At 42.3% G+C, this 144179-nt stretch overlaps 5 protein-coding genes across 8 annotated transcripts in view; 3 read left to right on the top strand and 2 right to left on the bottom strand.

Annotated features, from left to right (window-relative positions):
- The window catches only part of adamts6 (ADAM metallopeptidase with thrombospondin type 1 motif, 6), a 91662-nt gene extending 81972 nt beyond the window's left edge, over positions 1 to 9690 (top strand). The window contains exons 22-25 of the mRNA XM_012869588.3: positions 629 to 833; positions 915 to 1091; positions 6447 to 6603; positions 9088 to 9690. Of these exons, the coding sequence (XP_012725042.2) occupies positions 629 to 833; positions 915 to 1091; positions 6447 to 6603; positions 9088 to 9197 (649 nt within the window). The 3' untranslated portion in view covers positions 9198 to 9690. The remainder of the gene's footprint in view (positions 1 to 628; positions 834 to 914; positions 1092 to 6446; positions 6604 to 9087) is intronic.
- Positions 9691 to 56866: 47176 nt separating this feature from the next.
- On the bottom strand, positions 56867 to 103102 carry cwc27 (CWC27 spliceosome associated cyclophilin). Its single transcript, XM_012869621.3, has 14 exons — positions 103015 to 103102; positions 102780 to 102876; positions 102041 to 102153; positions 99839 to 99982; positions 99645 to 99743; positions 99455 to 99558; positions 97838 to 97907; positions 94639 to 94718; positions 94528 to 94564; positions 94252 to 94424; positions 79937 to 80040; positions 67539 to 67645; positions 67332 to 67435; positions 56867 to 57359 (listed from the first exon to the last, which is right to left on the bottom strand). Exons 1-14 carry the CDS (start codon positions 103054 to 103056, stop codon positions 57197 to 57199), a joined length of 1437 nt encoding a protein of 478 aa, XP_012725075.2. The 5' UTR covers positions 103057 to 103102; the 3' UTR covers positions 56867 to 57196.
- A 534-nt stretch (positions 103103 to 103636) lies between these two features.
- Positions 103637 to 113014, top strand: ppwd1 (peptidylprolyl isomerase domain and WD repeat containing 1). The gene is made up of 11 exons (XM_012869619.3): positions 103637 to 103819; positions 103943 to 104045; positions 105363 to 105466; positions 105552 to 105672; positions 107536 to 107983; positions 108064 to 108254; positions 109992 to 110181; positions 110252 to 110433; positions 110525 to 110606; positions 110683 to 110865; positions 112819 to 113014. Exons 1-11 carry the CDS (start codon positions 103675 to 103677, stop codon positions 112960 to 112962), a joined length of 1893 nt encoding a protein of 630 aa, XP_012725073.2. The 5' UTR covers positions 103637 to 103674; the 3' UTR covers positions 112963 to 113014.
- An 85-nt stretch (positions 113015 to 113099) lies between these two features.
- On the bottom strand, positions 113100 to 122683 carry trim23 (tripartite motif containing 23). Its single transcript, XM_036140510.1, has 10 exons — positions 122534 to 122683; positions 121826 to 121988; positions 119126 to 119247; positions 118751 to 119029; positions 118164 to 118346; positions 117861 to 118076; positions 117467 to 117731; positions 117259 to 117369; positions 114697 to 114821; positions 113100 to 114603 (listed from the first exon to the last, which is right to left on the bottom strand). Exons 1-10 carry the CDS (start codon positions 122630 to 122632, stop codon positions 114424 to 114426), a joined length of 1743 nt encoding a protein of 580 aa, XP_035996403.1. The 5' UTR covers positions 122633 to 122683; the 3' UTR covers positions 113100 to 114423.
- A 361-nt stretch (positions 122684 to 123044) lies between these two features.
- mzt2b (mitotic spindle organizing protein 2B) lies at positions 123045 to 129211 on the top strand. 4 transcript variants are annotated; one of them, XM_021320056.2, is made up of 5 exons: positions 123045 to 123181; positions 123314 to 123502; positions 123578 to 123735; positions 125954 to 126091; positions 128315 to 129211. In XM_021320056.2, the coding sequence occupies exons 2-5, from the start codon at positions 123327 to 123329 to the stop codon at positions 128461 to 128463; spliced, it is 621 nt and encodes a 206-aa protein (XP_021175731.2). In that variant the 5' UTR covers positions 123045 to 123181; positions 123314 to 123326; the 3' UTR covers positions 128464 to 129211. The 4 variants fall into 4 exon arrangements, with proteins under 4 accessions (XP_021175731.2, XP_035996404.1, XP_021175728.2 ...); XM_036140511.1 differs by having other exon boundaries at positions 123107 to 123125; positions 128318 to 129211; XM_021320053.2 differs by having other exon boundaries at positions 123108 to 123125.
- The last annotated feature ends 14968 nt before the right edge of the window (positions 129212 to 144179 follow it).

Raw genomic sequence — 144179 nt, 5'->3', positions numbered from 1 at the left:
TACATTTGCTTATCTGCATCAGGACAGTGGAAGATTGCTAATATAATGACTGAGAAATAAAGGGCCCAATACTGATCCTTGTGAAACACCAACATATCTAATTATCATTTTTATTTTAAGGAACATTTTTAAATTACTACATGTGTGTTTGGCCCACACATCCTTCTGTGTTCTTTTGCCTTGATCACTTTAACGCCCTGTTTATCGGTCTGGACAAGTCATGAGTTTATGTCACACTTTTCACTAAATCAAGTAAACAAACTCATTGCACTGGCTTTACACTTTTTACATTGTACATGTTTTGAGGTGATTGTGATAATCATCAGTTCTCTGAATAGTCAGGCTCCTGATGATCTGTGTCAGGTTTTAACCACAAACGCTGCTGCTTATAGCCTTTGACCGGTCAGATCAAAGTCCTGGAACCTGTTGGTTGTTCCTCTTAAAAAGTTGAGAAGTAAGGGTGGCAAAGCGGACTCTCTAAATGCTTTTGGAAGAAATAAAATGAGGAAAAACGTATTCTTTTTTCAGATGTATAATCTTAATATAAATCTTTATTTTCTTTATATTGTTTATTTATTTTACCTGTTCATTTTGGCATCTCATTAGCCTTATGTCTCTACTTTGGCAGGTGGTTTATCGGCGACTGGTCAGAGTGTGGAAAGTCGTGTGATGGCGGGACACGGACCAGGACCGTCCTGTGTATCAGGAAGATTGGGCCTGCTGAGGAGGAGACACTGGAAGACACTTTCTGCCTGACTCATCGACCTGTTGAAAGAGAGTCCTGCAACAATCAGTCCTGTCCCCCAAAGTGGATAACTCTGGACTGGTCCGAGGTGAGATGATATTTTCTGTTCTCTTAAGCTCATTCCGCTGGTGAAATCTTCAAATTTTTACATGTTCTCCTTGCAATGTAGTGCACACCAAAGTGTGGCCCGGGCTTTAAGCATCGCATTGCCTTGTGCAAGAGCAGCGACCTTACAAAAACCTTCCCGCCCACCCACTGCCCGAGCCAGAACAAACCTCCAGTCCGAATGCGCTGCAGCTTAGGACGCTGTCCTCCTCCTCGCTGGATCCCTGGTGACTGGGGACAGGTATGACTAGACAATGCTTTGCAGAAATGTTCACAGCCCTTGAACTTCCTTTTAATATATTCTTTTGTTGTGGATAAAGAGTTCACCTCTCTTGCCAGTTTTTGTCATGTAAACTCACAGGCTGGGAAAGGAGAGCATTATCCAGAGAAAGAGTCAACAGATGCATGATAACTTTGGAGGAGCCAGAGTGATCCAAAGCTCCGGTGGCAGAATTTGATGACAGTACAGTTATTAGTCATCATGAACTCCACAAATCTTGGCTTTACCGTTATTTAAAAAGAAACAAATGAAAATAAAACAAGAATCTGAGAACTAAGAATCTGTGTTACAACTTGAAAATTGATGTTCTCAGATGCTCTCCATCCAGTCTGACTGACTTTAAGCTGTTTTGCAAAGAGTTGCAAAGGTTTCAATCCTAAAATGTCCAAAGCTGGTACAGACCCTACGGTACCTGAAAAGTCAAAGATGTTGGTTCCACAAAGTATTTACTCGGGAGACTTAATTAAAAAAAAAGCACACCATACTTTTCAGATTTTTCCTTTTTTTTTTTTTTTTTTTTAAATGCTAACTATGTATCATTTCTGGGCTGCATGGTGGGGTAGTTGTCCAGCGTGGAGTTTGCATGTTCTCAAAATGCAGGAATGGGTTCTCTCCAGGTACTCTGGCTTTCCTTAGAAGATTTTTAACTGGTCACTCTCAATTGCCACTTTGGAGTGAGTGTGTGCCTGCATGTTAATTTGTTAGTGGCCTGTCCAGGTTGTACGGTCGAGCACTAGAGACAGGTACCAGTAACCCTTTAAGGATGAGCAAGAATAAACAATAGATAGACGTCTCATTTCAGTTTCACTTCTCAGTTGTGCATTAGCTTTGTGCTGGTCCCATAAAACCCCAATAAAATACAAAGACGTTTGTTGTGCAGCGAGAAAAAGCACAAAAAGTATAGAATAACAATACTTTTCCAAGTCAGTGTAACTCAAGGCAAAACCTCTAAAATATAGCATGTTTAATATTTTTTAAAATGTTTGAATAGAAAACATGGTTTGATAAATTTACGCCTGAATGTTGCATTGGGAGTTTCAAACTGGCCTGTAACGTGTGTGTGTGTGTGTGTGTGTGTGTGTGTGTGTGTGTGTGTGTGTGTGTGTGTGTAGCGGCGGGGTTTTGTGGGTCTAAGTGTTCCAACAGGCCTGTGTGTGTGATTGTTGGCAGTAATATCCTCCTGGCTGTTTGAAGTTTATCTCTGCCTCGGAGCAGGACTCTCTGTCACTTCCAGGAACACGATTTGGAGGGAGAGACAGAGGAGTAGCATTCTTGAGCTCACCCTGACATGACTGAGTGCGTGCAGAAAAATCTGCTGAACACATTACAGCACAGCTGATTCACAGGGACGGGAGGACGCCAACGAGTTGTGCGTCATGCATAGTTATATCTACGAAAAGTATGGCTTGTTATTTCATAGATTCGTCTATAACTCAAAGCAAAAAGGGGGTGCTTTTAAACAGCGCGCTCGCCTTGTTTAGAGTGGATGATATCATGATGGATTCAGATGAGTTTGTCACATCAGAGGCGGCAGCTTTTCGCTGTAGGTGGGTAGCTAGAACGCTCAGAAAGGAGAGATTGAAAAGTCTGGACCCTGAGGCCAAAAGGTCGACAGTTCAAATCCCGCATAAGTTGCACCACTGACGCATGCCATCTGTCAGGGCTGGCCATAATAAAGACGCTGTAATTGCGAAGGGATGACATGCAAGATCGCCGATCTGCCACGGCGAGATGAAATCTTTGAAGGTGACGGAAAGAAGGACGTTAGCACATGCGGTCATGTGGCCAGATGTGCTTTGCTAACTTTGTCGCTTCAGCTTTTGTGCGGACCGATCGCCCATTTTATTGTGATTCAGCCTTTATTATTTAATTAGAAAGAAAAAAAATGATTAAGATTGTGCATCTCTTTAACACCAGGGTGTAATGAGCAAGATAGACAGCCGTACAGATGAAAATAGCGGATGTTAAGTTATTTAAAGCCAGCATTTCCATCAAAACCTATTTGTCAGAACATCCACGAGTTTCAAGTCATTATGACTTGGTGCCTATCTCCAGTGACCATTGGGCAAGAAGCGGGGCACACCCTGGACAGTCCCCCCCCCCAAGGAAAAATCAAGGACAGAGTAAATTTATGCAAGAAGTAAAAGGTGTGAAGGTGAAAAAGGGGAGCAAAGTTCATTTCTCAGATGAATTGGCCTTCTAATCGGGACATTCTGAAACTCCTCCGTCAGGCAGCGAACAGCCGACACCTGCCTTAGTTGTTGTGCGGTGCATCCTGACACAGTCACTGAGCTATATTATACACTGGAGTGCTAATCGCCCGCTGTTAGAACGAGTCGCTTTGAAGCCACCAGCCGCCATATTGGTACTCCCTATTTCCCCCCAGTAACTAGGGAATATGTGCGCTACAGCATCGAATAACGAGTAGTTCAGGGGGGGCTTAAGACTTTTAAAATGTCAAATGTCATATACTTTTATGTTATGTTCTAAAACTATCAAGTACTGAGAAAGTCATGTGCTGAAATATTTTGCATTTTATTAATTCAAATATATATATTTAACATTTATAAATATATAAATAAGAATATACAAAATCATATATTTACATATATGTATACATATACACATATTTATATATATATATATATATATATATATATATATATATATATATATATATATATATATATATATATATATATATATATATATATATATATATATATATTTAATATGAATAACATGTTAAATATTTCAGCACCTAATTTCCTAGTAGTTGATAGTGTTAGTACATCCACTGACTGTAGAATTACCTGTGAAACGTTTTCACTCAGCCAGAAAACTGCTTGTTATTGCAACCAAATCCTATGGGATTATGTGAGAGTAGGGAGTAGCAAGATGGCGGCCAGTGACTTCAGTTTTTCGTCAAAATCAGCATTCCAGTGTATTATATAACTCAGTGGACACAGTCCATTGGGTGGGTTTGCCTGCTATCCAAAGGTGAGATTATGTAGCTCATCTGTGGATCCTGGATGATGGAGTCACAAGGCATGAAGTGCCTCAAAGATCTTGACACTGAAACGTTTGACCTGGAGCTAATTTCCAGAATAAAATGAACAGGAGACGTTTTCAAGAAAAAAGGATCAATACAATATCAAAATTTAAAACCATGTAATGACTTTGCTGATGATATATGATATATATGAAAATCATCTTTTGGCTTAGTTATAAGCAGACAAACTAAATATCCATGGATTGTTAACGTTAGAACAGAGGTAACGCTTTTGGCCGCGGCTGCACGGAGCTGACAGGTGTGCTGTTGTTCAGTGTTTCCAGCATCAGCTCATGCGCTGCTTCATTGTAGGAATATGTCGTTTATTGCGGTGATGTCAAAGGTGAGCTGGCACCTTCATTCTTTGGGTTTTATTGGCCTTTGTTTGTTTCTCTGTTTCTTGAGAGATGTTTAATGGGCCAAGCATCAGCTTTTATTGCAACTGGCACGCTCACAAGGGTTAGTCAAAATGCAAGGAAACGCTCTGGGTCACATCCTATAAAAGCATTTTTCTTAGTTATGTCAAGAAGATCGGTGTCAGAGTCAGTTTCACCCAAATGCTATTAGAGTTTGCTTGTTTTTATAAAACGATTCATTTTTCTGTTGAAAAAAAGTACTGGCACCAATTCTTATTCATTATGTTTAGATAGTTTTTCTCTAGTCAGGTTTATAGAACACAAGAAAATTGAAAAAAGAAAAGAAAACTTTCAAGGAGGTCAATAGGCTGAGATTCAGGTCTAACAATGCTATCATTCGATTGTTTTATATTATATATATAGTTTTCTGCATTTATAAGACTACTAGAATTACTGTGGATAATTAAAAGTTTGAGTTACACTCAACATTCTTTTTCCAGGGGAGAATGATCATTCACTTTGCAACTTAAAAAATATTGTAGATAGATAGATAGTCTACAGCTTCTCTTGCTGGATTTGACGCAGTTCATTGGTTTACCTGCACGGACCAGACTTTTAAGCATAGTCCTCACATTTTCAAAAGGGTCAAGGGAGAATCTTTATCAGTTATATCAACTCCAAAACAAGCGTTTATGCCTAAGATCATTCATGTCTTGCCACACACATTCAAAACTAGAAGCTGCTGGAAGACTAGCTTCCTTTTTCACAGTAAAATCTGGTTTATGATGCCATTGGCCAGGGGTCTGCAACATGAAGCTATGGAGCCACATGAGCTCTCTAGGCCCACCAAAGAGGCTCCTGGTAACGTGTCCTCTTAACAGTGTTTTTAAACATAAAAGCATTAAAAAAGCTAATTTTTGCAGGTGTAGCCATGTTCTTTCATTCAATACCTGTATATAAATTCCACAACAGTCCAACAAATGGTTTTCAATTTTCTAGTCAATGGGCACCAAACTACTTCATTTCCCCCACAAACATGGGACGATCCGTTAAGGAAAAAGTAATCGTTGTCTGGTTGTGAAAGTTTGAAATTTGTGTGTGCTCTAAAACCAGAACCAAAATTTTTAAATCATCTACGTATGAAATATTATATTGCAGGCATAGAGTTTGGTAAGCTGCTTGCTTTTGTAGCTGCAGGCTGGTTTTGTGACTCTGGACAAATTTGGTTAATTAGCATAAATACATGAATAATTTTTAGTCTAAAATGACATTAACATCTATGATTAGAGTAAGTAAACCCAAACGTTCTGTCAAATGTAGTCGTATTACAGTTAACAAATGTGATACTTATATCTAAATGTAAAGGAAATGTAAAGACAGGTTGATCCTGATGCTCTCTTATTCATTTTTATTTTTTCATGTCTCTTCTCGACTGTTATGTGTGTTGTTCATGACTTGATTGAATGACATCATGACTTGAATAAAAAAAAAAAACAAATTGTCAGCAACTATTTTAAAAAAAAAAAGTTGCTCCTAAAATCACTGAAAGTCGGTCCCAACAGGAAGTTAATGAAGTGGTATTAAATCCAGTGACCTTAGGTTTAGGTTTCCTTGCTTTACTGACAGTCTCATCATATCATGATGCACAAAGCTTCTGGTCCAAACTTCCAGCATTGATTGTAATAACGCCGGCACTTTGTGCCTGCAGTAGGGTGCCTCTCCAACCAACAAACCCACTTCCTCACTCCCCCCCACAGTGTTTCCACGTGTTTTTACCATAATGTGAAATGTTACAAGAAATCTACACGTGTGTCCCTGAAGTGCATCAAAATCGGTACTCCTAAGAATCTTCATTGGCAAAGCGTCTGGTCTGACCAAACGTGGTTGTTTGCTGACTATCTGTTTCAGTGCTCCGCTCAGTGCGGCCTGGGCCAGCAGATGAGGTCGGTTACTTGCCTGTCCTACACCGGGCAGCCATCAAATGAGTGTCCAGAATCCCTCCGGCCCAACACCATGCAGCAGTGCGAGAGCAAGTGTGACGCCACCCCGAACTCCAGCAGCGACGGTAAGAAAAATCCAGCCACCGGCTCACATCAGAAGAACAAAAACGAGCTGTTTCTCTGCTGTTTTCCTTTTAACTCCAACACCAAACAGAAAGGGTTATAAACCATCTCTGTCTTCAACTTCGCATTTCTGCCGCGACCCAAACACTCTTGGATGACACGCACCTCTACACTTTGCCAGCTACATTAATCTTTCCACTAATGTTGGCTCCCGGTCAAAGCGAAACGGCTCAGGCCTCCATATACACTTACACATGATGGATGGCTGTTCGGATGCGTACAGAGGGGCCTTTCGATTAGCCCGAATGGAAAACGTGAGCAGCGTTTTACAGGCTGGCTAATGGGATTAGCTGTAGGCTAATTGTTCCTTTACGGAGAGCAGTGAGGCAACGTCTCGTTTCATTTGGCTCTGAGGAGGCAGGGGCCAAAGCCTAATAAGGGAAGACACTGATCGTGATAAGGCATTTAGAACGCCGCCTGTCCAGCATCCAACAAGGAGGTGTGTGTGTGTGTGTGTGTGTGTGTGTGTGTGTGTGTGTGTGTGTGTGTGTGTGTGTGTGTGTGTGTACATTTGCAACCTAGGAATGGCAGTCAGCCCAGTTGGTGAGCGAGGCCAGGATCGGTCTCAGTCCTAGTCTCTTCATCCAAGTTTAGCTGCAGAGTTTTATCCCGTTGAGGCCCAGGGGAGAAGCTCTGCCCCCCTGTCAGCAGGTTAGCCTTGGTTTCTGCCGTATACCTGCTAATTTCACTTAACACCAATCAATGAACAAGCGCTCTCATAAAACTACAGAACACCTGCAAAAATGTTGAGAAGATATGTATGAAATACGTTTTGAATCGGATTCACAGGTTTTTTCGTTTGATATCTTCATCCTCGCTTAATCTGTGAAGTACTGACTTCTCCTGTCAGCTTTTGTGGAATAACCCTGCAGTTAGCAACCTTTGAGCCAGATCTTTTTTTTCTTTTTTTTTTTAAATGTCTGTGATAAAAATCAGTTAAAAGTAGAGATGCGCCAATCAGAGATAAATGGAAAATCTCTGTTTTTGTGTGGTTATGATCTGCCAATGCTGAGTTTACCCAGTTTAGAGTTAGGATTTTTATAAATTAGAATTACAGAAAAAACGTTTTAATTTTTTTTTTTTTTTTTTTTTTTTTATTAATTATTCATGTTAGGAGCTCAGCTGAATTGATATCCCACAGTGTAAGAGAACATCCGCTTCTCTACTGTTTGAAAAAGTGCCAAAGAAATTCAGCTCTTTTACTAGCAATTAGTACAATTAGTGTGGTCAGCATAATTTCTGTGTAAATTTCCAAGGGCAAAGTTGGGCAATTCCTCTAGTTCGACAAAACGTCACCAAGGTGGGGACGCATGAATGTCCAGGAACAAACGGCACCTTTGGAAGCCAGACAACGGGGGGTAGGAATAAACCCAAATTGCAATTATAGCAAATGAGCTAAATAACAAGCCCATACAAGGGTTTAGCTGTCACAGCTTAAATTCAACATACCTCTGGAGAAAATATTCACTTTTAATCTTAACCTGACTGAACTTCAAGCACTTCACTGATACTGAAAATAGCTTAGTTTGCATCTTCTCCCTGCAGAACTAGTGTTGTCAGTGCGACATTGTACGTATGCAGCATTCCCTGACTAGAAAAAGATCGTATTGTTGAGTTTCTGATAGACCCGGTGAAGCTGAAAACCATCCGGTCCTGGTCAGCTGCAGATTTCCTTTTTTTTAATCTCTAGCTAATAGACAGTGAAAGCCAAACTGGTGGCCAAAATTCCACGTGTAGGATGGTGTTGTTGGTTGATGTAGTCTTAGAAAAAGCAGGGTTTCCGACTGTTTCTTGGGCGGTCTATGGCGAGACATAAAGGCTTACTTCAGATACTTTGAAATGAAGTTTTATGAAGTTATTAACAGCAATAATTCCCTGAGATGGTATAGAAAGTCGACACAAGCTTGTTGGCTAGCTAATATGTCACCAAGGTGGTGGACGCTAACTAGTTATTCAGCTATACGCTGTCTTAGACTGAATTTAGCAGTCAGATTGAAAATATTCATATAAGTAGGATAAAACGTTATGTTAGCAGATAATAACAGTGCACACTTTGCCGTTTAGACTAGCAAAGTCAGCAGATTAGATGGTTGAGGGTTTAGTTAGCTTTAACCACTTTGAGGATGTACTTGCTCCTCCAACAAGCTCATTGTATAACAACATCCTCCTACTAGACGTAAGGGTGCCATAAAGAATTACCTCACAGAACCTCGCTTAAAAATTTTATGTGAACCCTTTAACCTTGAATAACCTTCTAGGTACTCATAGCTCTGGAAATTAGATCCTTATCACACTGACTGTTTTCTGTCAGCTGTGTAAGAAAAATCAAGCACATGGAAACATGCTGGTCAGCTGTTTTAAAAGGCAGACATGCTAATGAAGGCTGTTCCCTCTCAGTAACCAAGCACTGCTCCTTCTTTCCTCAGAATGCAAAGATGTAAACAAAGTGGCTTACTGCCCGCTGGTTCTGAAGTTCAAGTTCTGCAGCCGAGGCTACTTCAGACAGATGTGCTGCAAGACCTGCCAGGGGCACTGACCCCCCCGGAGCCCAAAAGCAGCGAGTAGTGATGAAGAACCAGAGATGGATTAAAAAGGCAAAGAAGACGGAGGGATGAAGCACTGAGCGTGTGTAAAAGGAAAAAAAATGAGGCAGAACCCCAAAACAACAACAACAAAAAAAAAAACGCTACGTTTTTGAGCGTTGGAAGAGGAAAAAGAGACCAGAGGCGCTGGCCGGACGAAAAGAAGAAAGCTTTTCCATTTTTCCTGCCCTCCTTCCTGGTGGAAACTAAACCACTGCTCAGCCCGTGACGCTGAAACAAACTTTTCTTTATTATTATTTTTTTTCCATTTAATTTTCGCTTCTGTGAAGTGGAATTTGGCAGATTTAATTGTGGATGATATTATTTTTATTATAATAATAATTGATGATATCATTGTGAGTCTTCCTGCATGTTTGTCGTGTCGTAAATCCAAAGGGCTGGACGCATCGCCTCACACACGATGCACCCAGGAGATGAACAAAAAAATAAAAAAAATGTAAAAAAAAGATGGGTTTGGGGACCGGCAGATGGGCGTTGTCGGAGTGCCGCCTTTGGGAAGGTGCTGGGTGACATTTGGCTACGGTGCACTTTTTCATGTAAATACTCCAATTTACAGTTTAGACGTAGAAGAGAACCCCCTCCTCAGTGTACTGTATATTTATTGTATAACTCCAGACAGAACAGACGGTCCTCTGACGTTTCTGTCTAACAGTAGCCTACTGTCATGGAAGGGAATGTAATATGATTGAGGTTATAATCAATAATGTCGTGTGTTGGAACAAAATTATACTGTAACCTATGTTAGACCTTTGTATACTGTAAGGATTTGTGTATTATAAATGATGTTATTCTCAAACCAGACAGTACCACATGTTTATAGAAGAATCCGTTATTTCTGGCTGGGTGCCTTAGCTCCTCCCAGTCAGGCAGGATTTCACGTTAATCTCAGAGATCCTGCCTGACGTTGCCCGGGCCACATGAAACAATGCCTGCAAGAAGCCGTTACCCACCCCTCTACTCAAGCAGCTTAGATCTCATAGGTGAAATATTCATTTTCAGGGAGCATTTAAAGCAGCCTGCTCATTTTTAAGACTATGGTTGGTCGTTTCATTGCATTTTAGATAAAGTCAAAACTTATGCTATATCAGAAAAAAAAAACATGAACATGAGCTATAAAGCCAGAACCAGATAACGTTTCACTTTTACTGGGAGGAAAGCTCTGTAGCGTCTTACAGCCATGGGCATCAACACCTCTAGATCTCACTGAACAAAGAGAAATGTCAGGTACCATCAACGCTCAGCTGCATGTGGCATCACCAAGAGGTGTGAATATTCCTGTTTTCCTGGACAGTACGGGACCAAACAGGTCTAGCCAAGGCTCCTGGTTAACAGGGTTGTGGACTTGAAAGCTCTTGCGGGGTTTACGTCTCTGGTGGTTCTGAAAGCGTAGGAGCAGAAACATTAAAAAGTCGAGCGAACTGCAATGGTTCCTTAGGGTTAGCAGTGTCTTACCGACATGTCCGAACACTTTCAAGGGCTTTGGGGGGTTGCTGAAATTGGGGAGGGGTTCACTGTGACTTTTTCTGAGGTTGCATTTTTTTCTGGTTTAGTTCCAGGGTAATCCTTGTAGGCTGAACCAATCTCTGTCTTCTTAGGGCGTCTGGACCAGTCACCGTATATATATAGAGATCTCTGTCTGAGATGGTTCCTGTCCTGTTGGGAGGGGGGGGCAGGGGAGGGGTTCCCTAAACTTAGTCCTAGATCCAGCACTATGACTTATAGTCGGTCCAAGGGATTGCTTTGCAGATGCAAAAATGAAGAGGCACTTCTTTCAAGAGTCCAAAAAACTAAAGCAAAGGTTCTACCCTGGGATAACAACATTGTCTCCAACAATTGTAGGAACGATGAAACAGGACCTAAGATCTAAAGTTTAATCCAATTTAATCTTCAGCATTCTGTCGCTGGTTCATTCAAATCTTAATGAGACTACGCTGCTTACTTGTTGCGTCCAGTTTAATGTCCATGTGGATTCTACGCATCTTAAGGTGCTCGCACATTATTCTGTTTAAACTGCCATAAATTGTGGACAGATGAATGATTTAGTTTCTAGTATGCCTTGTACTGTTAAATGTGGTTTCCTCACATTTCTGGGATTAAGGTTTTTTTTTAGGTGAACCTTTTGCAGCCTGTGTTGTCTTTATATTATTATGGCATAGAGACATGGCGTCCCAAAAATGCCCCTTTAGGCCCTACTCCCAGGACAAGAATGCGCCTCATAGAGATATATGAAATTAAGATTTGTTTTCTAACACCACTTTAAGTGATGGTGCAAAGTACATACTACAAAGAAACAGTCCCAAAGAAACAGCTCTGTCCCAGTTGAAACTTAACGTCCCGTGTTAGGTTGAGGTTACACACAGGTCAACAAAACATCTCCAATCAGAGGACTTGCAGGGATGCTCAGTACTAGAAATCAGATGGTTTCTTGGGTCTCCTAGCTTTACAGCGTTATCTCAGACTGGTCTTGCTTTTGTTTATATACACAAGCGAAATCTCTTGAGAAATAATTTAAAATTTTTAAGAGACTTGTTGCAATATTATATAGAGCTATTAAAGTTACATACAGAACAACAGTGCATATTAAAGCACAGTGTCCAAATGTTTTGTAAGCCAACGTTCTAGCAGATTAGATCTTAGGCCCTGTCGGTGCGGAGATGAGAGAAGGTGCATCCGCAAAGGTATTTTATCCGTTTAGGCTGTGAATCCACATGGATGCGACGCTCTGGGAGACCGTAAACGATCCTTTTTGAAACCAGGTCCCAGAGCTGGTCAATTTCAAAACGCCGGTTTGGTTTTCTTCGTGTGTACATGCCGCATCTTTTCTTAAACGATGACGTCGTAGCTTCGCCTCTCTCTGTAACCCACACGCGGCTCACTCTCACAGATAAGACAGATGTAAGGTGTCGCGGCTCTGTTACGACTGTTAGTTAGCGTCCTCGGACTCTTCCTTTCTAACGAGCCCGCTCCGCACGCCGTGTCCCCTGCCAACCCACGTAAAGATCACATCGCTGAACATGCGTAAATGTTTGCTGCTAAACCCCCACTACGTTACTGTGTTTGCTTCGCAGTGTCACAGCGCCACCAATGGGCGGTTTCTGTGGCATCACCAAGTAGATGGTTGTTCAATTTGGCTTGAAGTAGCCCATTTATAGCCTCGTGAGACCATCCTGATCTCGCGAGCTTTCAAGGTTTCACTCGCAGATCAGTCTGGCTACTTTTCGTTAAAGAAAATTTGAAGCCGTTCACCCAACGAACGTCCAATCAGCGTTGGCTTTGAGGCGGGTTGAGGTGTGACGCAACGGGAAGCGCGACAGTTCAGTCTAAAGAACATGGAGGCTTCAGCCGATGAAACTAGCGTTAGCGTGGCTATCGAGCAAGTTTTATCGGAATTACAGAGTATTTCTTTGCTGAGCTAACGAGCCTTTACCTGCAGCAGCAAGAGTAGCTTGGCTTGTGGTTGTGTTTTCGTCGTCGCTCGTAACAGAGCGATGATGAAGCATGTTGTCGAGTACGCCATATGCTTCGTTGATCTGATTGGTTCATTTGGCCCGTCTATCACCAACATAGGCTAATCAGCTAACCAGTATTTTCGCCCCTTCCCAAAATTACTTCAACGGAAGGTTTCCAGATGGATATGCGAAGCAAATCTATCTGGCGGCGTCAGGTTAGCCCATTTAGGGAAATGTGATTTGGGTTGGTTTGGATCATATAGTTGCATTGCTCCTGGGACCTAATCCATTAAAAATAGCCTAGTTTATATAGCTGCATGCCTGAATTCAGAAGTTTAATAAAGAATATCTATGTGTCGCACATGAAAATGGAATGATGCAGCAATGACTGGCATGTCTACTGGAGCCTGTCTTTTTCGTGTGATGGAATCCGAGCCTCGCTGTCTTGTGATGCATCCGGCGGCGCATCCATGTGAGCTATTGGTAGTACAGCAGTGCCAAAGTTCACATTTTCTGTCAACAGCTAAACCAGGATTTATGGCTTGCGGTCACGAAGATGGAACCAGTTGCTTTGGTTTTCCTGTAGAGGGGCACCGTTTCAAAATAGGCCCTAGTTTTAAGCTTTTTAGCTACAATCTTTTTATATAACCTTCCCAAACAGTGAGATTTAGAGGTCTGCTTTAAATGTACTTTGAATGGTTGATCAAAATTGATTTCTGAGACCAAATGGAAAAACAATCTCATAATGTTGAGCCATTTTTGAATGAGGCTCCATTAAAATATAAAATGACTTAAATCTTGGTTGCCGGAGATAACTCTCATGGCATCTGTATTTGGGGTAAATTCAGCTTAGCTGGACCCAGAGCTGTTAGCTTCAGCTTCTTCTACTGATAAACCTAGGTTTGGTCAGATATTAGCTGCTTTTAACCTTTTAAAAGAACCTAACTTACATTTTTTAACTATCTCTTTAAATGGTCCCTCTTGTCCTCATGTTTGTAAAAAAAAAAAAAGAAAAATATATATTTTTTGTTGTCACTTTCCCTCTGCTAGTATTGTGTGTGTATATATATATATATATATATATATATATATATATATATATATATATACACACACTTTTTGCTTTTTGTTTTAATGACTTCCCATAAATCTCCTCTTTTCCTCCCACTATGCTTCAATATTTAGGGTCTTCCCAGGCTTCTGGTGCTATATACTGGGTGCTTCCTTTCAAACCCTCTCCAGTGTGCTTAAAAAATAAAGTTTGAGCCAAATAATACACGTTGATATACTTGTTAATATCTCTGCTGGTAAATGCTGGTCATGTCTTTTTTTTCCTGTTTTCTTTTTATTTGTTTATACCTCACACTGGGAACTTTTGCTGTTTAAAAAAAAAAAAAAAAGGTGATGCTGTTCATCCAAGTTCCAAAATGGACACTTGCCCAGATGTAACAGATCTTTTTCTATCCCAGTGACATTTCCGCTGGTGGCCGGTGGTGTGAAAGGGAACACCTCTGAAACGTTACGCGGGGGTGCAGGAGGACAAATCTGAACGCCAACACGGGAGTGCATGAACATGGTCTCTGAGGCTGTTAACAACTTTATTCTGATTTTGCTGCTGCTACTGTTGTTTGTAGCCACCTTCCATGTGACGATGTCCAAGAGATTTTATTCGGTCGCAGAAGCTTCAGCAAGGATCCTGAGGAGCGTTCCAAACTGCTCGGAACGACCCAGCTGTGGGATACGGAGCCTTTTAAAGAAATAAGAATTGAACTCAATCAAGCTGGTACTCATTGCTGTGAACTTGGATGTTTGAATGTCACGTTGCTCGTATCTGTACCTGAATTGCAAGAGAAATGATAAGAGGTGTGCGATTCGTTGCATTTATTTTATATTCGGTATTAATGTTGGTAAACCGTTACTGTTATTATTTTCAAATGTTAATAATGTGCTAATTTATTGCTGTGTCTCACATGTACATGTATTTCACTGCATGCAAACTGAAGTTAAGCATAGTGAAAAAAAGTGCAGTGGTGCACCATTTTCTAAGGGTAGATACAATAAAAAAGGAGCTTTTACAGAGACCGTTTGCAAGAGGGATTTCTTTATTTTACGGCACCTTGCAGAAGTATCTGCACCCCTTGAGGTAGTTCACATTTTTTCACGCTACAACTACAAACTCCACATTAGGATTCTATGTGATAAATCACCTCCAAATAGTGCAATGTGAAATTAAAGGGGGAAAAAAACATTTAAAAAAATATTTTACGCATAAAAATCTGAAAATTGCAGCAAAATACAATTAGCTTTGCAAAATACCACAATCTCAATTTAGGTTTGGAGTGTGACTGGGCCTCTCTGATCTGAACGATCACGTTGTAGCTCTGGTTGTATGTTTACGGTCGCTTTTGTACAGGATGGTGAACTGCTCTGCCTGGTCTAAAATGTTTTGCAGCCTTTTCAGATTTTCCTCCAGAATTGCCCTGAACTTTGCTCTGTCTATCTTCCACTCTATCTTGATCTAGTTCAGTGCCTCCGTGGACCAAAACCCTCCCCTCAGCATAATGCTGCCACAAAGAATGGTGGGGTTTTCAGGATGATGTGCAATGCTATTAGTTCCCTTCAGACAGGCTGATGTCAGGTAGACTAAAAAGTTACTGTATGTTTAGGTTTCACCTGACCCGTCCGTTGTGTTCTTTGGTCTTCCTGTTCCTGTTTGTTCTTGTTTGTTCCCTAATGTTCTCCAATGGACCTCCTGTGTCCTCCAGAGAACAGCTGGATTTCTACTGAGATTAAATGATACACATGTGGACTCTATTAACTAATTAGGTGACTTTAAAGCTAATTGGTTGCACAGGGTTTTATTCAGGGTCATGATACTTGAAAGGGTCTGAAAACAAACACACGCTACGCCTTTCAGATTTTTACTTTTGCAGCTTTCTGAAAACCATATATCCTTTTTCTTTTCACTTCACAATTATGCAATACTTTCTGTCACATAAAATCCAAATGATATGCATGTGTAGTTGTAAACGTATGTAACGTGCGTTCCCACACAGCTGTCTCCAAAAGTCATGTGAAATGCCTGCAAGTATTCACACCCTTTGGATGTTTCAGCCTTTCAGTGTTTTTGTAAGAACTCATAGTAAATATGATTTGACCTTTTTTTTTGATAATAATTTAAAAAAATATATAATTCCAAAGTGAAAACACATTTATACAACCAAATATACATCAATGGCGTCGTCCATTAATTTCTGATAATGGACACCTCAAAGGGCATTATTCTGCTTATACCATGGTCACTTACAGCATAAATGAATATTAAACTGATTACTAATACTTTAATGTTTATTTTTTTCACAAGAAGCAGGTGAGATAACTATTTAATATCTCTCGTTGTGGCATGTTGCCATGGTAACTTGTCTTGCCGTTACAAGCTAAAGTTAGAGCCAGTGCAATAATTTAGAACAATCAGGCTATTTGACGGGAACTTATTTATAGGGGCCCTCGAGCACTTTTTAATGGGCACCCTGCAGCCAATCAAAATCAAGTATTCACCCAGACCATGGTATAAAGAGAATGAATGTATAGATATTAAACCCCTTTAAAGGGACGGACCTTGTTCAACAGAAGTCCAGCTAATTGAGGCCAGCAGTGCCTCAGTCAGTGAAACAGAGATTCCCTGAGAGCTTTTGATGGCTGAAGTGTAAAACGATTCGGTCTCTGGATCATCAGAGTTTCTGCTCCAACGACATGAAGACAAAAGGACGCTCCATGCCACTGAGAGAAATGATCACTGAGAATAAGTCCAGAGGGGGCTCCCAAAAAAAGTTCCTGCATACTAGAAATCAGATGGATTTTAGTCTAATTCCTCGTTGTTCAACAGTTCCAGCTGTATACATAGAAAAATGAGACAGTAAAAGATTCAGCTGAATGTACAGTCAGGTCCATAAATATTGGGACATCAACATTGTTCTAATCTTTTTGGCTCTATACACCACCACAATGTATTTGAAATGAAACAAACAAGATGTGCTTTATCTGCAGACTTTCAGCTTTAATTTGAGGGTATTTACATCCAAATCAGATGAACGGTGTAGGAATTACAACAGTGTGTAGATGTGACTGGCACTTTTTAAGGGACCAAAAGTAATGGGACAATCTGCTGCTCAGCTGTTCCATGGCCAGGTGTGTGTTATTCCCTCATTATCCCATTTACAAGGAGCAGATAAAAGGTCCAGAGTTCATTTCAAGTCTGCTATTTGCATTTGGAATCTGTTTCTGTCAACTCTCAATATGAGATCTAAAGAGCTGTCGCTATCAGTGAAGCAAGCCAACATTAGGCTGAAAAATTAAAACAAACCCATCAGAGAGATAGCTAAAACATTAGGTGTGGCCAAATCAAGTGTTTGGAACATTCTTAAGAAGAAAGAACGCACTGGTGAACTCAGCAACACCAAAAGACCCGGAAGACCACAGAAAACAACTGTGGTGGATGACCGAAGAATTCTTTCCCTGGTGAAGAAAACACCCTTCACAACAGTTGGCCAGATCAAGAACACTCCAGGAGGTAGGTGTATGTGTGTCAAAGTCAACAATCAAGAGAAGACTTCACCAGAGTGAATACAGAGGGTTTACCACAAGATGTAAACCATTGGTGAGCCTCAAAAACCGGAAGGCCAGATTAGAGTTTGCCAAACAACATCTAAAAAAGCCTTCACAGTTCTGGAACAACATCCTTTGGACGGATGAGACCGAGATCAACTTGTACCAGAGTGATAGAAAAAGAGAAGAGTGTGGAGAAGGAAAGGAACAGCTCATGATCCAAAGCATACCACCTCATCAGTGAAGCATGGTGGTGGTAGTGTCATGGCGTGGGCATGTATGGCTGCCAATGGAACTGGTTCTCTTGTATTTATTGATGACGTGACTGCTGACAAAAGCAGCAGGATGAATTCTGAAGTGTTTCGGGCAATATTATCCACTTATATTCAGCCAAATGCTTCAGAACTCATTGGACGGTGCTTCACAGTGCAGATGGACAATGACCCAAAGCATACTGCGAAAGCAACCAAAGAGTTTTGTAAGGGAAAGAAGTGGGATGTTATGCAATGGCCAAGTCAATCACCTGACCTGAATCCGATTGAGCATGCATTTCACTTGCTGAACACAAAACTGAAGGGAAAATGCCCCAAGAACCAGCAGGAACTGAAGACCGTATCAGTAGAGGCCTGGCAGAGCATCACCAGGGATGAAACCCAGCGTCTGGTGATGTCTATGCCCTCCAGACATCAGGCTGTAATTGACTGCAAAGGATTTGCAACCAAGTATTAAAAAGTGAAAGTTTGATTTATGATTATTAATCTGTCCCATTACTTTTGGTCCCTTAAAAAGTGGCAGTCACATCTACACACTGTTGTAATTCCTACACCGTTCATCTGATTTGGATGTAAATACCCTCAAATTAAAGCTGAAAGTCTGCAGATAAAGCACATCTTGTTTGTTTCATTTTAAATCCATTGTGGTGGTGTATAGAGCCAAAATGATTAGAATTGTGTTGATGTCCCAATATTTATGGACCTGACTGTATGTGGGAGGATCCAGTCAGAAAGGGGTTTGGTCTGTTGAGGCAAACATTTCTGCTTTATGGTCATCAGACCACACGCTGTGATTAGCAAACACAGCACATGTTCAGAAACACACCGTCTCCACCCTGAAGCACGGCGGTGGCAGCATCAGGCTCTGGGAGAAGATGAATGCAGAAACACACCGTCTCCACCCTGAAGCACGGCGGTGGCAGCATCAGGCTCTGGGAGGAACCTGAATGCAGAAACACACCGTCTCCACCCTGAAGCACGGTGGTGGCAGCATCAGGCTCTGGGAGGACATGAATGCAGAAACACACCGTCTCCACCCTGAAGCACGGCGGTGGCAGCATCAGGCTCTGGGAGAAGATGAATGCAGAAACACACCGTCTCCACCCTGAAGCACGGTGGTGGCAGCATCAGGCTCTGGGAGGACATGAATGCAGAAACACACCGTCTCCACCCTGAAGCACGGTGGTGGCAGCATCAGGCTCTGGGAGAAGATGAATGCAGAAACACACCGTCTCCACCCTGAAGCACGGCGGTGGCAGCATCAGGCTCTGGGAGGACATGAATGCAGAAACACACCGTCTCCACCCTGAAGCACGGTGGTGGCAGCATCAGGCTCTGGGAGGAACCTGAATGCAGAAACACACCGTCTCCACCCTGAAGCACGGTGGTGGCAGCATCAGGCTCTGGGAGGACATGAATGCAGAAACACACCGTCTCCACCCTGAAGCACGGTGGTGGCAGCATCAGGCTCTGGGAGGAACCTGAATGCAGAAACACACCGTCTCCACCCTGAAGCACGGTGGTGGCAGCATCAGGCTCTGGGAGGAACCTGAATGCAGAAACACACCGTCTCCACCCTGAAGCACGGTGGTGGCAGCATCAGGCTCTGGGAGGACATCAATGCAGAAACACACCGTCTCCACCCTGAAGCACGGCGGTGGCAGCATCAGGCTCTGGGAGGAACCTGAATGCAGAAACACACCGTCTCCACCCTGAAGCACGGTGGTGGCAGCATCAGGCTCTGGGAGGACATGAATGCAGAAACACACCGTCTCCACCCTGAAGCACGGTGGTGGCAGCATCAGGCTCTGGGAGGAACCTGAATGCAGAAACACACCGTCTCCACCCTGAAGCACGGTGGTGGCAGCATCAGGCTCTGGGAGGAACCTGAATGCAGAAACACACCGTCTCCACCCTGAAGCACGGCGGTGGCAGCATCAGGCTCTGGGAGAACATGAATGCAGAAACACACCGTCTCCACCCTGAAGCACGGCGGTGGCAGCATCAGGCTCTGGGAGAACCTGAATGCAGAAACACACCGTCTCCACCCTGAAGCACGGTGGTGGCAGCATCAGGCTCTGGGAGGAACCTGAATGCAGAAACACACCGTCTCCACCCTGAAGCACGGTGGTGGCAGCATCAGGCTCTGGGAGAACCTGAATGCAGAAACACAGCGTCTCCACCCTGAAGCACGGCGGTGGCAGCATCAGGCTCTGGGAGGACATGAATGCAGAAACACGTTGTCCTGTTCTGGAGGATAATGTGATTTAGTCAGAACTACGGCTCTAGAGGAGATTTATCTTCCATCGTAACGAGCCCACGCATACAGCCACACAGAAATGGACCAACCAGGAGAAGGTTCTGGGGAGGCCAGATCAAAGCCCAGGTCTGAATCCCATTAAGACTTTATGGCTGGACTAGAAAAGAGCCGTTCATGCTGAATCCCAGAGCAACCTGACAGAGTTTCAGCTGTTTTCTAAGGAAGAAGGGAGGAAAACTGCAGCGCCATACGTGCCAAACCAGATTTACACACAGACTTAGTGATTGTACCAAAAGATCCATCAACTTAATATTGACCTGAAGGGAAGAAATATTCATAGTCATTTACTTTACTGTTTGTATATTTTATTAATTGCCATTATTTAGTAAAGATCTGTTTTCCAAATTTTTCCAAAAATCAAACTCATATTCACCATAATATGTGGGGGAGGGGGGGGGGGAATACTTTTTATAGGCATTATATAATGAGGCACTTTCAAACCCTACAGATCAGATAAGAACAATTGGTGTCTCATGGGCTTTAAGAGTGATAGACTCCTGTTTATTCATTCATTCATTCATTCGGCTCTTGGAAAGCACCGACAGCTTGAGAGCAACTTATGGCATCTAGTCAGGATAGCTGTTACCAAAGCTGATCCAGGTATTTCAGGTACTTCTCCTGTCCAAACAGGAGAAGTACCTGAAATACCTACCTTCCTTGTTCCCATATTTCTGCCTCATCAGCTTATGTGACTCAACAGGACAAACACGGACCACCGACAGAAGCGTCAAAACATCTTCCTAAACTGTCTCAGCTCCGTTGCCAAATTGTGTTTATGGTACTCCTCTCCCTCTCCACGTGAATGGGCTCCCTCTTCGGAAGCTGTGGGCTTTTCACTCTCCTTGGCAATTAAGTCCAAATAAACAGAAACTAAGCCCACTCGGCTGGGAAAGGCCGTTGTCTCCGTTTAATCCACAGTGTCCAATTACAGCAGGAGACTGATGGCCTGTTTGGTTTAGGGTAACCAGTTGAGAACAGCTATATGCCAGGGCCAGCTTCTGCAGGGTTCTGTGATTACATTAGTGCTAACCTGCAGAGCTCGGGGCGAGAGAGAGAGAGAGAGAGAGAGAGAGAGAGAGAGAGAGAGAGAGAGAGAGAGAGGAACGGGATCCTCTGCTGGTCCACATAGGTCCACTAACTCTCTCATCATTGACATGAATGATGTATTAAGTCAGGAATTTAAAGATTTATTTTAATGTTTCCCATCACAGCATTTATAATACAACTGGCCACAAAGTTTCAAGAGCAGAGGCAAAGTTTTAATTTATAGTCAATTCTCTATTCTCTACGTTCGGTATAAATGACAAGAGCGGAGAGAGTGCCATGACAAAGTCCTCGCGCATAGATTTATTTGCTTTTGCTTTTTTTTTTGTCCAACTTAAATGTTTCAGCTCATCAAACACATTTAATATTGGTCAAAGAGAACCTGAGTAAACGCAAAAAGCTGTTTTCTAGGGATTACTTCATAAAGGAAGGGGAAACAGCAACCCAAACTCTCTCTATAAAGAATCTCTTTATAAAAAAAGTCCGTTGTCTGTTGTGTCTACCTGTATATATTGTTTGTGTGCATCCTGCGCTGATGTCGGTCTCAAAAAAAAAAAAAAACTGAATCTAAAAACTGATTGTGCCAACCTTGGTAACAGCAACCTGGATCGAGCTTTCGCAGCAACTGGCAACGAGTCTTTTACATCACTGTGTGAGAGTTTCGCTCCTCTCCGCAAAATTATTTTCAAATCAGGTACATTGGAGTGCTTTCAAGTATAAGGCCTGTTGGTTTGGGGTTGGTTTTAAGTTCAGAATTTTAATTTGCCCACTTTAAATCCTTCTGGGTTTTGGAGCCATTTGGAGTTGGACTTGCAGCTGGCTGTTGGTGTGATGTTCTTTTTCTGACATGCTCCGTCAGCTTTATACCCACTGTAATGGGACGCACACCTTCCAAAATTTCCACTTTTGTCTCATAAATCAGCGGTATGTGTTCCCAAAGGTCTTGGGGATGATCGCAATGTGTTTTTGGCAATTGTTAGACGGGTCAGTGGTTTCTTTCTGTCCCGTAGAAGCACTTTTTACCCAGCCTCTTCCTGGGTATTGAGTCATAAACACTGACCTTGGCTGAAGCAAGTGAGCTCTGCAGTGCTTTACATAGTTTTTCACACGGGTCCAGGTTGGTTTGGATAGCTTTTTTTCCCTTTAATAAAGGAAATTTTGGTTTGAAAACAGCTTTTTGTACTCACTCTGGTTATCTTTGCTAGGTGATAAAATATATTTGATGATATGAAGCATTAATGTTTGAGAAAACAAGCAAAGAAAGAGAAGATATTTCAAAATGGGGTAAATAATTTTTCACAGCACCGTGGAAAATGCGTAATGTGAACGACTTAGCATGGTTAAATGTCTGGATCCTAGGGATTAATGAGGGTTAGGCTAGGTAGGTACCTGTGTATTAGATCATACGACATTTGATTTTTCAGTATTTTCATATGCAGAGGACCTTATGCTCAACGTAGTGACCTCTAGGTGCAGCAGATCCAGTTCCCATTGCTCCAAAAGATGCAAAAAATGTTAAAGCTTCAGCAGCATGCTTAAGGATTTATACAGACCGAAATAGACTGAATTATTACACTATTATTTAAAAGTGAATTTGTTTCAGTAACTCAAGTCACTAAGTGAAACACATTGTAGTAATTACACACAGACATATATTTTTAAGCAATTATATCAGTTAAATGTGATGACGTTCTATTTACAGCTAACTGAAGACATGATATTCAGGAGGAGAAAATGCATTAGACCAATAGAAAAAGACGTTTTTAAAACATGTATGTGGGCGTAATGAAAAGTACCTTTATTACCTGCTAAATGATCGTTACTTTCTGAAGGTACTTTAAATGGAGCGTCATTGAAACGCACATTGTAATTTATTAAACATGACTGTAAGGTGATTTTAGACTTTTCTTTGAATTAATTTGGATTTCTATTTAAGAGATATGGCTCTTGGGTTCTTACACAGCATGTTAAGTTCTTTAAAAATCAAGCTGGATTGTTATACTGTATTGATTTTAAGCAAACATCACACTGTGCATTATTGTCGAACATTCCTGAACTAACTGGATCTCAACCTCTGAAGGTAATTTTTCCAGGAGTCTTGTAAAGACTTATCCATATAAACGTAAGTCGTGCGGCCATGTTCTCTTAAGACAGGGGAGGCTTTCTCATGTCAGCTCCTTCAAACCAAACCAATAATACCTGTTTAGTATTCTCCTGATCGTGCAGACGGGAACTTTAAGATTTAACACGCTAACTGAGGCCTGTAGAGCTTGAAAAGCTTCTGTGGGGTTAGTGATTTCTTTAAACGCTGGACCCTGAGGTGAATTTCGCTCCTAAGGGGATTGGTGACAATCTGAAATCCTTTCGTCTTGAAAACAAACTTTCTCACTTGGATTTCAAACAGTTTGGGAATTGACTCATAACTCTTCTCAGACTGATAGATCATAACAGTCATTGCTGATGTCTTTCCCGCTTGGCATTGTGTAAACACATCTGCGTGCTTTTATAGAGCTGGTCACAGCTGCTAATGATCATGGTATACTTTCCCTCCTTAAATACTATAGCAGCGGCGAGGCTTTAAGTAGTTTTCCAACGAGTGTGTTGACAGTCTCGAAAATGTTTTTCCATTAGTCTCCTTGACTGGTACAAAACGTGTCTCTCACTGGACAAATGTCATGGGGACTGCCAGTGCATCTGGTTGTGGAGACACGGTGTTCACAGCCTGCTTGTGATAAGAGGTGTGGAGAGGACGGGGAACAGATTTCTCCACTTCTGTGTGATTCTGCACTTCAAATGGAAACCGCTGAGATTAAGAGAAGCCACCGACTTTGCTTATCAGCAATGAAATTGCTCGGGAGCAAAACTATGAGACAAAGCCACGCAGATACATACCGCCAGCTATGGTTACACAAGCTGTGCCGAACTCCCCAGAAGTGCTTCTGACAATACATCGGATCTCACAATGTGTGTCACACCCCATAAATCTGTGGCATTGCTCCAGGTTTGGATCTTGGTGATCGTCTTAGCTCTGCACCTAGGCACAGTTCTTAGGTTTATTCTCCAAATGCAAGGTGTGGGGGATGAGCATGGCCTCCGACGACATGCAGCAGCTCCCCCAAGCAGTTATCGTTTTTAAATCAAAGTGGTTGTGAACCTGGACTGTGTGCTGAGATGACTGGAGCACTGCAAACACTCTCCCATCCAAACCTGGCGCTGCAGAACAAACAGCCCCAGATGGTGTGGCTGGAGATAGAGCATTCACAGACCCGGGTGGGGGTGCATGACGGGGGAGGAATGCTGGCCTGGGATGGGAAGGTCACGCCTCCAGCACCTGCTATCAACGGGCTTCTGTCGTGTTAATCCTTGCTGCTCTTTCCCACAGCTGAGCCTCAGAATGAGCGGCTATGTTTGAAATCAAAGTCGCGAGAAAGAGCAGCCTCGACACCCTGTGAAACCAGGAGGATGTGCAGAGAAGAGCTTCAGCTGTGCAGTGCAGTTTGAACTACTTGTTTTTTTTGTTTTTTTCTGCGGCTGTTATAATCTGAAGCAATAATCTGCAGTGTATGCCCCAATCTTAGTCTGACCAAGCATCTGAAAGACTTTCTCAGCTCAATGGAAGATACAAAGAAATGCCGGCTAAGACTATTTAAAACGCTTTGGAAATGTACTTTCATATTTTAAACTATTGTACATTTGGTCACTTTAATTAATTTTAATACAATTCTCTATATCACATGAACAAACAAAGTTTACACCTAAATAATACATATGAAATTGTGCTGTGAACATGCATGAGGCCCCTTTTACTCTAATGGCTCTAAATAAAATCCAGAGCAAACAACTTTCTAATCTAGTAATCTAACAAATAAATCCACCTGCCTCTAATTTATTCTCTGTAATCCAGCTGTTCTGTTTCTGAACTCAGAGGTTTGTTGGAGAATATTAGTGATAAAAGAGATCCATGAAGACCAAGGAACACAGCGGACGGGTCAGGGAGAAAGTTAGGGAGAGGTTTAAAGCAGGACTAGGTTATAAAGTAATTTCCCAAGTCTTAAACTTCTAATAAAGCTTTGTTTCAATGTTGGATTGACAAATGGCCAAGACATGAATGCCCACTTAACTTTGCATAGAGAATGCTCTCTATGCAAATTCAAATCAAAGGAGCAACCAAGAGGCCCATGGTAACTTTTGGGTGGGAGAATATAATAACTGAACAACTATTAGTCATGCACTCCCCAAATATGGCCTTCAGGCAAGTTTGTGAAAAAGTTTGACATAAGATGTTGTGTTTGATATTTGATGCCACAACTCATTAATGGGATACCGTGAATAGTGGAAGAAGGTCTTTAGGTCAGATGAGACCAAAGCTGAAGTTTCTTGCATGCCAAAAGCTGTGTGTGGCAGAAAACTCTCCGCACGGTGGTGGCAGTGTCATGTTGTGGAGAAGCTTTTCTTTAGCAGGGAGAAGGAAGCTGGTCAGAGCTGATCGTCACAGCTCACGGCTGCTTTCTCACCCAAGTGCAGATTCAGAGACAGGACCAAAGATAAAAGCTGTAAAAGGCATTAAGCGGTCTCGGGAAACAGAATTCAACAGAGTCTAGAGGGAGACCACAATCATTAGAGGATAACAGGTGGAGAACTGTGATAAGTCTGGATGGTGTCCATAGAAAGTAGGAGGGGTAATGCTGGGTTCCTTGAAGTTAATATTGATAAATGGAGAGCCTTAGATTTGCACCTGTGGTCTTTGGGTTGAAGAGTGTCCTGAAAGTGAACATCCTGGATCCTGAAGAAGATTAACAACAGAGTGTTGGAGAGTGGGCAGGCAAGGTGAGTTGGTGGGTAGGAGCAGCATTGAGCGACCATGGCACATAGATGAATCTAGAGGTAACAGGCACTGAGGTATGATTGGAGGATCCAGAGCTTGGAGGAGAAAGCAGTGACCTGAGAGCACAGGAAGGTCACAAAAGTAAGTTATCTGGACATAAGTCATTTTTGAGAACTAAAAAGCATTTGTTAAATACCAGAAATACTGGCTCAGGGAACTGGGTTACCAACAGTGGTTGACCTTCAGGTGAGGAATGATTGCTCTGCAGCTCCTCAAGAACACCAACCTACTGATGAGCAGATGGAGAACGGGTGCACGGAGTGGCACCAGTGAGCCACGCCTCCAGCAGAGATCATCTATTCAGGAGGAGACTCACACCCAATGCAGAAAACCAACACTAACATCCTAAGATCCTGTCACCAATGGGAACGTTTCTGGAGGAAAACCTGTTAGAGGCTGGAGGACACATGAGACTGGGGTCGAAATGTACCTTCTGGTAAGAAAATGGCCCTGAACATCCAGCCAGACCTATAATTAGATGAATTAGATTAAAAAAAATGGTAGAATGGGCCAGTCAAAGTCCAGACCTAAAACCAATTGACTGTCTGGGGCAACCCTTAAAAGACACCACAGACATTCGTCGTCTAATGTGACTGACCTTGAGCTACATAACCTTATAGTTTTTCACCATAAGGATCATTTTACGTGTGTGCCGCAAGTTTATTAAAGGTTTAAGTCTTCTGGATTTGCATGTGTCATAATTTGGCTATAAGGAAGGTTACCTTGGAGGAGTATTTCTTTCTTGCTCTTCTGTTCCTTCCCACTCCTCCTGTCAGCTTGGACAAGGGGCAGGTAAGTGGATTATGTGTATGAGAATCAATAGCCAATCACTTAGGCCATTAGAGTAAAGACCAGGGCATTTCTCTTTGTTGTGATGAGCTACCTGTGCGCGCTGCCTCGTTTAGGTAAATGGTACTTAATAACAGCAAGAACATTATGTGCATCTCGAATGAATTATGCCAGGATTTATCCTCTTCTGCCCTGTTCGCCTTCAGCTTATAAATGACAACAAGCTAAAGGGGACAGACGATGACAGGACAGTTGTACTCTTTAGGTACATTAAATTGCTCACATGTCCTTCCCAGAAGAAAAGAAAAAAAGGTGAATCTCTTCATAAAATCAGATTATGCTGAGGTTGTCCTGTTGAGCTTTTTGGCAGCTACTGCAATGCCGGTGTTCTTTGAGATCTATTATTTTAGTGACCTGTAACTGTCCGTAATCGTGTTCTGAAGCACAAAAAATTACACTGACTCATCCAGTTTTATAGGGTCCATAAGCGTTATCTTTCCAATTTCTCATTACAGTGAAACAGAGGCTGTAAAGATGAAACGATCTGCCACTGTGCAATTCATTTAATTAAAGGAGAAAATCTTTACTCAGATCAAAGTCTTTCAAAGTCCTTGTTTTTTGTCTATCTCTCTTTCATACAGGCAAAACCATAGAAAGAAGCCGTCGGCAGGCTCAGATTAAAAAAAAAAAAAAAGGATGTAGGGAACATCTTATAAAATGGAGCGTCTTGCAAGAGAAATAATAGGCATGGTGGTCAGAAGGAACCAAAGTTTGTGCTTTTGTCATCCATTTTTGGGGACATGTTGTGTTCTCTATTCAAACTAGAGTGGAAGTGTTTTACAAGAGTTGTCATTGTAACAGTTGGAGCAAAAAGAATGATCAAGGGGAGGGGAGGGGGGGCTGCTAGTAGTATACTTCCTCACCAGTACTACTGGGAGGGTGGGGGTCTTTTCACTGCTTATATGGATGCATTCACACGTTGCGTAGCACAGTTCGAGGGGGGCTGTTCATCAAGCTAATAACAGCAAGCGTTAGCTTAAGTTTATAATTAACCTGGCCATCCAGATTGATGATGTTTAGCACTGTTGTTCTACACATTATCAACCTGGAACCGCTCTATTTGAATCTGTTTTGAAGAAGGGAATTTCGGGAGAACTCTTTTGAGCTTATTGGGCGAAGCGACTCCTGGTGCCTGCCTACCAAAGATTGGTTTTAGCCGATCATCACGGTATCAAATTAAAACGTAAGTAGCTGCTGCCATGAGAAACCACAAGAAGGAAAGCTAGTCAAAGCACTTCTTGCTATTTTACTAACAAAGAGGAAATCGTGGATTCTTACAAAACAGATGTGCGGTACAAGACGGATTCTCGTGTGTTTGTGAACGCATAAATTCCGCGAGAATTCAGCTTGCAGGCAAGGTTAGTTTATAACTTCACTGATGCACGTTCAAGAGCTTTACTGACCTTTCTCTGTTGCTCTCAAACATCCATGTCGAACTGACCATTACATGAGCATAACCTTCAGCATAATAACTTCAGCATAATCATAACATATGTGCTGTTGAGAACCTTGCATACTAACCCTATCTCCACTGTGACGAATATGGGTGGCAGTAACATGTCGTGTGGGTGTTTTTGTAAGGGACTGGTGCACTTCACAAAATAGATGGCATCAGGATGATAGAACAATATGTGAAGATACTGAGGAAATTTCTCAAGACATCAACCAGGAAGTTAAAGCTAGAGTTGGTATCCCCAAGTCCCTTTTTGAATAACTGCGCATGAGCAAGACCGTCTTACCTGCTCTTCTGATCTTCAGGAGGATCGCGTGAAACAAATCTTCAAATCCACTCTGGTCTTATTTCTTTCCACTGAGGTCTTTCTCTTCTTCCCATAAGCATGAATGCGATTCACTTCTTGCGGCTCATGTTCAAAGTATACAGTGAGAGCAGCGGAGCTACAATGAACGGCTAACCACTAACCTAGCTGCTAAGCTAACCGGATACAAAAGCAATAGAAGCGTGCATGCGCAACCAGCAAGTGGAAACTCAGAAGGAACGAGCACGCACACTGCTGTCACGTGAACATGTCAGAATGACTGGCATGTGGGACAACCAATAGATAAGGCAATTCCCCGTAACTTGAGGGAAAGAGGGGGATCAGTAGATAATGTATATGGGTGAGAGCAGAAATAAAATTTTGACAAATCCACGCCTTTTGGACTGAACAGCAGAGATTGGTTATAGTTTTTACAGGCCCGCAGCTTCCACAGAGAACGATTTTTTTAACCTCCTTTTCGTGAATACATAATGTATTGACTACTTTCAGGATGGAAGGACGATTTTACCCAGTATAACAAAAAGGGTTTCTGAACAGGATTACCAACTATAGCTTTAAACCTTGGGCACAAATGAGACTTCCTAATGGAACATGGGCATGGCCCTAGGAATACCTCCAAATTAGTTATAATGTGGCTTGGTGTTTTGGAGTGACCAACACAAAGGCTTGATCTCAGTCTCATAAGGCCCGTTTACACTACACTTTTTTAACCGAGCCGAGACCAGTCCGAGCTCGGTAACCGAGATAACTCTTGTGTGTAAATGGTCAGCAGACTGAACCAGACCGCGCTAACGATAACCGGACCGCGCTAACTGCAGACCAGTTCATCAGCAGGTCTCGGACTGTTTTTTTTTGGCCCGGTTCCCTGATAACGAGGAGCGCATGAGCAGACCGCGTCATCCCCTTACAGTCAGCTGACTGTCAGCGGGTTTCCCGGCGTGTCTGGCTGCACGTCCAGAATTTAAACTCCATTCAGACAAATTTCAGACATTCATAATAATACTAGCTTCCTTACCGTGCCACACGGTTTCCAGTGATGACTCTGCTTATGAATCTCAGTGTCTGTTGTTGTTTCCTGCGTCTGTAAATCCTTATTAGACGTTCGTTTGTCTTATCCACGTCCCAAAAGCCGACTCTGTCTAACAATAACATCCTAATTATTACGGGTGCCGCCATTTTGATTTGCTCGGTCCCGCCTTCAACCCCAGAGAGCGGTAGTACCGCAGATCGCCACTAGGAGGCGAGGAGCAACCAAGGAACCGGGATAACCGAGATAACTCTTGTGTGTAAACGGGCCTATAAGGCCTACACTTTTTTAACCGAGCCGAGACCAGTCCGAGCTCGGTAACCGAGATAACTCTTGTGTGTAAACGGGCCTATAAGGCCTACACTTTTTTAACCGAGCCGAGACCAGTCCGAGCTCGGTAACCGAGATAACTCTTGTGTGTAAACGGCCGTTTTTATCCCGGTTAACTGATCCAAGCTTGGACTGGTCTCGGCATGGCTCGGTTTTTAGGTGTAGTGTAAACGGGCCTATAGAGACTTTCGGAGCAGAGCTGAAATGATGCGTTGAAGGCAGTCTTCAATCCTGACTGAGTTACACCAGTTCTGTCAAAAGGCATATTGCAAAATTCAAGAAAATTACTGATAGAAGCCTGTGAAAGGATACCTGTGACATTTGATGCAATTCACAATAACTGAATGCAATTCTATCAAATAGGCCTACTAAGAATGTGTTTGTTAACTTCACTTAATATTCTTGCATTCAGCAAATAAAAATTGGTTGTCCTAACAGACCTAAGGAAAGAAAGGGTCTGTCTGATCTGATGTCACAAAGTGAGATAAAATGTTGACTTTTAATAAAATGATTGTAAATAACTGGTTTCATCTGTGGATCCAATCAAGATTTTGTGGCAAAATATTGTGCTGGTCTGTCACATATCTCAATGAAACACACTGAGGTTTTTGGCTGTAACCCATCTAAGGAGACTTGAGTTCAAGAGGTGGGAATACTTCTGAGATGCACCATATTTGAGAATTAACTTCGATCCGTTCTCTGAACAAAAGAAAGCCCATCCTTCAAAACTGCTGGTGTGCTTTTTACCTTTGTGACAATAAATCTGCATTGTTCAAAAATAAACAGTGACAGAGCACAATATGGCAGCTGAGTTGTTGGCTCAGTTCACTTAAACAAATCAACTCTTGGCTCCTAGACGGCACTTCATTTGACGCTGTTTCAAGCTTTCATACTTAAGCCAAGAAATTATGTTGAGTCTTCCATAAATGTATCAAACCAAACCTTGTTTCTTTATAGTTTGTAATTTGTAATTTAATATTAAAGTGATTTCAATCAATGGTTTTCTAGGTTTTTTACTTTTTGGACTTTTAAGCAGCTTTTTCTCTTGTTACCTGTACCTGACGGTGGCTGCATATTGCGTGTGTCCTTAAAGAAATAATAAAACTGCAGATGAACAGCATCAAAATGCAAATTCTTAAAGAAGTCTACACACAGAACCTGAGATATACATAATTTATCAGTTGCCCAAATACAGTTTGCCAAGTTCTCAGTTAATAATTCATTGGGAATCACTTTGTTGATGATATATTACACTCTATATCTAATGAAAGGTGGCCCAGTTGATGTGTGTGTTTGGGCCCAGATGCTAATAACAAAGTGAATAAAGCTCCTATGAAATATTGATTCTTTGATTTGTTGTCTGTTAAGCTGCTGTCACACTGTTCCTCATCTTGCCACACACACTGGCACATTCCAAAAACAGAAGTTTGTGTGTTGCTTTTAGAGCAAGTCCCGCTATGAGCAATCTGTGTGTGGTGGGATCATGAGTGTACGATTCGCAGGATTGGGTACACTGTTTTCGCTTCATCATCACTGTCATTTGTTATGATCCTATATTAGTGCCACCAAGACGCAAAATAATTATTCATTAAAAAGAACCAGTCTTCAGTTTAAAGTTTAGCCTCAAGCATCCAGCATGCTGAGGTGAGTGGATATTTGTCAGTGAACACAGTCTAGTGTGGCTTGAGATTAAGGAATGTTATGCTTGAGTATTTGCTGCAATATTTGAGCTGCACTTGTGCTCATTCGGTAGCAGTGGTGAAACATGAGTACAGTACCTAGCATGTGAGAGCTGCACCGCTAATTTGGTGTCAGGATCCCCAGGGGTGTGACTATTTATGTTGACTCCCTGGGAATCTTGCAGCCTTCTTGTCACACCCTGATTCTGTTCTTCCCCAGATCCTCATGTTATCATCTGTTTAGTTTTCTGTTTAGCATTTATGTTATATATTTGAGTATTTGTTAGATTAGTTCCTGTGTAGTTAGATATGTTTTACTATTTTAGTAGTCCTGTTACATCCTTATTTTATGTGTGCCTTTCTTAAGTTTAGTATCTGTTATTTATATTATTAGTGTATTCTTATTATGATAGATGTAGTTAGCTTATCAAGGCTTTTCTTATTTCTGTAGTTCTGTATTCTGTTCCTTCTTAGTGATTTAGATACTTTCCCCTGTTAGGTTCTGTTAAGGAATGAACATGCCAATTTGTTGCCCCTCCTTTCCTTTAGTCTGATTGTACCCCTGTGACTAATTATCCACCCATTGTTTCCCTCCATCTGTTCCCCTTTAAGTTCAACTCATTCTGTCAGACACATTGTCAGGTCCTCCGTCTTCAACCGCGATTCTACTCAGTTCTGGTTATGTTTGCCGTGTTCCTGGTCATTCCTGTCAGCTTGTTTTTCTCATTAAAATCATCCTCAACTCATCATGCAGCTACCGAGCTCTTGCCTGCGCTTCAGTCCTGCACCAAAAACCTGACAATTTGGAGGAATGTTTCAACGTGTCCCCAAAATATTCCTGGCAGCCTTGCTTAGCTGGTGACCAAATTATGTTTGCTACGGTGTTAAATGTTTAAAATGGTGATGTGGGAGGATTTTTTTTCTAGCAGCATTGTGCGTTTCCTTGACACTGAAAGGCAGATACTTATGAGTGTGACTGGGGGAGTTTTAAGTGTGTGGAAATAAAAACAGCCAGTATAGTTGAAAGAGTTTTAGCAATATTGCTGAGGAATTAGAAGATTTTGACAATTGTTCGCCTCTCCACTTGACATGGGGGTCATGTTAAGCATGTTAGCAGCATGGCCATGGAGTGATGAGATTGGAGCCTCGATGGCAATTTCAGCTTCTACAATATTGTATAAAAAAGATGTTTAAATGTTCATGCTTTAGTTATGACTAAAATATCAAACTTATTTGTGTGTGTGTAAAACACAGTTATAAGACTTCATTGCAGTGTTTTCTTTTTTTACAAGACTGCATCGAAGTCCTTGATGGACCTTGAGTTACATATGCATTTTTATGGCCAGTATCCTATTGTATAAACAGGGAAGAAAGCAGCTCTGGCAAGCTAGTGCATAGCTGGCTTGGTTACAACAGACAGCCATTCTGATGCTTATTATTCTCAAAACAAGATGACAGTTATTGCTGGATGTGAGTCCACTCCAGAAAATGAGCGATTTAGAAATGTGTGACAGCGCCTTCTTTAAAAAAAAAAAAAAAACAAAACAACATAGTGTAAAAGGAAAGACATGGTAGCAGACTTCCATGATGTAAACAATATTAATTGCTGTGATCATCAGAATTAAAATCTTTCCTGTCAATGCTGAACCCATGATCACAATGGACCTATTACTTATGCCACTTGTAACAAACTATGATCAGCACTTCACAATCTAAAAAGAGGGTGAATTAAGCAAAGTTGTCTTGTAAGATGTTTCTGTAAAATACGTTTCAGTAAATGGTCCCTAACCTGCCGTAGAAATGTATTTAATTGAAACAAGTTTGCAGGAAATAAGAAAAACTCTCATCCGGAGGGAAGGCTAATTAAACTACAGCCACCGACGTAACAGTTTTTGTCCATATGAAATTGTTGTTGTGCTGCAGGTCTTAGCTGAATCCATGCTTCACTATATATACCTAAATAAAATGTGTCAGTAATACACTTCTGAACAATTTGACAATGTGTGGACAAGGCAATGCGAATGTTTTGATCTGGTATACTGCAGCAGAAAAACATGTAAATCCCTTTCAACTTATCCTTGTGAATATTTTTAATCTGTAATATTTGTGTTATCTTTAATTACTGATATTTTATCTTAATGTATGTTGGCTTTTCAGCATTTTAGGACTAGAATGGGGAACCAACTGCTCCTTAGTTTTAAAGCAGTTGGTTAATTTGTGAGCTGCGTGGGAGTGGGTGTTTGTGAAGTCTTTTTGCAGCAAAAAAAGTTCTAGGTTCAAATCACAACCCGGGGTCTTTCTGGATGGAGTTTGCATGATTCCCACATGTACGCATGGATGCTCCTCAGATACCCCTGATTCCACCCACAGCCCAAAAAGCATGAATGTCGGGTCAACTGGGTGTTTGTTCTGCGCGTCTCTGTGTTGCCATGTGATAGTGAACTATCCAGGTTGTACCCTACCTCTTGACCAGTGACCTGTGGAGATAGGCACTAACCCCTGGATTACAAGAAGGTGACTCTGGCAAAAGAAAATAACCTAAGAGAGAAACGGAAAAGACAGCCAGGACTAATCAGCTTATCACAGGTTGGATGATGTTACTGTTTCACCGTGCCGTGTCTAAGGTGAAACACCCTCGGTGGACCCAGTTCGTTTTACCCAGTCAGGCGACCCCCACTTACTTATTACCTTGAATGTAGGAAGCATAAAACAGACAAGTATGCTTTTAGTTATATTTTATCTAGGTAAAGACAGAGAAATAGTTACAGTCACACCAGCGCTGATGGGCCCCTGATCGGCAGGAGGCCTCGAGTGCTCATTACACAAACATTATAAAGGGATCTCGGGACACACCCATACAAGGGCGGTACACATCCAAACTGTGACATCAGCAGGGAAGCTGTGTCACCTCCGGGGTGGTATCTGATAGATATGTGCCAATCTTTTGGGTCAGTGCCATCTAAGTGTGCCATGCAGTTCTGGGATAAACAGCTCGTTCCACTTGACCTTGTTGATATCCTAACAGACCCCCTGATGATGTGTCATTATGGCACATCACCAAAGATGATCAACCAGTGGAACGACAACTCTCAGTCTGTCCCTCTCCCAGAACAGTCGGTCATTCCGTCCAGTCCAAGCAATCCACGCACGTCAGCTTCCGGCTTCCAGAGTCCATCCATCTGTGATCTCCATGGCAGTCGATAGTGCGGTTCAGTCTCTGGGGTCACACAATCTCTGCTGGTGTGACTGAAAAGCACTTTGTAAAAACAGTCCAGTTGTCCGTTAGCCCCCCCTGTTGGTGTGCCCCAAAGGCACATCACAACGAAAACAGTTCCAAGGAATGGGCCGGACAAACCACAATGGAAACATCTTAGCATGAATCATTTTTTACTCAACACCACAGTCCAAGCATTTTAACTACAATTTAGGGTTCAACTATTTGAGCTAGGCCTGTTTTAGGTTCCTATGCGCACATTATTTTAAGTTTACTTTAGACCAGATAAGCTAAAGATGTACCTTAATCAAGGCCAAATTCGTCTACTCTACCCCCACCCCAAGAAACCTCCTACTCGGTCCTCCACTCTCCATTCCTATGGACAACGATCCATCGCCTTCATACCACACAAATCCAAGAGTACCAGTAGGGGGCATCAGAGGGCAGGCTGAGTCTTCATCACAAAAAACCATCTCTAAGAAATGGCAAAAAAGTGATGGAGCCCAGTCTAGGGGAATCCCACTCTGGGCCAATCTGAGCGAGAAGACACCCTGCATTGAATCTAAAAATTAGGCTTACCAAGTAATTTATGGATCTGTGATAGCCATCAGATCCTGGTTCTCTATATAACAAAGCAAAAAGATTGCAAGAACTGTAGGTCTTGGTGTGTGTGTCTGTAACAGAGAGTTTTCATTCTTAGTCATAAAGCCATAGCGATCATCATAATGCAACATCACAGTATAAACATCATAACACATAAGATCAAACATGGTGATGGAAGTCAGTGGAGAAGAGAAAGGAAAAAATCAGTTTTGTGATATAAAAAGAGTCTGTACGTCAATAACGCAAGTAAAAAACATCAGGCCAGTCTGAGCACGTGGCAGACATGAATCTATTCGCGCATAAGTGGTCAGCTCAGTGTTCTCAGGCAACTGCTCCTTCATGGCAAATCCATAGGTCTCTGGCATGTACTCCCAAACTTCTTAAGTCCTCTTCTTATTCCTCAGCATGGACAAAAACGATTTAGTTGGATGGTAATGAGTGTCCTGTCCTTTTTCAGGCAATAAGCATTTTATCCCCAGGAAAATGCTCTGTTGAGATGGTTGGCAGACACCAGGCCTTGTTTACTGTTGGATAACAGAAACAAGGTGTAATTAGTGTTCTTATCAAGACTCCCAATCCTTCTCTCATTTACCTTCTTCAAACACTTTCACATCCAGATATTTCCGTTCACAATTATTATGCTCTTAGCTTAACCTCCTTTACTGTAATCATTAGATCTTGCATTACTCTTATATAAAAGGAGAAATCTGAAAGTTCAACATTATCTGCAGCAGCATTTCTCTATAATTCTTAATCAAAATTTCCCCCTGTGTGTCTCACCTTACAGTGTCCAACAGCTGAAAATTCTCTGCAACAGAAATTTATCATCATATGTTTCATGGCTACTGTGACATGGTTCATCTCAATTTATCTAGCACACAAGGAATTGTATTAAAACCTTTCAGAAACTTCTTACTGAACCAGCTCCAAAATACTTCACATTTTTCTAAAAAGTCCAACAGAAAAACCCTTAAGTTTGTAAAAGAAAGCTCTACTATACATATTTGCAGAATAATGTTGTGATATTAATAAGAAGCAGCCCTATGTACTTCTTGTCTTATTTTGAAAAGCTCAGCTAAGAGAAAGGAAGTGTGTGCATGCCCCTCGCCCACACGGAGTTGTGATTGGTTGCTATTCAGGAAGTGGGTGTAGCCCAGGGCGGAGACAGGAAGCAGTTCTGTGAATCACTTTCAGCTTGACGTGCATCAACCCAAAAGACTTGTAATTGAATGCGCCCTCCACCTAGAGCGAAGAGCAATTCTAACCCGATTAATTCTTGATTTTTTAATCACTTCTGCCTGTTTTAACAGATAGCTTTTGTAAGCGACCCTGGTTTTATCTTATGTCCCCCTGTTTGAATCTTGTTTGAAACAAACCTTTAAACTGTAGTATGCTGTGAGCAGTAACTCATTGTTGCTTATTAAACACATCGCCCCCTGACCATGTAAGTAGCTCCATACTGCTCTAGGTCTTTAAACCTTTTTCAGTCATTCAACATTAGTTTAATTGATAATACATCCAAGCATAATTATATCCCCAAGAAAATCCACCCTTTAACAAGTATCTAATTCTTGTTCTCATGTGTTTAGTTTATCCTTGAAAAACTTTAAGCAGACATTACTCCGAGTGATTTTCTTACATTTTCATACATTTATTATTATTACCTTTGTGATCTTATATCACCCAGTGATCTATAAATCCTTATTTTATGTTTGCACCGTCTTGTCCCAGCAGATTAAAAATTCCCATTTTAGAATTTGCTTTTTTTGTTTCATCAATCACTGTCTGTTGTGATTATTGAAGAAATTGTGCAGTTCCTTTAAACCCTCTTAAATATTGACCACCCGTTGGTAAATGATCAGCTTTAAGTTTTGCCCTTCTTCTAATTCTTTGTTTAGCCTTAGTATCTGCACCTTAAATTGACGAATAGTGGAATTCTTTGTATAAACACTTCTCTATGTCCGTATTTGTTTTGGCCTCTATAATTTTGTTCTTTGCATTTTAAGTGTGAACCTGGTCAGGATAGAGAAAGTCATCTCCGATGCTCCTTCTGGCAACCCCAGCAACCCCAAACATAAAATTGTTCACAGTCAGTGTTAGGTTATAGGTAATCCCTGTGGGAACGCGACGTCGTCTCCTTTGTTCAACCTGGTTCCAAGCGCCTGGGTCATCGAAACACTCCACCACCTGCGACAAATCTCTGACATTTTCAAACCACAGCAGCAATTCCTGGGTGTCCACACCCCCTGTCTGTGAAATGTCCCCTTGTCGTAAGCCCAGGCTTTCAGTTTCTCTCCTGTTAAGTGTCCCCCTTTAGAGCCCATTTACCCCAAAGAGTCCAAAAGTGTGTTCTAGGTACGTTTTCTGAACGCCAACCTCTCCATGTCATGTTCGTGAAACCTTGTAGTTGAATTCCATCACCTGTGAAGCAAAGCAGTCATGCATAGTTCTTTTCAAGAATTTCTTTGTCACAGCAGGAGTGTCACTGTCTGATGCCATTGCAGCTCTGATGTTCCTCAGAGCCAACCTTCATGCATTGATATCATGTTGGAGCTGTTATCCTCATCTTGTGTCCAGGAGTGCTTCTGCTGTCCTGACCAGATACCAAACGTCCAACTAATCTAATTGACCTCATTACTTTTCTGCATGTACAAGAGGACGATCGTTAGATTATCCTGGTCTAAAAGACCACTAGGTTAATAGATGGCTAAACTATGTTTATGTGTTTTTTTTTTTTTCTTCTGGATGTTTTAACATTTAGTTAAAGAACAACTATTGTGCTATTTTGTGTTCAAACAGATAGTTGTTAAGTCTCCTCACACCTTTTAGGTAACTGCGTACAATTCCAAACTATTTACACTGGTGCTTTAATCCCTAATTTACCCAAGTTATTTATTAGAATAAGGCATTATTCTAAACCTGCAGTTATTCTGCTTATATTGAAAAATTAGCTTGCTCACTCGTTCGTTCAGTCGGTTATGCTATTAACTGTTGCTGTAATGCCTACTTTAACTTTTTCGCCCACTAGTTTTGTCATGATCATAATTATCGCCCATTGATGTAATAGCATACATTGTTCTTATCCACTTTCCTTTTACGTTTAGACGGCCCCTCTATGTAATTCCCTTACTGTAATCCCCAATATAAGTTGTCAAACCTTTTAGGTTTAGCATAATTACTTAAGCTGCTCTATGCTCTCATCCCGTAACTTAATATTTTGGTGCAAAATGGATGTCTTTTAGCGGTTCCCCCTATTTCTTCTCATGCATGATGTATTTTATGAAGCTTATGTTATCTTAAAGGTGCCTCTTTGAATCTACTTCAAAACCCCTTGTGGGGTTAATAAAATTCCAAAACATATTTATATGTATTTTAAATGATTTAAATAAAAACTTCGTTAGAAAAGTAAAAGAAAATCCTTCTTATCAGCGGCCCAAAATCTCTACCAGCTTTGTTTCCAGACCAGTACCACTTGTCCGAATGCGTTTGACCCTCTTATCGCTCGCTAATAACAGCTCTGACTTAAAACAATTAACATCCTAGGGGTTTAATAATAATCTTGATTGCTTTTAATCTGAAAGTTTTCTTCTAAGCGCCTCCGCCAATGTGTATGTTTCAAATGTGTGTTTTGTGTTTTAATTATGTGCAGGAAAATCTGATGTGAAATGCAGAAGGGGTGTCTGCCAACTCATCTTTGTTTCGTGTTGCGGTCCATTGAAGGTTGTCCGATGCCTCTGTCTTTGCCCCCGCAATTAGTTGTCCATTTTCAGTCCTCATGTCTCAGTTCAACAGCACAACATCGTTCCAGGACAAGCGTTGTCCATGAATATTCTTTCTCCAATCGTTGTGTCTGAAACCACAAGGAATTCTGCCAGCATTTTGCCAATATGGATTTTGTCCAAAGTCAAATTGTCCAATACAAGAATTGTCTATCTTCATCCGTAGTGTAGTGTAAATAAGTTGAAAAGAAAAAATCAAAACAAAAATTACAAGAAAACTGTCTCAAAACAAAATCAACCACATCGTTCCCTCTGAAACAAAATTATTCTTGAAGTTTTTCACCTTTACCCCAGATCTTGATCCCCTTAAAAATTTATCCAAGCAAAATATTTTACAGACAGTTCAACCTCTTTGTATAAGTTCATTAATAAAAAACATTTCTCTTAACTTTGTAGCATCACATTCCCCATTAAACCTCTATGCAGCTTCTGCAAAAATTACTGATTTTTTTTTTTTTTTTTTTTCTAAATTTGATTAAAAACTGGATTAGGCAGGAGTCAAGTACATCACCTTTTTCTCCGTCCTCTGGACCACTGTGGCACCGCTTGGTACTAACTTGTCTCTGAGAATGCCTAAAAAGAGACTAAAATCTCTCCGTTAGCACATTCCAATTATATATGACCAGGTTTCCTTGCAAGAAAAAGCAGAGAACAGGATAGAAATGTTAATGTGAGTCAGTGGAGAGTGGAACAGTTGGAAGAGGTACATGAACAATTTCCAAAGCCACCTTCTTACCGCTAGAAGGATACTGAATACTGAATTGTACTTTATAACTAAATTTGCCTTGCCTTGCCAAGAAGGTCTCAATATTACCTGTCATAAGTTTTGTTAAACTTAGCATAATTTAGTCACTTTTGTCAATCCCTGCACGTCCATTTTAGATCATGACTTCTTACCATACGGCCTGAAAGAGCTCACTTTCCAGAGTCTTCTGTCGGAACAAAAGGTGGCTCTACAGTTTCATCTCACATCATCTAAAAGAAGTAACTCAGAGAAAAACAATTCTGTTAGTGTATTAGGTGACAAAAGAAAACCTGGTCTTTTTTTTAGTGTCTTGGTTCTTAACGTGATGTGTCTAAGTTCTTGGTTGGTCCAGGGGAGGTAGGAATCTCTTGTTCCTTTTCTTTCAGCGTTTTGTATTAAAACTTCTCCTTTTCTTAAATTATCTGCCAAACAACCTTAAATGTTGTCACTTTTTTGCCGCTGGTGATGTAAAAATTAAAGCAAAGGAATCATTTAACAAAGAAATAATCAAAAATGCACAAAACAATAAAAACCCGAAAGTAAAAAGTCTCCCCAGGAGTGCATTATGTGTGTTCCAATATCTTATAGCATTCTTTTGATTTCTTTCTAGCTCTTTCGATCATGCAAACTTAGTTATTAATGCTTTTCAATCTTAAATGGTCAAGGGTGAAACTTTAAAGCAACCATTTTCTCTTTCAAGCTTTTGAGCTTCTAGTGTTTTTCTATACATGATAAGAGTTTTCCCCGTAATTCAGCACATTGAGAAGCTGGCTTTATTTTATTTTTTCCCTCTGACATAGTTTTCGTGCCCCCAGGCCAGAACACACAGACCCAGCCTTGCCATAAACATTCAGATGTTTACATCATGGTCAGATTTGTTTATCATATCTATTGTCCTGTTTCAGGTTAAACTGACCCTCTGAGGCTTGCCTCAGCTCAGCATAACTAATAACATCAGATGCTTTTGTAACCGATGACATGCTTAATGTGGCCTTGTGATATCTTAACACTTTTCAAAATTTCTCATTAGCTGCATTCAAATCCCCAGTAAAAAGAAATAAAATAAATTAATACAGAACCCTTAGAAAAGCAACCATATTTAGTCCCATACAGTTTGTTTAAAGCACAGTTTGTCTCATCTATTTAAATCAAAAATCATGTATATCTTAATGCTCTTAAATTCTTCTTTTTAGGCAGCTGTAAAATCCTTAGTTAAAAATCTCCCCTTTAAACATATCCCATCCAGTTCCATTTCTCCCAAACATTCTCCCATATGCTCCCCATATGCTGTTTGCCATTTTATTAATGTTCTAAAATTACAATATAAAAGCTTTTTCTCTGTTATTATTTCAGCTGTCATGAATTCATTGACAAACACAAGCCAAGCACAATCTAATAGCATAACTGAATACAGCCCCAACACCTCTGGTTACTGTTCTGCATAATTAAGCTCCAAACAACAACAAAAACCTTTATCCCTAGTCCCAAGTAGTTCCTACAGCCCTGGGATATTTTCTGTTTAAGACACGTTAACATCTCTCAGTGTAACAATTTAATTTGGCCGGATGTTTAATGTGGGAAGAAAACAAACTGTTATTGAAATCTCTCTTTACCTTTCTTCAGCTTTTAGTTAACGTAGTTCATGATTAAAAACGTCATTTGAATTACGGAGCTGCAGTTCTCCCAAAACAAATGAACATTCTGAAACCATGAACATCACACAGACGAACGTTTAGTTACATACGATACACAAATACATACATTTACATACAAAGATGACATTCAGACAGACAAACACGTGCAGGCCTGCTTTTTCTGACTGTCTTAAATAGTTCTATGTTTTTCATAGTTTTTAAACGTCTATAGCAACGCCGAAAGATGTATTTTCAACGTGTTAAGTTCCCGCTTAGTTTAAAAGTGGAGAGCTTGCGCTGGCTACGACCCCCGAATGTTTCGTCCAAACACGGTTTTACTCTTCAGCCCCGCAAGGATACAACTCTGTGTCTCGCAGACACCTGGACGCTTACCCCTTTTTGAAAGTTATACGTTGCATTTAATAGTTACGAACAATTTTATCCACACCGGGAGTTCCAGTCGGTCCCCACGTAAACGCTTCCCCGGTGCAACGCCCTTTTAGTTCCGTTTCCGTTTCCTTTTTATTTTTTATTTTATTAAAAACTTTCGCTTTTCTTTTTCTTATTAATCCAACTGCCCCGACCAACTGGTTGCACTTTGAACACCCCCCTGCGCCAAAAACCCCCAAAACAAAACAAAACACAAATACATTTATCTGTAACCTCACTTACACACAAAGACCCATTTGCACACACACACACAGACACACTCAATATCCGCGGATCCAAGCAGTCTCTCCCCCACTCACTCTGACTCAATAATCTCATTTCAACAGACACAATATATTGTACAAGACATGACGAAGGCAACAATATCAGACAGACAGCTTGCGCGCAAACTTTCAACATTCTGTTCACATATGCTGAAGCCGTCTCCCCTGCACAACGTGTAGTGTCATTTAAAAGGCCAGAATCCGTACTTACCGGATAAAACGCCCTCAATGTGCTCCAAAGTTGCCGTGCCACTGGGGCCAAAGGAGCAGCTGTTCCTAGTACGTCAGTTCCAGCAGAGACTTCAACCGCATGTACCTCTTGTGGTTCCAGGTATGCTGATAAGCCAGTCCTCACATCACCAATAGCCAATACATACCCGCCTAAAGTCTCCACGAATGCTTGGATCCAAAGGTGCGCCCCTTTTCTGGGATCAGGGAACATGTGCCTCAGATGAACGTTGTCAGCACATGAAAGAGGGCTGTAAACAGCTGCATTCACCTGTCCTGTAGCACTGTGAGTCTGAAACAATGGCAGTTGCACACTTTGTTTTGTTGCAGGTAAAGAAAGATCAGTTTCGCTAGAATGCAGGTTACATCTGGGTCTTACGTCACAGCTTATCTGTCCCCCACATAACACCATACCAGGCACCTGCACCGAAGGGTCTGATGAAGTCACCACACTCCTGGCCTTGGATAACAGTTCTCCCTTATCACCATGCAGATTGTTTTGCATAGTTGTGTACTTACCTTCTTGTTTGAAAGAAGATGATTCCCTTACCCCCTGCAGATTTTCATTCTCTTGTTGTTTGTCGAGGCCTGAGAAGCACATGCTGAAATACAGTTCAGTTAGTTTTATCAAGCCTGCTATTTTGATTTCCTCTTTTTGGTATTTTTCTCGAGCAAACTCACCTGCATCACCCGTTTCTACTTGTGCTAGGGCTAATCTATTTTTTAACATCTGTAAATAGTAAGTGCACATTTGGGCCTCTGGTGGTGACCCTTCTGTATCACCAAAAACCCCGTCTCTCCTCATTTTTTTTTTTTTTTCACACCACTCCTCAAATTGTTTTAAATGGTTTTCAGCATCTTTGTGTGGGAAGTTTGCCATTATGCTCCTTTTTCCTGTCTCCAGCAGTGTTCCTAAAGAACCCCCCTGGAGCTCATTTTCTGCCTGATTCTCAGCCATTCCAGCACTCACACGTCTTGGCCAACCTGCTGGGACAGCGTCCTGACCCCGGTCCAATGAGAGCTTATTTTTTATCTCTCAGACACCAAAACTTATTATGTTCCTATATGCCTTATTATTGTGTTTTTACACGGCAGTTTCAATGAGCCAGTGTACTCAGGATGAGAAGGCCCTTACCCTTCACTTCACTTCCACGGCTCAATGACAATAACGTGTCTCACACACACACACACACACACACACACATACACTCACACTCTCTGGCCAATCTTTTAGTTAACTCTGTACGTACCTTCGGTCTTGCTGGTTGTGTGTGCGTCCAGCTCACGGGTGTATCTCGGCATTGCTGTCTCTACGACAGGTTCTCGGCTTCTCAAACTAGATATCTTGAACTCACTGGCTGATTTTCTATATTTGTCTGTAATCGGGGTTTTAACAGAGAGCCACCCTCCGTCAAACCTCCGCATTCATACTATTGTGTATTTGCCAGGTCTTGTTCTCAATCTCATACGCGCTCGTTTTTCGAAAAAGGCTGCTTTTATATTACCGCAAAAACGACTTTTATGTTCGTCCTCGCGGAAAATAAGGGGGCATCTAAACCCACATTTTCTAGGCTACACGATGTTTTAGAAGCCACGCGTACAGGCGTGTCTGTCAGAATGGCCGCTTTTATGTTACACACAGAGGAACACGTATTTTCCTCTGTGCCTAACAAGGGGACCTTTTAAACCCTAAATTCTCAAGGTGCACAGTATTTTCGGAACCCTGGCCAAGGATTCCCGGACTCTCACCTCTGTGACCGCACGCAAATCCCAAGTTCTTGTCGACACGTTTGCAAACAATTATCCTCAAACCTTTCTCTGCCTTTAGAAATACAAAAAGTCGGCCCTCCAGGAAGAAAAAGACACTAGGAGATGAATGAAATCTCCTTACCTTTTGTTGCGGCCGCAAGCTGTGTGTTTTTCTTCCGGAATGACGTCCTGACCGAAAAAACGGAAGGTGGTATGTCGTCCTTTGGGTCCGGGTGGAAACACCAATTTGGTTACTGTTTCACCGTGCCGTGTCTAAGGTGAAACACCCTCGGTGGACCCAGTTCGTTTTACCCAGTCAGGCGACCCCCACTTACTTATTACCTTGAATGTAGGAAGCATAAAACAGACAAGTATGCTTTTAGTTATATTTTATCTAGGTAAAGACAGAGAAATAGTTACAGTCACACCAGCGCTGATGGGCCCCTGATCGGCAGGAGGCCTCGAGTGCTCATTACACAAACATTATAAAGGGATCTCGGGACACACCCAAACAAGGGCGGTACACATCCAAACTGTGACATCAGCAGGGAAGCTGTGTCACCTCCGGGGTGGTATCTGATAGATATGTGCCAATCTTTTGGGTCAGTGCCATCTAAGTGTGCCATGCAGTTCTGGGATAAACAGCTCGTTCCACTTGACCTTGTTGATATCCTAACAATGAGATGCTTCGTCCATCATACATCTTTGTGTTTGAAGTTCCTGTCGAGTTTTGCATTGATGCACTCAGCATCACACCATCATTTTTTTTTTTTTTTTTGAAAGCATCTTTACTCTTCGTATCCAGTTTGGTTCCAAAACGAGACAAACAGAGAAACCATCTAAGAATCCAATGACACTGATAAGCCAGCCTTTCCGTAGGACCACCTTTACAACAAACAAGACCTGTTTGTCAGAACATTTCCCATCAGCTGAGCTGAGAATTGGGAGTCTAGGGACCAAACCTTTCAAGGTCCAAAACTGATTCAGAGCAAAAGATGACACAGCAGCTGATCTTGGACCCCAGGTAAGGTGTTCTTTTATCAGCTTTATCGTGCCGGTTCAGCGGTTGCCAACCTGGCAGTTCAAAAGTGACTCCCTTTCAAATCATTGGCCCTTTTCCAAACTTTCAACCATAAAAACAACATTAACTTTAATAAAAACAATGTCTAGGCCACTGGCAGAAAAAGATTAAGACAACCTGAGATTAAAAGTTAAGTCTTTAATTACCTTGAATAACATATTGTTGAGCCTAACAGGCTAAAGAGGATTTTAAAGTACTTTATGTTTTTTATGTTGGTGTATTTGTTGTTTGGCTTAATTTTCTCTACCATCAGTAAGTGGATCTGTGTGATCACTGACAATGTAGTTCTTGATTCCAATAGTGCATATTTCCAATAATAATTACATTCTATCTTTACTATTATTATTGTATTCTTCTTTATCTTTACTATTAATATTGTATTCTTTTAAAAATAAATCAGTTTTCAAAAAGATACAAAAACGTTTGTTGTACACAATACACAATAAAAGACACCATGAAACTGAACATTGAACAAAAAGCCAGTTCACACAGGAATGTTTTTAACTACATTTTTAATAGAGTCCACAACACAGTTGAAGCATTTGAGTGTAAAACAAAATAACTAATTTTAAGGGGAAAAAAAATGTAAGCAAAATTTAGATCTTCTTGGCCAAACCAAGAACATTTGTGCCACATGTTACGATCCATCAAACTGTGGTTGATTTTTGCTTGGACCAAGGATGTAGATTGGAAAACAAACCGATGCAGTCATGGTGGCTGGAAACACAAAACTTAACGTGATCAAATTTAACCATTAACAACCACGTTTGACAAAACCCAATAGCTAAAATACTCTAATTAATATGGCTGCCTGTCGGGCTTTCAAGCTTGCCAAACCATAATATTTCAGGCCATGTATTTGTGGGTCTCTCTAAATATGTGTCTTACATTCTTCATACTTCTAGCAAACTCCACAACTCCGGGGGACATAGGCCTGTTTCCTTTGATTGCACTTATGTAACTCAATGCTAAAATGCTTTCTAGAGACACAGCCTTGATTCTCAATCTGTTCTGCCCGATTACTGCCAAAATGTCCCAACCAGCCGGTGCTTGGACCCGCGTCCTGGAAGCTTTCACAGGGGAACAAGTGTGTCATCATCGTCACAGCAGGTTTCAGCGTCGCAAACCACTGGCCGGCATCACTGCTCCGACATGCCATTGTCAACGTGTGTCAACAAACACACTATTGACGGAGGGTGCTGCGGCCCGGCCAGACAAAGACACCATTGTTTTACTTAATTTCTGTGTGCTTAAAAAAAGAGCATGCCCTAATTCTAGCTTAGTAGCGGAAGACGAGCACCTTTTGGGGGAAACTGTGGGCTGTGAGAGGAGCGAAAAAGAAGATAGACTTGGCTTGTGTGAACAATGTATCTTACAAAGTGGCTGTGAAACAGAAGCAAAGACAAGCAAAACATATAAAAGGAGAAATAGCTCTCATTCAGCTTGTTTTAAAGGAAAACCTGAACACAGCACCCTGCCCAGGCAAAAGCTTTCTGGGGACTCATCTTTCGTTATATCTTCACATGAACCGCAATTACATTATACATAAAACCCTCTGACTCTCACCTATGGTCATGATATACATGACCATAGGCCAATTACAAGGGCTAATTGGCCGATGGCATCGAGCAGGCAAAGAAAAGGGCAAGACAGATGTCCAGAGGGCCTTGTTTTATACAATTTACCAGGGCAGGAGAAAGTGGAGCAGCAGGAGGGAGGAGCAAGGGGGTCCTGGCCACGGCGAATGACTGGGAGATGCGGGCAGACCTAAAGAAGCAGCTCAAATTCCCTGAGGAGATAGCCCACACTAGCCTGAGACCTGACATTGTTCTGTGGTCTAAAGGTACCACACAGGTGGTGCTCATAGAGCTGACTATCCCCTGGGAAGAGAGGATGGAGGAGGCCTATGAGCGTCCTAGAGAGCCAGCCAAATGGATGGAAGACCTGGAATCTCCCAGTGGAGGTGGGCTGCAGAGACTTTGCTGGACGGTCGCTTTGGAGAGCCCTTGGACTGCTGGGAATTGAAGGGCTGGCCAGGAAGCGGCTTGTAGCCAACGCCACCAAGCGGGCGGAGGAGGCATCTCGCTGGATTTGGATGCAGCGGGAGGTGCGGTGGCAGAGCCGAAGCACTAAGTGAACGAAGAACTGAAGACAGAGTTGGGTGGCATTCAGTGGGGGTGGTTCCAGGACGCTGGATCTGCCGTTGAGCCCCACCGAGGTGTCATGGGCTTAAATCAACGAAACACCAGTGAAGGGGGGTGCCAATTTGATAACCTGCTGAAGCTACCCAACTCCTATTCAAGTCACAGAGACCTAGTGGTGCCTTGAGGGAGACAGAGAGAGAGAGCAATGCCACGTACCTGTAAAGGTGGGCCAGTTGCGATACCCCTTATCGTATTTTGCATATTCCTATATGTACATATGTCCTTGTAATGCCTTGTAATGATTTGAAATTCCCTTGAGTGAGCTGGGGTGTTTCTGGGGAGAGGTATGTCTGGGTTTCCCTTCTGTTGCCCTCTCAAATAACCAGAAGATGATAAATGGATGAGAAAGTATTGATTTAGTGATTCTGTGTTTAGCAGTGTCTCTTCCTAGACAAGGTCATTCACACAGCTAGTGTTACAATTAGCTTTATATGCCCTTTTTTGTTTTTCTTTCTTATAGAAGGTACCCCTGGCTCGGTGATTTTGTGGTTAGCTGTGTCTCTTTTCTAAATGAAGCCATTGACGTCGCTATTGCTGCAATTAACCGTTGTGTACTCTTTTTTGTTTTATTTCCCATAAAAAGTATTTGCCTATGTTTAAGTGTGCCTCTTTCCTAAGGGAAGCCATTAATAGAGCAGCTGCTTGATTAATGGCTTTTTCTAAGCTTTTGTACACTATTCATTTAATTCTTCATAGAAAGAACAATACCTCCTGTCCCAGCGTTTTTGTGTTTTTCTGTACATTCCCCTTATAATAATTGTCTGTTTCTTTTCTTTTTTTTTTGGTTTTCGTTCTCTTAGAAAGAACTCCGTCCCGTGGGTGGTCTGGCCTGGGTGCGGGATGGGGGGCCGGGACCAGAGCAAAAACCGGGATGGTGGGGTTGTGGTGGAGTCCCCCCCCATCTTGACTTTAGGGTTCACGTACCGGGTCTGGGTGCCTGGTCCTCCTTTGGGGTGCCGGCATCTAGACCCGGGAATATGGGATGTGTGTGATGAATGCAAAGGTGTGTATTGTGTCACCCCCCACCCTTTTTTTCACCCCCCCATCCTGCCCCCCTCCGCTGGCAGGCGCATTGGCCCGCTGGTGCATAGGTGGTACTCTGTGTCTGGGGATGGGTGCCCGGGGCTTGGGCGGGGCGCTCCTGGGGCCTCGGGTCCCTGGGGCCCATGACCGGTCCCACCTCAGCGTAGCTGGCTGCCGGTGGAATAGCCCAGCTCGTCCCCGCGGCTCCTGGTGGTTTCAGCATTGCGGCAGCTGGGGATTTCCTGGGGGGTGTCTCCCCTCTTCCCTTGGTGGAGGTGGCAGATTTCCTGTGTTGGCCCCCCTTGGGCACATTTACTTTGGGGGTCCCTTAGGGCATCTGGGGTTTTGGGTCATTTGGGGCCTGCCTCAGTGCTCCGGGGGTTGGGGGGGTGTTCTTTTCGCTCTTCACAACCACTTTTGAGCATTTTCCCCAAGGATAAACCTCACAGATGCAAGTGCACACTCACAAACACCCAAAGGTACTTGGATCCGGCTACTTACATACTCATCAATTTTTATCTTCAGCTACCACTTTATACATTTTGCATTGATTAATACTGTATATACTTCAGTGATGTACTTCAGTAATTCATCACATGAATTATTCCCTACGTAATAAAACTATTTACATATATAAATCAAGCAGAGCACTATGGCGAAAGCGATAATGCTCTACTAGTGAGAATAAAATCTGTTTGGCTCTTTCTGGCATTAAGACAACAATTCTTAGTGCCACATTGCCAGACAGACAAAAAAAAAAAAAAAAAAGAAAGTACTCCTGGCCCAGCGCTTCCTTTTTTGGCAGTCTTCTGTTGTGGGACCAAGCCCCTGATGGAGCTGATATTTGCAGTGCTTATTTGCTTGGTCCTTAAAGTGTTTTTGCCTTTTCTCTGAGACTCCTTTCTAACCCCTCAAAGGCATCTGGTAGTGGCCAATGGGTCGCCTCTGCTGAATCTGGTTCTGCTGGAGGTTTCTTCCCTATAATCAGCAGCAGTCTCTGTCCACTCTCTCCAAAATCCTAATAGAGATGAACAATCACTGTAAAATGAAAAACTTGATTTTATTGGATGGCCTTCCATACATATGTGTTTTTGTCTTCCATTTTAGCATCAAATGATCAAGTAAATTTGATTATAATGTTTAGTAATTTGAACTGTTTTAGACTTTATGTAAAAGGATCTGAATCTGACTATAACTGGGATGAAATGCATTGATATGAAATGAATTTGGACCAGAACTAATCCTATGGATCTGAATCAGCTGCTAGATTTAATTTAACCTTTTTTTTTGTTTGTCCTGTATCAATGACGGCAAAGCTGCTGACTTCCTCCAGAGCCAGAATGAACAGAAAGCCCACTACCTCCGTTTTTGGTGTACATTCGTGAACATGTGTTGGCTGTAATAATACAGGCTTGGAAAATTCTGAAACTTGTCCTTAGAGCTTAGGGGCAGACAAAGAGCTGACAGCAGAGACAAATGCATTCATTACTCTGTCCTTGGACGTCTGGGAACAAGCTGCCATGATGCGTAAAACATTTCAGGGTTAATCGAAAGTCTTCCGTTTGGTTTTTCAAAGTCATCAATATTCCCTCGGTTAAACGCAAGGTAACTTATTAAGCAGTCACATTTCAAGAGGTCAGGAACGGGAATGCCTGTAGCGGTCTGGACTGCAGGGAAGCCAAAACTCTGGAGGTACTTTGTGATAAACTCTGCTTTACGGAGGTGAAGCATTGACATGCTGGACGATAGAGTTTGGTCTCTAAGATGTGGAACTGTCATCAGTCATCAGTTGCGGACTCATCTCAATATGTCTCTACATTGAGACTGCCTTTAGTGATGACAAGCCTCGTAACATAACAGCATCACACTGCCTCCACCAAAAGCTGCTTGGTAAAGGCAGAGAAGAGTATTTCACGGGCAGAACCCACATGCTCAACTCTCCTGCTCAAATCCACAAACACAAATGTTTTATTTACAAATGTGGCACCAATTAACTAACCTGACTCTCTCCAGCTGTATGTAGCTCCGCCTAGCTCCACTCACATCCATCTGGGACACCTCCCATAGGAATTGCCTTTATTGAAGGCTGGGCCTTATCAAAAATCCTTGCATATGATTGGATAAGCCACTTGTCTGTCATCTTTATTGACGTGCTATTTCAACCACTCACACCGAAGCTAACCCGTGACACTGTGAGAGCAACGCAGGAAAAACTAAACTTTTCTTTTTAAATGTGTTTGCGGCTCTAGTGGCACGCGTTTTATTGACAGTGAGCTGACAGGAAGAGGGGGAAACACAGGCGGCAAAGCGGGCCGACAACAAAACACAAATGTATGTACTTTCTGAACTAAGTTCTGAAATCCCAAGTAAAATTGCACTAGTTTTAAAACTAGAGTGTGCTCAGCTCAGACGGAACGTTGTTTCCAAGTGGGAACTCCAATTTTATGGAGAACGATCTTATGACAAATCTTCCCAGAGGGAATCCTTGATGCTAGGAATGAGGTTCCTTCCAAGACATACGAATCTCTATGACTCTGGCTGTTAAAGGCTGTTCTTCTAACGTATAAAGCCCTTAATAATCAAGCTCCATCATATATCAGAGCTCTGATTACCCCGTATGTTCCTAACAGAGCACTTCGCTCTCAGACTGCAGGTCTGCTGGTGGTTCCTAGAGTCTCTAAAAGTAGAATGGGAGGCAGATCCTTTAGCTATCAGGCTCCTCTCCTGTGGAACCAACTCCCAGTTTTGGTCCGTGAGGCAGACACCCTGTCTACTTTTAAGACTAGGCTTAAAACTTTTCTTTTTGACAAAAATTATAACTAGTGGCTCATGTTACTCTCAGCTACCTTTATAGTTTTACTGCTATAGGCTTAGGCTACTGGAGTATATCAGGATCTAATTTTCTCACTCTATTGAGTTCTACTGTTCTTCAATTATGCATTATGTGTTGTCATTTCTGCTTTAACTTTCTGTTCTCTCTCTTTTCTCTTCATAGTAGGTACACCTGGTCTGGCGTTCTGTTAACTGTGACATCATCCAGAGAAGCCAGATCACCCGCTACTACCATCTAATGTAGAACAGATTACTAGATCAATGTGTGCTTCTGTGCTTTTTTGTTTCTCTTGTCGTGTCTCTGTTCTGTCTTCTGTAACCCCAGTCAGTCGAGGCAGATGACCGTTCATACTGAGCCCGGTTCTGCCGGAGGTTTTTCCTTCCCGCTAATGGGTGGTTTTTCTTCCCACTGTCGCTTCATGTTTGCTCAGTATGAGGGATTGCAGCAAAGCCATGTACAATGCAGAGGACTCTCCCTGTGGCTCTACGGTTCCCCAGGAGTGAATGCTGCTTGTAGGGACTTTGATGCAATCAACTGGTTTCCTTATATAGGAAATTTTTGACCAATCTGTATAATCTGACCCAATCTGTATAATATGATTGAACTTGACTTTGTAAAGTGCCTTGAGATGACATGTTTCATGATTTGGCGCTATATAAATAAAATTGAATTGAATTGAATTGAATATGCTTTTAAATCCTTTTCACATTTAAATCATTCAGTTGTGGCCTGTAAGTGGAACTGCGATGCTTTGGTCTGAACTCCTCACAGCCCCTTTTTTGCCCCTATTCCAAGGTGGGTTTGAGAGCAACTCGTTTTGGTGCCATCTTACCAGGTCACAGAGCGTTCCACTCCACCACGCTCGACCATTTTGGTAGCATGCTGGAGGACGGTGTAATGAATTGTGTGGGTCAATGCACCCAACAACCGAAGATTTTCACTGATCTACTTGCAACAGATACTGTGATGTAACTGTTCAAAAAAATGTAGTCGAGTACAGAGAAACTGAACGGCTTCAAAAAGGTCACCCAAACTGAATATAAAGATACCTACGCAGCACCAGGAAAGACTGCATTCAACTTTTCTCCATTTCTAGAGACTCCAAGTACACAACAAAATATATTTAAGGGCTAAAAAAAAGCGTCTCTTGCATGAAATTCTACTTTTGAAGAAATAAAGTTTAGTCTAAAACTTAGGAGGCATACAAAAAGAAACACTCAAAATAGATACCTGGGACACAAAATAAGATCATGACTGGAAAGACTAGCTGCCTATATCAGAGCACAGTGAGATAGCTGTGGAATATTATAATCATCTCATCTCCTTCAAAGTTACCATGTCTGCAACGTAGACAGTAGGTTTTCGAACTGGGAACACTTACTCTGAGGAATATTCTCCCATTTATCCTAAAAACAGATTACACTGTTCTGTCCTTCACTTCAACCATCAACTGCTGATTTATGTCAGGCAGCGTCCTTATAAAAAGCAGTCAGACGTTTTCTGTGCATCTTCAGTGAAATAAATACTTCACAATCAAAAAGGTAGTTTATTCGTAGAAGTTTAAAAGAGGAAAGGACATGGCCATATGTGCAAAAAAGCAAACTACTTCTGAGCACCAAAACCTTTTCAGGAATTGCCCAGAAAGATGAAATCCTTCATTTATACCCAAAGATTTACCTGTCATAACTATAGACATGAATCTATTAATGTTTTTATATAGCTGATATGCCTTAAAAGGACAAAAAAAATGAGGAAAAATGTATTTTTACCCCTAAATACAGCATTGCTTATTAGAAGGTCTATTAGAAGGGGACCTCTTTAGGCTTTATGTGGACAGGAAGAAGAATTACCCTGAAAATGCAGAACTGTTTGAAGTCAGACTTAAAAGCTTGAACTTATTCGTTATCTTGTTGCTGTTGTTTTTTAAAAAGAACCTAAGTCAACATGAACACCTGACAAGGATCCAGAGGCAGACATAGTTAAGATTGCTGAGTCACCTGTTTCCCATTTTCGGCGGCACATTGGCACAGGCTGGGCTCATAATGCTACATTAACTCTCCTTCTTGCTCCAGATAAAAACTGAAGTGCAACCCCAGAAGTGCAGTAAGAGAAATAGCACCTTAGTGCAAGTGCTGCTTCTGATCCCACACCAGGCAGGGTGCAAATCATTTACCCTTAAAAAAAAAAACCCCAGCCGCATTGAGGAAAAGTCTTGGGTTTAAAGAGTCCCCTCATTATGGTCTGTTCTTGTGGCGTCCTGAACAGGACAGGCAGGCTGACACGGCTATCTCTGTTCTTTACTTCAGCAGTCTGGAAGAAGTTTTGTTAAAGCAAAGCGTTGCTTTCTAACATCTTAAAGGGTTCTTGCAAAAATATTCATAGCCTACAAACCTTGTCACATTCTATCATGATACAACCATAACCTTTTATGGGATTTTATGAGATAGAGTGACTCACCATGAAACATAGAGGTGGCAGCATCATGCTATGGGGAAGTTTTTCTCAGGGACAAGAAAGCTGGCGAGAGTTGGTTGGAAGATAAATGGAGTGAAACACAGTACTGGAAGCAAAGAAATGTTCAAGAATGCACAAAACTTGAGAAGAGTCATGGTTCACCTTCCAGTAGAACAATGACCCTAACCCTACAGCCAGGGCTACAACAGGATGGTCCACGTTTAAGGGTGTTAAAATGGCCCAGCCAAAGTGGCTGAGCATATAGGTGCTGGTCATAATGATTTCATTAGTTTTGATAATCATCAAAATATAAAGAAATAAACACTTGAAATATATCAGTCTGTGTGTAAGGAACGAATATAATATCCAAGTTTCACATTTTGTATGAAATTACAAAAAAAAAACAAAAAAACTTTTTCATGATATTCTAATTATAATATCAGCACCTGTACACACATGCCACACTTCCCAGTTCTTTGCAAAAAAAACCTAAGTTGGGTCACACTCTTTCCTTTGTTGGATTTTGCATTGAATAGTACTGTTTGAGCTGGAGACTGTTATGTAAATTCACTAAAACACCTTTGAGGCCTTCACAAAACAGCTGTATTTGCAGGGGTTGGACAATGAAACTGAAACACCTCTCATTTTAGTGTGGGAGGCTTCATGGCTAAATTGGACCAGCCTGGTGGCCAATCATCATTAATTGCACATTGAACCAATAAGAGCAGAGTGTGAAGGTCTAATTAGCAGGGTAAGAGCACAGTTTTGCTCAAAATATTCCAATGCACACAACATTATGGGTGACATACCATAGATCAAAAGAGGACAAATTGTTGGTGCACGTCTTGCTGGCGCATCTGTGACCAAGACAGCAAGTCTTTGTGATGTATCAAGAGCCACGGTATCCAGGGTAATGTCAGCATACCACCAAGAAGGACGAACCACATCCAACAGGATTAACTGTGGACATAAGAGGAAGCTGTCTGAAAGGGATGTTCGGGTGCTAACCCGGATTGTATCCAAAAAACATAAAACCACGGCTCCCTGAGTCACAGCAGAATTAAATGTGCACCTCAACTCTCCTGTTTCCACCAAAACTGTCCGTCTGGAGCTCCACAGGGTCAATATCCACGGCTGGGCTGCTATAGCCAAACCTTTGGTCACTCCTGCCAATGTCAAACGTCGGTTTAAATGGTGCAAGGAGCGCAAATCTTGGGCTGTGGACAATTTGAAACATGTATTGTTCTCTGGTGAGTCCACCTTTACTGTTTTCCCCACATCCGGGAGAATTACGGTGTGGAGAAGCCCCAAAGAAGCGTACCACCCAGACTGTTGCATGCCCAGAGTGAAGCATGGGGGTGGATCAGTGATGGTTTGGGCTGCCATATCATGGCATTCCCTTGGCCCCATACTTGTGCTAGATGGGCGTGTCACTGCCAAGGACTACCAAACCATTCTGGAGGACCATGTGCATCCAATGGTTCAAACATTGTATCCTGAAGGAAGTGCCGTGTATCAGGATGACAATGCACCAATACACACAGCAAGACTGGTGAAAGATTGGTTTGATGAACATGAAAGTGAAGTTGAACATCTCCCATGGCCTGCACAGTCACCAGATCTGAATATTATTGAGCCACTTTGGGGTGTTTTGGAGGAGCGAGTCAGGAAACATTTTCCTCCACCAGCATCACGTTGTGACCTGGCCACTATCCTGCAAGAAGAATGGCTTAAAATCCCTCTGACCACTGTGCAGGACTTGTATATGTCATTCCCAAGACGAATTGACGCTGTATTGGCCGCAAAAGGAGGTCCTACACCATACTAAGAAATTATTGTGGTCTAAAACCAGGTGTTTCAGTTTCATTGTCCAAACCCTGTATGTTGCCATTAAATCACACACAGTTGGACTCCATTTAGTAAATAGGTAAATTATGATGGTAATAGGATGCACTGAATTTTATTTAGAGGTATAAGTATAAAGAGGGTTAAACATAAATGCAGTGGCAGTTCTACACCAAAAATACTAGGAGGGCCAGGGTGGGGCCAGTGTTTTTTCATGAGGCACATTACAAAAGAATGAAACAAACAAACAAAAAACAAAACAAGAAAAATGAGACAATATTTTATTGTTCAATATATTGGCTTCTCCAAATTCTCCTTAGTTGTGAGTGTGTGCGTGAATGGTTGTTTGTCCTGTTTGTCTCTCTGTGTTGCCCTGCGACAGACTGGCGACCTGTCCAGCGTGTACCCCGCCTCTCGCCCAGTGAACGCTGGAGATAGGCACCAGCAACCCCCGCGACCCCATGAGGGATAAAGCGGTTTGGAAAATGGATGGGATATCTTAAGTAAGCCAAAGAACCACTTGCGGCTCTGGAACTGTAAGTTGTAAGTTGCAGATCTAGCTGATGGAAACTGGGATCCTATCAATTTTGCCGAAGCCAACACTGTAAAGGTGCGTTCACACCAAACGAGGGATTGACATGTTATCCCTATGTAAAGGCATATTCAGGGGAGAATTAACGATCCACAATGCGACTGATGCGTTCAGAGCTAGGCGAAAGGCACAAATTGGGCGAATAGAGCGAAGCGAAACTGCGAATAGCCTCGGTTCACCTGAGTTCAACAATCTGAACTTTTCTGTCAAGTCTCGTCGCGTTAAGGGTCCTCATCGTCCATTTATTTCAGCTCTAAAATGTTTTTTACATGTTACATATTTAAACAGTAAAATGAGGCTATATGTAACATATGATCTATGATGGATTTACTGACTGAAGACGTCTGTAGCTTGTGCCCTGGAGGCTGATCCGCCCCCCTACACGGTGCAGCAGGTCCTCATACTGGGTCCTGGACAGATGGAAGTGCTGCTGGAGGTGACCGTCATCAAAACGCAGCTCCAAGTGGTGGTACTCGATTCCCAGCGAGTACCACCACTTCACAAGTATGTGTCTGTATTAGTCGGCTATACATGCTTCCAATCAAATACACTGAAGTTTGTAAAGTGATAAAACAGTTTCATACTCAAGCATAAGATGATTAAAGTTAAAGTTAGTTAAACTTAGTTTGTCCAGATGTTACAAATAAAATGACCATTGATGCCAGAATCTCACAAATGTGGTTTATTTTCGTTCTGGAAATGCTTACAGAGATTTCCCCACAAGCCAAAACATAAAGTCAGAAGTGAACAGTATTTCATGTAATTATCTACCTCTAATGACTGCAGTGTGTTACTTCTGGTGAGTAACTGAGCATCGTCCATAACAGCTGTTCAATCACAGATAAGCTAAGCTCGGCGTCCTCAACCCAGATGTCCAACGTAAGAGATTGTTTAGCAAAGCCGCTCTGAAGCGATGGGAAAGTGGCCAGGCAGGATGCTGCGTGACCCTTTTGTAGTCACACGACCCTGGCAGGACTTGACCTCCGACCTAGGGTCTTCACCTTTTGGCCTTCTTCTCCTTCATGATCTTCTTGCTCTCCTCTCTCCTGCGCTTGTTGACGGGATTGCGCGGGTCGTAGATCTCGAACGTGTCCTCGTCCGGCACGGTGGCGTCCTTGACTTTTCTGCTTTGCTCATCAAAGTGCAGAACGTGGGCCATCCTAAATCAGACGGAGAGAGGGGGATAGAGTTCAAAGCACAGCAGTGGAGCATCCAGTAAATCAGCAATCTTATGCACGTTTACCTGGAGGCCAATCCGTTTATCTGGAAACCCAGGTTATTGACAAAAAAGGAAAAAACTGATCTTACCTCACTGGTTCAAACCTGTCTTAAAATGTATACGTTGCTACAAAAGGTTATGTCCCACCATTACAGATTTCAAACTCAGGTAACCAGAGTAAACACAAAATACAGCTTTCGAATTAGGATTTCAGTTATTGAGGGGAAAAAGTTATTCCTCCTCTGAGTCAAGAAAAATAGGAACTCTCTCATAATGGCCATTTTTGTTATTGCTGAATCATTAACACCAACTTTAACTGAGGCAAGTGATGGCTGCAAGGCTTTAGATGTTTTTTCTGGGTTCTTTTATGGCCTCCTGGATGAGCTGCTAGTACGCTCCTACAGTTTTTTTGGTAGTTCTGGGATGGTTCTTCACTGTTCCATGTTATCCACATTTGAGGAGAACGACTCTCACCAGGGTTCACTGGACTCTTTCCAACCTAAAGACGTTAATGATTGTTTCCTGTCTCTTAGTTAAATCCTCTAGTGTGGGGGATGAAGCGTTGCCTTTCAGATCATTTGGCCTAATTCATGATGTCAGACAGGTTCAGTTTATAGGATGTAATGTGATGCTGTAACTACCAGTCATCAGGTGGGTGTAGTTACAGTGAACTCAGCTTTCCCAAAATATGGTTAAGTCACAGTGGATTCATTAGTTGGCATGGGAAGTAACCGTATAATATTTATTTATTAAGTTTATTTGTCAGGGTCAGACGCACAACAACACAGACTAAATGAGAAAGCAGCGGTCCCGTGCAAACATTATGGAGCTTAAAGCATGAACTAATCTGCAGCACTTGTCCCTAGATAAGCCTTTAAAAACAGAGAATCTGAAATACTACATTAAATAGAATAATGCTGAAAGAGTTGACCGTGATACGAACAACCTATTTAGTGACAGGCACAGCAGAGGGACTAAAGCACGGCAATAAAACAGGTTAAACATGAATACGATACGGGATTAGACACAGGCAGGATTTGGTACGTCTTTGACTGTTAATTTTTTTTTTTGTTGATAATCTGAATCATGTGTGACACAAAAAGTAGAGCTTGGTAAGAGGGAAAGTATTTTTTCATCTTTGAAAAAAGGTTGTGATGTGCTGTGAAGTGTCATTTGGGCACCGGGCGGAAACACCAGTTGTAAAGAATTAACCCCCCCCCCCCGTCGGCGGTCCTCCTCGTCCTTTATCCTGGAGAAGCGGTCTTATTTTATTGATGACTTCTTAAGTAAGAAAATACTCTCGAGGCACAAACTACACTTTAATTCATTTAATCTAAGCAAGCCAGAGAAATGGTACAGCTTCAGTACTGGACTCGCATAATGATCACAATTCAGGAAAAGGGTACAATAAGGGAGCGAGAGCCCCAAACTCTCGGTTACATTAGTTTAAATGGATCCGCAAGGACATCCATCCCCCCCAGTGTTGTCTGTGGGAGACGTGTCACTGTTAAGACTGTGAAATAGCATAGCCTCCAAGGTTTATCCACATGCACATGCTGCCCTGAGATAACTGTCCATTTGTTTATGCATGCCACAGCTGTGACGTCCTCAGTGTCAGTGAGCTATCTGTTGTTTCCCCAGAAACTGCTTTCTGCAGCTCCAGCGTCTGTAATCTCGTAATCTGTAACAAATGCATCATCCTCCTGAAACTCGGCTGTAGTGATACAAGTGAGGCACTTCAGCTCTGAAGACAACATTAATAGCAAAAGCAAAAACTTAACAAGGGCCATAAAAACAATTACCAACTGGACAAAAGCAATTATAGCAATTATAAATATCAGATAACAGCTCAAAGGTTCAAAAGGAATTTAGCTGGAGGGCAGCTTTTCGTCCCATTTAAAAGGTGAACAATACCTGAGCATCTTTCAGCTGGGGTTAGTGGGTGCATCAGGGATATCTAAGGTTAAGCAGTTAGTGGACTGTTTCGTGTTGTAACAGCACACAACCCACATGAAATATCCTGTTCAAACAGGAGATAAGCATCGTGAATGGATTTATCTGTTAAAGCAACAGCATGCAGATACAGAAAGCTCACTTTGTATTAATGGAGGTCAATTTCCTTGAGACACAAGCAAACCCCTGAAGAGAGGAGGGTACACGGTTTTTTTAATCAACCATGTTTCTTTCTGTTAATTGTGTCCCATAGTTATGTGTTTTTGGAATCTGCCGCTTTTTTAGAGCTTTTGTTATGATTTTACTTGGGTATCGTTGTTTATGAAAGATGAATATTGAAGAAACAAAGTTAGGTGAAAAAGCTCAAGATGCTCTAATAAAAAGAAAAGCAGTTAATATCTTAACATCAGCATATCCTCCTACAAACATGAGGACATTACGTCTATCGGAGGCGTTCTAAGACTGTAGAAGTGAGCTTTGGTTTTGGACTAGCCGCTAGCGTCAACATCCAGGTCCAACTAATCTGGATTTATCATGAATTAAGATATCAAGAAGGTTTTCTATAGGTAGAAAGCTACAAGTGTCTTGTCTGTTAAGTTGCCAACTAAACTTCACAACTTAATTTGAACCAAAACCCTTAAGCTGCAAGAAACAAAATTGAAATAAGCTCACTGAAAAGAAAACGTGAAGTCAGACATGTTCCCGTTGGATAGATGCAGGTGCAGACCAGCGCTGGATCCGAATGTTGTAGTCTGCAAGGAGCTGACATGTCTGATCCGTGAGCACAGAGGCTCACATGTCGTTGATCTCTCCAGCCAGTCAGCCTTGTCCACCAAGACAGATTCAGGAATCAGCATACATTCCTCAGAAGAGATATTAGTGTCAGGCACTTCCCAGATAACAAAGCGGCAACATTTCTGCAGCTGTCGGAAGACTGAAGCAACAAAGAAGGGAAAACTGTCTGTTGTTAAACAGCTACATGCCTCTATGTCAAGGTCTGAGGAAAGATCTCAACTGAATGTCCTAGCAGATGTTCCCTTAGTTGTAATGAGATTACTTTTTCCAACACATCCACTTACATCACAATAAACTATAATTAACACTATTAACCATGAACCTGCAAACAGTATAAATAGGTTCCATCACATTTTTCATGTAGAGTTCCACACTTTTCAAGAGCTCACAGTCCTTTACACTAATTTAAAGATAAAGAAAAAAAACATCCATCCATCAATCCGTTGTCTTCTGCTTATCCGGGGTCGGGTCACGGGGGTAGCAGCTTCAGTAGGGAGGCCCAGACGTCCCTCTCCCCAGCCACTTGGGCCAGCTCCTCCGGGGGAATCCCAAGGCGTTCCCAGGCCAGCCGGGAGACATAGTCCCTCCAGTGTGTCCTGGGTCTTCCCCTGGGCCTCCTCCCGGTGGGACGGGCCTGGAACACCTCACCAGGGAGGCGTCCAGGAGGCATCCTGACCAGATGCCCGAGCCACCTCAACTGGCTCCTCTCGACGTGGAGGAGCAGCAGCTCTACTCTGAGTCCTCCCCGAATGACTGAGCTCCTCACCCTATCTCTAAGGGAGAGCCCAGACACACTACGGAGAAAACTCATTTCAGCCGCTTGTATCCGGGATCTCGTTCTTTCGGTCACGACCCAAAGCTCGTGACCATAGATGAGGGTAGGAACGTAGATCGACCGGTAAATCGAGAGCTCTGCCTTTTGGCTCAGCTCTCTCTTCACCACAACGGATCAGTACAGCGCCCGCTTCACAGCAGATGCTGCACCAATCCGCCTGTCGATCTCCCGCTCCATCTTATCCTCATTCGTGAACAAGACTCCAAGATACTTAAACTCCTCCACTAGGGGCAGCACATCCTCCCCAACCCGGAGAAGGCACTCTACCCTTTTCTGGTTCAAGACCATGGTCTCGGATTTGGAGGCACTGATTCTCATCCCGGCCGCTTCGCACTCGGCTGCGAACCGCTCCAGTGAGAGCTGTAGATCACACCCTGATGAAGCCAATAGGACCACGCCATCCGCGAATAGCAGAGACGCAATCCTACGGCCACCAAAGCGGATCCCCTCAACACCTTGGCTGTGTCTAGAAATTCTGTCCATAAAAGTTATGAACAGAATCGGTGACAAAGGGCAACTTTGGCGGAGTCCAACTCTAACCGGAAACGAGTCCGACTTACTGCCGGCAATGCGGACCAGACTCTGACACCGGTCATACAGAGACCTGACAGCCCTTATTAAAGGGTCCGGTACTCCATACTCCCAGAGTACCCCCCACAGGACCCTCGGGGGACACGGTCGAATGCCTTCTCCAGATCCACAAAACACATGTAGACTGGTTGGGCAAACTCCCATGCCCCCTCAAGAATCCTGCTGAGGGTATAGAGCTGGTCCAGTGTTCCACGGCCAGGACAAAAACCACACTGCTCTTCCTGAATCCGAGATTCGACTATCCAACGGACCCTCCTTTCCAGAACCCCTGAATAGACCTTACCAGGGAGGCTTAAGAGTGTGATTCCCCTGTAGTTGGAACACACCCTCCGGTCCCCCTTTTTAAATAGAGGGACCACCACCCCAGTCTGCCAATCTAGGGGAACTGCACCTGATGTCCACGCAGTGTTGCAGAGCTGCGTTAACCAACACAGCCCCACAACATCAGAAAAAAAGGAGTTTAATATAATATTATGGCAAATGTAAAAAAATATGACAAAAAGAAGGAAGGCTGCAAGAAAGGAAAGACATAAAGAAGGAAAGGACGGAAGTTAGGAAGGTAGCAAACAAAGAGTGAAATAAGGAAGGAAGGAAGGAAGGTAGCAAACAAAGAGTGAAATAAGGAAGGAAGGTTTAGACAATGGAATAGTGAATAAAGTGCGGAAATACAAATATTGTCATACTTCATTAATGTATTTTCCATACTTATCCAGATCTGGAAAATACTGACATCTAATTTCAGACTTTAACAAACTGTATAGGATCCCTGAATGTAATCTCTGCCTGTACGAGCTCTGGGGTAAACAAATAATTTGTCAGTTTCTTACCCGACAATCCTTAAACAGTCTTCAGGAAAATGAGATGCTGCAACTGGATCAAAAGCGACTGAGGAACAAAATCTACACACATTTCATACGAAATGTTTCTAACAAATACATTCCAGGATTCTACAAGCTTACGAATATTAAGGGGTTTTTCATAAAGAGGCTTGGGAGGCTGTGTCCCTCTCTGAAGGCACTTATTTCTCTGATTGGTCAGCTTCAGCGAGGTTCTCCCCACCGCTGCGCATCCCATGCTATCAGGGAAAATCTGAAATTAAACGCACATGTGTGTTTGGTCAGTCACAGTGGAGCGATGTTGGAACCGACGGGTATGTGAGGGAACCTACACACATGGTGTAAAGAGTTCGGCAAACATTCCAGGCAAATCCACAGTGCAACCACCCGGCCTCACGCGAACCCACAACTCATCACTCATCAAGTTGTGCTTCACTTGAGAAATCAGGTCGAGAACAACCAACACTGCAAAAGCATGAGACGGGGAAGGAAGGAAATGACTAGGAACCGTCTATGGGGTATTCTCTCTCTCTGGTGATTGGGACTCACTGTTTCAACTCGTTTCATATGAAAGAATGTATATTTGGTTTTTCACAGAAAAAAGGTGTGACAAGGCCAGATACCAGGGTACAGTAGGTCTTATAGCTGCACCTATCTTACAGAAATATGCTCCCTTAAAATCTGACTCCACTGGGATTTCAAGGATTTCTCTTACACAGCAAAGAACCAACAGGGCCAGACTAGATCCAGAGTGTGGAGGAAATCGTTCATGTTGGTACAACCGCTTTTCATTCCCCGGCCTTTTGACATCAAGCTCGGGAGCTCTATTTTGTCCTTCAATTTTTTTGTTTGTTATTTCCACCACATTTCACCTTCCAATGAGGTGTTTCTACAGGTTTAACAGCATGTTTATCAGGTGCAGGGAGAATAACTCCCCTAATTTGGGACTTCCGGACATTGCCAAGAAAAAAGCTACAAAAGATGCAGACATCACAGATTTGTGACTGATGTCAGATCAGATGTTTTGCTTTACTCCATTCAGGCATCCTAGTATTTACAAAAGTTGTCTCTAAATCAATTCAATAGGCCGGGTACAAAACAATGAAAAATGCAAAAGTCTAAAGAGGAAAAGGAGAACAATGACTTGTGCTCTCCATAGTCTCGCTCTTCGCGGCAGCCTCAATGAACAGCCGACACACTTCTTCAAAAACTAGTTCCTTTAAAGCAGCTTTTTCCAGCTCTGGTGGTTCTTCCTACTTTATGTCTAAACACCTCACAGGTACTGCATATCCTCAGTTGTCTCTCTGCGCACGCGGGGGAGCTGCTCCCCACCCGTCTCCAGCGGTCATTAGGTGAGAGGCAAGGCACACCCTGGACAGGTCACCGGTCCATCAACGAGCTAAAGTCAATTTTAGAGAGACCAATTAACCTAACAGTCATGTTCTTGGACTTTAGGAGGAAACCGGAGTCACCAGAGAGAACCCACGCATGAACGATGAGAACATGCCACCTCCATGCAGAACCGATGATTCGAACCCAGGTCAGGACAACAGCGCTGCCAACCGTGGCCCCGTGCAGCCCTCTGTTAAACCTATTTTATAGCTGCATAACGTTGGCTCCTCTCTCTGGCTCAGTGCACCGTTTATGGTATGGTTTGGCATTAGCATCCGTGTGCGTCTCTTTCTGTGTTCATTTGTTGTGACAGCTCATCTAGAATGTCATAGCTAGAGTTTGGCAGACCCTGAGGACTCCTGCTGTGAGACCGGGCCTCCTCTGATAATTTGTCTACCAGTCTCAGTGATGACAGCCCGCCGACCATACGGCCTCCCCGTCGCACGCGGTGCTGAAAACGCGATGTGGAAACTCGCCGTTCTGGGGCCTATCGAAGCCCCTCGACGCGGCCGTGATGCAGATCTACTGAAGCTGGTCTTTGGGTTTCTTTTCCCTGCATTTAAAAAAAATACTGCAGCGGTGGTGAGGGTTGCAGCAGCGTTTGTGAGTCAGGCTGCTTGTAGACTTTGTGAGGATGTGAATGCTAGCTGAAGGGTAGGAGGGGTCGTGGAGGGAGAGCCAGGACCCGTAGACACAGACACAGATGGAATAGTTTACCTCCTCTGGCCCAGACTTGACTTTGAGTCTCTGACCTGTTGTAACCCACATTCTGTTCACAGTTCCTCTAGAGTGGCACAGACTTCCCACTGTTTTTTTTCCTAGGATCGCTATCCTAGCCTCCCCCCCCCCAACCCCCCGCTACCCTACACCGCTACCCTACCTGGCATAGTGAAGAGTATCTTTGGCCGAGTGAAGCTCAAAGTGCCAGACGACGTTTCTCGCAAATTCATTAGGGCCCCCACACACACAGCCAGACTACACTTCGAGAGTGTGTCTCGAAGACTAATAGCAAGTACAGATTTTGTTATTCTAAAAATCTCCCTCTCGCACACAGACACTTTTCTCAAATTCACACACATGGTATTCATTTCAAGCCCCTCACTCTGTGCAGTTTGAGATCTTTAGTGAAAAACAGAATATGAGAGGAAAACACAGCGTCAGGACTGATTTCCTGATGGTCAATCTGGTGGCTGCGAGTACAATTCACACGCACACGCACACACACACACACACACACACACACACACACACACACACACACACACACACACACACACACACACACACACACACACACAGATCAGGTTCATCCCTCCCAGGAGAATGAGGAACCCGTTTGCCATATGAGACCATTTTGCTGTTCTCTTTACACTGAATTTACTTTTACAAAAAAAATGTCTTCAAGTTTAACCACGATGATTTGCTCCTTTGCCAGTTCCTACCAGGGTTACTAAATTTGGTAAAGTGTCAAAACATTTTGCTGTAATTGACAGAAATGTATTGGAATAAACAACATTAAACCTGGTATTTAAAATATTGAAGTCGAAACCCAGGAGAGGTCATTGTCTGAAGAGCTAAAAAATGTAGAAGCTTAACCAGGGAGGATTAACAAATGTACATGCTGATTGGACATTTCTTTAAAAGGAGTGGGGGCTCTTTATGTAAAGGCGTTTCAATGAGACCCCTTTTTTGGATTTGGTAGGTTGTGTGTTAGTCTGGGGCTCAGGTGGGGTAGGACCGGGGACCAAAATTCCTGTTTTTGTCGCTCCATGAAAGAATAGATCAATTCCTAACTAAGCGCATGTCTGTCCCTGATAAAACAAAATGTTTATGTTGTAGATATTGTACAGTTTGTTTCAATCACCCCTAGGATTCCTATGGAATCGCTCCAATTTGCAATCTGTCCCAGATTCCACAGCTTAACTTCCTGTGGAAGGTTCCTGAAAATTTTACCTCTAAGGCCCTAATTCTTTCATGCCAGTTTGTCGCCACATGCGTCTGAAGCTAAACTAGTTTATGTTGGTTTATTTTTAGCAATTTATTTTAATATATTCTGCAAATATGACCTATAAACATAAAAAAGTTATACATCATGGTCTGGATGAAAACTCGATTCTGACTGCCTGCAGGGTGGCTGCTAAAAAGTGATATAGTACACCTATAAAAAAGTTTTATAGCCTGATTATTCTAAATTATTGCGCTGGCTCAAACAAGACAGTTGACATGATGCTTTGTCAAGGAGAGGTAGTAAATAGTTAATTTCATGTGAATACCTATGATTTTAATGGTGAAAAAATTTAAGTACTAATAATTGATTTAATATTTCTTACTTTCAAAAGTATAAGAGGGGGAATGCCCTTTGAGATGTCCATTATGAGAAATTAATGTACTTTGCATTGTCCATTAATTTCTGATAATAAACACCTGATTGGGCATTATCCCTTACATGTCATGTACTTCTTAAAAACTATGATATCACATCCTATATCCTACTACCCAACAAAGGCCTATTGAACCTGGGCAGCAGTATAAAACTTGATACTCCACATTACTCCAGACTTTTTGAATTGAGAAAGCTTCCTGGAGAGGAAGCGAAACGTCTTCAAACTACGGAAAACAAGTCCAGTTGCTTTGTTTTTTACTTTTTTTTGGAATGACCATGACCTGGATGACTGAGAATCTTCACCAGCTTCTTATTGCAAAAATTTATTGGAGTCATAAAACTACATTTCTCTACATTAGACCATAAAAATGACTTTAAATTATCAGTTTAGGAAGGCTTCATAGTAAAAAAAAATATTTATTAGAACAATTCTGATACTTGGTTAAAAGAAAATTTTCCTAAATTATTCAAAACATCCTAAGTAACAATATAATACACTTGACCATTTAAATAGGACCACTAGGTTCAAGTAAAGCAGAATATTCACACAAGGAGTATTGCATTATACTGACCTTAAAAGGGACATTTTGTGTTAATAATAATATAATTGTAATAATAATAATAATGTACTTTTATTTTATTGACAAAATGGCAAAATTTTTAGCATAATCTAAAGTCCCATTTTATTTACTGTAATGATTCCAAACTCAATCTACTCCCTGCTGCTTAATTTTGTTAAAACTCAGCCCCAGAATCAAAGACTGACCTGAACCACATAAACTGAAGCAGATCTCTGACTTCCAAAGGTGCTGGCCTGTATTTATTCATCATGACCTGATGCAACTTGAGCACTATCAGCTCTAAAGCCTGCGTGAAACATGTTGCATCAACATTTTCACGCCACATACATCGTATATTTATTAAAGACAGCAAAACAGACGATGTCTCCACCATGCTCCAGAAAAAACACTGGTTTTTAAAAGCCTATTTTAAACAAATCCTCCTGTCATTTAGAAACAGTGAGAACACTGCTAAGCCATAATGACAGATCAAACTGTATGTCCTTACTGGAGCAAAACTTAGAGGCACAATAAAACCACGGCAAGTCAAACTCTAAATCCTACTGACCATCCTTTGTCATCGTCCTCTGCCAGGTCCTCAGCATCCTGCTCTGGGCCCTCAGTGATCGCTGATGACAGCTTGGACTTGAAGCTGTTGAGTAGGGCCAACGTCTATGAATTCACAACACATCCATTTTAGCTTTCACACGATGCCCAGCGGAGCTGCTTTGATAAACGAACTTCGGAAAACAAGATGTTACGCTTGATCCTTTACCTGTTCCTCTCTGTTGGAACCTTTTTTCCGTTTTTGTTTCCTGAGCTCTTCATACTTCTTTCTTCCCTCCATGTACTCAGCAACGGCCTCGCTGGTCGGCTTTTTCTCTGTATTAGAGAGACGACACAGATATGAGAGCTGGTGGCTGAAAATAAATTAAGGGGGCAAAATTCACTGCATACAAAGATGTTTCCTTCGTTTTTAAAGGTACATTTTAAACAAAACCAATTAACTCACAAACAACTTATATTTGGTATTATAAGTATTAATTAAAAAAAAAATCTGTTTACTACTACAGACACTTCAAGTAAAGATCAAGTCTTTTTCGATCCAGTCCTATAAGATAGGAGCATATCAGCCGATACCCGATACTGATCCGATACTACCGTTGAATGAATGTGCCGTAAACCTTGCCATAGGATTGAAGGCATCAGGCTTGACATAAACATTGTTAAAAAAGGTCCGTGTGCTCTTTAGGACAGTGCTTTTGAAGGTGCTTATTTAACTTTGTAATGTTGAATTTACCAACTTTATGACCACTTCTCGTAATTTAGCATTTTGATATTACACGCTGCAGTCAGACTATAAGTTTAAAATGTTTCCTAATAGCAGACTTGGCTCAGTCAGGTGGTTGCTTTATGATGCTCTGTGTGTGCTCTGCGTGACGACGTAACCGGTGTTGCAAACATAGAAGTCAAGTGACTAGGTCGCTGTAACTGTATTGCTGTGTATGATATTAATTAAAAAGGAAATAACTGGATTGGAATGCTGAATCAGCGTAATTCAGCCCATATCCGATCCGGGTATCGGGTCAAGTAAAATTGTTTTATTTTCTGACTAGTGAGAAGCAAATTACTTTTCTGAATTATGGAGTCACTAAACTGCCTGATTCATATGTATTCACCATTTCCATGTATTTCGGTTCTGTTTCCCATATTTTATAACAGGTCCAGTTGACCTGTTATAAAATATGAGCGATTATGACCCCTAATCAAGGTAAAAGTATAGTCAAGTCATTTAATCATATTTTCCTTACTGTTGACTTGAAGAAAAAAAAATAAAAATAAATCATAATCATTGCAGGAACAAACATGTTGGGTATAAAATAAGCCATTATCAAAGTATTTTCAAAGTGGTTTCTGCCACCTTTTCCTCCTTTTGGAACCTTCTTTTGATTATAAGAGCCGATGTGACATGTGAATTTCTCCACTGTGAAATCAATAAAGTCTGTCCTATCTTATCTCTTATCTTATCAATCAGAATCAGAACCTGACTTCAGTGCTGTCAGCCACCTGCAGTGTAAGTGCAGTAATACTGCAGTTACACTGCAATATTACTGCAGTGTAATACTGTTAAACAACTGTTCGAGAAAACGGACCAATGAATACAATTGTGATATAAAAAGGGTTTGCCTCCCAGTTTTGCTTTGATTTTGGTCGCACCTATATGTTTCAGATCTGACAAGAAATCACAATATCAGACAAAGACAACCTGAGTACACACCAAAAGCATTTGTCAAATGATAATTTTATTCGTTAATGAAAAGAAGCTGTCCAAACCAACATAGCCCTGTGGGAAAAATAACCACCCCCCTTGTTAAAACATGAATTAAGTGAGAATAACTACTGTTTCCAGAAACTGAGCCCATTTTTACAAGCCAAATTCAAAAACAGTAGAAAAACAAAGTTACTGACATCTATCAGCCTGGATAGGACTATTTCTAAGAGTTTGAGGCGTCGGTCAGTCAAAGAGAAAGAGAGACGTCATCCTCAAAGGGAGAAAACGTGCAGCAGAGAAGAACCTTCCCAGGAGAGGCTGCTGAACGAGAAAGACTCCAAGATCACATCAACAATTCATCCAGGAGCTCACAGAACCACCTGGACCAACATCTATAGTCCTGCAGAACTTCCTTGGCTCAGTTAATGGCAGAGTTCAAGATTTAACAATGAGAGAGAAGGAGAGATTGGGCAGAAATGGCCTCCATGGGAGAGCCAAGGCCAGAACCACTGCTGAGCCAGAAGAACACAAGGACCGTTATGAGTACTAAGGAACTGTATGAAATATTTTCATTTGCAAAAGTTTCTCTAACATATAACTCATTCTTTAAACATTTAGCAAAATACAAATAACACTGGTAATCCTAACTGACCTAAAATAGGGAACATTTAGTCTGATTTAACTTCAAACAGTGAAACAAAGAATTGAATGGCATCAAATAAGTTACCATCACAGTGGAGTGTTTGTATAGCAGATTTTCATCATCAGTGTCATTGAGCCCCTGTGTGAACCCTGACTTTTACTCAAGGAGCAAAAATGTTGATGACGACTTGATTTTGGGTGAAATATGATTAAAAAAAACTTCAAACATTTTAAGGACAGATGTTGTTAACCTGATCTCAGAACAAAATAATAGGGGAGGTACAAAGGTGAGAGAGCCCCCTGATGTCAGACTGACGTGTTGTGTCTGGATCCATATAGCTCACTGTCACAAAGACATATAGGACTGACGCTCCAACCCAGTCAGCCTCTCACTTTGTCTCGCTCAGAGATGACATCAGCACAGTAACAAACGTACACAACCTCTGGCAAAGAAGAAGAAGACAAATCTATTTCTAAAGCAGACACATCAGTATACAGCTCCACACCAAATGATTCATACTCCTGGCAGATTTAGATATTTCAAAGTACTTTTCTTCAACCGAGAACCTTGTTTCTGATAGGAAAATAAACAGGAACATCATAAAAGGACAATAAAACAATGTAAAAGCTGGAGCTATTTATTAACAAATAACTAAATGTTATCAACGATGCCAAGTTGAAATGTATTTACACCATTCTCAATAATCATGGGGATAAGGCTTTTTGCATGTTTGCCCTGGTATTTTAATGACCACCCGAATCTTGGGTCCCATCATTGATTCCCTGACTGATTCAAGTCAGGACTCTGGCTGGCCCACCCCGAAAAGAATTACCACATCCAGTTTAAAGAAGCATGTTGGCAAAAGTAAAGGAATAATTATGATCTAAATCTGCCAGCAGTGTGATTTAGGACCAGACGACAGTACAATAACAATATATATAGATCGATAGATGTGTAGTGTGATAAGATAATAAATGGCCAGTAACAAGTTCAGTAGAAGAACAGATTTCCTTCGTTTTTTATTCTAGCCTATCATGTAGGTTGGTACTACAGTCATTACACCCTCCCAACCAATCACATTAAAAGCGTTCAGAGAGCATTTTTTTTAAGTCTTACAGTTTTGGTAAAAACTGGTTGAATAAAGGGTTGTGTTTGAATTCAGTGTCCTTTATTTAAACAATTCATTGTCCTTTATTTAAACATAGGTCACTAAGCAACAGCATAAAATGGCCAGGGCTGCACTTAAAATATGATTGATAAAATCTATATGATTTCTATTTTATCGATACACCTTTTTTTTTCTATGTATATCGTCTAGCCCTAATCCAGATAATCACTTAAACTTATATTTAAAGAAGTTCAAGAACATTTGAGAAGTGACATAAAGGGATCCAAGTCTGGAAAAGGTCAAAACAGTAATTTCTTCAGGATTCTAGTGAACCACAGCGAGAGTCGTTATCCACCGATGGAGAAAACATGATACAGGGGTGAAGCTTCCCAGGAAAGGCCGGCCAACCAAAACACGCCAAGATCACATCTAGGACTCATTTAAGAGGTTACAATAGAACCAAGAGTAGCACCTAAACAACAACTATGCAGGCCTCACTTTATTTAAGGTCAATGTTCATGATTCAACAAGAAGAGAGAGAGACTAGTTCATCCTGTTACATTTGGTGTAAACCTGACGCAGCATTTCAGAAAAAGAATATCATACGGACAGTTAAGCATGGTTGTGATAGTCTGAAGGTCTGGGGCTGCTTTGCCGTTTACGGACCTGGATGTAGTTAAAGGAACCCTGATTTCGGCTCACTCCCAGAAAACCCGAAATGTCCAGCCATTAGTTTGTGAAGTTAAACGTAAGCTCACTTGGTATGTATAGCACAATAATCTGAAGCACACCAGCAAGTCTACATCTGAATAGTTAAAAAACAAAAAAACTAAAGGGATTCGGAGTAGCCTAGTCCCAGTCTAAACATGCATTTGGATCCTGTGGCATGAGCTGCTCATGCTGCATAGTGGCTGAATTAAAACAAAAGAAGAGTGGGCCAGAAGTTGCTCCATATAGGTTTCAGTTATTAAAACAGAGGTTTTGCGAGAACCATTTCTGAACTGGATCTATAAAAGAACAGGTTTGCTTTTCCATCAGCTCTCAGAGCCGAGTCAAAGCCAGGTCATTATATCATCATAAACCTCTCGTTCTTTTATTCTTTCATCCTTCCCACTTTTAGTCTTTATAGTGTTTGTAGTGCATGGAGATGATTTATACCAACAAAATATTTATCCCTGTTGTTCTGCACATAGATGCTCTAATACATATTTTTTTGACTGCTCTACACAATATGATCATTTTAAATGAACAAATGAGTCAATCCTTGTCCATCCGAAGGTAAAAAAGATAGTCATCTAGTATGCAAATTATTTTAAGGTGGGAGCTGAAAAAAAAAAAACAGAAAAAAACACTGAGCTCTTTTTGGTCTAGCAATTTAAGGACAGGATTTGGTTCGGTCTTATTTTTAAAAACATATAGTGTATTTAGCTAATTGTAATAAAATAATTCACTGCAGATTTTAATCCACAAGTCCATATTTGAGTAAAAGTCATAGAATCTGCCTGATCCTATTTAATATGATATTCAAGAGAATGTAAAGAGGCCTTTACAGCGGGCCTTTCTTAGTGGGTGTACAAGCTGTATGTGTGCTTAAAGCGTAGGTGAATAAAAGGGATGTTATCGTAAAAGCTGAAAAAGAACCATGTTGTCTATTTTAACAGAACATTAAATTTTTGTAAGCTTTTACAATAGCATCACTTTTATTCAGCTAAATACACTTTTCTTTATCAAAAAAGAAAAGCTTATTCAGCTAATTGTAATAAATGAATTCACTGCGGATTTTAATGGGTAAGTCGGTATTTGAGTAAGAGTCATAGGATCTGACTGATTCTATTTAATATGATATTCAAGAGAACGTAAAGATAAAATGTTTCCATCCGTACCCACCGCCTGTGCTGCAGGACCAAGTCTTTCGTAAAATGCAGTTGGGGGCCACACAAAATAAGTCCAGGGGCCGCAAATGGCCCCCAGGCATGCCCGCTCGAATATCCTCACCTTGCTTATTAAACCGATCACAGACCCAATTCTGGACCCCCTGCGGTTGGCCTACAGAGCCAACATGTCTGTAGACGATGTAGTAGACATCCTCCAACACCTAGAGTCCCCAGGAACCTCCGTCAGGATCCTGTTTGTGGGTTCTAGCTTTGCTTTCAACATCATCATCCCAGCCCTGCTGCCTGACGCCACCTGCAGATGAATCAGCGACTTCCTGATAGAAAGGAAGGAGGGGGTGGTGCCCTTTTACACTGCCATCATCGAGTCTCTCCTCCTCCATCACCATCTAGTAAGCTGCTGCGATTGGCAGCAATCTTCCTTCTCTTCAGGAGAAACTCCTATGACCAACACTATACATGTGTAAGGTGTGTGTTTTTCAGTACAACCCCACACATAATACGATGTTAACATGGAAAGCTGAGGCCAACTTTCCACCAAAACCGATCTTATGTGTGGAAGCAGTCGTCGGGAGCAACGACCCGCGGTGGCAGCTCCTGCGGTCAGTGGGTCTGCTGCACACCGACACGCAGTCTGAATGTGACACAGTGGCAGACAGTGAGCAGCGTCTGCTGGCTGGAAGAGCGCTTTCTTTCCACAACAAAATGTGATGTCAGGCCAGCGGCGAGCGTTACCTGACTGGACGAGCTGTGCCGACAGCGGCTGGATGCTCCGACACGTTCAGGTGAAACCAAACAGATGACGCGACAAAGTCAACACCGGACCGCTGGCTTTCATGACGGCATGAGCCTCGGTGTCACGTGTCTCCGTTGCGTGTGTTTATTTACACAGCCGTTTAGTATGAGCTGTAAAATACAGAGGACTGGACTGGGGAGAGACGTCATGCTGACAGAGGCATGCAAAAGCACGAAACACGGAGACATAAAAATACAGAACTGACATCTTCTAATTAAAAAGCCAACGTACAAAGAAAATACACAACTTAAAGAGACTGCAGGAATCCAGACAATTTTGGCAGGCGGGTTTTTTTTTTTCTAAGCTGCGGCTCACTATGCTAAATATTCTAAGGAAACCCATGTTGGGAGAGCTGTTTACAACTATGTGAAGCATTTTGCATCGTATAAATCGGCGCCTGTGTTCGGAAGCAACTCACATTTAAGCGGTGCTGGTGATGCCCTTTGTGAAAAGTAAAGATAATGGCTGAAGACGAAAGCGATTCCTTCCTCTGGCCTGGCTCAGGACCAAGATACAGGTTTGGAGGCAGCCCAAGCGTTTTGTGGTCTGCAGCACCGCTAATATTTCTAGTTGGATTCAGAGACACTGCCTTAAAGACGGTCTAAATCAAAGAAACAGCAGGCCTTTCTTAGTGGGTATACAAGCTGTATGTGTGCTTAAAGCGTAGGTGAATAAAATGGATGTTATTGTAAAAGCTGAGAAAGAACCATGTTGTCTATTTTAACAGAACGTTAAATCTTTGTAAGCTTTTACAATGACAACCCTTTTATTCAGCTACAACGGCAGGGCGATCATTCTGTTGCCAAGGGGGGAACATTAGTGGAGGAAAGCAGTGGTGTTGCCATTCCCCGGTGGTCAGCTCTAAGCCGTGCCCAGCTCCACTGCCCACCCTGGGTCTTCACCAACACCACGTACCATGTGTTCTCACTTAGCCGGCCAGGGGGAGCCTCCTCGGCTGTCGGCCATGCAGCCCTTGCTCAACCACAAGCCATCCAACATTCTCTGAAACAGTGGAAGGTCAACCTTACCTCTGTTGTAAGCCAAACAAAAATAAAAATACCAAACACTACAGACCTTTGGACCACTGGAAACCTTAAAGGAGACGTATGCATAATCTACTTTTAATGTTTTGTTGTGTGCTTGGAGTCTCTAGGAGTCCAGAAAAGCTTAATATAGGCGGTCCAGAAGCTGCATTGCTATCTTCATGTTTTTTTTTTGGATCATATTTTTCAAGCAGTTCAGTTTTCTCCATTCTCTATTACCTTTTTTTGAACTATTACGTATTACTATTACACACTATTAAACTAAATAACTAAACAATATTGAGGACTTCTGGCTAGCCAATTCCTCGAGTCCGCCATTTACATTTTTTTTTCTCTGCGATTTTGTAGTCCAAGCTGAAGGATGCCGAAGCAACAAGTGGATCAGTGAAAATGTTTGGTTGTTGGGTGCATTAACCAGAGGTGGGGAATCAATGTTGAGAAAAAAAAAAAAGAGTCGGACCAGAGATTAGCCCAATAACTGAGTACCACTGTGTGCGTCAGGCTACTAACATGTTTGCTCCCCGATAGCAGCTTTACTGGTCGCTTTATGTCGTTCTCAAACATTGAGGCATTGAAAACAAATCTTCAGGGTGAGTGGGTGGGGGCAGTAAAGCCATTCATTACACCGTCTTCCAGGATATTACAAAAATGGCCGATCGGGGTGGAGTGGAATGGTCTGCGCCGTGGAGAAGGCCGCGTCATTTTCATTTAAAGAGACGGCAGCAACACGAGTTGCTCTCAGACGCACCTGAGAACAGGTGTGAAACAGGGCCTGTGCAGCAAACAATAATGAGCTATTCAGACCAAAGCATTGTAGTTCCGCCTCACATAGATCACAACTGAATGATTTAAAGGTGAAAAGGGAGCCGCTATAAAGTATGATATGTTCCCGTTAAACTATGGAAATTTGAGAGTTTTCTAATGATTTTTTGATTAGTTACATAATTTTAAAAAGGACAACTTTCTCCATGTTACTTTTTAAGATTAACTGTGACATTGTCATTTTAGGCCTTAAATATTCTTGGAGTATTCACAGTTGGAAAACTGCTTTTGAACTTTCTGGCCACCATTTTTCTGTTGTTCTCGTGTCAGCTGGACAACATCAGGATGCAGTTCTCTGCCCACCTCCATAGGTGGCAACAATGTGCTTTTTTCTCAATTGTCTGTTTAAATAAAAAGAAGAAGAGGAAAATGTTAAATGATTTCTAACCAATGTAGTTTTTAGTACATCAGCTGAGGTGGTAGGTAAGTCCAGTATAGATTTAGGTTGTCCTTTTTTTTTTTTTTACTACTTTTTAGCGTTGATTCATTCGGGTAACGATCCACAAACCTATTCGGTGCAAAAGACACTTCAAACTGGTTCAAACACTTAGCATTGAGTTGTTTTGAATAAAAGTGTCATTAAACATTTGTTGCATGTATTGTGTAGCTTCGACTTTACACTTGGTGGGAGGATAAGCTAATGATTCTTCTAATATCAAAAAGAAAAAAAAGTTAAGCATGAAGACCCATTTTGTGTAGAGCTGTCACATGTTATGGTGAAAAAAAGCCTTGAGCCATGGTTTCTCTGCTGCAGAGCACTCTGCAGTACAGCTGTAACTTTTTCCCTGTTGATTTAAGAAGGCAACAACCGATCTACCACCCCTCCCTTGGTCACCTCTGCTACTCGGCCTTCTTGCTGCGGCCCGGGACACTCTGGATGCTGACTGATGATGCCCTCAGGTTCTACGCGAAAAACACACATCACCCTCTCCAGCTGTTGTCAGCAGCTACTATCTTTGAGTTTGATGGCCTTTCTAACTGCATTCCTGCCCCTCTCCTGTCACTCGGGCTCTGAAAGGCAACAAATCAAGCTAATAATGTTGTAGCAACCAAAGGCCGTTGTGAATGACAAACGCCGCTTCGGAGAGATAAAAGGTTTCTTATCTCTTAAACAATCAAACAATTTTGAAGAGAAGTCACAGTGGGAGGAGGCCAAGCTGCGAGGCAACATTATTCTTTATCGTCTGTTAAAAAGCATCAATTAGAAGCTTTACAATATACTCATAACATTCCTGCAAAAACAGTGTCCAAGCTCCCCACAAAACCTGTCACGGCCACTTCAAATAACCCTAAGTAAATGCATTCCTGCAGCTTGGACACATTTTGTCTATTTAAAACCCAACTTTTGAAATATTTAACTGGGACTTTACGTGAACGACAAACACAAAGTGTTCCAAGAGGTAATCAACACAAAGTGGTGCCGATCCAATTTCAATCAACGGACAATTGACTGGTGCAGCACTGATACGATGCATGTATCTCTCTAGATCTGGACCTGTTCAATACAAGTTCTTAACACAAATTAAATCGCTGTCAGCGATTTACCTTAAAACTGTTGTTTTAAACAATTAAACTTTCTGATTGCTTCTCAGACAACCTAGCTGTACCTTTCTAACAGCCTGCAAACAGGAGTTACATAAGCCAATTCAAGCAGGGTGTATAAATGCCTGCTGTGGATATTAAGATACAAACAGTACATAGAAATTCATCTTAAAAAGGAGCAATACGTGATTTTTCACCATTAGTTGGAGCTTGAACAATGAATAATTCAATAACAATATATTGTTATTGAATTATTGCTTAGCCCTAAGCAATGTACATGTATAGTTGTAAGGAGTTAAAATGGGTTAAAAATGATTAACCTTACATATTTCTACTGTGTTGCACATCATTCCATTAATGGATTAAAAGATAAAAAAATGGTGATTAACTGCTTGTTCTTTCATGATAGGCTTGCTCAACCATATAACACCAATATACTGTGTATATTATTGTCAGATCAGACTACTGGATTACCATAAAGATAAAAAGTAATGCACATTTATTCAATTATTTAGATCTATGACAAAAAGCATCAAGTGTTTTAGTTTCAGTACAGACGGAAGGACGGTCAGACGGACGGAAAGATGAACGTTTGTACATCAGATGTTAATTTAGCTAATTAAAGATAAAACTATGAACATTTCCTATAGCTTGAATCCACAAGCACATCAAGGCTCACACTGACCACAGGCAGATCTTCACAGAGACGTCAGCTGAACTGGGAGAAAGATTTAGGATTTGAGTGATGGTGGTGTCAATATGAGCCCCGCGATGAGTGCAGCTCTTTCAGCTTTGCAGTTTCCCCGGTGGGACAAGATGAAACAAATCCTCGCCACAGTGTTCGTCTGTGGCTCAGCAGAGTACTGAGATTTACAGCATCTGGGCAGACATCCGTCTCCCCTGCAGTGGCCATTGGCCCATGACATCTACGGATTCCATCTAATGGAATTAACCGTTTCCTCCAGCACAGAGATGTTCTGACAGCCTCTTAAAAGCAACTCCTGTCTCTGGCTAAGCTGGTACAGGAAGCGTATAACATGGGCCTCTGACAGGGTTTACATACCGTATAAGATGAACAAGAACCTTAAGGGTAGTAGGTATAACCATGACAAAGGTGCTACAGTCTTAAACATGGGTATGTCACATCAGAAAAATTATCTTCCTGGATCCAAGCAGAGGCCGATTAGCTGTACGAGTTCCAAGAAAAACCGTCGGATTAAGCCGAGATGGAGTTGGCGAGTTTGTTTGTTTTCACCAAATGTATTTAATAGGGCTGGGCAAGTTAACGCGTTAATTTCGCGTTAACTCATTAGACTATTAACGGCGATATTTTCTTTAACGCGCGTTAACGCATGTTGGTCACATGCTTTTATTTTGTGAAGGTCTGTTGCTGCGGTGTAGGGGTTTGAATCAGAACAGTAGGTGGCGATAATGCGCCAATAACCTCGCTGTCAGCCCAGCCTCAGATTCAAAGAAGAAGAAAGGTGCTGGCCGGAAAAAAACACAGCTGACATGCGGAAGGCGGTGTTTCCCGCAGGTACCGCGAGCGAGCTTAGGCGAGGCGAGGCGGTGCTTAGGCGGGGCGAGGCGAGGCGGTGAGTTGGCGGCCGGAACAAGTTTTGTGCGGAGCGGAGCGGGGGGGGGGGGGTGTCTGCATCGACGCCGACGGTGAAGTCGCTTCTCGTTTCAAAGTATCCATGTGTTTTTGCCTGTTTTTCCCTGCCATTCACTATATGCGCGCGAGAAAGCAACAACAAAAAACCGCGTGTTAACGTCAAATAAACGCAAGCAACGCAAGCATATCGAGTTAGCAAGCATTTCAGTTTAAAGCTCTTCCAGCATGGAATATGACAGAAACAAGTTAGTTGTAACCACTGCCAAGTTAAACTTTGGTATTGAACATAAAATGGTAATGCTGCTCCCTGCTGTTACCTCAGAAATTGCCTGTTTTTGGTAGATTTTTTCCCCATAAAGAGAATTCCCTGTCAGTGGCAATAAGCTTTAATTTATTATTATTGCTATTTTTTGTTTTACATGTTTAAGTTGAGCTTTACACTAAATATGTGTTACTGATAAGTGCTACAAATGTTACAACACTTTTGTTCATATGGCAGCAGAACATTAAAATAAAAGTGCTCTTTACACTACTTTTGAATTCATTCTTGGAGTTTGTAAATACAATGCGATTAATCGCGATTAATCGCGATTAATCAGTGCGATTAATCGCGATTAAATATTTTAATCGTTGCCCAGCCCTAGTATTTAATAAATTACAAGTCAAGATTGTTCTCCGTTTCTGAACTCGAAACAATAAAACCATCAGTGTTTGTGGAGAGAAAAACAATGTTTGAGCAACTAAACCCCCCATCATGGTCTCCAATAAACCTTGGCTGATGGTAATCCCACAGTTAGGTTGGTCCCAGAAGAACCCCCTGCAAGCCATTTTGTGTTGTTGCACAACACACACACACACACACACGCATGCACAAACACACAAACACGCACGCACACACAACCTGGGGCTAACCTCTTTGCCTAAGTGGTTTTTGCAATGTAAAAAAAAAAAAAAGAAGCCAAATTGACAACAGCATGACAGACTGCAGTGTGGTGAGGACCCCGAGGAGATTTGGGGTCAGACTTTTTACAGAACTGCGTCGGCCAAAGCTGCAAACTAACAAACACACTACGATTTAGATGTGCAACTATGGCGGCCACTCAACAATTTCTAACCATGCAATTTTCAGCAACTTTAACACAAAAATGTAGACCCCTGGGGAGAGGATAAACTTCTGCAGCTAATTGACTAAATCAGAGGGTTGTCTGACTTGGTGTACATTAACAGAGAATGCAGAGTGGACCACCCTCTTAGAGTGTGTGTTCACACTGAATGCTGGAGTCATGACAGAGTACTTTTTAAAACCATTAAAAAAGGCACCTAACTTATTATAAGACGAATGTACAGTTTGTCCTGGAACACCAATAAATTCAACGTTTAATGGCTTGCACTAGTAAACATTTGTATGAACATACAGACAAATGAAAGCTATGCACATACCCTCCTTGACTTCTTCTGCAGGAGGGTTTGAACGCTCTTCTCTCCTTTGCTTTATGGCCTGCAGCTCCTTCTTCAGCTGCCGGACCTCCTTCTTTAATTCGTCGCTGTGAGCAAAGAACCAAAGTTTGAGAAAACAAAGACAACATGTAAAATGTGGCCTTTTTAATCATTTCTAGGCGTAACATACAGAGGGAGAGTAAGACCGCAAAAGGCCGTATAAAAAAATTTAAATAACAAAACATGATGCTAAGGTACGCGAGTCGTCACAAAGATGTATAAAGTATTTAGAATAACTGGGTCGTTTTGACTGTCACTGCACAAACTTCTAAGTGTCATCAATCACTTTACACACATCACAGGTTTAGATTTATATGGAATCCCTATTTATATGGAATGGAGCAAAAATATTCCAGTGCAGATGTATATAAGAGAAAATACAGCCATGACTAATGTATTTTATCTTATAAAATGTTTTTGGGAATATTTTTGTGTTCATATACAAATTAGAAACTTGATAAAAAAAGGCATACGAAAAGTAGAAAGCACCAGTCCCCACTGAGACAAAGTCAAGATAATTCAATTTTGGGTCAGGATCATCATCTCCAAAATCAAGACCACTGCGTCTAAAGTCAAGATGACCCTGAGTTCAAGATGATTGAGTCTAGATGGAGGGGGGGGGGGGGGGGTGTAAAGTAAATTTCATTGAGTCTGGAAGCTAAATCATTAGGCCTAATGTTCATGTTATGAAGCTACAGGTTGATAGCAGTCACTGCAAAGATAACGGATGACTGATAGAAATTGTGGACATCAGAGAAGTGACAGATGTGGGTAAAAGGGACCGATAAAGGTAAAGGGTCACTTATCTCTGGGACAGCATGCTGACTTCTAGAATCTGGTGAGGCATTCTCCACTGATGTCATACAGCTACACTCCTACTACATGCATTGCATGAAAGGGTACATTGTAGGTTCTATAAAATGTTCATGTTACCTTTGTTCGGGGCTCTCTTCCTCATTTGCCTGCATTGTGATCAATCAAGAGCCCAGTACTGATTTGTACCATTTGTCTGGCTTCTTTAGATTAAATGTGTTAAAGTATAGTTTCTGTTCCTAGAGTCACTTCTAAAGAAGTTATTTATAAATGAAGACCGCTCCTCCATGGGAAAAGAATCAGGAAGAAAGCCCCATGTCGCCAATTCTTTTACTTTAATCAAAGTCAAAAATCAAAGCATAGCATGCAGCTCCATTCAGGATTTTGTTTTTCTTGTCTGTCTACCTGGGAAAGTTTCACCAAATAAAGTTTCTGTGTTTATCTAGTCTATAAAGAGGGTTGCATGTTTTCTTCTGGTTGTTCTCCACATGTTAGTAGACTTTAAAGTTTCCAGCAGCAGCGTGGACCCGGTGTTTGGATGGGTAATCAACTGGTAGGAGGATGAACACTATCTGACCATGTGCTCTTGAAGGGAAAATGAACCCTCAAAAATCAAGGTAAGACTGAAGTTTGTTTTAATCAGCAAAGTTTTACTAATGGGAAAACTTGTTAACGTTCTTGCCTTGCAGCAAGAAGATCCCGGGTTCGAATCAGGGCCTGGGTTCCTTCCTTTTGCAATAAGTTTGCATTTTTCTTCCTCTAGGTTCTCTTCCTCCCACTGCCCAAAAACACGACTGGTGGGGTAATAATGAGTCTTTCAAGCGTCCTTAGGTGTCTCGATGTTGGACTGGCAACCTGTCCATGATCAGCACAACACACTCTGGTTGTGTGCCGTAAAGCATAACAACGCTCTGCAGTACAAGAATTGAACAAGGATGCTAGTGCCAGAGGTAATGAGCAAACTTTAGACTTCTTGTGCTCCAACTGGCACTACATTAGGATTTACACCGAATCCTCATCACCTCCTTCTCCTATAAAACCTTTGACAGGATGGCAGAGGCAGGAAGAGGCACATCCTTTACGTAAGGTACAATCCTTCTTGGCTGAAGGCCCAACTCAAACAAGGCCATCAATGCCAGTTAGTGTTCCCTTTCATAAGATAGAGAATAATACCAGTATAGCTGCAGAGCAGAAATGTTATGTCAGGAAATAATAATATTGTTGCATTGCCTGACAACTCTGTTTTGATCCCATTGACTTGCCCAAAAGCACAGGTAAGCTGCCGAGTCTGGGCTCTTGGCCCAGAAACATGTGAGGCATCTCCAGAGCAAACAATGGAAGCTTTTGTTACTTACATCTGCCTCTCTGGACTGGCATTCATTTCTTGTCTTTTCGTTACTTTTATCTGGAGCTGTGGTTTGTTCGTTTGTAGCTCTTGTTACGCTTGTTATATTCAGATCGTCAGAGGCAAAGCAGCGAGGCGTCAGAGCAAGTGATCTTTTAAATAGGGGGACCTTGAGAAATATTAGCAGCTGTGAGTGAGTTGATATCATGTCCCTTCCTCTTTTAGTTTCCTGGGTTTCTCTGAGAAATACACAAGGAATTAGTCAGAAATAAGGTTGCAGGTTATCAAGGTTCCCGAAGAAAAAAAATATCCAAGCCAAATCAGGAAGTCAGATCTCAAGATGTTTTTAGAGGTGATGTTTTTAGACAATAATGAGACATTAGTGTCTGTGATAGTAATGCCACAAAAGCATTACTCCCGATCTAACAGAATGCAATGATATCATTTTTTCTAAATACGAGCTAAATTATCTACTACTGGACGGTTTTGCCACAACTAGCATAATGAAAATAAAGTCACAAATCATTACTAGAGAGAATCCTGGGGCTTCGAAAAGAGATCTATGGTATAGAAAATGGTTTTGAGGATTAAATCTTTCCTTAATATCAGCAGTTGTTAAAATGTTTGTATCGTGACAAAACCTACTCACAAGAGGCAAACAACAAGACAGAAAATGTTCATCCTTCAACCTTTTCTTCAGTCAACCTTCACTTTGTTTGGGTATCTAGAACAAATAAATAGATCCTCATAATCAAAAAAAGGGTTCTGATGCGAATGATATGAAATGCATATGAAAGAGCGCCACCTTACATGCAGGAAACAATCAACTGAGGCAAAGCAGAATGGAGATTTACTGCTGGATATACTACAACGTTACCTATATGCACACCTGGATGATGTAGTATGATCTGTCGGCCTCATATAAACTCACAGAGCAACTGCTATAAAATTCCTGAACCAAAACCCTCCATGAGGGCACGTTATCTTAGCCAATGGAGAGTACGGTTTCCATGAAAGGGGATACAGGGTCTGCTCTTCATTTAGTGCACCCCGGTGCCGCATGCTCCCAGGTAGGTATAGCCCTTAGACGGATGGGTAGATGTGACGCATCATTTTTCTGACCAACCCACCTTCTGGTGGCCTGGTCAGGTGGCCTATGACTGGATCTGCTCCGTGATACAGTCATAATGCTCAAGAGTCTTTTGTTGGTGTTTCGGAGGTGGAAATTGGACAGTGATAAACTGTGAAGATTCTAAAATCGATGTCTCAGACACAGCATTAACACGCTCAGACCCCACATCGGCCTTTGGTTGCCATGAGCATCAATTAGCCTTGGCCCCCATCATCTTGCTGCTGTTCCACCATTGTTCTTTCATTGGAGCACTGTAGACCAATACTGAACACTGGAGACCAGAAACTTATGGTCATGTTCTGACCCAGTTGCCTTGCCATCACAGTATGACCCCACTCTAAACCTCTCGCTTGCCAATTGTCCTGCTTGTAACGCATCAACCTCGAGAACCAAGCATTCACTCTCTGTCTAATATTTCCCAACCACTAACAGGTGATGAAGAGATAATCATAACGCTATTCCTAATCAGCTGAAGTTCAAAGATTAAAACTTGAGATTGGGGTGATGATTGGAATTTAAAACCAAATTGCCTGGAACAGGCTAGTAACTGTGAAATGTTATGAAAACTTGGTTGCAACTCATTTTCAGTTCATAATTCAATTAAAAATAACATTTTTGTTGGAACTTCAGCCATCCAGGTAGGAATAGGGCATCAATAAAGAGCCTTGAGCTCGTATCAGTTTAAGCCATGATGAAAAAGAGTTTCCATCTGTCCACCCATCCCTCTATTGTCCATTAATTCTTCACTCGCAATATGTCATTTACTTCCCGATAAATAGACCAAAACCGGCAAAGCCAAAGCCATTCTGAATCCTTTTTGCGACTCCCAACTAGTGCTGGCAGCCAGATTCCAGTTGGGGGCTGCCAGCTACTGTCACTCCTTCAGAAAATGTAAAAAAATGTGAAAACCAGAAAGCTGTGGATGATTAACTTTTCATAAAGAAAGCATATAAGGTGACTGGCAGTAGACCAAGAAATCCCTCATGATCCCGAACCGTGCAGTGTCTGCTAGGAGTCTACAGCTGACGCAGGAATTTGACAACCTTAAAAATAGTACAGTGATGACTGTTTGGTTCATTTAAAAAAGAAAAAAAAAGAAAGAAAAGGAAAAAAATCTGTAGCTTTTCCAAAATACAAAAAACAGACATAATTGCCTTTTGAGGAATTGTCTGTTCTTTTCTAACCTTCAACTGTCATCAAGAAAATGTAAATACTGATGGAAATCAAGGATATTGAGTTTTAAACATGCCAACTGCTTTACTTAGATGAGTAATATATATATTACTCATTTAAAAGTAAAAAAAAAATACATATATTTAAAAGATATAAAGTCTTGTTTATAGGATGCAAGTTTAGGCTCAGACACAGCAAGCATAGCAGCAGTGGATTCAAGCCGGTGTATGGAGTGGAAAAGTGATGCTGATGGATGTGGTAGAAAAACAAGTGTCTGGGTGAACGTGTCTCGGGGGGCCCTCCATGGCCTGGGCGAAGCCAAAGAGAGCTGGGGAACTGAGCTGGGGACGAGGAATTCAATCCCAAGATCGACATCTGGATGACTTTGAAGAGCAATCAAGACTAACACATTACTGTGTGCAGTGGTCCATGCTTTCTTTTTGGGAGCATTTTATCAGATTGAGGATTTCTATATTTATAGGATTTCAGTATCTATTCCTTATTTTAATTCCTTTTTTTAATTCAACTTTCGCTTGGGCATTCTGCAATGCTGCCTGGCACTGTTGAGAAAATGCCCCGTTTGAGTGCCTGGAGATGTGTAAACCTGGCCGTTCCAAAACATACGCAATCCCGCTGCCAAGAACTGGATTATCTCAAGTAGTTTTCTGCACAAGCGTGGTGTAGAATGCTTTCTTGATCTCTGCGACCTTTCCCTGAGAACCCACTGGGTTATGACCAATGACATGAGACAGGTGCAGCCAATTAATACGCAGTGACATGTTGTCTGGGCTACGGGCCCCTTGGTCAGGATAATTAGGGCCTGATGTCCCCTTTGAATCACCCTTTCTTTAAGAATAAAAGTCTGCTTTCTTAAGGCGCTCTGGAAGTTGAAAAGATGTTCCAAAATGTAAAACACTACTGGGACCGGTGTGCAGGAACTGAATGAGGAGTGGAAGATTACAAAAGTAAAATCAAATAAAATCTGAATGATTACAATGATTCAGAATCAAAAACTAAAACTGTGGCTCTGTCCGTGTCCCCGGTTTGTAAGACAATTATCGGCCTAATTAATCATTAGGTATTTGCCAAAGCTGAAATTACGGGCTCCATTATTACAAATTAAAAAACGGCTGCAGGTGTTTGACACACATCGGGTCCTGCGATGCTTCATTAAAAAAGGAGCGGAAAGTAATTCTTAATATACATGCCAGCAGAAGACAAAAGCCAAGAAATTGAGGAACACATAAAAAGATAATTACAACTCTGGTGACAGCCAAACTGTGGACGGGCTGTGTTTACAGTCGTTAAAGTATACCAACATGGTGAGTTCAAGCGATTTAGTTAGACTTCTTTTTTGCTTAACGGCAACTAGTTGTAATGTATTGCTTCAACCACAAGGTGGGAGGAATGCACCAAATTGATTTCCAAAAGGAAGAGGACAACTCTTAATTGTGTCGGTAAGAGAACTCTGCAAGTCTTGTCAATTTCTGATGCCAAAAGTTCATAAAAGCGAGACATTCAAGCTACGTTTGTTAAATCAGAGCTGCTGTTTCCGGTGGTGGGAATTGTTAAAAATGCACTCATGTCTTTATCCAAACCATGTTAACTTTGCTCATCTTTAAAAAAGAAATATTGAACAGACCCCAACTGTTACAAAACAGAGATGTACCAGACAATTATGAGCTTGATCAGCTAAGACCAATCAGAAACTCCAAAATCCAATATTTTTCTGACCAGTGAACACAACATAGATGAGTGCTACCAGCTTTCAGTAACTTCAACGTTAATCTGTTTGGAAGTTTTCAGTGCAGGAAGAAGACACATGGCTGTTTTCAGTGTCAATAAGAAAGCACAGAAAATGTGAAGAAGCTGTAAAAGGAACTAGAGACCTGCTGGGTGTTCCTTCAGACTTCTACATCAAATCATTTTCTGCTCATTTCTGTAAGGAAAACGGCAAAAATAAACGGAACAATTTACCGATTTCTTTCCATTTCAGAAATACAAGGAAGTCTGAGGAATTCTGAGCTCCAAGCAGCTTGAGGTTTAGAGGCATTTTTTGATTTGACGTCAAATTAGAACAGCAACGCTGAATAAGCGATGCACGATATATCTCGATTAACATTGGTATCGCTGATGCTAGTTAGTTTTTAACATATCAGTTTTGGTTCCAGTAAGTATAACCAATATTAACAAACAACGCTTATTTCCATCTTGCTGCTGTATGCTTTTCGGGAGGGATAGGGGGGTTGGCCATGTGATATTTGTTTGGGGATGTGACTATGATAATGATGCAGCGCAGGATTGTGGGGTGCTTAACGGAAGCAGAGATGTAGTTAATTTTTCAGTCTCAAAATAGTAGGGAAACTTAATAATAATATAATATTGGTAAGTATTGGTCACCGGCCATAACTGTAATATTAGTATCGGACATCAATACAGGTTCATACGTTCATATCAGTGCACTCCTACCTGGTAATGTTCATAACTTTGTTCATTCCTAATGTAACTTCTAACCAAAAGTTGAATCCGCTGGAATTAAATACTGAGGGCAACATTTTATCTTAATGTGAAAGACGCAGACTCTCACCTAAAAAAGGACTCCCATAAAAGATGTTCTTCGTTATTTAGGAACATGATGTAATAGGACTTTATGTAGAAAATATTCAAAACTGGATGTCACCCTGAATTTTATGGACAGCATCCCCACCAGCGTCATTAAAATCCCCAAAATATAGATGGATATCAGGCTTTGCAGCCTTTTGACTGTCCTCAGGCTGAAAAGCGAAACTGAAAAGCGATTACCAGAAGCAGCAGACGGAGCAGACGGAGCAGGGCCCTGCTGGCAGGAGCGGCTCACACTGTGTCCCAGAGACATATGGAAGCATTTTGCTTCCCCCAGTCATGCCCCGTCGGGTTTAACAAAAGTGGCGACTACCACATACATCGCTTTTGGGACCTCATTATGTGGTGTCTTTTATAAAAGCGCCCCTCCCGCTATTAAAGAGGCTGTCTTCAAACACAAAACTAAGACTTGATCAATAGAAGGACAAAGAGTGCATCAAACCTGGGACTAAGATAGTACAACCTCAGCTGCAGATGGATTACTCTGCATCCCATATTTAATTTTATTTACGTCTTTTTTTTTTCCAGCACAGGTGAAGTTAACAATCGTTGGGCAACCTTATCTTAATATGAGCAAGTCCAAGAATTATTATTATTAAAAAGGCACTATACTATATAGTGAAATATCATCTGGTGGCTGGAAAGCAAAGCAAAATAGATTTGACCTGATGTGAAAACCATTTGGTGTTCAGAGGGACTCCTAATGTCATGGTCTTCCCAGCAGTCTCGCCGGTGAAGAGAAAGACTCAGCAGGGTTTATAAATTTAACTTTAGTACACAGACGACAATGAAGATCTGCTCTTTACCTACGTTAGAGAGGACTGAATGAAAGAACAGCAACAGCACTGCATCAGAGCAGCTTGGGCACACAAAGTGACTACACTCACAGCTTACAAAGACGAGCTGAAAAATGTGGCATCCGTTTGAATTCAGCCCATTTTTATGTAATATCCCTAAATAAAATCAAGATCAACCAATGAATGAGCTCACTAGAAATGCAGCTTCTCTGTTTTTACAGGACGTTAGTGAATCACCAGCACCATGAAGACCAAGGGGCACAACAGACAGCACAAGGTTGTGAAGAACTTTACAGCAGGGCGCCACAAGCTTAGAACATCTCACAATGCAACCTCCAATCCATCATCTGCATATGGAAAGCGAACGGAACAACTGTAAACCCACCTAGATTTAGCGGTCAGACTGGGAGAGAAGATTAATCAGAGATGCTCCTCCTCTGGAGGAGCTGCACAGGTTTACAGCTCAGGTTGGACTATTACTCCAGGAACATGTCCATAGGAAAACGATTACTCGTGTATTCCAAACATCGGGCCGTGCTGAAAGACTGGCAGAAGGAAAACCATCATAGCAAATGGTAAAAATGTTAGGAGGGATGTCCTGTACTTTGAGCCAAATTAAAGTGTCCCGAACGGGACTATCTTTGTCCCGTATGTTGACTGCAGTCTGCAACACTAGATTGCACTCCTCGCCCTACTCCCTTAGACCTAAATACGGAAGCAGAGAGCACGGTTCTGCTTTGCGTCTGCGACAGAAACTGTCCCGTACCTGGAGGTGCAGATTTGGCAACCCTAATCGGGTGGGTTGAGCATTGCATGGTGCTGGTGCAGAACTGCGCGGCTCGAGGTGGGAGCTTAGGCCAACAGTACCTGGTCAGGTTTACCACAACACTGTCACACACAGCAGATTTACTGACCTTTTTATGCTGCTCTCAAACATTGAGGGATCGACAACCCCACTATATACACCATCTTTGGTATCACTGTTACTGTTGTATGAAAAAAAAGTATTTAAAATACATAAACGAATGACGCATAGCCTGACAGCCTTATAATACAGTGGGGGGAAACCCTGCAATCATGGAAGAATACCCGTTAGAGGACTTGTGACTGAAGATGGAGGATCATCTTCCAGCAGGACAACGACTAGAAACTCGGAGCCAGGGAAACAACGCACTGGTTTAATGTTCTGTGTTAAACATAGGTGGTCTCTATTATCCAATTAGGCAGAGCTGTCAAGTTACAGGGAAAGTTCGGCGTGGGAGCTGCGAAAAACAAGCAAAGCGGCTCCACAGAAGGCGGGCCTTTAGGCTGAGCTCTGAATGGACAGTGCAGTGAATGGATCACTCGCAGCTCATATGGGCTTTGTTGTTTTTTTCTGTGTGAGGAATGTCATGAGTGGCGTCAGCGCGCGTGAAGTCAGGAAAGTGCGTGTCTCACGCCCATCGTGTGAGACTAGACGGCTCTGAATTCTGTGGCTTTTGAAAGGCTATTGATGGTACTGGATTTCGTTCATGGGCATCAGAGTAAGGGGGGGTGCTGAAAACAAATGCAGGCCAAACTTTGCAGACATTTAGTTTTCAAATCAGGGGTTCCCAAACTTTTCAACCCTACGACCCTCTTTTGGTGGATGTTTTTTTTGTGTGTGGAAATTATATTACAAGAACAAAGTTGTCACATTTGTGCCACAACTTTGTTTTGTCTTATAAACTTATTATAAAAATACATTCACGTTTGCAATTGCTACGTGTGAAAATGCGGAATGGTTCAAGGGAAATCCTTTTGTAAGGCATGGAATAATCTTATTTTCCTTCTATCCTGATGACTGGACAGCAGTCGGTGTTCGTCCTTGTGCACAGAGTAGCTGAAAGCCCACAGCGAAGCGGCGGTGGGAGAGCGGATCCTGCAACAATGCCCCCTTTGTCCTGGACTAACACTGTACCTACCAGCCTGCTCTTTGATTTCCTGCCAAGACAAACCACTGTGTTGGGTTACAGTTCTTGTGGCAAAACAATCTGCGCTTGTGTTTAATATACTACAGTCTGTCTGCATTGGGCTGGCTGTCAGTCAGGACATACACACACACACGCACACGACGGAGTGAGGGAGTGCTCCTTATCCCATTAGCGCTAATGAGAGAGGGGCATGTTCATTACGCGTGCTGAGGGCTACCTGTTCAGAGGATACGGAGGAGAAATGACTGGAGCGAGCCGCGGCATCAAAGAGAGATGAAAGACAAATCCCCGTCCGTTCTTCTCGGCTAATTTTCAGACTAATGTCGTTCCACAGACCATCACCTTCAACTCTCACCTTCTTCTTCACGCACTCACACACACACTGCTGGCTCAGACACGCTCACTGTTTGCTTCAGCAGAGTAAGTAATTTGCGCTGCGTGCCAACATTCCTATTTCCAAAAGCAGGTCGACTGATGTTGGTCCAGTGAGCTGCAACTGAGGCATGTGCGTTTTTTTTTGGTTTTTTTTTGGTGGTGGGGTGTAAAAATGGGAGTAAGCGTTGTTGAAAATGGAGGTCAGGAGAGTGAAGTTTGACAGTAAGAGCTAGGAAGACAAAAGCATGGAAATTGTTGATCTCTTGAGAAACCCTTCAGATTTTTCCTTAAAAAAGGAGCATTAAGTAAGATTTTTATTGTAATATCAACTTAAATCTTTCTCATTTGTCACCTGATATGGAAGTAACATGCCCTTTAAAAAAAATCTGTCTTCTCCATCAAAAATGTCTTTGTCACGTTTTTCTCCTTTCAAGCCTAGAGGTATGGTCCAGAACTACTTTGGTTCAGAGTGTAACCCGTGTTTACTTCCTGGTTTCTCAGCCAATCTTGTCAGATTTCCCAGGGTTCCCAACACAGAGCGCAGCATATGGTATTTTATCTTAGCAATAGAGCAGCAGCCTGCCAACATGGAAGCCAGTAAGAGAAGTGGACCAAAAATAAAGCAGAATACAATCATAAACCTATCCTGTGGAAGTAAAAATTTAAAACAGCAACGCACCCTTCAACAACGGCATATTAGATTGTTATGACTGGCAAGCTGTTTTACCGATTTGAGCCAAAAGGTGTCAGTGTTACTTATGGCTCCATTAACCACAAACCCATCATTCCTTACCCATTTGGACCAACACATCTTGTAAAACTCATTGTAGAAGTTGTCACTTTATAAAAATGCTGTCACACAGTTTCCGATCTTGCCATGTATGTTGAAATATTTGTGGACAATAGAGGCCTGTCATATGTTTGAATTATTTGTGTAACTTTTGACACAAACTACAACTATAAATAGAGTATGTGTTCTGGAGGGGGCATTTAGTGTAAACGTACCAAGAAATGCTTTTTACTACAACTGACAGGTTGGGGAAGGAGGGAATTCATCAGAAAAAGGAGCCAAGAGGTTCCATGATAAATCTGGAGGAGCTGCAGAGATCCACTTGGGTGGGAGATATCTGTCCACACAACAACTATTAGACACAAACTCCACAAATCATGCCCCCAAGGAGGAATGACAAGAAGAAAATCATGTTGAAAGAAGCCCCTATAAAATTTTGTTTGGAATTTGCTACAAGACACGTGAAGGGCCCAACATACCTGAATCTGATGACATCATTATCTAGTAGCATCCCCCCCCCAAAAAAATTTTTTTTTTAAGTATCATAGGAAATTTCTAAGCTCTATGAGTTCTGACAAGTGGTGAGACGGTTATTAGCCAAGTTACCCTTAAAGTAGGGCAAGCTGCCAGTTTCAAGCATCCATGATGCTGAAGGGAGAGAATCTTCATCAGCGCTGACAAAGTGTCTGCATTGCGCTTCATGACATAAAGGAATTTTTCTATTGGATTACTGCAATATTTGAGTAGCAGTAGAGGGAATCAAAGACAAATATGTTCAGGGTTGTATGTGAAGTTGCAGTGCTCATACTGTGGACATTTCAGACATGGCAGCCTGGCCTAGCTAGTTATCAAATCATTAATGCTACAGTGTTGAATGGGTTAAGAAGGTGAAAACGGAGCCTTATTTACGTAAGGCAGAGTTACTTTTAAAGCCATTGAAACACAAAGCAGATAGTGGAATGGGGGTATTAAAATTGTATTTATAAGGTAATAACCATGATGATGTCATACAAAATTATTTAATTTGTGAAAACAAAAAACAATTTCAATTTAGTTTATTTAGATGTAACCATTAAACAACTATAATAAAGTTAATATTATACTTAATACAGTCTCAATATATTAAATTTTATCCAATCATATTACAGCACAGTCAGATTCAGATGATCAGAAAATGTCAACTAGTTAAAAGTTATCTATCTAAGAACACCAGTGGATTGCAATGGATCCCAATTAAGACAGAAATCCCTGTATATTTCAACTTCAACTTTTAGGTTTCAACTCTTATTTACGTTGTGTCTTTAACCAAAGTGTGATAAAGAAGATCTTAGGCATCACTGCTAGATGGTACAGAAGGTTATACATGCTTTTTGTGGCGAGAATGTCATTTTAAGTTACTTATTTTATTTATTTAAATTGTAATTATAAAGAATGGTCAAAACTCCTCCATGGTTTTAAAAGGAAGAATTCAGCTGCAGAAGAAGCTGAATGTCCTCACCTGTTAACATCTGATGTAAACCGTTTAGGATGTTCAAGACTCATCCAGGTACCATCAAGGCTAGAGCCTGCCTTTAACTATGTGACGGAAAACTGTGGTGAGTTTGAGCTTTCTGGCCACCATGACAAGAAGCAGATTTAGAGGAGTCAAAATGAAGCCTACAAACCTAAGAACCCTGCATCAGCTGTCAAGGATGGAGGTGGAGGCATCGTGCTGTGGAGCTGTTCTGCTGCCTGAAGGCAATGACGTACAGTGAGGGGCACCAGAGAGCGGGCGAGTGTGGGTCCTTTTGGCCGCTCCCTTACACCAGGGTCGCCAAAGCAAGTCGTAACAGCTCGGCAGAGTCTTTGACACCGCTCGACCTTTATGACGCAACCGAGCTTTGAGCCTGGCTCCCCTTATCAACGATGCAGCCTTAACCAGCTACACCCCAGAGGGACTCGTAGTGGGGCGGGATGCCATCATTTCCAGAATGTTTTTGTATGTAACATATTGGGAAACCATGCATCATTTTCCTTCTATTTCACAACTATGCACTACTTGTGCCGGTCTATTGCATAAAACCCAAATAAAGTGAATTTAAGTTTCTGGACACTTTTTGTCTCATATTTAGTGATGCCTGAGCATCTATATTTAAAGTACAATGTCTAACCTAAAGTTATTCAAGCAGGATGTTCTTGTTTGCATCACGACACACAACGGCGACGACGTGGATCTCTCGCTGCAGCATTTGGTTTTAATAATACTAAAATTCTGAGAGAGATTGAGCAATTTTGGCTTTTATGAAGCATAACCGAGGCATTTATCTTGGGCTGATGAACTTAACACAGCAGTTGTGAAACATTTCTGGCATGCTGCTCTTCAGAAGCTAAAAGAGTTGTTTTGGTAACCGTTTCTCTGACCAACAGTGATCAGCACAAACAGGTAAAGAAAACCTGCTTAAAAGATGAAGCAGAATTAGGGTTTAAGTGGAAGATTTCTGCACGCCTTAATTCAGTCTCGTCCCATATTTCCTAAACAGACTACGCCGCATGTAAGTGACAAGCATATTCTGTACTGCAGCTATTTTTAAACTATAAAACACACATCCCTTTGTTCATTGTTCAAGAAAGCTTCAGCAAACCCGCCACAAACCCAGGAGTGAAACCAGCAGACACAACAAAGCTGCCATTTTGCAGTAATTTCCTGCCACAAAAGGACAAATTTAATACAAGTTCGGGATTGTTTTTTCAGAGGACCTCGCCCAGAAGCTGCCAAAGTATTCGTCAAAAAGACCCTTCATGTGGTCGTGAGATTTTAAGGTAGTGCTGAGGGACTTTACAGAGCCTTTAAGATGTAAATTTACCACTGTCTCAGACAGGAGCTTTTTGGATGCCCTATTGTACTACATGTTTTCATCTTTGGCTACTTTCCTTTATTATTTAGTTAGACAATATGCTTAAAGATCAAAATGAAAAGTATTAGAACAGTCTGTTCTATATAAAATAACTAATGCCTATTCTCTTCTCACCTGTACTGATCATCTATTTTCTTTCAGTCACCCAAACAGAAGTTTAATTTTAACACTATAGCTTGAGCCATCATTTCTATGTGCAGTCCAACAGCACCACCATCTGGCCACTGCCTTACATTGCAAGTCAATTAACCTCCATCATCTTGCTTAAACGTTTGAGAAGCACATGAAACAGCAGAGGGATAATATATCAGGGAGCCTGCATTTAAATGAGTGGAAATAAAAATGAGAGCAAAATAAACCGATACCTGCGGCTGGTCTTCTTCCCCAGCTCCTCCTCATCCGGCTCGTCTGCTTTCTCTGCGCCTTTCTCCTTCTTGAGCTTTTTACTGACGAGGTCTCTCATCTTCTCTTTCTCGTCCGAGTCGTACTCCGCGCCGCCGTCGTCGTCGTCAACGTCGCCTTCTGCCTCGCTGCCCGACTGCGAAGAAATTACAAAGCACGACGACCACAAGTGAAAATAATAATCGGGGATATTCCGCTCTTCCATCTTTGCCTGTTTTAAACGTTTATGTCCGACTTACATCAGCTGCGTTGCCAGGTCTCGCTTTCTTCTTTCCCCTTTTCAAATTGGGACAAAGTTAAGCTTGAAATTCATAAAGAGCTGGTTGATTGCCGTGATTTAGAGCACATACTTATCAACAGCTGGAACAGAGCTTAGTTGGGGATCATCCTTCAAAAGGTCGTGGCTGCTTTTGCTTTTTCCCTTTAACGTCTGAGGAAACAATCATAAAGACAAAAGCTAAACCTCCTTTAAGAAATCCTTGAACAATCCCATCACCGACCGAAATGGTGGAAATGAGGCAGCAGAAAGTAATAAAAAAATAAATAAATCATTCAGACAGTGAGGGAAGCCTGTCCTTTTAATTTAATTTACTCTGACTAGTGATTGGTGGGTTTACAGATTAAATGTGTTCACGTGTAAAACTTTTTTTTCGGGGCCTATAAAAAAAAACATCCACACAAAGCAGCCCCCGTTGGTGAAAACACCTTCCTGATCGGAACGCTTACTTTGATGGAAAATATAGAATAAAATAAAAATGAAGCCCATCGTTTGTAAGTTGAAGACAAAAAGTCTGTTGCACAAAATTCATGCAGATTTTACACGAAAAACGTCCAGCTGTTAGAACTGGGCTCTAAATATAAAAAGACTGCTTAGTTAGGATTCAAGAAAAACTGTGGAGGGCCTCGGAGGGCCTACCCCGAACTTAGTACGCTTTGATGAAATAAATAACGACGATTGTGATTTCCCTTCATTTTGTGTTTTCTACCTCTGTTACCTACCCCTCAAAGGATCTATGCCTTTTACTGTCAAAGTTTCTGATATTTAATCACCCCAGTAGAAAGATTACATATCTGGTTTTGTATGAATTATGGTCTTCAGAAAGAAAATCAGAAACCTATTGGCCGGTCAAAGCTTGACCGATCCATTTATACCAAACACACATTAATAATAAAAAAATCTGACATCACTAAAAGTTAGACACTGTTCATTGTAGATATTATTATCTTATTACAGTTATCATACTTTAGATATTAATATATTATTATTTAATACAACTTCCCCGTAGTGTTAAACCTGTTCTAACTCTTAACTAGTAGTTGCCTTTTTTCTGAATGCAAGTCTAGATAGATAGATAGATAGATAGATAGATAGATAGATAGATAGATAGATATCTTTATTTTCATTTTGTATGCACAAAGTGCGTACAGAACAAAATTTCGTTTGCATACAGCTTGAAAAGTATCACTCTAGAAATCACTAAGACTCACAGTAGATTGCACTATTTTTTAGGATAAAGATACAGCAGTGATTTATGTAAACAATTTAGATGAAAAACAGTGTAACAATGTAAACAATGCATAGCACTGAAACAGCTCTGGTGAAGGTCACTAATGATATTCTCATGGCCTCAGATAATGGACTTGTGTCTATACTTGTCCTGTTAGATCTCAGTGCTGCGTTTGATACAGTTGATCACAATATTCTCCTACAAAGACTTGAACATACTGTAGGGATTAAGGGGAAAGCATTAGGCTGGTTTAAATCTTATCTGTCAGACAGATTCCAATTTGTTCATGTTAATAATAAATCTTCCTCAAACTCTAGGGTCACCTGTGGAGTACCACAGGGTTCAGTCCTTGGACCAATTCTCTTTACTATATATATGCTTCCGATAGGCAAAATTATCAGACAGCATGGGATTAATTTCCACTGTTATGCTGATGATACTCAGTTATATTTATCCATAAATCCTGATGAATCCAATCAATTACTTCGACTGCAGTCATGTCTTGATGACATCAAAAGCTGGATGACTTTAAATTTCCTGCATCTAAATTCTGACAAGACCGAAGTTTTAATCTTTGGGCCAGAGTCCTCAAAAAATAAACTTCTTAACCAATCACTTAATCTGGGTGGCATTAAACTGGCCTCTGGTAATAAAGTAAAAAATCTTGGTGTTATTTTTGACCAAGACATGTCATTTAAATCCCATATTAAACAGGTTTCCAGAGTTTCCTTTTTTCACCTCCGGAATATCGCCAAAATTAGAAACATTCTGTCCAGGAGTGATGCTGAAAAACTAGTCCATGCATTTGTTTCTTCAAGGCTGGACTATTGTAATTCTTTACTATCAGGAATTCCACAAAATGCAGTTCAAAGCCTTCAGCTGATCCAAAATGCTGCAGCAAGAGTTCTGATGAAAATCAACAAGAGGGATCATATTTCTCCAATTTTAGCTTCCCTTCATTGGCTTCCTGTTAAATCAAGAATAGAATTTAAAATTCTTCTTCTAACGTATAAAGCCCTTCATAATCAAGCTCCATCATATATCAGAGCTCTGATTACCCCGTATGTTCCTAACAGAGCACTTCGCTCTCAGACTGCAGGTCTGCTGGTGGTTCCTAGAGTCTCTAAAAGTAGAATGGGAGGCAGATCCTTTAGCTATCAGGCTCCTCTCCTGTGGAACCAACTCCCAGTTTTGGTCCGTGAGGCAGACACCCTGTCTACTTTTAAGACTAGGCTTAAAACTTTTCTTTTTGACAAAAATTATAACTAGTGACTCATGTTACTCTCAGCTACCTTTATAGTTTTACTGCTATAGGCTTAGGTTACTGGAGTATATCAGGATCTAATTTTCTCACTATATTGAGTTCTACTGTTCTTCAATTATGCATTATGTGTTGTCATTTCTGCTTTAACTTTCTGTTCTCTCTCTTTTCTCTTCATAGTAGGTACACCTGGTCTGGCGTTCTGTTAACTGTGACATCATCCAGAGAAGACGGCTCACCCGCTACTACCATCTAATGTAGAACAGATTACTAGATCAATGTGTGCTTCTGTGCTTTTTTGTTTCTCTTGTTGTGTCTCTGTTCTGTCTTCTGTAACCCCAGTCGGTCGAGGCAGATGACCGTTCATACTGAGCCCGGTTCTGCCGGAGGTTTTTTTTCCCGTTAATGGGTGGTTTTTCTTCCCACTGTCGCTTCATGCTTGCTCAGTATGAGGGATTGCAGCAAAGCCATGTACAATGCAGATGACTCTTCCTGTGGCTCTACGCTTCCCCAGGAGTGAAAGCTGCTTGTCGGGACTTTGATGCAATCAACTGGTTTCCTTATATAGGACATTTTTGACCAATCTGTATAATCTGACCCAATCTGTATAATATGATTGAACTTGACTTTGTAAAGTGCCTTGAGATGACATGTTTCATGATTTGGCGCTATATAAATAAAATTGAATTGAATTGAATTGAATGGGAAATAGACAGTGTGCTATCTAGTGATGAGTGACTAACTTAAGGGTCAAAGGTGAAAGTAGTTATAAATTTGCACCTGGCTAACTTGAGTCACCATCTCCTCGTCCTCTTCAGCTTCTTCTCCAAATGACAAAAGGTTGAAGTTCCTACAACAAATAGCAAATAGTTTTGACTGAATGCTCAGTAACAAACAAAAACTAAAGTGCATAAATATCACTTATAGCGTTGCAGATAACTGACCTCGCCTACAAGCTGAATTCTCGCGGCATTTGTGCGTTTACGAACACGCGAGAATCCAGCTCGTCCCATTCCCGGCTCAACCGTTCAGGACGACCCCAAAACGGATCGGCCAATCACGTTGCGGTACTATAGTTTATGGTGGGACGTACAGCTGCGACAACAGCAAGTAGGGCTGGGCGATGAATCGATTTAATCGATTAATTCAAATTTACAATTCAAGATTTAATTTTTGGAACATCTGGATTTTATTATGCCAATACACTCATTGGGTTTCCATGACGAGAACAGCATGTGATGCTGAATATATGTTTAGGCAAATGTATTGTCGAGATATTGTTAATTGGAAACTTTTTTTTACCATAATACGAGGTACTTCATTTACTTATTTATTTATTTTTAACTTAGTTTGATGTTCATAAGTGCAGTGAAGCCTGTTCTTAGCTTAATGTGTAATACTAGCAGCAAATGTTTTGTTATATTTTCATTGTTTATAATGTCAGGGCTGCCATCTTGTTTTACAAGCATGTTTCACAGCTTGCTTTTAGTTGCACTTTAAATTCAGGTCAACTCCCTGATGAAATGCTTGACATAAAAGCAAGGTTTTAAAATAATTTATTTAATTTCTTTTTATGAAACAAAAAGGAGGGAAAAAAATCGATTAATCGGATTTGGTATGATAAAATCGGAGATTTATTTTTTAATCCATATCGCCCAACCCTAACAGCAAGAGCTGCTGAACCAACCTAAACACGACCGTGTAGCTGCTGCTATCACATCTGCTCTGTCAGAAGAAGAAGCGCCTTGACCAGCGTATCTTGCTGTGGCTTCTCGTGACACATGCTGCTTATGTTTTCATCTGATACCATGATTGGCTAAAATCAACCTTTGGTAGGCGGCCTCTAGGTGTCACTTCGCCCCAATCAGCTCAGGGAGTTGTGCTGAACGTCCCTCTTTTCCCCGAACGGATTCGAAGGGGGCAGAACCAGATTCAAAATGTGCAGAACGAAGAGTGCTACACATTATCACTCTGGCGGGCCAGGTTAGCTGATAACTCAAAGGGCCATAAAAAAGCAGTATGTAGGGAAGAAAGAAAGAAACAAAAAAAAAATATAAAGATAAACGCAATATTATCCGATACAGATAACCCAAAAAATGTTCATCAACAAGATCAAACACTTTTTTAATGAACTGAGATGAACTGAATCATAATGAGATAAATGTTCAGGAGTAGATGATAAAATATAAAATGAACCTAAAATTCTTGATTCAGTCTGGTTGATTTCTGTGCAATTCACAATATAACACCTAAACAGGGTCAAAAAAAACAAAACATGTTTGGTTGGTCTTTTAAAATAAATCTTTGTATGTGTACTGGTTATTTAAATGAAGAAAGTTTGATAAAAGCAGCAGCAGCAGCAGATAGTTGTCACAGGAAGAAACACAGATCACTCACTTTGTGGCCTTGGACTGGAATTTCTTCACGTCCTCTTTTTCCTTTTCCTTTTTGGATTTTTTTGTTTCCCGAGGTATGATGTCATCAAAAGGAGAATGCAACACCTGGAGGACGTCAGCAATGTCATCGCTGCACACAACACTTAAAAAATTAATAAATAAACACACACGCAGGGGTTTCAGAGAAATACCTCGGCCGTTCTTATCTTGTGCGGCTTCAGCGGCCTTTCGTTCGCGTCGCATTCAACTTCTGCCAGTCGCAGCAGGTTGTAGACCGTGTCCCCGGTGACCTACAGCGGCGTGAAAGGAAGGAAGGGCCGGCCTGTCAGGTGCGTCCGGAGTCCGTGTACGCAGTGTGGAGAAATTGCGAGGCTCGAAATGTTACCTTGCCAAATATGGTGTGCTTGTTGTTGAGCTCATCCGCGCGCCCCAGTGTGAAGAAAAACTGACTGCCGTTATCGTGCGGCCCAGCGTTGGCCATGGCGACCAAACCCCTCCGAATGAAGCGCAGCCTGGAGTGAAACTCGTCCTAGAAGTTTGAGGAGGATGTTGTTCGTTTTAAAAGAAAGAGAAAATGTTTGGAGGTCAGTTGAATTCAGTTTTATTGGTCGTTATAAAAGGGTATTATTAATTCCTTTATTGATTTTGATAAAAGTTAAAGGAGCAATGAGCAATACTGACTCCTAGTGTTGCAAATCGGAACAACACATGCACGACGCCTTCGTGGAGAACAGCCATTTCTAAATGGTCTGTTGCTGGTTTGAAACTCCACTGTGTCGGCCCCCCCTCTTTGGGGGGCCTGGTCCGGGGGCGGGGCCGGGGGTCGGGCACAGACAGTTGTATTGTTGAATTGTGGTGACCCCCCCCCCCCCACTTGGGATTTTTGGATGTGAATGCTATGTGGGAATGTGTGTACAGCGTCCTTTTTTTAAATTTATTTTTTATTTTATTTATTTATTTTATTTATTTATTTATTTATTTATTTTGGTGTCTGTGTGTGGCGAGTGGGGCACAAGGGAGGGATGGTGTGAATGAGTTATTTTTTTTTTTTTTTCCAGGTTTGGGTTCTGTCCGCTCCCTCTCCCAAGATCATCTCAAGTCTTCGATAGGTGCGGAGCCCATCCCCCCACGTCCTGCCCTCCTCCGCTGCGTTGGCGGGCGCCTTGACCCTCTGGCGCGTTGACGGTCCTCGGGTTTGGGGCGGGTTCCTGGGTGGGCGCCGGCCCATTCCCGGCGGTGGCTTCGCGGGGCCTGGCCCCCTGGGGGGCGGCCGGGGCCCCTGCCGCGGGGGCGGGGCGCCCCTGGGGCCTCTGGCCCCCGGGGCCCATGGCCAGGACCACTTCAGCGGGGCCGGCTGCCGGCGGAGCCCACGGGCTCGTCCCCGCGGCTCTTGAGGGCGTCGGCATTGCGGTGGCTGGGGGATTTCCTCGGGGTCGTCTCTCCTCTTTCCTCAGGGGGGGGTTGTAGATTTCCTGTGAAGGCCCCTCTCGGGCGCACTGCTTTGGGGGCCCCTTTGGGAGTCCGGGGTTATGGGTCCCCTGACCCCTGCCTCTGTGCTCGGGGAAGGTGGGTCTTCGGTTCTCCACAATCACTATCAAGCCATTTCCTTCTGGATAATCTTCACCTAAACTAGTGCACTCTCACAAACTCCCACAGGTGCTGGGTCCCAGGTATTAAATGTTCACTTATATACAGAAAGGCTATAATTTATTTACTTTCTTTTACTTTTTTTTTTTTTTAGGTATCACATTACACATGTCAGCTTACATAATAATATATATGATTTAGCAATGGCATCTAGGTGTTACATGATTGTATCTGTTGCTTTATGTCTGTTGGTTGTGCTGTTCTTTTTGTGTCTCTTTCCAGGTGATGGAGCAGACAGAGGATGTTTTATCATTCTCTTCCTTTTATCTCTTCTTTCTTTCACCTCTTCTTTCTCTTTTTTTTCTCTTCTTGTTTTTCTTTTACTCTCCTACTTTCCCATTGTAGTGTCCATATAATTTGAAATTCTCCCTGCAGGAATCACAATAAAGCTATTTACACGCACAAATCAAGCGGAGCATTATGGCGAAAGCTGTTTGCTCCACTTGTGAAAGTAAAATCTGTCGAGCTCTATTTGGCATTAAGATATCAATTTTTATTGCCACATTGCTAGACAGGACACTGGGACAAAAAAAAAAACTCCACTGAATTTTTACTTCCACAGGATAGGTCTATGATTGTATTCTGTTCTCTTTCTCGTCCGCTTCTCTCACTGGCTTCCATGTTTACAGGCTGCTGCTCTTTTACCGACATAAAATACCAAATGCTGCGCTCTGTGTTGGGCACCCTGGGAAATCTCACAGGATTGGCTCAGGAACCAGGAAGTAAACACGGGCTACACTCTGAACTGAAGTAGTTCCGGACCGAACCTCTAGGTTTGAAAGGAGAAAAACGTGACTATAGCAACGCTGATGGAGAGAACCGATTGTTTATAGGGAATGTTGCTCCCATCCCAGGCTAGAAATGAGAATGATTTAGGTGGAATTTGTATTAAATTTCTCACTAATTGCTCCTTTAAGTAAAAAAAATTAAGCAGCCCGACCTTAAACGGGCGGCCGTAGATGGACTCTCCCCCTGTTCCTGTTCCTGTTGGATCGCCCCCCTGAATGATGAACTCCTGAACCACTCTGTGGAAAATGGTGCCATCGTAGTAACCTGGATAAAAGACAGACACGTTAAAAGCAATACAGCGACCCTTGGATTTTAATCCCCGTGAAGAAGCTACCCTTAACGCTCAGCTGCTCTCATCAACAAAACTAATTTGATACAAATAATGTTTGTGCTTACTGAAAATTAATCAGCGCGGCCAAGGTTAGCGGTCCGGATGCTATTCCTAAGATTGCGCTCTTCTGGACATCTCAGTCCATAGAGAGCAATCTTAGGAATAGCTAAGATTCTAAGAATAACCCTCAAACTCCCAGGCCTCTGGTAGAGGAGCCGAGCTTGAGAGATGGAGAGCCACCCACCCTGATCAGGAGTATGAGGGATGGGTGAGAGAGCAGTGTGTGTGTGTGTGTGTGTGTGTGTGTTTTAAAAGGAAAGTTTATGTCCTGTATCTGCGTGTTATGTGTATGTATGTGCATTCTGTGCCTGTGTCTGCACCATCAAAATGTCCTTTTGGTCACACATAATGATAAATCTTATTGATATAAAAGGGACCATGTTCAGTGTTTGACATCCATTCTGAAAACAAGATCCTCCAGCTGTAGATCTGTGTTCTCCTGAAAAGACTCCTGCATCCATCTTCCAGCTGGCAGCAGGGGGGGGGGGGGAGTTCTTACCTTCCATGCACAGCTGCACAAAGTTCCTGCATGCTTTAGGGGCCTCTTTGGACCACAGCTCGATATCAATGTCCCCGGCCGTGGTCTTCAACAGGACCTTAAACGCAACACACACAGGGGGGGCATATGAATCAGAAACGCTGCATTCCCATTTCCTCCAGCATCACCTTCTATTGACTGATCACAGCCATTAGTTAAGTATAGACTGTGTTAGTTTAAGAAGGAAAGCGCTCACCTTCCCACTTGTTGGAGGCTCCTGGATGTAAATGTTGCTCATGCTTTAGCTGAGCTAATACTTTTCAGTATAACGCCGAAAGAATCGTATACAAAATTCTAACAAGAATGTCAACAATCCATAAACTGATTCTTGCTTTTCGTAAATGTGAGAAATGTTATTTCGTTTCCACAGCCATGTTGGCTAGCGCATATTTTATTTCCGAGTACCCGGGAAGTTTTCAAGAACCATATCTCTTGTGTTTTTTATCTCGTGATTTCTAGCTACAACTAAACCAGCAACTAACTTTTAGAATAATTATTCATATGCCTGAATGTGTATTCAACAACAAAAAATAACGCTACACGCACAAATAATTAACGTAAACTCATCCACTGACACCCCTTTACGGACGAGTATTGGTTTGAGCCGAGTGCTCTTCGATAACTGGTCCGGCAGAAACAGCAAAGTGCGTTCTTTGGTTCTTGTTAGCCACAAATTAAGGTAGAACAATGTTCGTAATATATTGTAGTTAAAATATATACTTAATTGAATGTCATGAACAAGAAACAGACCGATAATAATTTATTATTTGAGGTTATAAATTAAAAAAGTCAAAGCACGAGACGACCGGAAGTAAAGAAACCGACGCGGGACTAGACGGACGGAAGCTGCGCAGCAATGGCGGCCACCGAAAACAGTGTGGAGCTGAAGCGAAAAGCGGACGATGTCCAGGAGGCGGACAGAGGCGCGGATGGAGACGGAGAAGACGCAGACTGGGTCGGACCGATGCCCAGCGAAGCCACGAAGGCGAAGAAAAGAAAAGGTGCTGTTTTCAGGACTGAATGGGCAACGTTGCGGTGGTCGTCTCCGACCACCGCTAATGCTCGCTGCATCCGTTTGTTTATCGCTTCCCCCCCCCCTCCTTTGCTTGTTGTTTCTCCATCAGTGCTGGAGTTTGAGCGCGTCTACCTGGACAACCTCCCGTCAGCTGCCATGTATGAGCGCAGCTACATGCACAGAGACGTCATCACGCACCTGGTCTGTTCCAAGTGAGTGACAGGCAGCAAGACAAAAGTTGGGTTTGGGTGTTTAAAGCCGCTGCTGTAGGTCTCATTCTCTCTTAAAGTTCTGAACTATCATCTTATTCCCAGCTTTCCATCAGACGTGTAAGTTTCCCCTGCTTTTAATGTTGTTTTGATCACTTCTGGTTTAGAAATTATACAATTGAACACAAATGTTGTTTCAAAGAACAGCCAGGGATCTTAGTGTTTTAGTTTGCGTCTTCAGCTGATCAAAGGGAGTCCAGGTGTAAGAATTGTCTTTCTGTTGGTTTCATCAGTGTTGGTTTTGGACCTGAAACCCTGTCATGCATTTTGCCCGGTCTCTGTTTACGGACTGTACAGATCTTTGGTACTTTTGGTTGGAGCAGGGCTGTCCAAACTAGGGATGCACCTAAAAAAGAAAAAAAAGAAAAAAGTGCATTTTTCTACCTGCTCTACAAAATGTGATCATTCATATTAAGCAAGTTGGTCCGATTTTCTGCAGGAAAGTGATGTGTAAATCATTGTAGATGCAGAAGTTAAACATGGGTTTTGCTCGTTTGTCGTATTATCTCTGTCTAGTCTTAGGACTTGTTTGATCTGAAGCGTTTAAAGGGGCCTAGCCTTGTACTGTGACTTTCTAGCGGCTGTAGCTCACTCTGTTTGGATTACAAAGGTTTTCCGATTAAATTGTCGCGCTCTGTCGGCTTATCATATATTATTTCTGCGTTTTACGCTTTGTTAGTAAACAGGGCCCTTTTGTGTTTATTCACCATAAGAAGAGCACATGGCCCGACGTACGATATTGCCTTCAGTGAGTAAACGGGGAGAAGCGATTGAGCCGAGCGAGTTAGCAAGGCCCTGCGGAGGTGCGAAAAGAAAGAGGTTAAGTAAGCCTAACCCTGTAGACCCGGTTGATCCTTAATCACTCCGCCGCGAGGCATTGCAGGGCGGTCTGCCGGCTCTTGCAGTAGCTTCGTTCATTGTCACCATCTTGCTTTCTGAGGCTGTAAAAGGCTGTAAAAGGGCAAAGTAAACACCATTAGGATGAGCGCTTGGTGTGTTATTGTTTTATTTGAAGACGAATATATGGTTTTTCGAGTTTTCTTTTTATGGTCAAAATACGTGACATGGCCCCTTTAAGGGTCCGTAAATCAGAAATCGGTAAACCAGAGGGAAGGGTCGCTGACGACATGTAAACCACGGCCATGGGCTATGTAAAAATAAACATCATGGTCTTTTTTTGTATTTGGCGGAAGATTTAAAAAGTCAACATCCAAGCATGACTCTTTAAGTAAGCGCGATCTGACTGCGCACCTTTTCCAGGACCGACTTCATCATCACCACCAGCCAGGATGGCCATGTGAAATTTTGGAAGAAGAAGGAGGACGAAGGAATTGAGTTTGTGAAACACTTTCGGAGTCATCTCGGTATGAACTCAGTTCACGGCTAAATGCCCCCCACCCCACGGCTTTCATTTGATGGTTCTGAACATTGGTCTTGGTTTTTATGCAGGCGTGATCGAGAGCATTTCGGTTAGCGCTGAAGGAGCTCTCTTCTGCTCCGTGGGTGACGATCAGGCCATGAAGGTCTTCGATGTGGTCAACTTTGACATGATCAACATGCTGAAGCTGGGGTGAGTCCGGATCCCGACATCTGAACCACAGATACTGATTAGATTTTATTTTACACCCATTAATGCTACAGAGTTGGAATGAAACTTTTCTTTTATTTTATTCCTGTTACAACCACAAACTGGAATGTGTTTTATATGATAGACCGATACAAAGCAGCGCATAGATCTGAGGTGGATGGAAAATCCCAGAAGTGTGGGGGTCGTTTGTATTGTGCCCTCCTGATCCAGTAATTCAGAGAAGCATCTTTAGTTGCAGTTAGGCTGGACAATAATTCAATAAAAAATATATATCGATCGATAGACAAAAAAAAAAAGGGTCAATAAAAACTTCAATTGATCAGTTTTCCTTCCTTTTGCATTCTAGCCTATCGTGTAGGTTAATGCATTCTCCCAACCAATCACAGACGCAGACCCAGGAACGCTCCTTCACCAAGCTACAAAGAATTCAGAGAGCATGTTTTTTTGTTTTTTTTAACTTGCAGTTTTGGTAAAAAATTGGTTGAACAAAGGGTTGAGTTTGAATCCAGTGATTGTGTTGTTTATCTAAAATTAAGACATTAAGCAATAGCATAAAATAGCCAGGGCTGCACTTAAAACATGTTTTAGATTTGTTGATATTTATCGATATCGATCAATATGATTTCTGTTTTATCGACATGCTTTTTTGCTTTATCGTCCAGCCCTGGTTCCAGTTGCAGCTGTAAGTCTTTTGGGGTAGATCTCAGCCAGCTTTGCATACCTAGAGACTGAAATATTTGGAAAGCGGCTCATGTTCAGTAGAATCGTATGGAACGCCTTTGTGAATATGAAATATCAAGTCGTGCCACAGACTCTGTATAAACATGCATGTTTGGACTTTTGCTGGGCCGTTCCAAAACAAGAATGTCCACTCACCTACACCTTCCCTGTGTGGTTATGGTCCTTGTCGTCTGTAAGCTGCAGAATTTGTATACTTTCTGCTAGATAACATTTTCGGTTTTTTTTCGGCTAGGCCTGCTTTCCGCCTTGGTCTCAAGTGTTTTGCAGCCACGGACGGGTTTTATTCCAACATTGCACTGTATTGTACTTTAATCCACCTGTCTTCTCATCAGTAGGGACCATCTACTACGTGCCTATTGAAGAAATCTTCTACACAGCATGATGGGGCCACTACCATGTTTCTTGCTGCGAGTGGTCTTTTCACAGTTAATTCTCCACATGTTTTTAGATGTAGGCCAAAAAGACCCATTTTGGTCTCATCTGGCCCCAGCACATGTTTTTCGTGTCCCCTGCATTGCTTGCTGGAAACTACGAACTGGATTTCTTATGACTTTTTTCAACTATAGATTCCTTTTTACCCCTCTTTCTTAAAGGACAGAATTTTTTAGTGCATTGCTAATCGAGCAGGTTCCCTCCTAGCTGAGGTTCTCTGCAGCTCCCCCAGAGTAACCATGTGACCATTGGCTGCTTCTCCGATTACTTAATAATAAATTCCCTATCTATCTATCTATCTATCTATCTATCTATCTATCTATCTATCTATCTATCTATCTATCTATCTATCTATCTATCTATCTATCTATCTATCTATCTATCTATCTATGTTGTTTCTCTGTATATCTCGAGCGTGTAACGAAAATAATTTCCCTCTGGGATTATTAAAGTATTTCTGATTCTGACTAATGCATGCTACATATTTCAGATTTTATTTGCCCAAAAAACAACAAATAAAGTTGTAGTCCCTAACTTAAAGTCCCATTGTGGCCAAACATGTAGAACGTTCAGTGGGTATTAATACTCTTTTAAAGCACTGAAACAGTAGTTTCCCTCTGGGATTATTAAAGTATTTCTGATTGTGATTCCGGTGTTTCTCTGTGTCGGCAGGTTTCACCCGGGCCAGTGCGAGTGGATCTACAATCCCGGCGATGCCATTTGCACCGTGGCGTGCTCAGAAAAACCCACGGGGAAGATCTTCGTGTACGACGGACGGGGGAGCAACGAGCCCCTTCACGTCTTCGACAAGTTACACTCCTCCCCCCTCACCCAAATCCGCTTGAACCCTAAGTTCCGCGTCATCGTGTCAGCCGACAAGGCGGGGATGCTGGAATACTGGACGGGCCTGCGGAGTGAATTTAAGTTCCCCAAGCACGTGGCCTGGGAGTACAAAACGGACACGGACCTGTACGAATTCGCCAAGCACAAAACCTACCCCGTCAGCCTGGCCTTCTCCCCCGACGGGAAGAAAATGGCTACCATAGCGTCCGACAGGAAAGTGAGGATCTTCCGCTTCCTGACGGGGAAGCTGATGAGAGTGTTCGACGAGTCGCTGACGGTGAGCTTTCGCGCGCTTCCTTCCACCCTTCGCCGCCGCGGCGCCCTCTCGCTCACCGCGCTTTGCGTCCTGTGCGTCAGATGTTCACGGAGCTGCAGCAGATGAGGCAGCAGCTGCCGGACATGGAGTTCGGGAGGCGGATGGCCCAGGAGCGAGAGCTGGAGAAGGTGGACGCCGTGCGGCTGACAAATATCATCTTCGACGAGACGGGCCACTTCGTGCTGTATGGGACCATGCTGGGCATCAAAGTCATTAACGTGGAAACCAACAGGTGAGGGTTCATTAATCTGGCAAACAGCATGACAAAGCTTAGCTCCTCTTCACGGGTCCGTGCATCACATGCTGACGGTGTGTACTTCATCCTGATGTGAGGTGGGCACAACATCCACGCTTCATCCTGTTCTTGATGAAGGAAATCCTCTAGAAGTGGAGACTTGTTGTACGCAGGGATCTGCTCTGGGCCGGGCGACAAAACCAACGAGGTTTTATTCTAGATTAGATTCTACAGATTTCATGGATTTTTCTGTATTAAAAGAGGTTTAGAAAACTTTCAAATTTGATCTAAATATTTACCAGGTCTGTTTAAATGCTCGGGAAAATTCTTTTATTGCCAGATTTTATTTTCTAAGAGGAAATTGTAGCTCCCCATCGATGCGTCCATCTGTCCGTCCGTTCAATGATCTGCCCGTCCTACCATCCCTCCATCTAACCGGCCAAATATCCATCTCTCCACCAATCCATCTGTCAGCCTCTGTCTGCATCTGTGTGTCCATTTATCTTCTTCATCCATCCATCCATCCATCCATCTGTTCATCTACTTGGACACCCCCTTTTATCTATAAACTTATCCGGCTGCCCAACCATCTCTCCGTCCGTCTATCCAGCCATCGGTTTATCTTCCTGTTCCCCTGTCTGTCTGACCATTTGTCTGTTTATCTTTCTGTCTTTCCCTCCATCAGCCACTTATCTGTCGGTCTGGCAGACCGTTGATCCTTTCATCCGTCCATTTGAGGAAATGAAGAAATGGCTTTCCTTGTTACCGTTTCTATAACATGGGTTAAAGCGATATCGCAAATGTGGTTTGTGACGGCAGTAGAGATTCCTGAAACTTTTCGGAGTGTTTTTTTTTTTTTAACAGTTTAACAATAAGTTATTTTAGGGTTATTGTAATATTTTCTACTGAAACTGACTTCCTAAAACAGGGGTGTCCAACTCCAGTCCTCAAGAGCCGGACTTATCTCCCTATCCAAATTTTTTTTTAATTTTTATTGGCTCTAGATTTTTTACTCTGTTTTTAATGAACAGGAGATAAATCTATAACCTGACTCCGCCAGATAGATTTGCTCCGCATATCCATCTGGAAACCTTCCGTTGAAGTAATTTTGGGAAGGGGCGAAAATACTGGTTAGCTGATTGGCCTATATTGGTGATAGACGGGCCAAATGAACCAATCAGATTCGTCGTCACTCTGTTATGAGCGACGACGAAAACACAACCACAAGCCAAGCTACTCTTGCTGCTGCAGGTAAAGGCTCGTTAGCTCAGCAAAGAAATACTCTGTAATTCCGATAAAACTTGCTGGATAGCCACGCTAACGCTAGTTTCATCGGCTGAAGCCGCCATGTTCTTTAGATTGAACTGTCGCGCTTCCCGTTGCGTCACACCTCAACCCGCCTCAAAGCCAACGCTGATTGGACGTTCGTTTGGTGAACGGCTCCAAATTTTCTTTAACGGAGAGTATCCAGACTGATCTGCGAGTGAAACCTTGAAAGCTCGCGAGATCAGGATGGTCTCACGAGGCTAATAAATCTAAGCTTTAGTTAAATGAAAGAAGCCTTTAGGGGAAATTGCCAAAAACACATTAAAACTAAAATGCTCCTGTTTCCGCTGAAGCAGCTGTAGTGTTTTCTTCATGCGTCGATGAGAGCATGATTGCGACCGGTCAGATCTTGGTTCCCTAAAATCAGGTCTACACCCCCCCCCGGATGTGTGGTCTGGTCTCTGGCAGGTGCGTGCGCATCCTTGGGAAGCAGGAGAACATCCGCGTGGTCCAGCTGTGCCTGTTCCAGGGGGTTGCGAAGGCCATGGAGGTGGCCCCCACCATAGAGATGAAGGCCTCCGACAACCCCGCTTTACAGAACGTGGAGCCTGACCCGACCATCTTCTGCAGCGCCTTCAAGAAGAACCGCTTCTACATGGTGAGCTGACGCTCCCTTCAAGGTACCGCTCCGTTCCTGGTCGCTTTAGCTCATTCAGATGTTTGGTTAGTTCACAAAAAGAGAACCAGAAGACACAAAGAGCGCCGACTCGGACCGAGACATCTTTAACGAGAAGCCTTCCAAGGAGGAGGTGATGGCTGCCACTCAGGCCGAGGGTCCGAAGCGAGTGTCGGACAGCGCCATCATCCACACCACCATGGGAGACGTCCATCTGAAGCTCTTCCCTGTGGAGTAGGTTTAAAATCTGCGCACACTCGTCCTGTTCTGCTCACCTTCCTACGTTTCCCAATCTAGAAAGCGTCTCTGCCTCTTGTGTCTTTAGGTGTCCCAAAACCGTGGAGAACTTCTGCGTTCACAGCAGGAACGGTTACTACAACAATCACATTTTCCACAGGGTTATTAAGGTATCCCTTTTTTTTAATTTTATTCAGTCACCTCAGCAAAGCGACCAACAGAGTCTGAGCGCCTCTTTTTGCACAGAGCTTCATGATCCAGACCGGAGACCCCACCGGCACCGGCATGGGGGGAGAGAGCATCTGGGGAGGCGAGTTCGAGGATGAGTTCCACTCCACGCTGAGGCACGACCGCCCATACACGCTCAGCATGGCCAACGGAGGCGCCGGCACCAACGGCTCGCAGTTTTTCATCACGGTGGTACCCACGGTGAGTCGCGTTCCTCGCCGAGCCGCAGACGACGTGCCGGCGCTTAGTATTACTACATAAGCTGTTTCTTTCTCTGCTCAGCAGTCTGAAATCACTCACAATTTAAACAAAACAGCTCAAAAAGGTTTTTCCTCCAACCTGACTCTACTGCCATTATTTATGTTTTTGCATTCAAAGGCGTTTGGAGTATTTTTAGCTGTGAACAAGTTGGGGAAAAGCAGACATTGGTTTCTGTTCCACACTACTTAAATGTTGCGTCCATAAATCACAGTTAAGCACCTCTGACATGTGTAGAAATGTGTACTTCCGTTTTTTAATGTAAAAATCTCCATGGTAGTGATATGAGCGGAATGCCACAAATGAGACAAACGGCTGATTAACGTGAATCTTCTCAGTATATTAATGTTTGCACTTAAAGCTTTTTGGCTTGATATGACACGCAAAGTACGCTGACATGCATAGATTGCGTGACTCATGACACAGATGTGTTTGGGACCCCTGTAACTGCACCATAGAGCCAAAAGTATTCGCTCACCCATCCAAATAATAGAAATCGGGTGTTTTGATCACATCCATGGCCACAGGTGGATGAAATCAAGCACCAGGCATGCAGACTGCAAAACATGTATGAAAGAACGACTCGCTGTTTTATGAAATGTTTATTTCAGGATCGGGAGAGATCGGCAAACACAAATAAAGGACTAGAACACTGTTTCTGTTAGAATATAAGGCACACCAACTTCCCAGTCCTAACCATGGTAAGAGATGGAACAACACGCCTGTTTGAAAGCTTGCCAGGCTTTAAGTGTTTGCTACTTTGCTTGTGCGAAGTGCTTGCTGTTTTGTGTTGCTGTGTTCTGTGGGGAATAATAAATGTGTGCCTTATATTCTAACAGAAACAGTGTTTGAGTCCTTATTTGTGTTTGCCGATCTCTCCCGATCCTGAAATAAACATTTTATAAAACACTCGCTCTCAGGAGCTGGGACAATTCCAGCAGACGTTAAGGTGCAGAGTGCACAGAGGACGCCAACGTTCTGCAGTCAGTCGCTACAGACCTGCAAACGTCACATGGCCTCCAGATTAGCTCAGTCAGTGTGTAGAGAGCTTCATGGAGTGGGTTTGGCTCCTTAGTTCCAGTTTAAAGAACTCTGAATGCTTCAGCATACCAAGACGGTTCTGGACAATTTCATGCTCCCAGCACAGCACCCCACAGTTTGGAGCTGGCCCCCTTCCTCTTCCAGCATGACTGAGTGCCAGTACACAAAGCAAGGTCCATAAAGACACGGATGGCAGAGTCTGGTGTGGGTGAGCTTGACTGGCCTGCACAGAGTCCTGACCTCAACCCGTAGACCAGCGTTGGGATGAATTAGAGCGGGAACAGAGAGCAAGGCCTCCTCGTCCAGCATCAATGTCTGACCTCACAAATGGTCAGAAATGACCAGAAGCACACTGCAGGACCTTGTGGAGAGCCTTCCCCATAGAGTTGAAGCCGTAATAAATGCAAATGGTGGACCACCAAATGAGATGTAAAGGGAGATGAGCGAATACTTTTGGCAATTTAGTGTAGTGTGTGCGCCCCCTGGAGCACGGTTCAAGAATTGCACAAAGTCGGTGCACCAGCCGAGGCATTTAATCCAGATATTTTTAATAAGGTGGGAATGTAAGTCCAAAAACTGGCCTTTTCCCTTTCTTCCTCAATGGAAAGAAATTATTCCTGTTCATTAACAACAACAAAAAAAAAAAACCAAAAAAAAAAAACTGGCATTCGAACTTCTCAAATTCAAAAACAAATTAGACTTAGATCATTATAAAGCCTGAAAAGAAAAGCACTTGGGACCGCAGGATGCTTGAACTTCACCAGCGCCTCCGTTTGTCACGTAGGCCTAAAACTAGCTGTGGAGCAGGAGGCGCTGCTGACCCACTTTAACCGGTCCGTCTTGTTTCCCCTGCAGCCGTGGCTCGACAACAAGCACACCGTGTTTGGACGGGTCACCAAAGGGATGGAGGTGGTCCAGAGGATCTCCAACGCCAAAGTTAACCCCAAGACGGACAAACCGTACGAGGACATCAGCATCATCAACATCACCATAAAGTGACTCCGCATCATTTTCACCCACTTATTAAAGACATCTTTGGATCGTACCCGTCTCTATGAATCGACTTCTGCTTTGTTACGAGGCTGTTTAAAAAGCGCCGGCATAATGCAAACAGGTGGAAACTTAAGCCGTACAAAGGATGTCAAATAGTTTTAATTATTTTTTTTTTTTTTACAGCATCACATTATTTATAATTTACAAAAGCCGCCATCAAGTCCACTTGTAACAAAGGTTTCACTGCGTACTGTGCTTCGACGTTTCAGTTCTCACAAACTACACGGAAAGGCTTCTCAGACGTGCATCACTGTGATTCTTTTTCTTCTTTTTAATACGTAGATACAAATATTAAACATTACATAGCAATGAATAAAGATCCAACTCAAACGATGGTTCCCCAATAAGAAGCGTTAATGTCTGAAATTCACATTGCGTTACTACCGAAGGCGGATTAAAAAAAAGGTGCTTCTAGGTAAATCAGAGAGAGTAGAGAGAAGATATTTTCCACATTGTTTTTTTTTTTCGTGGAAAGCAATTTTAACAAGTTAATAGACAACGTAACAGCCGGCGGTTGACTTGCTTCCAGCAGACGCACCCGATAAGCGTGTTGGACAAATCCTGCATGCAAAATGGAAGCTATGGGTGAAAAAAAAAAAAAACTCCTTTCATCATTCGGTCGCATAAACATCCACCGTTCCCACCTATAAATAAAGTCAGTAAACAGTTGTTCTGTAACAGGAATCCGTTCGACACAAAGCAAAGCAGTGCGACCCTTCAATTCCGGCTGGAGCATCAAACAGGTTCACGCGCTGAAGGAAAACGAGCTCAGATGACTTAAAAACAAACAGCCAGTTGCACAACAGCAGGTATTGCTTGGACGTGGCGATGAACGCCGATTAGAAGCCACTCGACTCACTGAAGCTATAGCCGGTCACCGTCTGGGATAAGTTCGTATGCAAGGTGTGCTGGGTTACAATACAAGGTCACTGAAGTCATTTACCTGAACTATCTAATGGTTAGTGTAGTAAAAAAAAAAAAAAACATACGTTACTGAAGCCATTATCACGACAAGGACTGCTCTGGATGGACATGAATGACACGAATACAGTCTAGGCTGTCGCAGCACAAGGAGCATTTCAGAGTAAATAGATTCAAGCCAGCTAGCTATGGATGCCACGGAAAGGAGGCGTGTCCAAAAGCTCGGGGCAAAGATAAACTAACGTTGCATTATGTAGATGACCACGGGGGTTAATTCTGACATATAGAAGGTGCGACGGCATAAAGAGAGACGTCCGTGATCTTAATAAAGCCGGGGAAGGTGTTTACATCTGGCTTGCTTTGTTCACACTGGTGCACAGAAGAAGAAGAAGAAGAGATGAAGGGCGGGGTCAGGCTGGAAGGGGTTTTCGAGTGCTGATGAGTCGGGGGGTCGAGGGGGTGCTCCGGTGGGACAGGCGACGGCGTTCAGGCCACATCCAGGACGCCGGCGGCCACCAGCTGCCTGGAGAGCCAGTCCAGCCCCTCGTGAAGGCCCATCCCGCTGCGGGCGTCGCAGCCCTGAATGTGCCAGCTCCTCCCGCAGCACAGCTTGTGCAGGCTCAGCAGCTCCGTCATCTCCTCCACGGACAAGGCGCCGGGGACATCCTGCGGAGGGAGGAGGGGAGGGGGGAGGCAAAGTAAAGTTGCTGCCGCCGATAGGAGAGGGCGACACGATGCTGAACGTAACTTTACCGGTACCTGCTTGTTTGCAAAGATGAGCAACAAGGCGTCCCGCAGCTCCTTCTCCGTCAGCAGCTTGGCCAGCTCGCTGTGCGCCTCCATCAGTCGGTCCCTGTGGCAGCTGTCGATCACGTACACCACCGCTGTGCCGAGAGACCACAACGGGAGAGGGACGTCAGCCATAAAATCTAAACGGCCCTTACGGGCACGCTCCAAACGCTCGGCCCCAAAACCTACTATAGACTTTTACAGAAATGTAACGTGAAGTGGAAGAAGTGGAAGAAACAGGGTACGTGGGTTTTCCCAGGACATCCAGCCAGAGCAACGCTGCAAAGATAGACAAGGCGTCTCTGCATGGCACCTTAAAGAATCGACCGGGATTATAATGCGGAAGAATACGTATTAAACATAATTTTCTACATAAATATGGTGGCACAGTGGTTAGCACTCTTGCGTAACACCAAGAAGCTCGGGTTCGAGTCCTGGGCTCGGCACACTGCAAAAACCAAACTAAAAATAAGTAACATTTCCTGAAAATGAGTGTATATGTCCTTGATTTGAGCAGGTAAATAAAATGATCTGCCAATAGAATAAGATTTTGGCACTTAAAATAGGAACAATTCATCTCCATCATCTTATTTCAAGAGCAGGATGTCTAATTATCTTAATTTAGGGGTGAAAATACTCATTCCATTGGCAAATGATCTTATTTACCTGCTCAGATCAAGGACAAAAACACTATGTTTAAGGACATATTTTTAGATCCGTTTTTGCAGTGCAGGGGCCTTTCTGTGCGCAGCCGGCATCTTCTCCCCGTGTCTGCGTAGGTTTCCTCCACCACTAAAGACGCGCTGGTCAGGTCGGCCATTAGTGGCGCAGCGGCTCAGGCTAACCCTCCACCTGATCTACCAAATTTTGTTGTAGGTGTAATGACAAATAAATCATCGTATCTTAAATATATTTCTGAAGCTGGAAATGACACAAAACTCTCCACCTGATGTCGGTAACAACATCCATCCATCACAACCTTTTTGTTGCAAAGCATACCGATGGCGTTGGTTCCAGAAGAATTTCTAAACTACTGTAGCACCGTAGGGGCAATAATGGTGGAATAACATTCACTCCTGGGCGAACCGCTGCTCACTGTATCAGACAACACTGAAAGGGCCAAGAATTATAAGAATAATTGTCCAACAACCCTCAACCGACCTCCTCAGTCTGCAGTCAGGTTCTCCAGAGTCCTGCTGATCACCTTATTATTTGACTCAGGTGTGTTGGAGCAGAGGCGCACATAAAAGTTGCAGGACCCTCGAGGACTGGAGATGAAGACCCCCAGGCTAGGAGATTATGGTCTGGTCAGATAAGACCAAAACCAAACTCTTTGGCCGCCACAATACACACCATGGTTGGAGATCAAAAGGCTCAGCATGTCACCCCAAAACACCAACGAGGACGTTTTCAGGCAGGAACATGGTGCTGAGGGGCTGCTTCTCAGCTTAGGGCAACCGACAGATGAGCTTTCTTGAGAACTATCGGCTGCCACCCACCAGGATGGATAAATAGAGCAAAGGTGGAAAACTCAGGAAGACAACGAGCCCAAACACAGACGAGGAAATGTTCCATTGGCCACAGGAAATAAGTTGAGAGTTTCAATTCTTACAGAAAATAATGTAAATGAAATAATCTACAGTTTAGAGTTGATGGACGGGTCCAACAGAACCTGCAGGATTTGAAGACAGTTTGTCTGGAAAAGTGGGTCAAAATCCCACAGGAGCATTGGCTACAACTACTTTCTCCATACAGGAAGCGTTTTGAATCTCATTAGCAACTAAGAATTTTATACGCATTTTACTAAAAAAAAAAAAAAGGTTCAAAACTTTTACCCTGTGTTATTCTATTTTGTTACACATAACGTCACTTAAGGACATCTATGGTTTGATACCTTTATGCGGACTTGGGTTATTGTCATCCACATCTGGGGAAAATCTAGTTCCAGCGACATCTTTAGAAATGCATTTACCCTGAAAATTGGTGATGTGTCCAGTACTGAACTTTACCCACCGTACCGCAAAAATATTATCACATTTGTGTGCACAGAAAGGCTGTTTGACATTCTGTTTGAGTGTCACGATTCTTTTGGGATTTCAATATTTTCAGCCTGTGGAATAGAGGCTCAGTGCATTTTCTACAGAAACCGTTCCAGATTGGTATCCAACATGGCCGAGGTCAGAGTGCTGGCAGCAAACAGGTGAAAAACAAAAGTAAGGAAACTACAGTTCATTGCAACTCATATTATCTTTGCAATATTAACCAATAATATCTTCCCTGCATAATTTTCTAATATATTGTGGAGCTTTAGGTTAGATCAATACATGTGTGTCAGAATGACCTAGTCAAAGCGCAGACCTGACTAAACTAAAGCTATTTTGGCAAAGAAGAAATACCAGATTTCAGCCTCTAAACGTGCAACGCTGGAAGAAACATACAAAGGGAGTGCAACAGTTTGTTTTCATCCTTTTTCAATATAGATCACAAATCAACTTTCTAAACACTCAAAGAAAACAAAAACACCCAACATACCTTGTGTGTTCAGGTAATAGTGCTTCCACAGAGGTCTCAGTTTATGCTTCCCACCCACGTCCCAGATAGTGAATTTCAGGTTTTTATATTCCACTGTCTCCACGTTAAAACCTGCGAGACAAAGAGAGGGGGGAAATGTTCCCGATCAACGTTTGCATTTAGGAGGCGGTGCCGAGGCCGGACGCGGCGCGCTTTACGGAGCCGTTACCGATGGTCGGGATGGGCTGCATGAACTCGTCCTGCTTCAGCTTGAAGAGGATGGTGGTTTTTCCCGCTCCGTCCAGGCCCAGAGTCACCACTCGGATCTCCATCTTCGGACCGATGTGGACTCTGTTGTCCTTGGTGAAGGTGACGGGGATGCCGGCATCCAGCTGAACGTGATCTGCCAGCTCAGTGAACTGGTGCTGCTGCTTCTGAAGAGTCTCCAACAAACAGTTGATCTCCTGCTTTGCCAGCACGACTCTGCAGTCGTCCTACACCACAGAGGCAGAGACACAGACAGAGAGACAACCCGAGATTCAACCATTTGGAGAAATAACAAACAACAACAACAAAGGAGTCTCTTCAATTGCGTGGGATCGTTGGTTTAAAAGGTTGCGGACCTGCTGGAGCGTTTTCTCGCAGTGCAAGCAGGCAGTGGAGACCTGGGACAGCAGGATGGTCATGTCCTCCTGCTGCTGCCTCAGCCAGATCAGCCTCTCCCTGACGTGAGCGTCCACCACGCTCAGGGCCATCTCCTCCTGCCGACACAGCGTCTCGTGGAGGTCGGCGAAGTAAGCGCGGACACAGGAGCGCGCGCTCTCCGCTGTGCCGGGGACCTGTTGGACGCAGAAAAAGACGTTAAAAGGTCCCATGAGAAGCCCCGTAATTCGGTTCAAAGATGGAAGCCTGGTGACGTAGCTCACGTGTTCTGTGTGCGCCATGCCAACTCCGTCCTCCACTATCTGCTCCCCTCCCTCGATCTGCTGCACGATGCCCACGAGCTTCCTGGAGTACTCGGACACCTCGTCGGTGAACGTACGGATGCAGTGGGCCATGTCCAGGATGGACGCGCGGATCTGATTGGCCTCGCTTTCGAGGAGAGCGTGCTGCGCAGGAAGTGGCGACAATGTGCGACTGCCTCAGACTACATAGGTTTACTGAAACCGCCGCGGTTCCCATGCAAAGCGTTCACACCCCATTGAGCCTTTTCCCCGTCTGGCTGCAAGAAGAGCATCTGGGAACATCAACTTTGAGGTCTTGCCACTGATTCTCAGCTGAATTTAAGTCTGGATTTTCATTTTGATTTAAATTCTTTCACTGTAGTTCACAGAACTACAATCAAACAGGCTCGTAGGACTTTAATAAGGAGGCTGGATATCAATGCATTACTTTTACAATATATTGGTCTATCGCTTTAAATTTGTGGTCGTAACCCGACCAAACGGGAAAACGTTCACGGGGTATGACTCTTTTTGTTTTTTTGTAAGTCTCTGTAGACCTTTCCACCTACCTTATGTCCTTGGTGCTTGCCGTACTCCTTACACACGCAGCACATGAGAGGCCCGGACTGGCAGGCCTCCTCCAGACAGACGAACTCGATGGCGTGAACCTGGTGCTGCGGGCAGAGCATCTTCTCGTGGGGCTTGTCAGCCAGAGGCACTCGGCGGTGTTTGGCCAGCGTGCGGGTGGAGTGGGTGAGCTGGGAGCACTCGCCGCACAGGTGCGTGGCGCACACCGTGCAGTACATGGACGCCGTGTGGCTCTCGTCCTCGTCGCACCGGATTATACACTGGCAGGACAAAAAGGGGAAGGGTTTTGTAGAAAAGCTGCGGCGGATAGAGAGGAGGACGGGGTTTTTTGAGCCCTCTGCGTGTGACCGCCTTACTTCTCCCATGCCTTTCAGGGCATCCTCGGCCATTCCAGACTGGTTGCTCGCGCCGTTCTGGAGTCGCTCCAAGAGTTCGAGCAGAGCAAAGTTCTTCTTCAGACCCCAAACCCCAGAGTCCCCTACACAGACGCGAAGAAAGAGTTAAATAATTTGACGGCACGTCGGCAGAAACTAGTACAAAATAAACTGCTTCGACAGATCATAACAAATTCTAGGAGTTAACTTTTCTTTTCAGAAACCAATTTGCATTTCTGCCCCCCTCACCAGGTTTGCTGATCAATATATTGTTTGTGATGGTTCCAGAGAACATTTACAGTGCCTTGCTAAAGTATTCACCCCCTTGGAATTTAGACCTGCAATTCAAATGTTTTTGTGGATTTTTTTTCCTCTCTCATTTGAGTATTTTATTGATTTTAATGGGATTTTTTTTTTTGGGCCCGACCTCCAAAAAGTTTTCCTCCCATCATTTTCTTCAAGGACATAGATCCTAACCTTTGCCTGCAAGCTGAATTCTCGCGGTATTTAAGGTTTCACAAACACACGGGAGAAGTTTGGCTGAGCCCACAGCCGAACCAACGCAATTAATTGGATACCGTGATTGGCTAAATCTAACCTTTTGATAGGCAGGCTTTAGGTGTCGTTTCGCCCAATCGGCTCGGAGAGTTCTGCTGAATGTCCCTCCTTTCCCAGAACGGATTCAATGGGAGCAGAACCGGACTGATGATGTGCAGGATGGAGAGTTCCACACATTATCAGTCTGGCTGAACAGGTTAACTCCATCCATCCATCTTCCCACCGGTTCTGATCAACTTCCCAGTCCGTGCTGTGGAATGGTCTCCACAAAGCATGATGCTGCCACATGCCACGTACCTATGGGGAAATGTTGCGTTTGTGGCTGATGCCAAAGTGTTAGATTCCCATCACACCCAACGCTCTGGAGAGTGATCGAAACGTCACATGTCGGTCTCGTCTGATCAGAGCGCCTTCCTTCCACGCGCGAGCCGTACATGGCCTGTGACAAACTCATAACAGGCTTGCTTATGGCTTTGTTTCTTAGTCATCCTCCAGATTTTGTAGCGTGGATGGCTCACAGCATTCCCGTGAGACCCTTTCCACCTGAGATGTGAATCTGTAGCCTCGTGAGACCATCCTGATCTCGCGAGCTTTCAAGGTTTCACTCGCAGATCAGTCTGGCTACTCTCCGTTAAAGAAAATTTGGAGCCGTTCACCAAACGAACGTCCAATCAGCGTTGGCTTTGAGGCGGGTTGAGGTGTGACGCAACGGGAAGCGCGACAGTTCAGTCTAAAGAACATGGCGGCTTCAGCCGATGAAACTAGCGTTAGCGTGGCTATCGAGCAAGTTTTATCGGAATTACAGAGTATTTCTTTGCTAAGCTAACGAGCCTTTACCTGCAGCAGCAAGAGTAGCTTGGCTTGTGGTTGTGTTTTCGTCGTCGCTCTGTTACGAGCGACGACGAATCTGATTGGTTCATTTGGCCCGTCTATCACCAACATAGGCCAATCAGCTAACCAGTATTTTCGCCCCTTCCCAAAGTTACTTCAACGGAAGGTTTCCAGATGGATATGCGGAGCAAATCTATCTGGCGGAGTCAGGTAAGTGAATTTGTGAAGCTCCTCCAGATTAGTCAAGGCTGTGTTTTTCCATGAATCCTCCTTGCCCGACGTGTCCGTTCAGCTGGACGCTCGGGTGTTGGGAGGTTTTGCAAGTGAGCCATTCTCGTGCCGTTGATAAGAGAATTTCAAGGCTTGAGATGTTGTTTTACAACCAAACCTTGGTTTAAACCTCTCCACAACTTTCTCCCTGACCTGTCCGCTGTGTTTCTTGATCTCCGTGAAGCCGTTTGTTCACTGATGTTCTCTAAGATCATATTACACCAAGGTGGACTCATTGAGTGATTTCTGAAGCACGGGTTTGACATTGACAGACAGGCGCATGCAAACTCCAGCAGATTGTTTTTTTTGTTTTCATTGTAAAACAAACTTCAAAGTCATGCGATATTTTGAGTTGATCAGTCACACCAAACGCCATTAAGATATACCGAAGATTTGTGGACATAACATGACAAAATGTGTAAAAGTTCAAGAGGTATGACTACATTTTGCAAGGCACTGTAGTATTTACCTTTAATACATGAGAGATTCTAGACAGGGGCCAACAGGGGCCAGTGCCCCATTGAACTGGACCTGGCCCCTGTACTGAAGACACGAGACTATAACCAATTTCTTATGATGCTATGCACTGGCACAGAAAGTTCATCTTTTACCTTTACAGTTTTACTTTTAGGTGTTTCACGTTTAGCTTCAGCTGTACTGAAATGGGATCACAGTTTTCATCTGCTAGACCAGGGGTCTGCAACTGGCTCTGTGGCTCACTTGTTACACAATTAAATATTTTTTATTTATTTATTTTTTGCTCTGTGTCCCCATAAAAACAAAAACAAAACCAAAAAAACATAAGCCCCTTCCTGGTAATTTTGCCAGTAGTGCTTTAATCCTGCTAGTTTACTTGACTGGAAAGTCTGCATCACTACTCATGTAGACAGTGGGACGAGGGATCTAGGGCAATTCCAAGGGCCCCTAAAAATGTGATTTTATACACACATGAGCCTTTGGGGTGATTTACATTTTGTGTCATGGGGCCCCTGCAGGTAGAAGAGGCCTTCGGGGTTCACTCACCCAGCTCTGTGACCTGTCTGTCGAAGGGGCAGCGGACCGCTCTGCCATGCAGGGGCAACCGGGTGAGACAATCGTGGCACACTGTGTGACCGCAGAGCAGAAGGCGAGGGACCTTGTCTCCCTGCAGGGAGAAGACATCCTCGCACACACCACACTCCAACACCTGAGGAGACAAAACGAGATGCCCGTTTCTGCGAGGTGTCTTCTAATGAGGATGCTTTCCAAGAACATGGGGAACCACGCAGCGCCAAAGCGATCAGAGCCGTAATGTCACCTTTGATTGTTTTCTACTTTAAGCAAATGCAAAGCAACACGCAGCTTTCACCGGTGTCATCTCCTCAAGCTGCGAACTTGTGATTGCTGAGCTTTGCTTTCAAACAGCTGCAGTGACCCTTGAAGCAAACGCCGACTAGCGAGCATAGGCTCTGTTAGCCTGCTGCAGCGATTGACAGCATTAAGAACGGCCCTACTAAGATGTTACATAGATCTTGTGAGAATTATGAAAAAGTAGCCTTATTAGGGTGCAAAAAAAATATGCATACGCAGTTCCCGTAAGAGGTAGGTTCTCCTTTAGCATCCGTTGCCAACAACGCCAACGCAGCAACCTTAGCTCCTCATATGAAGCCATGAAGGCGTTTTTTTTTTATTAAAAGAAAGCAGCACAGCGACCAGAGGCTGGCTGCTTATGTTCAGCGACTTTATTCTGACCTTCACGGAGCTTCCATGCGCTCCCCTGCCGTGCCGGAGACAGGGCTCCATCGTCGCTACAGCGCCCTGCTTGTTTATCCCTGCTGCAGCGGCGGCCATTCTCAGACGACAGCGGAGAGGACAATCCCCCAAGCACTTCCGCTTTCGTTCGCTAGCCTCGGCTAGCGCCTGCAAAGTTGATAACTGGGCTTTAAATTCTCCACGTTTGGTCTCGTTAAAGCCCAGAACCTCAGTGTGTTTTATTGGGACTTTTTTATGTGATAAATCGAGACAAATTAGGGCTTAATTGTGCAGGGTAAAAAATAAATTAAACAGTGTTATCCTTGCAGAGATAAACTATATACATTTAGGGATCTTTATATTTAATGTGCATTTAGGTGAGGTTATAGCGTATATATATTACCGTTTAAAGCAAGTAATTATCACGATAAAAAGACAACACTGTTCTGCTAGCTCAGTGGTTCAAACTGGGCGCTCTTACAGGTTTAAAGGGCTTTCTGACTACATCTCCCATCATCCCTCGGTGAACCTTTTCACAGCGCTGACGCGTTTTTGGCGCGTCTGGTTTCTGTATGTTTGTTGTAGCAAAACGGCCAACTACTCCCTCGGTGACAGCAATAATTCATTTGAGTGAAGCATTTTGGTTTGGTATGTTTATTGATTTAGAGTGTTGTAGTCCCGGATGTGTTAATACCTATAAAAAAGAAAAGGCGAATGTGCCGCCGTTGTTTTCACTCTGCGCGGGTAAACGCTTTCTGATTGAGTTGCTCTCGCTCTCAGGTTTACATCAGCGATGTCTCAGCAGGCGCAGCAGTCGGGGCCCGTGGCCCCCGACTCCCCGGTGCTCGTCGTCACAAGTAACGTGCAGAAATATGCCATAAAGAAGAAGAAGGTCCTCAGTGCTGAAGAAAGTGAGCTCTTTGAGTTGACTCAGGCCGCAGGGATCACCGTGGACCAGGAGGTCTTCAAGTGAGTGTCTTAAAGCCGGTCTCCCTGTGCTGTCAGTCCGCGAAGGAGCCAGCTGACTTCTTCTCGCCCTCCCAGGATTATGGTGGACCTGCTGAAGATGAACGTGGCCCCTCAAGCCGTTTTCCAGACGCTGAAGGCCATGTGTGCAGGCCAGAGAGTAGCTGAGAGCTGTGGAGAGTCCTCCTCCGCCCCCCACACAACCAGCGGGACCACGGCGCCTACAGAGGTCAAAGGTTAGTGGGTTCGGTTCAGTTAGGATGGACAAACACCAAACAGCTGCCTCAATGCTTAAAATACACGCCTGAACAAATGAAATGCCCCAAACCTGTTCAGGTAAACAGTATTTTGCAGGTGTGTTGACACTTCTTGAATTTTTTTTTAACATCTAGTTACAAAAACCAACTTCAGTGTACGTGACTGTTTAGGTGACTCAGCTAGGGTTCCTACCCTCTCTTAAAGTCGTTTTTTCCAGGTCCAGATAAGTATGGAAAAACATTTACGGTAGTTTTCCCCTCCCTTTAGTTTCTTTGTTTTTCTAAAGAGCAGAAATCTAAAGATGCACAGTAAATGCACACATATTTAGTTGGCTTGCTTTATTTTCAGATTTATCTCATCACAAACTTGATTTTATTTTTATTTTTTTACATTTTACCAGTCAGTGTTTTGGATTTTGATTCCCTTACCGTGTGCATAGTCTGCAACCTTGGTTCTAAAAACTGAGTTAGGTTCAGTGTCACATAAACCATCAAAATATCTGTTTATTCAGTTGTTTTTCACAAGTGCAGCAAACGTGGCAATGATCGCAAAACCATCTTAAGAATCTGCATAAGATACTGGATTAAAAGACCCAAGAGTGTTAGATTTATAAAGTAGAAACATTTTTTTATTTGAGTCTTTAAGCCAAAACGGCTGTAGAATGGCTCTATGCCTCTCTAAAAACTTATAAATATATTTTGACCCAAAATACTATTCGAGGTTAATTATTTTGTAGTTGTGTGTCCAAGATGTTCTAATAACTCTAGATAAAAAAAACTGGGGGGCAAAAAAAATCCAGGGATTTTTCAGATGATACTCTGAAACCTTGTTTGTGGCAAACAGACAAGGAACAACTTCATGTCTTTTTCATATTCGTGCCTCGACTTGGTAATGTTGGGCAAATATTCCGGGTCAAAAGCCATCCTCGTTATTTTCCCTCAGACGAGCTTTTCTTTGCTCCGTACTTCCAGTTTCAAACTAACCTGACAACAGCCAGCTGCATGTATCGCTCCGCCTAGCTCCACTCACATACATCTGGGACACGGCTCATTGAAAGTGATTTCCCCAACCAAATTTATGGTCTGGCCAATCAGGACGCAGGGCGGGTGTTTCATGGATGTGACGTAGTGGAGAAGCCACCGTGAACAACAACAATGGCGGCTCGCATCGAGGAAGCAAGCGTTAGCATTGATGCTGCTATTTCTTCCGTGTTGTCCAATCTACCTAATATTGTTTCATTAAAAGAACATCAGAGAACGGCTCTGAAGGCTTTTGTTGGTGGAAACCATGTTTTCGCCCTTCTCCCGACCGGATTTGGCAAGTTTTGTTTTCCGGGGCGCGGACGCGTCCCCGGAGCGGTTAGCGCTAACCATATAAGGAGGCCTTTATTCCTCGACGCGGTCGGCCCGGGATCGACTCCGACCCGCGGCGCTTTGCCGCCTGTCTTCCCCCCTCTTCCTGTCAGCTCACTGTCAATAAAAGGTGTGCCACTACAGTGTTTCCCGCAGGAATTTGCTTATGCGAGGCGGACCGACTCGGGGAGCGGTGGGGGGGGGGGGGGGGGGGGGGTGGACGACATGTTTTCCGCGGTGTGGCTCGCGTAGCGGGGGGGGGGACGACACGTTTTCCGCGGCCGCCTCGCCAAGATAGCGCTGCGGGAAACCCTGCACTAGAGCCGCAAACACATCAAAAACAAACAAAAAAAAAGGGTTTCTTTTTCCTGCGTCGCTCTCATCAGCGTCACGGGTTAGCTTCGGTGTGAGTGGTTGAAATAGCACGTCGATAAAGATGACAGACAAGTGGCTTATCCAATCATATGCAAGGAGTTTTGATAAGGCCCAGCCTTCAATAAAGGCAATTGCTATGGAGAGGTCCCAGATGGATGTGAGTGAAGCTAGGCGAAGCGATACATGCAGCTGGCTGTTGTCAGGTTAGTTTCAAACCGGAAAAATGCAAATATCTTCCTTTAAGTTCAGTTTGAACTGTGTAGGGTCGTGTTGTTTAGCTAATCCCCACACACCAACTCCTCCCGTCTTCACTCCACCCCAGTAAGGGCTTTACACCCATAAGGGAGTGAAATAAAGACCACCGAGTACCACAGCGGCGCCTCACTCTGCATGTCACCGTTTCTTCAGATTTCTTTGCTATCCCACACAAACTGTTTCTTTTCTTCCTGTGCCTCCTGTTTCCCTGAAGATGAAGAGTCTTTGGTCTCTGGGAAAAGCCCTAAGCTTGCTGCAGCTCACCACTCGGCGTCAGCCCCCAGATCCGCAAGGGTCAGCACTAAGATTGTGGTCTACGGCCCCCAAGACGCCAGCTCTCCTCACTCCCAAGGTCCCCTCTGCAGCACCGTCTCCTGTGCCTCCATCTGCCCCCTCCACCTACCCTGCTCACTTTTTCTTAGAAATCCAAGAGTTGTTATTTATAATGCAAGCCCAGACTTCCTCATTTCACAAAGCATGATGAATGGAAACTGTTTTTTTTTGTGTTTGCATGTGTGTTTGCACGTGCATGCATGCTTGTGCAGTGGAAAGCTAGAACATGCCCTCTGTTGCTTGCACATTCACTGTGCTGTTAATTTATTTTGTTTTGTTTTCAAAGTGGCTGAAATATATGGGGGAAAGTCCAAAATTAGACTTTTTTTTTTTTTTTTTTACCAAATTTGCTAAAGAATAAGTACCATAAAGTAGCTTAGAAAAGGTCCACCTCTGTTATGCTTTCAATTAATGGTAGCTTATAAATGGGGAAAACGGTCATTTTCATTTATGCTCTTTTAAACCTGGAGAATACACCAGTTATCTTGATCTTCTCCAATTGTTAAATTGTTAATTTTAATTAATCGATTAAATCGATTTATTTCGATTGCAGCTTGATTTCCTCTGAAACCTGAACTTGACCACAGCGGAATAATACTCTTCTTCATCTTTCACTTATATTTTCTGTTGTAAACAAGTAAATGGCATTAGCATTCATGCTGTTTCAGGTTAAATGTTTAAAATCACTCAAGAAAATACCAGATTCAAAGAAGTGATGTGCTTTCAAGGACCGTGTAATAAAGAAGAAAGACGTTTTAAGATGTTAGCGTTTAATTTATGCAGATTTGAATGTATGTCTCAGATTATCAGCAGTCAGCTACTTGCACAGCATTAGGAGATCTTAAACGGTTAATCTACAACAAATTAATCGGTCTTGTAATCTACTGTATGTTGTAATTGTCAAAAATTAATCTGAATGATTTCACATAAGAGGATTTTGTAGGTTTGATTTATTTAGCATCAATTGAAAATAATTGCTCCTCAACTAACAATTCTTAGAAAAGCTTCCCAGAACTGGTAAATAATGTTATCAAGGATTATAGTTATACTTAATTAGACTAAAGGTGTATTTCCTAATGATTTCATTAAGTAAAGACAAACATAAAAACAAATGTCAAAAAAAAAAAGAAAAGTTTGATGACTAAGGACGGAGATTTTCACAAAATTATCTAAACTTGATCGGTCTAACGTTTTATCAAGGGTTTGTCAGCCTAAAAAAAAAACTTTTTCCTGGATTCTAAAAACCAAAGTTAACCTGATAAGAAAAGGAGGGATAAATGATGGGCGAGTCAAGGTTTCAGAACCACCTTTGGTCCGTCACCTTCCGACACCAGCGGTGCCACTAAAGAACCGGAGAGCCCACGTTGTGGTCCTGAGTTGGGCTCCTGGCTCACTCACGGTGCCCACCCTCCCGTCTCTGTGCTTGGCTGACAGAGAGATTTCAGCACCAACGGCACATCTTCCAGCCGAAAGGTCACTCTGCGCCAGGAAGGCTGTCTGTTCTAGCTCAGTTCATTACTGTACCTACAACTCCGTTAAATTACCCCCACTCTGTTCTTGAAACGTTTGTTTTAGTTATTGTTGTCCACCATGACGTGTGCTGCTGGCTTTTCACCCTTTTGAAAGACGTCTTGATCTCAGTGGGTCTTGTACCTGGTTAAATGAAAGTTTGATAACCAATGGAATCTCTTGGCAGTTCCTCCGTTTAAAGAAAGTCACTGGGGGATGCTGTAGATGACCCGTGACTGAGGTTAAGCTAAAATCTCTAGAGAGGAATATCACACAACAGTTGAACAAATGTGATGCAGATAAACACATTCCTGGCAACAGAATCTCAAACGGCTGATTAGCTGTTGGTCCAACCCAGTTGGGTTTATGAAAAAATAGTTGCATCAAAAAACATTGTCACGCCAATATCTGCCTAAATGTGGGCGTTAAACTCTCTAGAGACTCTAACCAATCACATTGTGTTATTGCTAAAAGCAATTTTGTGGCACTTTCTTGTAATATGTGATGTGCTGGTAGCAATGACATGAAGAGGATGTGAAAAATGTCCATGTCAGTTTCATTTGGCAGCATGTGCTGCATCTGTCCCTGTCGTTGCCTTTCCTAACTGCATTAATGTTGTGCTGCTTGGAACCCGAAAACAGACCAAAAAAAATCCCAGTAATCCAAAGTTTTTAGTTTTTTTTCCCCCACATTTTTATTTTGTTTATTGACTGATTATTTGTTTGTTTTTTAGCAGCGCGCACTAAAGCTGGGGCGAGCCAGAGTGAGAAAAGTCGAGAGCCCTCCAGCCAGAAGGCGCAGCGGCAGCCAAGCGCCACTAGAGGGCAGAAGACTAAGAGCTCAGGCAGCAGTAGCTCCTCTTCACAGATCAACTCCTCCTGAGTCTCATGGATGTGGGACCTTTTGTAAATATTGTAGGTTTCGTTTCATACAAATTATGTGTTTAATGATGTCAAGCAGACGGTTTTACTTCATAAATAGCTAGACATTGTTTGTTCTTGCATTTTATGTGCCTTTGGCTTTAAAACGGCACAAGAAAATGTTTCAGAAGTTCTTGTTTTATAACTCGTGTCACTGGAGTGTCAGTATGCCTAACTCATCTTAAAATGAACCTCGAGGAGGAAAAAAAACAACGTATATGTGACAGATGCTGAGATAGGAAGTTTGTGTTCGATTTTAATTTTTTTTTTTTTTTAATTATAGCCTAATCAGTTTGGAAGTGGTCAGGGAAGTTTAACACAAATTTACAGAAAAAATCTTGCAAATAATGGACTGCCCTGCAAAGAAACTTCCAAACATGTTTACATGCTATTGTAGAGCTTTCCTCTGCTTGCAGAGGTCTTTAGTGCAAGTATGCTTTCAGCACAAGGGGCATCTATCTGATAACATTTTCTTGTGATGCAAAAAAGAAAAAAGCCCAACTCCTTATCCCTGCTCATGGTCTAGTTATTGTGGTCAAATGGAGAATTTTACCTGAAGTGCGTTTTCACTGCATAGAAGTGATGTACAAAAAGTAGTAGTCAAATATTTAAATTTGAATATTTTCTATTGAATAACCCAAGTGCATTGATGTGCGCATGTTTTTATACCATAAATAAAATATAATAAATAAAAGTGGTGATGAACCTAACATGTTTGCTTTATGTTTAATTTTTTTTCACTAAATCTCCCCTTTGCTTGTTCTTTTTAAAGATCTCCACACACAGTAGCTCATTAATTCCACTGTAGTAATGTAAATGTTACGTTTCTTTTTAATATTTACCTGGAGGTGGTAAACGCTGCTAAAAAAAAAACAATTTGCTGAGACCAGCCTTTGAAGAGCCACAGCTCTGTTTTGTTGGCAGTGGCTCACAAAAGTATTTATACTTGCACTTTTTCACATTAATCGTACCAGCTTACAATCTTTTGAGCTCAGAGTGGTTGGAGAACATCTGTGAACATTTTATTCTTGCCCCAGATTCTCCATTGGTTTCTGGTCTGGAATTTCTCCTGTTCCTGCTGTGTTTCATGATGGGCGTGGTGTTTCTGAGGTGGGGATGGTCACAGGTTAATTATACATAGCATTTTGAATTTAATAGCGCTCATCTAGGAACCCTTTTTATTTGCTGTGTTTCATAGATGGCTTGTGGACGACCACAACTGGAACTTCTCAGGTTTTGCCTTTGACAGCGCCTTTCTTATTAACACTCCTACAAAAAGGCTGATCTGAGCAATGTTCTACTAAGGGTTTTCCCATCAGCAGATTCTCCCTCTGAGCTCTAGATACCTGCATCTCCTCCAGAGCTACCAATCTGTATGTCAGCTGCTTCTCCAATTACGCATAAAGGAACAAAATGTTTTTAACAATATCCCCCCATGCGCACATTGTTGACATTTTAAAATGATCTTTACCTTTCAGAGAACTCAGGAACAATTGTCATTTGTGAATCCCTGTTTTCCTGCAGTATAAAGTGACACCAAAGACCATATTTCTGAGCCACTTTCAAATTGGGATAGAATGGAGAACATGCCGTTTAAGGACAGTGCATGGTATGTCTTAATCTTTACAGGTCAAGAAATGGCTACAACAAAGCAACTTATCTAAACATATCGAGATTATAGCAATAAGTAAAAATGTTTGAAACCACTGGATCTGTGACCTTGCCACAGTGCACATTACAGAGAATGGTAGGGTCGGTCAAATGAGTTATAAGTTTTAATAATTTTTTTTTTTTTTTTTTTTTGCAATAAGCATACCAGATAGGTCTCAGTGTGACATGATGATGATGATGATGATGATGTGAAAACACCATGTGTCCACCACTGTTAAGTATAGTGGAGGATCTAGGATATGGGCGTCTTCAAAGGCCCTCGGAACCTTGCTAGATTGCACAACATTGAGAACTCTAGGAAATACCAGAACATTTTAGTATAAATCTGCCGGCCTTCGGAGGTAAACTTTTAAATGGCTCAAAACAAATAATTAGGTCTTTTAGTAAATACAGCCTCAAAGGGGGCACAGCATCTTTTTTGTGCCCTGTTTGTGATGGTCCCAAGTCCGGAAAAATACAGAGGGTTGTGTCAGGAAGGGTATCCGGCGTAAAACCTTTGTCAAATTACCCTAACCCATGATGTCCACACCAGAGCGCTAACTTTTCATTCATCGCATTTCTCGTTCACACTGAGTTTAGAAACTGCAGACCGGTTAGCATCAACTATTCATCGACCATTTACTGTCCAGTGTGTCAATACACATCCACACAGACCTCTCCACACAACAGTAGCAGCCACGGCTGCACAAAAAACATTTAATAGCTGTGCTGTTTCTTCTTACTTTTCTTTCTTGTTATAATTGGGTTTTAATGTTGTCAACTTACATTGATGAAAAAGAGTCTACGGTATCTGTGTATGTTTTTTCTTCTGTAAACGGTTCACTGCTGTGTGACCCTAACCATTTAAATAGTAGTGTAACTGAGCTTTCTGGGTTCATTACAGGCACCGCATGAGGTGGAATCCAGAATCTTTATTGTCATTGTGTGTTACCATAATGAAAGTTTGGAGAGACACTGGCTCAGAAAGCAGGAAAAAGACTGGATTTGGAGCTGAGCTTTTGGGTTTTCTCGTGGCCTAGTGGGACTTTTGAATTTTTCCAGCACTTCCATACAACACACTGGCTGGCTTACTGCCTACCCTATGGCAATCCATATGCAAGGGACATTCAAGCATGTTATGGAAAACATGTTTCTATAAAGCATGGATGAAACGTATTTTTATATCCGCTTTTCAATTCAAAAGTAGTGCACATTAAATATATTAATATGGATATTATTGATGTTTCAACAGTAAGAAACTCAAAAAGTGATTATTTATTGAATGTTTGCAAAAAAGTCTGATGACAGAGTCGGAATCTGCAGTGTGTTCCAGGCTTCCAGCAGTGTTGCCATGTCTGCTTATTGTAAGTGATTTTAGCCCCCTTTTCCGCCGGGCTCTACTCGGCTTTGCCCGCTTGCGAGCATTTTATCAACAGTTTTTTTTAGTTTGGATTTCTCCGGCTCAGGAGAAGAGTCAAACTGAGTGGACTTGAGCAGAATTTTGACGTAAACATACGGCTTTCCACTGAGCGACAACATTAATATCAAGGACCACCATGAACAGAGGGGGTCATGCCAAAATTTCATTTTACTATTTACAAACCAAGAACCATGAACCAAACCTGAAGAAAAAGGAAAGAAAAATGACACTTTTTATTCAAATTATTCAGCCCTGCCTACTTTTTCAACGGAGGTATTTCTGTTTTGTCTAAGCAATTCCGGTGAGCCGTCAATCCGATATTCAGTATCAGAAAATGGAGAAAATGACATGACCCTGCCTTCTGTGGAGCCATTTTGGCTTCTTTCACAGCTTGTGGGCAATTCCTAATTTTTTGTGAGGTATACAACCTGATTTTGATCAATGTTAAATTAAACAGATAAATTAGCATAATCCAACACTAGAAAATCCATTTTATATAAGATAGATGTAATTTAATTTTTATGCATATAATTATAAATAAAGGCTCACTCATATTGTTCATTTATTAAACAGAAAAGATTCACATCAATCCTTCTACGAGCTAGCAAGGACAACCAACACTAATATTTGTTTTTAGCTGACATTTTCCTATGTTCTATTTTGTTTAAATTTTCCTACATTTTATCCCAACTGTTTTGTTTTAATAATCTAAAGCACTTTGTATTGTCTTTTTACTCAAATACACTATACAAATGCATTCGATTTGCGTAGATGGTCACACATTATCCGGCAGAATGTAAATGTAACGTGCATTTCAAGTATTTTGATTGGATGATCCGAGCTTGGGGCCACAGGATTTGTGACCCACAGCTGTTTACTGAGAGCATGTTGGGCATGTGCATTGTGATTTCAGATGTCCATTATTTAAACAAACGTTGGTAGGCCGGACCCATCATCGAGGCGCCTCAAGAGGATTCAGCCTACTGAGCTTGTCAGTATTCTGGCAGACCTAGTTATATAGACACAAATGTTTATAACATAATTTCACTGGCAAGGGAATCTGACTTTTTTACAATATTGCTCTATATAGAACGATCATGTCCCACTGATTACATGGAGCTCCACAACCACATCTGGTGGGGCCAGGCTCCACTGGCCCCTAATGCAGAGACACCACAGCCCTGGTCAGGTCACCAGTCACAGGGCTAAAGCTACCAGATGTTGCTGCAGAATATGAGTTTTTGCATGTAACTTTTAGATTAGCTGTGTCCACCACTGCCAACTTGACACTAGGCCTTGTTGATGTTGAACTTCTTTAAGGTGGAGGTCACTTGGACCACCTGCAGGACAAGAGGCTGATGCTGTACAGCTGATGAAGACGATCAGACCTTCCGCTGCTTCAGAGTCAAAGTGTGCGAAAAAGCTGTTTAAGGGGTCGGGAAGAGCTGGGTCATTGATGCACTGCTGGTCACTGTGCTTATAATCTATGATGGTCCCGATGCCTCTCCACATGTTATGTGGTTTGTTGAAGTGTTCCTTGATGCACAGCAAATATCAGTTTAGATTTAACTGTATATATATTCTGTTGTGTGTGTGTGTGTGTGTGGGGGGGGGGGGGGGGGGGGGGCATGAGCTACACTTGACTACTGAAACCAACACCTGTGTTGAGTTTATGTAACAGGTGTATCTTTGTTTTGGAGGAAGAACTGCTTTATTTTTACTTCTATTTGCCATGGGCCTTTAATATTGTGAAAAGGTTGTTCTTTCCACTTTTGTAACACAATGCAGACCACTTTCAATACACATTTGAAGATTCCTTTAATAGGTTACAGTTGACCATTTACTTCTTACATAACTATAAGATCATAGTTATGATTTGTGGTAAACTGTGTTGCCCTGTTGCTCCTTGGCAATCCCAGTTTAAGTGGCAACCACCGTCTTATGGATTTCTGAAACAGTTACTGAAAAAAAAAATGCATAGAACTGAATGAAGTATGTCCTTCCCTCAGTCCCCCGACAGCAAATCGAAAAGAAGGGGTACACTGGGAGCAAAACTGATGAAGTGATGGAGAGGTTCAGTATCCAAATCAGAAAGACTTTGAAAAGACAATGGAAATGGCGAAATGGCTGTAGGGAATATGTTCTTTCAGAAAAGTCAGGAACACAGTGTTTGTGACTTGGCATACCATTCTATATTAATTTATATAGCACTTTAAAAACAACACTGGATGACAAGTAAAATACAAGAAAAATAAAATAAAATTCTCCTCACTTCAATGAAGAAAAAAAAAACATTAACACAGCACAATACTGAGGCTCTGATGCAGGAATCATTCTTTCAAAATATTTTTATGTGACATTTTTTTTTATAATCAAATTAATAAAACCTTTATGCCCATATGTGTAGTGTGTTTCTTGTTTTTTTAATCAAGGCTCAGAACTCCCCCCCACCCCCCACCCCTAACACGAAAAATGATTTGGCCATTAAGACAAGTTTTGACTACTTTATTTAGCTGTTCAAGTAAAATATCAAAAGATCCAGTTTTCGGATGTCTGGTGCACGGGAACTAAAAGAGTAGATGAAAGGAGAGGCTTGATGGATGTTATGAGTAAACGTTTTTTTAATTCTGTGGATGAGACTGGAACGAATGCAGCAGGAAGGGAATCACATAATCCCCTTTCAGAGCACGGTAAGAAGCAATGCAGCCATTAATGCCTATCAATGAAGCTTTTAAGCTTATCACCCATTAGCTAGTGTAAAAGACACAACACCTTCTCTTTCAGAGAGACGGTTGAGCTTTCATGGCCCCGACAGAGCAGAGGGGAACAGGGAGCTCAGCTGACAGAGAAAGGAGGACATAACAAATCTTTGGCCGAAAGAATCCGCCTCAGAGCAGAGACAGACTGTGTGAGGAGGAGGAGACAGAGAGCCTCCCTGTCAAGCAATTTATTACAAATGATGATCATTAGTAAAAACCAAGGTCTTTATAAAGGTTGCAGCTTCTGACCACAAAAAAAGTGAACACAAGTGAATAATATTCACTGGGGTGCGCATGCTGTGGCACCATTTAGCACAGCAATGCAGAAGTAGTAAACTTGCACTATCATGTAAACCCATGTTTTTTTTTTACCTAATTTTTTCCCAACTTTTTAGTGAGAGCAGAACAGACGACCAATGTGATGAGAGAGAGGAAAAAGGAAGTGACTGAGGGTCAGGTGACGAGAGAGAAAATATGTAGAGACCGGGCAGGAGGTACAGATGACCAGGTAAAAGACCTAGAAATACAAATTATCCATGTAAATATATTTAGTTTTAGTCTGTTCTTGTCCAGTTACTTATGGCTGTATTTGTTTAATCATGTGTTGTAATTTTTTTGCCAACCAAATTATATCGTACCATGCAAATACAAACAAGTGCAATTATGTCATACAAATGTAAAATATTTGGTACTGTATTAGGAAAAAAGATGACAAAAGGCAGCCTTTTATTAAGTGTCGGACTGACGTGGAACAAAACAGGTGCAGAGTAAATACAAAGAAAACAGCAAAGTTAAGTAAATCACAGTAAAGGCATTACAATGTATTTCTAATACAGGAATGCTAAATTAGCCAGAATCCATTTACAAAATGAAATGATTCAATGACAAAATGAATAGACCCACAAACGCTCTCATCTCAGTAGGTGTGCAAGGGGATTGGCCAGTTCAGAACCATGCTAGTATTATGTGGATGTGACTGAAGTCCCTGTCTGGAGATAACATGGCAGAGAAAACAACATGATCTCCGACCAAATTACATTTCGTGGAATTAAGTTTCAGTCCTGACCCTGTATCCTAGATAAGATCTCCTCCAGGTGATCATCAAATGAGTGGCTGTAACTCAATGTATCGTCTAAATACACCATAGCAGTCATCACCTGGAAATTGGACTTTTTCATGTTACAACTTGGAAAGCTGGAGACAGGCACCAGCACCCCTCCTGACCCCATGAGGGATAAACGAGTAAGAAAATGGATGGATGGATGGATGTTACAACTTGTGTGTTGATATTGGGTCTCAGTTAAAATCTTCCAGAAAATCAGGAGTGGGAAAATAACTTTTTTTTTGTGTGGGCTCTTTGTACAAACCAGTTAAACCCACAAGAGTGCGCTCTCCACAAAGCGAGATTTTGGTGCTCCTCCTGGATTTACGCCACTCGTGGAAGGACGCTAACGTAAGCCACGGCCGCCTCTCGTTAACCACCTGAAATTATTGTTGAATCGCGAATCGTTGCCACTAATTATTATTACTGAAATCGTTGCCACTTACGAGTTTTGTTAAAAGATGTCAACTACTCCATTGTTGGTTGGCGAAGATAGCGTCAAGCCTGCGTTTGGAGAAAAGGGCGATTCCAACAACCAGGGCCTCATCTGCAGTGCAGTCAGCGTATGTTGTTCCTTGTGTAACTTTTTACCTATTGTGTAAGAGACCAGGAAAAGATGGTAAACTACTAACGTTGCTAACGCGACTTCCCCATGCCAGATACACATTTTTAGCGTTTGTTTAAAATCTCTAATTTCATTGCTTTAATATGTTTGTAAACTGTTCGACTTGTTTGTGTGTGCCTGAGCAAACGGCCGCTATCACATAAAGTGCTAATATCATGCTGCTAATCCAGTAAGATCCACATGGGAACACATGAACACGCACACATCTTAAACGGAAAGGATGCATGATGTACAAATTCTGGTATTTTAACGCCTAACATAAAACATATACAAACAATAACCATCACTAAGTAACAGATTCAGGCTGAAGAAACACTTTTCTAAACAATGTTTTCAACATAAAACCAAGCAGATAATATATATACAGTAAGTTAGGACAGTGCAAAGTACTTCCAATAACAATATCTGCTGTTTACTGTGGTTACTTGACCTGTAAATGGCTTGATTAGCTCAGCATTAAAACAACAAAGTCTCACCTTAATATAAACTGTAGAGTAACCGTAGACGTAGAAGGCTATGCTTTGCACAGACTCACAGAGTCGGACTGGAACAGACCGTAGCAGAGAATGTGGAATTATGGTGTAACTGCATCCAAATGTCTCCTCCTGCAGAGTTTTTTTGCATAAAACCATAAAAAATGGAAAATAATAGTTTCCACTCCACCGTTATTGTTAGAACCAGCCTTTTGTGAATAATTGTGTTTAAAATAATGTTAGTCATTTACTGGTTATTAACTGTGTTTAAATTTATATTAGACATATACTTAGTCTGTGTGGCAGCACAATGTAAATGTCATGTTATTTTATATAATCCTCTCTTGTATTGATAAAATCGTCTTAGAGCTGAGAAACAGAGCAGGGTTGTTCAGTCTTCTCTCTCCACTGTCAGTAGGTTTACTGCAAGCCTGGGACCAACATTCACACACTTTTCTAGTACATCCCCCTGAGTCATGAGTGCAGAATCTGGCCTGCCCACAGTATTTGTATGGGACGTTGTGTGCCAGCCTATTGTACCAGGCTTGCTCGCCCAAGAAGATGAATATGTATTTTATTCTAATAACGAGGCTCTTTCTGCAGATAGAGCCCAGCAGTGAACAGCTTTATATGTGACCAAAAATAAATTAAATTAGACATTAGCTTCTGAGAACTAAAGTCTGTAGCTCTTGGCCTGTCAACAAAAGACCAGGGTAATAGAAAAAGACAGCAAGTATCAACGTAATCAACCGGGCTTAGGTCTAGTGGTGGTTCCTTGAATCTCTTAAAGTAGAATAGGAAAGCAGATCTTTTAGCTATCAAGCTCCTCTCCTGTGGAACCAACTCCACATTTTGGTCTGTAAGGCAGACACCCTGTCTACTTTTAAAACTAGGCTTAAAACTTTCATTTTTGACAAACCTTATAGTTAGAGTGGCTTAGTTTACCCTGACCTATCAGCTGCTACAGGCTTAGGCTGCTGGAGGACACCGGGATCTATTTTTCTCACTCTACTGATTTCTCCTACTGTTCTCCAAATTGAATTGTTTGTTTTTATTTAAACTTTTAACTTTATGTTCTTTATGTTTTATATTTTTCTCTTGATAGTAGGTACACCTGGTCTGGCGTTCTGTTAGCTGTGACATCATCCAGCGGGGCGGATAAACCACAATTACCATGTAACATAGAAAGGATTCCTGGAACAATGTGTGCTTCTGTGCCTTTTGTGTCTCTGCTCTGTCTTCTCTAACCCCCAGTCTGTCGAGGGGATAAGATGACTGTTCACACTGAGCCTGGTTCTGGTTCTGCTGGAGGTTTTCTTTCCTGTAAAAGGGGAGTTTTCCTCTCCACTGTCGCTTCATGCATGCTCAGTATGAGGTATTGCTGCAAAGCCATCAACAATGCAGACGACCGTCCACTGTGGATCTACGCTCTTTTAGGAGGAGTGAATGCTGTTTGGAGAGATGTGATGTAATCTGCTGGGTTTCCTTAGATAGGATTTTTTTTTTACCAATCTGTCTTTATGATTTGATTGAATTTGACTTTGTAAAGTGCCTTGATATGACATGTGTTGTGAATTGCAGCTATGTAGATAAAAATTTTATTGAAGTTGTTGATAATCACTGCAATTACATTTTTCTAGAGTCATTTATAACCATACGAGCAATTCATGACAGCAATTCATACCCAAATTTCCCCATTGTGGGACAATAAGGGAACTTCTTATCTTATTCATAAATTCATACCAGTTAATAATAGCAATTCATACCCAATCCTGCTTCTGCTAGCCTGGCCAGCCAGAATGACTTATGCCGTTAACACGGCATATCAGCCTGGAAAGCCGCTGGTAGAGCCCGATTTCAAAGGTGGGACTAACAGGGTCAGCGGAAACCGTGTGGAACCAATCAGAGAACTCCATTTTAGCTCGTAAAGCATCCAGCTCTTTCTTTCTCTGATTACACAAAGAAAGAGGTGGTGAGTGGACGAGGGGTTCAGGGGTGAGCAGGGAGGTCAGGTTGAAGGTGGGACTTAAAATATGCGTTCACACCTGCTGTTGGTCGCTTGACATCTCTCTCTCTCACAATTTGTGTGAACAACGCAATGAAATTACACCCAGCTTGCTTCACCGCATCAATTCAATTAAATTAAAAAAAAATTATAGCGCCAATTCATGAAACATGTCATCTCAAGGCACTTTACAAAGTCAAGTTCAATCATATTATACAGATTGGGTCAGATTATACAGATTGGTCAAAAATTTCCTATATAAGGAAACCAGTTGATTGCATCAAAGTCCCGACAAGCAGCATTCACTCCTGAAGAACCGTAGAGCCACAGGGAGAGTCGTCTGCATTGTCCATGGCTTTGCTGCAATCCCTCATACTGAGCAAGCATGAAGCGACAGTGGGAAGAAAAACTCCCCATTAACAGGAAGGAAAACCTACAGCAGAACCAGGCTCAGTATGAACGGTCATCTGCCTCGACCGACTGGGGTTACAGAAGACAGAACAGAGACACAACAAGAGAGACAAAAAAGCACAGAAGCACACATTGATCCAGTAATCTGTTCTACATTAGATGGTAGTAGCGGGTGAGCCGTCTTCTCTGGATGATGTCACAGTTAACAGAACGCCAGACCAGGTGTGCCTACTATGAAGAAAAAAGAGAGAGAACAGAAAGTTAAAGCAGAAATGACAACACATAATGCATAATTGAAGAACAGTAGAACTCTATAGAGTGAGAAAATTAGATACTGATGTCCTCCAGTAGCCTAAGCCTATAGCAGCAAAACTATAAAGGTAGCTCAGAGTAACATGAGCAACTCTAGTTATAAGCTTTGTCAAAAAGGAAAGTTTTAAGATTAGTCTTAAAACATCGTCCATACGCTTGCCGGTTTGTATTTTCTGTTCAAGTTGCCATGGCGGGCCTTGATTTTACTGAGCGACTCATGGTGCTGTATGTAATGTGGCTCCACCAGATCCTCCAGAGACATGCCTGGTTCGTCCAGTACACCACTTGCTCCAGGAGCTGCGTCTGGATGACGGTAGTTTCTGGCGGTACTTCCGTCTGTCCAGGACCAAGTATGAGAACCTGCTGTTCCGCATCGGGGTACAGATCACGCTGCGGGACATGGACTACAGACGCTCTATCCCCACTGCAGAGCGCCTGCCCATCTGTCTTCGGTCTGTAAATCAGTCAGTGCTCAAAAGAAATATATAGCCTAATTATGCTGTGCACATATGTATATGAATAACATTTAAATAAATAGATGAGGACTGCCAAAATACACAAGCCAAGAGATGTAATATGAGAACAGGTCCAAAATGTTGCATGGTAGCCATAAGTACTGAATAAATATGTAGCTCAGAATTAAGATAACCGCAATAAAAATATTGATTACTAACCCTAGAGAGGTTTCTCTCCACTACACTGCTCCACCCTATGTCACAACCAGATCCAGTCCCTGATTGGTTAATGCGAAGTTCAGATTGTTAAACTCAAGCGACATTTCACTTCACTCTAGTCGGGCATCCACTGCGCTGTCCGTAGTTTTACTTCGCTTTATTTGCCCAATTTGCACCGTTGGCATCGCTGACCGTTAAAATGTTCCTGGTTGCACCTTTACATGGGAATAACATGTAAATCAGTCGCTCCGTTCATGTTTGGTGTGAACACACCTTAAGAGATAGGGAAGGAAAGAGGGGAAAAAGAGGGGAAGGATGGGTAGGAATAACAGAGGGGTGGGAGAGGGGATGAAGGAGAAAGAGTATTGCCCTGATTATATTATATATTGCATATATGATTCACATCACTGCAACAGCCTTGTGTATGTTACAGTAATGAATGGTGAGCATTACGATAAATACGACGATCACAAGTAGCTAGCAATAGTTTGTATAGCCAGCATGATATGGCAGAAGTGTTTTTCACTAACTGTTTGGCTCCATAAAAGTTACTTTTCAACAAAATATGAAATAATTATCTAAAAACCTTTTTCAGATAAACCTTATAATGGTAATGACTGGTAGTAGTGTGACCAGCGGTGATATAACTACAATCTTTAAGAAATCTACCAGAAGAACTTGAAAGATCTCTTCCACACAATCTATCATGGGTAGAAAAAAAACTTTATTTATTACAACACCGGGATTTTATTTGGACAAAATATGCCTGTTACGTTAATAGACTCAACATGCTCCAGACACATGTAATTGGCCAGAAAAATCATAATTCAACAATGGTTGGCACAAAACACTGGGTATAATTCCAACCATTTTCTTGAATGTACATGTTTATTAAATTATGAAGATGTATTGTGATAATTTCAGGTATCTCATGGTGATTTTTTTTTTTTTAGATTGAAATGTTGTAATAAATTATGAGGTAACCTATCAAATGCAAAGACAACAGTACTCCTGATAAATAATAAATAATAAACACACACACACACACACACACACACACACACACACACACACACACACACACACACACACACACACACACAAATTTATTGCCCTGCCATGTCACACCAGACAGTCACACAGCCTGTGCTGAGATGCTATGATTGACGTCTCTCTCTCTCTCTCTCTCTCTCTCTCTCTCTCTCTCTCTCTCTCTTTCTGTCTCTCTCCTCTCGATCATCTCTCTTACCCTTGTGCTCTGTTGGTCAGATTCATAAAATGTTGTGCCTCCAAAACCGAACAGCACGCACTAAAAGACACACAGCACAATTTACTAACATGCTCAATGAGATCTGAAGCACAAAGCAGCACCCGCTGCACAGTTAGGTTTCCTTTAATGACTATTCAGTATGGGGCATTTCAGTTACCTGACTCCGCCAGATAGATTTGCTTCGCATATCCATCTGGAAACCTTCCGTTGAAGTAATTTTGGGAAGGGGCGAAAATACTGGTTAGCTGATTGGCCTATGTTGGTGATAGACGGGCCAAATAAACCAATCAGATCAACGAAGCATGTGACGTACTAACAGCGACGACGAAAACACAACCACAAGCCAAGCTACTCTTGCTGCTGCAGGTAAAGGCTCGTTAGCTCAGCAAAGAAATACTCTGTAATTCCGATAAAACTTGCTCGATAGCCACGCTAACGCTAGTTTCATCGGCTGAAGCCGCCATGTTCTTTAGACTGAACTGACGCGCTTCCCGTTGCGTCACACCTCAACCCGCCTCAAAGCCAACGCTGATTGGACGTTCGTTTGGTGAACGGCTCCAAATTTTCTTTAACGGAGAGTAGCCAGACTGATCTGCGAGTGAAACCTTGAAAGCTCGCGAGTTAAGGATGGTCTCACGAGGCTAGCATTTCAGTGCAAAGTTGTCAAATTCTGTCCCAAATACAGGTTCAACTTGGATAAGCACTACCCACAGACGGCAGGTTTAATCACTAAGAAGATGATACAGGCCAAGGGGAAGGACAAAGGACCTTCTTTATTCATGTGAAACTGACAGACTAAAAAATAATCAGGACCTATTCCCTACAAGATGACTTGGAGCCACAGATGTGGAAAAACCTCTGGATCATTCCAATAAACGGTGGTAGCCCGTCAAAGTCATCACCCATCGACACACCCGGGACACACAAAACCATAGTTTTTTTTTTTTTATAAATGAGAATTGTTTTTTTATATTCTTTTAATACAGAGTGCCTTAAGGCTCTATTCTTGGCCCCCTCCTCTTTTCCCTTTACCTCCTCCTATTGGGGTCAGTTCTCAGAAAACACAGTTTAGCCTTCCATTTTTATGCAGACATCCGTCAGATTTATTTGGCATTAAAAAAAGGAAAATAGTTACTCTGCAAATAAACTACTCACATGCAAAGCTGTAATCAAGTCAAGGATGTTAACAAATATCTTACACCAGACCAATAAAAAGACTGAGGTTATGGTGTTTGGGCCCATTAGTGTTAAATCAGTACCTGACACATGATGCTACAGACCTGGGTGTAATCCAGTAATTTCACACAACCTGTGCGTGTTTGTTCCAGACCACCTCCACGAGTCTGTGAAAAGCAAAAACCTACCACATCCACAGCTACTCTATCTCCGAAGTATCTTGGAGCCTGAGGAGAGCATGTGCGATCACTGTCATTACAAGCAGAATGCAAATCTATTTGGAGAGGATTACCACGTTTCAAATTAAATGTAGAAATTACATATATGTACTGAAATACCCTACATATATAAGTGGCTCCTGAAAAGGCTGAAATGTTAAATAGCACCAATTGCTGTCCTACTGGAATTTATTTTTGATTTTGCCAAATAAAGTAAATAAACTACCTTTACTTAGATAAAAATAAAATAAAGAGTGGATGTCAAACTTTCTTCCAGGTCAGGGTATGTGCTGACTTGGAATAATGTATAGGAAGGCAGAAATGGAATGGAAAAGAAGAAAAAACACAAAAATTACAACCCCTGGTAAAAAAAAAAGATGGAATCACTATTGATGGAGGATGTTCTGTCTGTCAGTAATTATACTACCTTAACTCACAGCGCTCTTTCTGTCAATCAGCTGGCTGCAGCAACTCCTTCAGGTCACACACCGGAAATCATTTGCATAATTTGACTTTTGCAAGTATTTGTTTTTAGAAATACAAATGACAGTTAAGACACAGAAAGAGGTTAAAAATAACCATCTGAAACACATTTTGCTTTACAAACCAAAAGGGTCAGCTTTCACATAAAAGCCATGCCAGACATGGCAGAATATTCCATAAATGGCACACATTACTCAAAATCTAAAGGCCTTTCTTGACTCTGTGGTGGCATCAACCATCTTTCATGATTTAGTTTGTTGGAGCAGGAACTGATCTACAGCTGAGAGGAAACAGATGTGTGGTGGGCCAGCTCTGTTCTAGGATGCCCGCTTGACCCGGTGCAGGTGGTGGGAGACAGAAGGACTCCAGCAGAAATAAATATCATGGTTGGACAATGTCTCCTACATAAAGCTGTTGCAGAGCTGGACAGCTCTTTCAATAACAGATTGCTGCATCCTTGTTGCAGAAAGGATCGGGGATCCTTTCTTGTTGCAGAAAGGATCCCTCAATATGTGTATATGTATTAATATATATATATACATAATAATATTCCTGTTATTATTCAGACTATTTTTTTATTTCCTGTAAATAGTTTGCTTTCTTTGAAGATGAGTATGCTATTTTTAATGAATGTACAGTATTATTTTCTTATGTTGTAAATTTGAAACTGCTGTAGTGTGCCATTCTTATTTTTGGATTCTTTTCAAGCTTTGTGTGTATTTGCATGCCTCAACTTGCCTTTCAGTTTGCTGCCGGTACGCCTGAATTTTCCATCCAAGGAAATAATAAATGATATTTCTATTTCTGTCAGTGTTGTATGTCATGCTTGTGAATTGAATAAATATTCTCCAAGTATTTCACACTTGTTCTTGCAGGTGGTCGTAATTTTGCCAAAAAATTCCTTTTTTTCTGTTTATTTATTTTCAAGAATTCCATTCAGGCTTTTACTTTAGATTTTTCTGAACAAAACGGCAAAGAAAGAGTTTTTTTTTTTTAGCTTGTTTATAACAGATCTTGCAGATCTCGGTTTAGCAAGTCTTTGTGCTCCTCTAAACGAATGGCTCCTTCGTCCTTCTTGTCTTGAAAGGCTGATAACTTGA

The sequence above is a fragment of the Fundulus heteroclitus genome, chromosome 8 (genome assembly GCF_011125445.2).
Source record: "Fundulus heteroclitus isolate FHET01 chromosome 8, MU-UCD_Fhet_4.1, whole genome shotgun sequence".
Classification (NCBI taxonomy): domain Eukaryota; kingdom Metazoa; phylum Chordata; class Actinopteri; order Cyprinodontiformes; family Fundulidae; genus Fundulus; species Fundulus heteroclitus.
The sequence above is the reverse complement of the archived record's forward strand: the minus strand, read 5'-3'. Positions and strand labels throughout refer to the sequence as shown.

Excerpts from the sequence above, each read along its gene's own strand:
- ppwd1 (XM_012869619.3), top strand. The coding sequence starts at position 103,675 with ATGGCGGCCACCGAAAACAGTGTGGAGCTGAAGCGAAAAGCGGACGAT. Across the intron at positions 103,820-103,942 it reads GAAGGCGAAGAAAAGAAAAG|TGCTGGAGTTTGAGCGCGTC; the intron begins GTGCTGTTTTCA and ends TTTCTCCATCAG. Across the intron at positions 108,255-109,991 it reads ATTAACGTGGAAACCAACAG|GTGCGTGCGCATCCTTGGGA; the intron begins GTGAGGGTTCAT and ends GGTCTCTGGCAG.
- cwc27 (XM_012869621.3), bottom strand. The coding sequence starts at position 103,056 with ATGAGCAACATTTACATCCAGGAGCCTCCAACAAGTGGGAAG. Across the intron at positions 97,908-99,454 it reads TTCCAGTCCAAGGCCACAAA|GAACTTCAACCTTTTGTCAT; the intron begins GTGAGTGATCTG and ends TATTTGTTGTAG. Across the intron at positions 80,041-94,251 it reads GGGAAGAAGACCAGCCGCAG|CGACGAATTAAAGAAGGAGG; the intron begins GTATCGGTTTAT and ends CTTTGCTCACAG.
- mzt2b (XM_021320056.2), top strand. The coding sequence starts at position 123,327 with ATGTCTCAGCAGGCGCAGCAGTCGGGGCCCGTGGCCCCCGACTCCCCG. Across the intron at positions 123,503-123,577 it reads GTGGACCAGGAGGTCTTCAA|GATTATGGTGGACCTGCTGA; the intron begins GTGAGTGTCTTA and ends TCGCCCTCCCAG. Across the intron at positions 123,736-125,953 it reads GGCGCCTACAGAGGTCAAAG|ATGAAGAGTCTTTGGTCTCT; the intron begins GTTAGTGGGTTC and ends GTTTCCCTGAAG.
- trim23 (XM_036140510.1), bottom strand. The coding sequence starts at position 122,632 with ATGGCCGCCGCTGCAGCAGGGATAAACAAGCAGGGCGCTGTAGCGACG. Across the intron at positions 119,030-119,125 it reads CCCTGAAAGGCATGGGAGAA|TGTATAATCCGGTGCGACGA; the intron begins GTAAGGCGGTCA and ends TTGTCCTGCCAG. Across the intron at positions 114,822-117,258 it reads CTATTACCTGAACACACAAG|CGGTGGTGTACGTGATCGAC; the intron begins GTATGTTGGGTG and ends CTCTCGGCACAG.